The sequence below is a fragment of the Acartia tonsa genome, chromosome 4 (genome assembly GCF_053477335.1).
Source record: "Acartia tonsa isolate MP-2025a chromosome 4, ASM5347733v1, whole genome shotgun sequence".
Taxonomy (NCBI): Eukaryota; Metazoa; Arthropoda; class Copepoda; order Calanoida; family Acartiidae; genus Acartia; species Acartia tonsa.
The window spans coordinates 55,266,700-55,381,616 of NC_137263.1; the positions used below are offsets into that span (position 1 = coordinate 55,266,700).

The 114,917-nt window shown below is 33.7% G+C and overlaps 7 protein-coding genes across 10 annotated transcripts in view; 3 read left to right on the plus strand and 4 right to left on the minus strand.

The window, feature by feature from the left end:
* LOC145317821 (uncharacterized) overlaps nucleotides 1–3,171 on the plus strand; it is a 6,498-nt gene extending 3,327 nt beyond the window's left edge. Inside the window, exons 3-4 of one of the 2 annotated variants that reach the window (XR_013879129.1) lie at nucleotides 1,969–2,827; nucleotides 2,968–3,171. Coding sequence is in view for 1 of the 2 variants with exons in the window: in XM_080159092.1 (XP_080015218.1) it covers nucleotides 1,969–2,648 (680 nt within the window). In the remaining variant the exon portion in view is untranslated. Of the gene's footprint in view, nucleotides 1–1,968 lie in introns of both variants that reach the window. The other variant, XM_080159092.1, reaches the window with a different exon arrangement.
* Nucleotides 3,172–8,873: 5,702 nt separating this feature from the next.
* Nucleotides 8,874–68,804, minus strand: LOC145317826 (plastin-2-like). 3 transcript variants are annotated; one of them, XM_080159097.1, is made up of 21 exons: nucleotides 45,118–45,287; nucleotides 44,472–44,666; nucleotides 37,171–38,083; nucleotides 33,349–33,432; nucleotides 32,849–32,926; nucleotides 29,627–29,711; nucleotides 22,863–22,975; nucleotides 22,334–22,462; nucleotides 21,747–21,839; nucleotides 21,026–21,211; nucleotides 15,627–15,752; nucleotides 14,755–14,829; nucleotides 13,910–14,032; nucleotides 13,495–13,584; nucleotides 13,165–13,251; nucleotides 12,857–12,926; nucleotides 12,475–12,563; nucleotides 11,675–11,782; nucleotides 10,703–10,804; nucleotides 10,041–10,127; nucleotides 8,874–9,535 (listed from the first exon to the last, which is right to left on the minus strand). In XM_080159097.1, the coding sequence occupies exons 1-21, from the start codon at nucleotides 45,270–45,272 to the stop codon at nucleotides 9,476–9,478; spliced, it is 3,048 nt and encodes a 1,015-aa protein (XP_080015223.1). In that variant the 5' UTR covers nucleotides 45,273–45,287; the 3' UTR covers nucleotides 8,874–9,475. The 3 variants fall into 3 exon arrangements, with proteins under 3 accessions (XP_080015223.1, XP_080015224.1, XP_080015225.1); XM_080159098.1 differs by lacking the exons at nucleotides 44,472–44,666; nucleotides 45,118–45,287 and adding an exon at nucleotides 68,543–68,804; XM_080159099.1 differs by lacking the exons at nucleotides 44,472–44,666; nucleotides 45,118–45,287 and adding an exon at nucleotides 38,639–38,756.
* Nucleotides 17,526–20,216, plus strand: LOC145318104 (uncharacterized). The gene is made up of 5 exons (XM_080159453.1): nucleotides 17,526–17,531; nucleotides 17,864–17,927; nucleotides 18,852–18,958; nucleotides 19,390–19,543; nucleotides 19,873–20,216. The coding sequence occupies exons 1-5, from the start codon at nucleotides 17,526–17,528 to the stop codon at nucleotides 20,103–20,105; spliced, it is 564 nt and encodes a 187-aa protein (XP_080015579.1). The 3' UTR covers nucleotides 20,106–20,216.
* Nucleotides 68,805–76,115: 7,311 nt separating the features above from the next.
* LOC145317827 (uncharacterized) lies at nucleotides 76,116–82,200 on the minus strand. Its single transcript, XM_080159101.1, has 4 exons — nucleotides 81,901–82,200; nucleotides 81,344–81,616; nucleotides 77,140–77,273; nucleotides 76,116–76,601 (listed from the first exon to the last, which is right to left on the minus strand). Exons 1-4 carry the CDS (start codon nucleotides 81,920–81,922, stop codon nucleotides 76,173–76,175), a joined length of 858 nt encoding a protein of 285 aa, XP_080015227.1. The 5' UTR covers nucleotides 81,923–82,200; the 3' UTR covers nucleotides 76,116–76,172.
* A 6,206-nt stretch (nucleotides 82,201–88,406) lies between these two features.
* On the plus strand, nucleotides 88,407–92,400 carry LOC145317829 (uncharacterized). The gene is made up of 3 exons (XM_080159103.1): nucleotides 88,407–88,506; nucleotides 89,733–89,957; nucleotides 91,923–92,400. Exon 3 carries the CDS (start codon nucleotides 91,969–91,971, stop codon nucleotides 92,353–92,355), a length of 387 nt encoding a protein of 128 aa, XP_080015229.1. The 5' UTR covers nucleotides 88,407–88,506; nucleotides 89,733–89,957; nucleotides 91,923–91,968; the 3' UTR covers nucleotides 92,356–92,400.
* A 1,066-nt stretch (nucleotides 92,401–93,466) lies between these two features.
* On the minus strand, nucleotides 93,467–98,114 carry LOC145317830 (cilia- and flagella-associated protein 100-like). Its single transcript, XM_080159104.1, has 9 exons — nucleotides 98,058–98,114; nucleotides 97,614–97,688; nucleotides 97,173–97,220; nucleotides 96,713–96,772; nucleotides 96,232–96,306; nucleotides 94,931–95,037; nucleotides 94,522–94,577; nucleotides 94,114–94,205; nucleotides 93,467–93,674 (listed from the first exon to the last, which is right to left on the minus strand). Exons 1-9 carry the CDS (start codon nucleotides 98,082–98,084, stop codon nucleotides 93,537–93,539), a joined length of 678 nt encoding a protein of 225 aa, XP_080015230.1. The 5' UTR covers nucleotides 98,085–98,114; the 3' UTR covers nucleotides 93,467–93,536.
* A 449-nt stretch (nucleotides 98,115–98,563) lies between these two features.
* Nucleotides 98,564–113,020, minus strand: LOC145315560 (uncharacterized). The gene is made up of 7 exons (XM_080155542.1): nucleotides 112,904–113,020; nucleotides 112,343–112,420; nucleotides 110,759–110,854; nucleotides 101,335–101,407; nucleotides 99,298–99,372; nucleotides 98,978–99,012; nucleotides 98,564–98,639 (listed from the first exon to the last, which is right to left on the minus strand). The coding sequence occupies exons 1-7, from the start codon at nucleotides 113,017–113,019 to the stop codon at nucleotides 98,564–98,566; spliced, it is 549 nt and encodes a 182-aa protein (XP_080011668.1). The 5' UTR covers nucleotide 113,020.
* Nucleotides 113,021–114,917: the final 1,897 nt, after the last annotated feature.

The following is a 114,917-nucleotide window of genomic DNA, read 5'->3' on the forward strand; positions in this document are numbered from 1 at the left end:
AGTGCGCCAATGTTTCTTTTTATAAAATTGTTAAAAAATGAAATCTGTTTGGTTTTCCTTTGCAATTAAGCTTTTTTTTAGGTACAGGGAAGGTTTTTAACTATTTTGGGAGAGCGTATCTCCACCCTCCCAATTTAAAATCACACCCCCAAATTTTTTTTCTGAATATTTCTTATTAAAACTCAAATTAAAAAGTAGAAGGGCGGTTGACTTATCCCCCTCCCACCTTAAGAACACCTAGAGGCTTCTTGGGGGCGTCCGTTGCCCCTAGTCTTTCTTAAAATAAAAGCTATGTCTTGCATTTTTTTTCAATTAGGTGTTTGATCACGAATTTCATATGGTAAAAATATTTTTCTTTTTTAATTGTTATCCTAATAAGATAAAAGTTATGCTTGAAAATTGTTTTAATAGCTATTATTATATGTTGCATTTTTAGATAAACGTCAGAATTTGCGTCAGAATTTGCGTCATTTGCGTCATTTCTATTTCAGATTTTTATTACCCGTCATCCTTAACTGTGCCATAGATAGCGAGTAATGGATATCTGAAAATACGCATTGACGCCAAAGAGTACAAATGTTACGCCAATTGTGATCACAACTCTCACGTTTATATAAAAATGCAACATATAATAATAGCTATTAAAACAATTTTCAAGCATAACTTTTATCTTTTTAGGATAACAATTAAATAAGAAAAATATTTTTACCATATGAAATTCGTGATCAAACACCTAATTGAAAAAAAATGCAAGACATAGCTCTTATTTTAAGAAAGACTAGGGGCAACGAACGCCCCCAAGAAGCCTCTAAGTGTTCTTAAGGTGGGAGGGGGATAAGTCAACCGCCCTTCTACTTTTTAATTTGAGTTTTAATAAGAAATATTCAGAAAAAAAATTTTGTGGGGGATTTTAAATTGGGAGGGTGGAGATACGCTCTCCCAAAATAGTTAAAAACCTTCCCTGTACCTAAAAAAAGCTTAATTGCAAAGGAAAACCAAACAGATGTTATTTTCAAAAAAATTTTATAAAACAAAAATTGGCGCATTTGTATGAACACCAGAATTATAGGTTTGAAAGGGGAAGGAAAAAAAGAGAGGGGGTAAACTAGTTTGAAGATATCTGAGAATAGTTATGATCGCCATCTTCCACTATCGTGCCATATCCTTTTTTTCGGGGGGAGGGGGGGTGATCTTAGTGGGCCTAGGGGGATGATAGGGATCACCTGCATCCTTTTTAACCCACACTTGATGTGGTTTACACACACACACATAAACACACATACACGCACACACACGCAAGTGTCCTTTAATTTGAAATGATAATAGTTAATGCCAATTTCTTCCTTGTATTATTTTCCTTGGGGCGTTTCCGCTTGACTTGTCTCTCCACTTCCTTGTTTTTTCCGCAAACTTTCAGATAATTTGTTAACTTAAACTTTCTTATTTTCTAACATTTTATTTTATAACTTAAAACATCTATAAATACAATTAAATTTATAATTTTATTAAAATATTTTCTCTATGTGGGGTCGTTGTTTTTATGGGGTGCACTAAATTTACACCACCCCAAAATACAATAAATAACCTCAATAAAGTTGACCCTACACCAGATAAGTTTAGTTTACTTGCAAAAGGAACAATCTATCATAGATGTCACCATTTAGAAATTAACCATTGCAAAGCGGGGAGTGGGGAAGGGGGGGGGGCGGCTTTTATTAACTTTTCAACAATGGGGTATCTACAAAGTGGTGTAGTACCATTCATAACTAGGAAAAAGTGGGGGGGGGGGGGGGAGTTATATTAGGAATTATTAAGAGGGGGTGGGTGGTAAATATAATGATAAAATCATTACAAAGTGCTTGCATAATGTTGCATGAAAAATTGTCCAAAAATGCATTCAAATTCCAGTGTTTATTATTGTAATATAATCATCATTATCTTGTTATTCATTTTATGTTTCTATTTCAGGATTAAAATCAGCCCCCATCTCTGCCAACCCGACTGAACAAGTAATCAAGAGTCTGGACGTCAAGAGGTCCAAGGCGAAGAAGGACGGCAAAGTGAACCTGAAGCTGATTTGCCGCACCTCCACCCCTATCCGCGCCAAGGATCAGGTCTTCTGGACCAAGGACGGGGAGAGGCTGAGCAGCGGGGATAAGAGTATCCTGGTGAGGAGCAAGAAGTACAAGAGTGTGTTGAAGTTGAAGAGTGTTGATGAGGGTGATACTGGTGTATATGCCTGTAATGCCAAGTCTTCTGATGCTACCTTTATCCATAGAAGATCTTTCCATTTGATGCTTCATCCTACCACCACAACCACAACTACTACAACAACCACAACAACAACTACAACTACAACACCAGCAACTACTACAACAACAACTACAACAGCTTCCACAAGCACCTCAGCTCCTACACCACTGAACCCCGCCGCCAACCTACCCTGCCCTGTGTCCGGATACTGCCTGAACGACGGTAAGTGCTCCTTCATCCCGTGGCTGGGAGAGCTGAGCTGCTCCTGCGCCCCTGGCTTCATGGGCGCTCGCTGTGAGCGCAAGACCACCTCTGCCCTCTATTCCTCCCTCTCCTCCATGACTTCTAAAACTTTGTGCGCTTTTGGTTTTGGAAATCCCTACCACAACTGCTGATCCAAAAAAAAGACATTACAAATCTGCTGCCCTAGCTAATGGTGATATTTTATTTGTTAGGGAGGTTGTTCAAAAGTGATAATAGCGCGTGTGTAATATTAAATTTGTGCCTATATAAATATTTAAAAAGTGCCAAACTATCAATTTGACAATTATTATTATTATTATGTTACAAACTGGTGAATTTATTAGAATTTACAGAACAGGATATTTTTTACTTTAACCTGTATTTATATTTTAATTTATTGTAATCTATAAATTTATTGACTATAAATTATATAAACCCCCCAAAATCCTGTATTTTTCTAATATTTTCTAGGCATACATTCTGTTATGAAAAACCTTCTAGCTCTAGTCAATTGTGAATATAGTAAACATTTATATTGTTAATTATCTTGTATTTTTTTCATTGTAGTTCTATTTTTTTCTCATTTATTGTATAATTATAAACTTGCTTCCATAATAATATTTTTTGTAAATAGTTTTTTATATGATGATAGTTGAATAAACAAATTGAATATAATTTTTTTGTTTTTTTTTATAATTCTTATCAACAATTATTTAGTTTATCAGATTTTGATTCTTGGAATAAAAAAATTTGGTAACAAATTAACGAGGATAGCTATTTAGATAAGTGGCTTAGAAATGGAGATAAAACAAGGTTGACAAGATTCATAAAAGCGAAGTCCAAATTCATAAGGAAGAACACAATAACAAAAACTCGTAGAGTATCAAAATTAAAAAAAAAAAATTCATTAAGTTGCAAAACTTTCATTTTTAGGATTTGATTTAAGAAATGCCTCTCTCTTAACAATGTACCTTGATGTTTTAAGTATCATTATTTCAACAGTTTGATTAATAGGATAGTTTTATTATACAACATACGTACGAATTTTCTATTTGCTATTAAAGAGTTGCTACGCTTCCTAAAACTGTTGAGGAATTATCATGCAAAGTATGAAATCGATAGGACAATTCTAACATGTCAAAATTTACAACAAAAAAAAGGGTAAGTATAACCTTTAATAACCTTAATTAATTAATCTAATTCACAGAGATACAGAAGACAAGAATCGCAGGGAGTAAGGGAGGGGACAATGGTTCGAATATTCAATTTTTAAGAGTCTGAGACTTTGGGTACTGGTTTAAAGGGAATATGCAAGAATTCAGCAGGTTATGCTCCGCTAACTAGCTGAGTTAGTTTTGAATATAGCAGACAGAAAAATTTGTTATTAGATGGCTGATTTTAACACATATTTTTCCCAAGAAAATGTCATTTCATCTATAGAAACTCTACTGTGATATTTATGTATTCAAGACAATCTAAGAACCCCTTGAATTTAGGTGGCATTTAAAAATATATTAGAAGGGTTGACAAAGTTCTAAACACGATTTTTCTAGTGATTAATTACAGAATATTACTACATTGTGATGTACTGGTAATTTAATTTTCAAGTAAATGATTTTTTTCTTAGAACTAATTTTGTTCTAAATTATAATCATGATCCCTTTACAATTTTGGTCAAATTTTCTGGATAAATCTGGTTTACATTGCTTTTCAGCAAAAACTCTTATATTGAATTAATTGCCCATTATCCCCTCCCTTACTCCCTGCAAGAATCGTCAACCTCAATGATTGCTCATCGAATAACGAATTACTTCAATTTTAAATATTGCGGAATCGAAAGGAATAAGACAATAAATAATATACATTCCTAATGATTAAAAACAAAGTACACTTATGTTCTTTTTATTTATTGGTTGAAACATTTGAATCCAACAAATCAAAATTCAATTGTAGTACCCAAAGTTTTTGAGCCAATGAATAAGCTAACATGGTTATAAAATTTGTGTCAGTGTAGTTTACAGTCCCCTCCCTCCCTTGATAAAAGTTTTTTTCAGCGTTGTGGAGCCGTTTGATTTTGGTGCGGCTCCGGCTCCAGCTCCGGCTCCGACCTAAAATCAAGAAAAACTCGACATATTTTTTTCCCCACGTCTATTTTTGACGTTTTTCAAAGTTCAATTTTTGATAAAAATGGACTTGAAAAACTTAAAAAGGGCATTTGCACATTATAAAACAGATATACCAAATTATAATTTACTAGTGGCTTCGCCCCTAGCCTCTAGGGGCTTTGCCCCAAGAGGTATAATTACATCTTCTATTACTTACCCAGCAGAACGGATCACAAATTTTCGCACCTACCCAGCAGGAAAACATTTTGCGATTAAATTCGCAAAATTCGTAGATTTCGTAAAATTCGTAAAATTCGTAAAATTCATAAAATTCATAAAATTCATAAAATTCGTAAAATTTGTAAAAAAAAAAAAATGGAGGGGGGATTTTTTTGTTTTTGGTGGGGTTGGGGGTGTCCCACCCCCCAAGAAAATAGCTTAAAACCACCGCAGGACCAATAGGTATATACCCTGAAGAGTAGAATCCGATCGGTTCAGTGGTTACCGAGATCTTAAGCTTCAGACGGACAGACAGACGGACAGACATCGTTCTACTTTGTATTTTAGATAAAAAATCTCTTTATTTATCTAGTCCGGAGCCGTTTTTTAACGAAAATTACGGCTCCGGCTCCAGCAAAATATAGCGGCTGCACGGCTCCCGGCTCCAGCTCCGCAACACTGGTTTTATGTTTTTGAAAGTTATTCATATTTGAATTAAAATTTAAAAATTTATTTAAGAATAGGAAGATTGACGGTCTAACAAAACATAGTTAAAAAGAGTAGCCTCGCTACCATTAACTGTATCTCGATAAATGAGTAACATAAATGAGTTTATCAAACGTTTAATCCTCAAAAAAAAGTAACAGGATGTTTGCATATCTATGAGTTTCGAAGGATCTCACTAAACCTATATCGTTCTCCTTTACAATGTAGTTTCTCATAGGCCCCCAGGGATGGTATTTCGGAGGAGGGGACCACAACAATCCTCCCAAAAGAAGATACATAAAATTCACAAAACCTTACAATAAAATATTATTGTGATTTTACAAAAAGTTTTTTCCAGTATGGGTTCGAAACCGATTAATAAACCGCTGGATTAGAACTGCATCTCACCAATTCTGAAAAAAATATGTTTTATTACAGACAATTTTCTAGGAAAATAAAATAAAAATCCTAAAATCAATACCAGTTTTGTTTGTACGGGCCTTAGGTCCCAGGGGCCGCCAAAACTAGAATTATTATATTTCATTTTACTATCTGTGGAACTAACACATAACATGCTTTGTTGTAGGCATAACTACTGTAATAACAAATTTCTCAAAATTAAAATAAAAATTTTAATGAAAGGTTTCGTGAATATTATATGTTAGAAAAAAAATTATTTTTATAATAATAATAATATTAATAATAACTTTTATTCAATAACTCTTTTAATTCTGTTATTTGAAATCACATAGACATATAGTTAATAATATTCAATTATTTAATTATTCAAATTATAGCTTTATATAAAACATATTTAAATAAATAAATAACTATTCATATTTTTATTTTTACTGGTATACATATAATATTGGTTAAAAATGAACTATGATAATTTCTCTTGACGGGGTCTGGTGCAGCTAAGCCTACAACTGACTGAACTCTGGGATGTTGGTACGATTTCGGGTAGCTAAAGTCCGTCAAAATAAGTTAATAAGTTACTCTGTAAGAAAGAATTATGTCTCTCTCTAACGTTTTAACCTTTTCAATTATATTTATTTCTTAATAGTAATTACCTACATGGCAATATTTAAAACTGAATATCAAAAAAAAAGAATTTTTTAAATAGATCTGTTTTAGTTCAAGTTTCTAAATGAAACTTTATGTCATTATTTCAACGTTCAAATTTAATGAATAATTTAAAGTTTGAGTTTTCACTTGGTCTACTAATTTTCTGTATCTAGATGTGACTTTATTCCTGACTAAAAAGACTATGCCCCTAAGAAAGACAATTGAGTAGGAAGGGGGGGGGGCGGTGGTAACCAATCCATGCATCATTGTATCATGTTCTACTTTAACTTGCAACTAGTTGCTTCACCCCTAGCTTCTAGGGAAAAAATAGCTTAAAAACACTAAATTGTATTTGTAAAGACTACCTGAAAAAAATTGGACCAGTAATCTCCGAGATCTTTGGCTTCAGACAAAAAAACTTACTATTTTATATTATAGATGTACAAATTTACAAATCTGGCGTGTACGGGTACTACGAATATTGTTAGTCTTGGGTTAACATTCTGCCATTGATGAAAAAAGAGGTTTCGTGATTTTTGACATTCCATTTAACGGAGGTATAAAAAAGTATTTGTTGTCCGATGAGATCTCATAGTAAAGTACTCAAGTAATTTTTTAGCCTGCTAATGAATAATAATAGTTATCTTTTACTAACGTTCTTAGTCAGTCGGACGGGAGTAGAGATGTACGGATACAACCTTAGTATCAAATAGCTTCTCTTCCCCAGCGAAACTTTTTTAAAAAGGTAGCATGGTACGTTGTTCGATATCTCAAATGGTAGCTTATGAATTATCACCTAATTTTTTGGCGATAAACGTTGGAAAATCGGCCTTTTAAGCAAAAGGTAGCATGCGATTTTGCCATCGCTATCATAGCAGGGTAGCATAAATTAAAAGAGAGAGAGAGAGAAACATATCTTACTCTTGATTAAATTAAGCCGGGAATCTCTCTCTCTCTCTCTCTCTCTCCTTCTCTCTCGCTCTTTTGATTTATGCTACTCTGCTACGATATCGATGGCGAACTCGCATGCTACCTTTTGCTTGAAAGGCCGTTTATCGCCAAAAAATTAGGTGTTAATTCATGACGAATGGGATTCCAGGTAGCATAGGAATCGGTTCATATATTGCACGAGCTCGAAGGCGACTCTATGGCGAAATATCTTGCTGGGTTCGCAAATAGAAAGATCAAATTTAGGCCATTTTAATGTCTCCTTTCATATAAGCCACTATTAAAATCTAGAATCCGAATCCGCCAAGATTTTTTTTTGCGAATTCGAATTAGTTCGATAATTTGCCTTTTTTCTCTGATTCTGATCAATTGTGAAAGAAAATTATGGATATTTTACTACAAGGTAAAATGACATGGAACTGGGCAACCATAAATACCGCGGGTTCGAATCCCTAGATAGGCTGCATATCATCACTCAAGTTAATTGGTCTTTCAACGGATACAATTATACTTGGATGTTACACCATATTATTATCATGTTCTCTAATAAAGTGAAACTTGTAGCGGGATAAAATAACGATACCCTCAAAAACCCCATCGACCCCTTTTAACCCATCCCATCTACTTCTAATGAATGAACGAACTGTCCAATAAATGAGTTCCATGAGTACACAATAAATACAATACTTTTACTTAGTATTTATTTTTCATATCAAATACAGAAGCATAAAATTATGATAGTCAATCAAATAAAATAATTTTAATGGATCACAAAGATAAATTTTACCAAAATTATTGGTAATTAAAATTTTCAAGCTAAACCAACAATTTTAAAAACTTTTTAAATTACCACATTTAAAAAAAATCAAAAGAACAAGAATAGAAATGAAAGATTTTGTAAAAAAGTTGAGCTTTTATGGCCCCTGTGTGACTATGTATTTATAATTCTACAAATTTGTTAAAGCTTATTTACCAAAGTCTTGCATTGTCAATATCAATTTTTAAAAATTGTTTCCAATAATTTAATTCTATCAAATATAAAAACATATTTTTTGTAATATAACAAAACTTCACGAGTTTTTACAAAATCGAATAAAACAACAAGCTATTATAGAAAGTTTTCCATTAGAATATTTGAAGTATAAATGTCTAAGTAGATGCAATACTGATAAAACATATATTTTTATGTGTATCAAAATTGAATATTATATTTGTAAAAAAAATGCGGGTCTTTCGTAAAAAAGGGATATAATACATTTAAATGTTTTTTTAGAAAGCAGAGAAAAACTGAAGCATATTTTAAGTATTATATATTAAATGTTGACAAAAAACTTTAATTTTATCTTTTTATTTTGTTGATTAGATGAGATCAAAAAGACTAATTATATTAAAAATGGCACATATGAAATATTTGGTATCAAAAAAACTTTTTTTGTGCATGATCAATGATCATGTAAAAACGAACAGGTCGGGTCTTATCATTTTTAATTTCAAATAATAGAATGATTGTTTGGTAATAAAATTTATGAAATTGTTTTATCTTAATCATACAGACAATATTTAACAAATTTCTTTATCAAATTTAACTTCAACAGTAATAAGAAAGTTCGTACAAATATCTAGATTTATGTACATTGTACAAATTTGTACAAAAAGCTTGAGAAATTTTCACTGTTTAAATTCTTTTTATGCGTTTTTATCACTTTTTTGTCATATTTTTTTTTCATTTCTGATAATCAAGGAAAGACGATGAAAACTTTTTATTATTGTTTTTTTTGTTGTGTTTCATATTAATCTGAATTTGAAGTGGCAGCCGCTGAAGATGAAACTGAGACGTCTGCAAAAGCATCCACCGCCGCAGCTTCATTAGACGTGTCGTCTTCACAATTAGCGTCAGTTATTGTGTCGGCCGTGGCCTCATCAGACGATGAAGCCGACGGCGCATCTACTGTTATTGACGGCTGCGGGGGATACGAACTTGAGGGGGAGGCGGAAAATTGTGTTTCAGTTGCTGACGTTTGCATGTCGGCCGCTGACGATGACTGTGTGTCTGATGTTGATGATGATGAAGTGGCGGCACAGTTGTCAGCAGCGGCAGCAGCATCCTCAGAAGGGTCTGTGTTGTGTTGAGCTGACTCTGTGTCTGACTTGTGTCAGTTGTTGTCAGCCAGCATCAGGCTGGCGTACACAGTCATCACCATCTTGTGCTTCACCTGAGTAAAAACATTAGATGTAGAATATATGTGGATATTATGACAGGGGGAAAATTGTCGTTAATTGATCTGTTTGTTCATCCCGTAAGAGGGGATTGGGTAAAGTGGGGAATCGTTTTTTAGACTGCTGCATGTTTCTCTTTATTACAGAACATTAAAAGCTAGTGTACAATCTAGTTAATTTACTTTTTATGAAGAAAATAGATAATCCCATAGTATGTTTTTGACTAGCATGGGAATTTGGGTTTCACACATTGCTATTTATATTATTATATCTATGCAATTCAAAGAAACCATAACTCCTAGGCTTGACCAGGGAATTTCAAATGATTTTGATCATTGAAAATCTTGTTTATCTAATAATGGATTAAACAGCTACAACGCTTGTCTAAGCAATCAAAAATGAATATAACCCCATAGAAATATTTTCAATGTTTACAAAGACACATGGGTATAACAATTTATTATATTTTATTGTCCTATCCCATTCCTGTAAATAACCAACCTCGCAGATGTCTTCAGGAAGAGCATAGACAGGAGCATTGATCATCCTGGCCACATTCACAGCATACTTCGCGTTAGATAAACACTCCTACAAACAAAAATTAAATATGATATTGTCAATTTCTTATTGCGGGAGCTGTAGTGCAAGCTATAGTGTATAGGAAGAGGTAAAAAAGGAAGAAAATAGCCAGGTACCAGTCCTCAAATTAAACCTACTATATAAAATGGCTTTAAATCGTCCTAAGACCATATGGATCTTCCCTGAAATAGAGAACCTAAACGGTCAGATAATTTTGAAATCTTAAGCTACAGAAAAAGTAAACCTAATTTATTAGCACGGCAGGTATATTTTCATAAACGACAACGAATTAAAAAGTAGCTGCGGATAATATTTTTATGGCAGGATGTCAATTGAAAAAAATGGTTATGGCTTCACTGGCGAATTAACAAATTCTGATGACTTAAAGATGTAAGACCACTCTGCCTCTCCCCCTTTGCCTTAAAAAATATTTTTTGCATTAATTTTTATCTTTTTAGAAAGCACGAAATTATGATTTGGATTATTAGTTACAACCTACTATTTATGTCTCAAGATAGAGCCCAAGCTCGATCGTTTATGACAAATAAGAAGTCGACATTAAAAGTTTGAACCAATAGTATTACCTCATCCGTCAAATTTGATCCTTGCTTGACCAATGAGAAGTCTACAGTGTCAGGCTTGATGACGTCAATAAGATGGAGGATTGGAAGAGCTGTTCTATTCACCTGAAATTTTATTAACATTAAAATATTTTTCTTTAACATAGAAAATGACCAACTATTTTATTTAGAAATCTCTATTGTCCATTGCTGTCCCACTCCCAAAAGTTTTTATATTGATTTTAAAAAAATATCTTTGAAATAATTTAAAATTATTTCTTATCAAATGTAAAATGTATATCAAATAATATTTACTTCCGCATAAGAATACTTTTATTTCAAGGACGATCAAGTTAAAAAAAAGGAAATTATCTAAAAATTAGTAGGTTCACTTTTTTTTAGGCAAAGTAAACCTCCAGTTTAAAGTTAAAAATAGATTGGGGGGGGATTATTTTTTTCCAGGGGTGATATATCTTCGGAAGGTGGAAATACCCATCCCCAAAATAGTTAAAAACCTTCTCCGGACATATAATTAGTTTCACAGTATAAGAGAACCATTTTGGTTCAATGGTTAGTGAGATCTTTCGCTAAATACACACACAAAAAAACACCCTGTTACTTTTATATTAAAACTAGCGGCTACGCCCCCTAGAAGCCTCTAGGGGCACTTAAGGAGGAGAGAGTCGAATTTGATAATTCAATTTCTTATTTTAGATTTTAAAAGAAAAAGTTAAAAAAAATTACGTTTGATGTTTATTTTTCGTTGAACTCTCTTTCTAAAATTGGTAAATTTTTAAAAAATTTAATTTCTCTAGGGAGGGTGGTGGTACCCTCCCCCAAAATAGTTATAAACCTTCCCGGGACATATGAGAATCTACCCTGTTAAGGAGAACCCGATCGGTTCAGCGGTAAGCGAGATCGTTCGGTACAAACACACAGACAAACACACAGACATCCTGTTAATTTAGTATAAGGATAATATAAAACTGCAGTTACCTTGTCCTGGAAATGCTTGATGGAAATATTTTTGTTTCCCTCGGCCAGTTTTGTATTTGCCCAGTGGATAATTTCACTCTCTACAATGGGGGTGCCGTCAGGGTTCAACTAAATAATACCAGGGATTATTATTGGTTGAAACGTTTGGACACTCCACTCAATGAACCAACCAATCAAAATTCAAGTTTCAAAATTTTTTAAACGAACGGATAAGAACCGTTATAATAAAACTTTGAGAACTTGTCCCCTTCCTCCTTGAAGTAAAACGGTACATTCCCTCAAAGAGCCTATCGTGCACGGGAAACCCTGTTTTTCTTATTTCAAAATTTAGATGGGGGGGTTTAGTTTATTTCCTTTGCGAAATTGTTTTAGTACTAATTTAACCTGTCCTGACCAAACAAACTAAAAACTATCCAACCCATCACCCACCCTCCCTAATCTAAATTTTAAAGTAAGGTGGGTGGGGTGGTTCAGTTCTCGACTAGGCATTGTTAAGGGAAACCGGCAAACAAAATAATCAATTTATCAAATGATATAACCTAACATTGTTTTACTTATTTTGGTTTATAAGCTCAACTTATACATAAACTAAGTTTTTTTTATGAAGTTACTCTAAAGGTTAAAACATTATAATAAAAAAAATACCTGCTCCAACGGCGTTCACAGTGTTTTGCAAGTTGGGTGTAAACCTTGAGGGGATAAAAAATGGGGGAGGAAGTTTCAAGGGAGATGTTTCCACCCCCTACTCTTTCCTTCTGTACGCCAACGGTTGCTACGTTTCAAATATAATGTAAGTTTACCTGTGAAAGAAGGGAGAGTGTGTAAGCCCTCATCATTTGCCAGACTAAGGCCAGGGTTAAATTCTTATTTCCCTCCATTATATCTGAACCTACAAATATGTAAAATGTTAATCTTTAATCCACCAGAAAAAACAATAACATATGTTTCATAAGCGATGACAACTAATTATTCTGTCTATAAACTAATATTTGTAGCAAAATATTCAAAAATACTTCTTAATTTTATCTATGAAGGGGTAATTTTTATTGGCGATTATTATCCTTCCCACAAAATAGTTATAAACCATACCAGGACTTAAGAGAAGCTTCCCTGTAAAGAAGAACCATATCGGTTCAGCAGTTAGCGAGTTCCTTCAGAACACACATAATACATAAATTATACCTGCTATTCCAACAAGAACAAAGTTTAATTTTCTTCCAAGAGTTACAGCATAGTTACAATTCTCAAGGATCTAAACAAAGGTGTATTAATAATCTATAGTTACCAAGGTTACAGCATAGTTACAATTCTCAAGGATCTAAACAATGGTGTAACAATAATCAATAGTTACCAAGGTTACAGCATAGTTACAATTCTCAAGGATCTAAACAAAGGTGTAACAATAATCAATAGTTACCAAGGTTACAGCATAGTAACAATTCTCAAGGATCTAAACAAAGGTGTAACTAGAAAAAGATTAACTGAACTACCTGTTGTATTTTCTTGGCAACCATGGCTGCAAATTTAGTGTTAACTTTGTCCCAATTTACTGTGCCCTCCTTTATCACATCATAAATCTAAAAAAAAACATTAATTTAATGAAAACAGGGGTATTAATGGATAAGACAATAGAAAATAAATTGATGTACTATACAGTCCCAATTATGATAAACAAAGTAACCCCCTTCTCCAGGATAGAAAATTTACTGTAATTTGATACTATACATGATTTTTCAGTATGGCTGAGAACTAGTTCTAATCTAGTGGATATTATTCGGTTTTGAAGCCATACTGGAAAAATTTAGCATGCTGATACTTACTTTAAAAATGATGATTCCATCGTACAGATCAGAATACAGATAGTTGACACGCGGATTTATTCCCAGACTGTTCATCCAGTTACGGTACATCTAAACAAAATATATGCACTTTAATTGCATAACCTTTTGACTTTTCTATCCAATATCATTTAATACCTATATTTGCGACAACTTTTACTACACAGAAACTCCCAATTTTCAACAACAACAAAATCCCTGCCCCTCTCGGAGAGCCTCGAGAGTTTTTTTTTTGTCCATAAATTATTTTAGGCTATTGAATTGTTATATATACCTAAGTTTGGTGATAGGCGATTTTTTTACTCCTTCGAATACAGAGCTCTTAGATGCTTGGAACACAACCGCTAGTTAAGTATTAAAACTATACAATATAACGCTATTCTCATAATATATTTACCTTTTCTTCTCTTGTTTCAATGAATGCGTCGACATTTTCCTCCGGTGCCTCTAGACCTGGATAGTTATTGAACAGATTCGCCACGAAGGCCATGTTCAACTTCTCTTGCCCTTGTACTACATCCTGGTAATTTTTAAGCATTTTAGAAACAAAACTTATATGTATGACATTCTGTTTCCTGTCAAGTAGGCCCCTATCAAAACCGGAAGCCTTGACTCATCATGATTTTCTAATATGACTTCGAAATTTCATCAATACTTTAAAAATATGGATAGCATCGGATTACAGACAGCTTTCCAAGAAAATTAAAATAAAAATTGGTATAAATTTTATAATTTTTATTTTAATTTCTGCGAGAATCTGTCTATAATACGATGCGATAAATAACTAATGCCGAATGGTAATTTTTCCAATAGTTGCATCGACATTGTAAACAACATAAAGAAGGGCTCGGCAGCCGTGAGTCAACTACCTATAAGCCTCAAATAAAAATCAACCTTTCACAATTATAAAAATCATATTTAAATATGGCAATGCCATCTTTCTAAAAAAAATCAAAGCATCCAAACAGGTTTAAATCTAAGGCGTCGTCGCGGCTGACACGTGGCTGCCGAGCCCTGACAAATCATTGAGCTTGTACTAAATATCTGCAATATAACGTTATTCTAATAATAAAATGACTATATTCTTATGATGATAGATTACCTCCAGTCCAAAATACAAAGGAAAACCCAAATAAAGCGCATTATTTTCCCAGTTATAGAAAGAAAGGGGGATATTTAAAAGCGGCACAAACATTACTTGTAGAGCTGCTACGCCACACCATTTTAAAAATGTAAAAATACCTTAGCAGTGACAAATTGTCTGCAGTCAATCTTGTCAGCCTGTTCCAACATTGTTTCTGCTCGTTGTAGCAAGTCCTTATCAAAATTATAATCAGATTAGTTAGCATGAAAACGAATGCCTTATCAAATGCTTATCCTTGTAAAAACAAAGAGGGGGGACATTGGACTGTACAAAAAAAAAACTTAGTGGTGTCTAAACTTTTCTTATGATTTTTAACTTCAATAGGATAATTTTGTGAGCCATAATTTGGGATGTACATGAAATTATCTCACTTTTTCTTGTTCCTTAAGACCCTTGCACAAACCCCTTAGATCCACCGTAGCCCATATTTATAAAGTTTTAGCTAATAGTACTTTGCAAAAAGATAAAACTACGTAATTAAACATTTTTTGAGGCCTCTGTTCTAGAGGTCATTTTACAAAAGGATAAAACGCCTAGTTTCCTGTTGCGGCGGCAGTCCCTTGAATATGAATATTTTTATCAAACTTTGCCTAGAAATACTTTTAAATCGCAGCTAACAACTTATAGTTTCAAAGACATTTTACTCAGGCATCTAAAGGGATAAGACAGTGGCCAAAAAAATGATGTACATCCGTAATGGTGATTTACAAAATTACTCCTTTCGTAGATCATAATTAGTGTTTGAAACGTTTGCACACCCAACTTAATAAATTAAACAATCAAAATTTAATTAAAGTCCCAAAAGCCAACGAAAAAGAAAACGTTATTATAAAACTTTTGGTACTAGCGTAATAAACAGCCCAATGACCCCTACCCCTCTAATTTTACAATATCTTAGCTTAATAGCCAGTCTTTTTTTACCTCATATCCGGTTTTACAAGCCGCGCGCCGTTAGAAAAAATTTAAATACCTCATACTGCAGAGCAGTCTTATTAACTCCGACATTCTTGGGGGCAATCTGGCTGATAAGTTCTGTGTAGATCTCACTGTCCTTTATGTCAGACCCGAAGTTGGTGATGTGCCTCTCAGAACCAGCCTAAACATAAAATAAAAAAGTGAAAAATATATATAAAAATAGCCAAAAACCTGCTGAAAAGAAGTCTGGCTGCCACGGATGTCTTTTAGTTAATTATGCTCCAAAATAATGGAAATGTTGACAAGAAGTTTCAGCCATGTATCCTAAATAGGAGCCGAGAAAATCACGTTTCCGCCAGACGGACATTTCGAATTATGGAGTAGCTTTTCTATTAATAAATGTAGAGAGTCGATAAATAATATGAAAAGTTTGAAAATAAAAATACTTGTTTTAAACATGTTGCCTTTCAAGTATATTTGTATTTTTTCCAGTATGGCTTCGAAACCGATTGATTAGAACCGGTTCTCAGTCATACTGAAAAATCATGTATTGAGTCGTATTACAAAAAATTAACCACGAATATCAAAATAAAAATCATAAGATAAATACAGTTTTAATCTTTTAATAATTTTTCATTTTAAGTCGCGAAAAGCTGTCTGTACTACGATGTTATAAACTTATGCAATCTTTATTTATAGCAAGAAAACAAAATATCGGGCTATTTTTTAAAATTGTTGCTTAAGTTTAAATTAATTAGGCTTAATTGAATTTTAACAGTCATCTTTAGAGGTTCGAACTAAATTACTAGGAAATTGCATGATTTTCATTTTAGATAAATAGGATGATCTATAACAAGTTTTTAGACCAATATAATCTTAACTCACAATAAAAAGATGAGGTTTTTCATTGGGTTTTTACATACGAATTTCACCTTAATTTTTTTTTAATCATCTCTTGGGGCAAAGCCCCTAGAGGCTAGGGGCGAAGCCGCTAGTTTTTACAAAGTAATAAGATATTTATGTGTCTATGTGTGTTTGGAGCGAACCGAACAGCTGAACCGATATGGTTTTCCTTTGCTGCAAACCTTATCTTGGGTCCAGTTAAGGTTTATAACTATTTTTGGGAGAGGAAACCACCAACCGCGAAGTACAAGAGTTATATCCACAAGAAAAATGGACCCTACCTTTTAAAAAATACCCAAAAAAAACTAAAATTACAAGTGGAGGAAGCAAACTTGGGTGGAAGAAGGTTAAATTGTTAAATACAATTATGATTTAAGCTATCATATCATTAGCCTATTCCGATCCTATAGCCATTTATTACGACTATACAACAATAAAATTTCTGCTTGACCTAAGGTGTTATTTCATCAAAACAATATATTAGAACCATTTTGAAGAAAAAATTCAAGCAACTTTTGGCTGCTTTCTTGGTGTTCCAATATTTGCTATATTTTGATCATAATGAATATAACAATTTTTTTTGAAATTAAACATTTGTAACATATAAACACAGATTTTTGGGATGTGTGTCCCTTTTAAAGTTGTTGGTTCTATGTTGACAAGAAATTGAAATGGTATTTAATGTCGGCATAAAATTAAAATAGTCAGGGCTTATATAATATCAACATGTCATTTTACCAATGAAATAATTGATTCTTAATCAAATAATAATAATAATTTCAAGGCCTCGAGTTCAAATCCTGCTTAAAATGTTTAGTGCATTTACACAATATTTTTTACTGCTTCTATTTCAGGAAATAATATTAAGGATTAGAAGAATGCATTGTTCATAAAAAAAAAGAGGTGCAACTCATAACCTTATAATAAACAGAGAATAACTTTGAGACAAATGTAGAATTTTTGGCTGGATATTTGCTTGTATAATTTTGGTGCTTTGAAAGAACTTTATTTTCATGATTTTCCAATTCGAATTAGTAAGACATCATCAGCAATGGAGGCAACACCACCAAATTTCTGGCACTTTTTCTTCTTCTCACTATTTTTAACCAGGAAATTATCCTTCATAAACGCAAAACATTATATAAAATTTAAAACTATTTCTAGTATGGCTTTGAAACCAATAAATATCTGATGGATTAAAACCGGTTCTCAGTCACACTGAAAAATTAAGTATTGCATCGTATAACAGAAAATTTTCCACGATTATTGAATTAAAAATCATGAAATTAATACCTACCAGATTTTTTTATCCAGAGCCTTCGGCCCATCTGTTTTTTTTTAACTTTATATATATAAATTTGATAAAATTGAAAGATAAAAATTTTAAAGGTGGATTGTTTTAAAGTTTACATCAATACTAAAGAATCACCATATGCGTCCTGTTCTTTTTCAGGTATAATTTAGAATTTTTAGACAAAATCATAAATAGCTATATAAATGGATTTGTTATTATTTGGATCTTACACCAGATTATCATGTACTCTAATTAAGTGAAACTCGTAGCTGGCTAAAATAACGACCCCCCCCCCTCCATCCATTCCCTTTACCCTATCCCATGACCTCCTTATGAATTAACAAATGACCAATAAATGATTCCATGTTAGAAAGCAAAATTGATAGCAATTTTTTTCCCTTGTCTTTGTGTTCCTCAATAGTATTTAATCTCTTGGACCAATAGTTGTGTAATTCTCAGGAAAGCTACAGTATAGTCAATTAGTCTTGTGTAGTTTTAAAGATTGTATGAGAACTCTTATATCCGAAGAATTTTTTTATCCCCATTATATGCACCTCCCTATTAATTCCACTTCCATCTAAAGCACTTGCTTCTACTTTGATATTTGTAAATTGTCAATAGCAAAGCCTTCTTACTTTGTGACTTTCTATCTGGTTTTAAATAGGCATTTGAGATAGTGGTCCCCCAAACAGTTGACATAGGCATCCCAATTGGAAAATACAAGAAAATCTAATAAAAGGAATTAAGAATTAACCAACAAATTCTTGCCAATTATATGATGTCATACATTTTTTAATCATCGACAAAGAAACTAGTTTAAAAATCTACATTAGATATTTTTATTTTATTGTCCAGTTGTTATTTATTGCATCGTATTATAGACAGCTTTACAAGGAAAATTTTAGATTATAAGAATAAAACCAGTTTTGTTAGACCCGAGGGATGAAGGCCCGGTCTAATAATTTTAAGATTTTAACTTTAATATCCGCGGAAACTGTCTGTAATACAATGCTATTCATGATTCTTCAGTGTGGCTTAGAACCGGTCTAGCGGTTTCGAAGCCATACTGAAAATTATATTCAGTTGACCCATACAATATTAAAGAGGGGGAGTGGCATTGTAATCTGCAAAGCTTCACTGGAGTATCTGAAATTTACAACTGTGCTGAACCCCTTGGAGAAGATGGCAAGGTAAATGACTTTAAGCCTAATATAAAAGTAAAATGATCTCTTTTTTTTGTCTGTCTGTCTGAAGGATCTCGCTAACTGCTGAACCGATATGGTTCTCCTTTACACTGTAGCTTTTCATATGTCCTGGGAAGGTTTGTAATTATGTTGGGGGAGGGTATCACAACCCTCAAACTTATAAGAGAAATTGCCTCTAGAAAAAATGCTCAACCCCCAAAAAAATATTTTGCTTAATTTATCTTAAAAACTAAAATTGAAAGTGGGGTGGGTCAATTACCCCCTCCCCCCTCAAGAGCCACTAGAGGCTACTAGATTGTCTGCAGATGTGTAAATAGATCAATAAATAATTCAGTCAATGCCATCAAAAAAAAGGTAATTTATAAAACCATTGTTTTATTTCCTGCTTAATACTTAATTATTTATAAATTTTAAAGGAAGTACAACTGATAATCTGGAAACATGACAGCTCTGGAGATATAAGAAGCTGCCAGGATCTGGAGGATACATCAGATAAAACATTCTTTGTAGATTCAAATGCTATTGGTAATACAACTCTCTCCTGGATTCAAGATAGGTGCTTATTAAAAGGTAAACAACTTATTTTCATTAATAAAAGAAACATATTTATGTAACAGACATTAAACAAATCCAGGATTATTAATAGATAAGACAATGGACGATAAATTGGAATATATATCCCAAACGATAATAAACAAAATCAATAGGTTACAGTACGTAGTAAATAAAATTTGGACACTACTTGTTCAAAACCAAAAATCAAAATTCTCAAAACGTTTTAGCCAACTAATAATATAACTTGGCTGTAAAATACAATTAAAAATGCCCAGAAAAGCAATTTTGATTGCAAATAAGACAATAAAAAATGATTTTAAAAATTGCGTTATGTTTCTTTACAGGGGCTGTCAGTGGAGCATCCATGAGTTCCTTGAGGATGTTCAAGATTGATGAATCAAACAACCTAGTTAGAATCCCATCCCCAGAGGACGAAGACAGTTTTGATAATGAATACGGTATAATATTGAATGCTAAGTTTGATGCCACCTGCCCGCTAAGCTCCAGGTTTTGTAGGATGGATAATGAATGCGTTGCTCCAGAACTTATTGTTAGTAATCTATTTACGTGTATTTAAGACGAATTTAAGTTCTAATTTAATGATATTCTACTCTATTAGTAGGCCTCTCTGTAAATCTAACCATCTGTACAAAAAAAAACAGTATTTCAGAGGCAAAAAATGTTTTTTTGTAGGTTATTACCATTGCATCTTTTTTTTTTTTTTTTTTTTGGTATGCTGAATTGTAATATAAAGTTGACGAACCCCAAACTGTCCCACTTTGAGAAAGACGATTCCAGTGACGTCATATACGTTTAGGGAAGGGGGGAAGAAATGTTCAAGTGTCCAGTTAGAAAGACTAAACTACATAACTTTTGTGTCACTTTTGAGGAAGACGATTCCCTTTTCTCACATCTCTTTTAAAGAGATTTTCTTTCCCCCTTCCCTTTTTCTTTCCCGAAACGTCACTGAAATCGTCTTTCTCAAAGTGGGACAGTTTGGGGTTCGTCATAATATTGATTGAAAACAAATTAAATTGTACAAATGTTTGAATTTTTAAGCATTTGATATCAAGATAATATAATTTGACGCAAGAAAATAATATCAAAATATTCTTGAATAATGTTTTATATATTTAGGCCATTTTATCCTATTGCATTGCATCCTTTTAACAATAACTTTGTTTAATAACACGATATCAAAAATATATATTTATTATTCATCTCTGTTTTTTTCATGTATTCATGTAACAGAAAAAGCTTATATCAAGATAAACTTGATTTTCCCCATTTTCAGCTTAGTAGCAGCATACATTTATTTAATATCGCATCGTATTATAGACAGCTTTCCGCTAATTTTAAAGATTAAAACCAGTTTTGTTAGTCCTTAGTTGCATTAGACCCGGGCTAACAAAACTGGTATTAATTGTATGATTTCTATTTTAATATTCTTGGAAAATTGTCTGTACCACGATGCCATACTGGAAATATTTTTCTTACCTTTTCTAGCTGGTAGTTGACCCATCTGAGTAGCAGCTGTTCAGGTGACAGCTTCATAATGTCAGAGATGTCCTCACCGTCCCTGAGCATGGAGACAAGACCTGGCACCCTGCTCACTGTGATCTTGCTGAACAGATACATCTTGATCAGCTGCCACACCAGCCCCATCACCATCCATTTCTTGCCCTAGCAAAAAGATAATCATCAGTTAGTGGTTGGTCGATTTGGATCCTGTCTTACATGTTAAAATCTCAAACAAGCATTATTATTCTGCTTGTTTCTTAAGATATCTAGGCTCGTTCTGGGCTAAAAATTGAATTAAAATAGAGAAAAGGCAAAAGATATACAATATCTACCTCTCCTTCGAATTTAAGTGATCATCTAGAGGCATCAGAGCATCATTCGCTTGTAGTGGGATGCGATACTCTAACACAAAACATAGGATAATAGGTTAAGTAATATCCAACAGACCTGCGTCTTTAAGTCTTAACTGTGAATGGTAATTAGTTGCGCCTGTTTACGGGACAAGGCATTCTCCATACTCTTATTTTAAGTATCACATGCCAGACAACATAGCAGCAGTAGGTGCCATTTTGAACATCTCAGTACAACAACAGTATGGCGTAGTTCAAGACTAGAAACCAATAACTTCACGACAACAAGAAGACAAGCTATCATCTGCGCTATTGCCGCGGATATTAAATACACCCAACTATAATACCTCTGTAGACTGAAGATTATGGCTGTCCATACCAATGACTGTGCACCCGATAGCTTGCGCAGATTTTATAGCCAGGGTCAGGTTCTCGTGTCTCTTAAATAATAAAAATCATTAGGTCTTTGATAATTTTTCAAGATGATGTAATAGTTTTATAGATAGCTGATATTAAATTTAAAAACATTATAAGATTTAAACCATTTTTGTTGGGCCCGAGGTGCCGAATTCCCGTTTTAACAAAACTGGTATAAATTTTATAATTTCTTTTTTATTATTCATGGAAAATTGTCTGTAATACGATGCTATATATGATTTTCAGCTGAAATCCGATTCTAAACTAATGGATATTAGGTCATACTAGAAAACTTTAATGTAGCTTTACAAAGTGTCTAAAAAAATCAGCTATGTGAAATAATAAAATTCCTTTAAATCCATTTATTTTTTAGGGGTTTCCTTTCCCACTTCTCCTCTCATCCCTCATTTTTACGACGTCACACGGCTGTTCTTTTGAGACAAGATTCGTGCTTATACAGGCCTCCAAGGGCGTAGCCGCTGGTTATCTAAAAAGACATAAATATGTAAATCATTACCTTAAAAATGGAGATATTCTTTCCCTTGTTAAGAACTCTCTCATCAATAGTGTCAGGTGCGGCAAGGTTGATAATTTTACACAGTATTACACCATCATCCATCTTGGAGTACATATCAGATCCATCTTTCTACAAAAATATTTCAAGTTAATAAAGAAGATCTGCATTAATGCTAGTTAATTAACGCATCGTATTATAGACAGCATAAAAAATATTTAAACCCCGTGGGGGCCAAAGGTCCCGGCAGGAAAAACTGGTTTTAATATTATGATTTTTAAGTCTAATATTCGGGGAAAATTATCTGTAATACGGTGCTATACATGATTTTACAGTATGGCTGAGAATCGGTTCTAATACAGCGGATATTGATTGGTTTTTAAGCCATACTGGATAAATAATTCTTACAGCTAATTTGGCCGACCCTCTAAGGCAAACAAAATTATCTCAATGGGAACAGCAGTTTCTGAGATATTTAGCTTCGGACCAAAAAACCCTTACTATTTTGTAAAATAGGATGACAAAAACTTACTGAAAGAGGAAGAAAATGTGCGGTGTCCTTGTCTTTGGCGAGTCCTTTGTTGATCCAGTCAGCGAAGGCCTCCTCCTCCTCGTGACGGACAAAGTGGTGGGCCCCCATGTGACCTGAAACAAAAATTAATAGATTTATTACCCTAGATGCGCTGGCAGAGTCAGACACAATAATCCCTCAAACTAAGAAATAAAATAGCAGAAGATTTTTCTTTATTTATTCCCATTTTTATTTATTTCAATAATAACTATCTTTTCTACTAAAATAAGTGCGCGTTTAATATGGCTGGATGGATTATTGCTATACTGCGGTTCTTATTGGTTTAATTTATTGATTAGGGATCTAAAAGTAACAGGATCTCTGTGTGTCTGTGCCGAAGTATCTCTTTGTTTTTTTCTTTCATGATTTTAAATAATTTTAATAATTGTATAAAAATCTTTAAAAATGTATAATCTTGGAACAAATTACTTAAGAAGAAAAAAAAGGAGATAAGAGGGTATTTAATTTCATTTTAATGCAATCAAAATATTGACTTTTCTTATCTTTCAAAGATAAGGAAAAATCATATTATATTTTATTAAGACATAAGATTTGCGTATTAATGGTTATAAGACAAATCCTATAAAATTTCCTAGCAAGCCTAGCAGTTAGGGTTTCCTTAGCCTTAAATGGATATAAAGGATTATGCAAGACCCTAACTCCTAGGATTTAGTATCTACTTATTACTAAAACGCAAAACGATTTTTTATCTTTGATTCTCTAAATTGTATAAGAAGATAATTTTTATTACAACTAACAGTCCAAATTATAAAAAATTCTTGGAGTTTATTATTTTACAAAGTACTAAAATATTGATTACGCTACTAATTCTATAGGATTGGGCCTATTACTGATTGAAAATCAACTGTTTGAGGAATTAATTAACAATTTTAACAATATAATATTAAAAACAGAACAAAATATTCATCTCTTTGTTATTTTACCTTAATTGTTTTTTTTCTTTTCAACCTATGTATTCCATATGAAAAGGAAACTTCACAATTTGTTTTGCAAACTAAACTGAAAAATTATGGGCACTACATCTTTCTCACTACCTCACATACACACACACAGATCCTTGCAAAAATATCAACTTTTATGCAAAAACATTCACATTATGATAGCAATTCAACAGACAGATGATGGGTTCATTGGGATCAATTTTGTGGGGGAAGGTGTTGTATATCCAACAGCCCTGCTATCCCCTTTGAGACCTTTACTCTGATAATGATGTGTGTATGAGATATTAAAGCGTGCAAACAAGCGCAAAAACTCCACTTTACGCCGCATACAAATGGCCACAAGAAGGCCCTCTAAATGAAAATGTTATGTTGCCTTGCGCTGCCTAACTATACACTGTCACTCTGACCCTAGCAGCGAGTTCTTGGTGTTCTTTCAAATTTCAAAATAAAGAATAGAAAAAGTAGCTGTGAATTTAATACAAAAGTATAGGGGGGGGGGGGGGATTAGCCTTTATATTTGAATCCATTTACTTTTTACAAATTGATTATTCTTATTCATAATAAGAATTTCACTATAGCTATTACTCATTTTTAGATAGTTTCTTTCATAAACATTTTCTATATTTAATTCATGTACTTTTGACAAGAAGGAAGGGGTTAATGTCGGTTTAATTATTATACACTCCTTTTTTCGCCTAAAATTTACCAGCCACTAAAAGTAGAATTTGACATAAATGAATTTAGGGTAAGATAATTTTTAGTCCATTGTTCTTTCCCTAAAATCCCTGACAGTTAAGACAGGAACCACCTGTGAATACTTTAATTAAATGCAGGGATCTAAAGGGATAAGACACAGGCCTAGAAATTGATGTACAATGATGATGCACTAAATTATTTATTCTGTAGATTGTAATTAGTGGATGATATGTTTCGACACTCAACTAAATTAACCAACCAATCAAAAGTAACCAAAGTTGTTAAGCCAACGAATAGGAAACGTAATTACAAATATTTGAAATAGTGTAATAAAGAGACCCATGTCTTCTCCCTCCCTGAATTAAATATAATTGTGAAATTTTAAAACTTTAAATATTCAAATTCTTTAGAAAGATGAACAAGGGTCACAACAAACATAAGAAGGGAAGCACAAAATTAAAAAAAAAATGTCTAGAAACAAACAGAAAAATAATTCAACATATAGATTGGATGCTAATAATCCAGAGAAAAGCTGCTTATAAGCAGTCCTACCGCCATCGATGCTTTATATTTTACTAGCGGCTTCGCCCTTAGCCTCTAGAGGCTTTGACCCAAGAGGTAATTTTAAAAAAAATTTATGATGCAACCACTTATTTCGAACATATTTTAAAAAAAAAACATATTTTGGTGCTGCGAACCATAATTTATGGGTTCCCCATAATGCTTTCTTTTCAATCTTTTAATCAATTTTTTGGGGGGTTGGGGGTTTCCCCCCCCCCCCCCCCCCAAGAAAATAGCTTAAAACCACAACAGGACCAATAGGTATATACCCTGAAGAGTAGAATCAGATCGGTTAAGTGGTTACCGACATCTAAAGGGACGGGCGGACAGACATCAAGCTACTTTGTATTATAGATTATGCTTTATTATAATGAGAGTGTTGACAAGAAGTTAAAGCCGTCTTTCTTGAATAGATGCCGTGAAAATTATGTTTACCCCATTAAGTTCCTTTTGATAGGACACTTTAACTGTACATTTTAAGTTATAGAGTAGATTGGCTTCTAGAAATCATTACCGAATGTTTTAGTGTACTAATCTCAAAAAAAGTTATTTCTGTCAATTACATAATTAAAATTAAACTACCTTGTGGACTGTAAACCTAACTTTTTATAAATTCCACAAAAAAAAAACTTTTTTTCAAATCTTTTCTGATTTATTAAAAAGTTGAAAAAGACTAATTATGTAGTTAGTAAAAAAAACTTACAATTTTGGGGTTATATTCATTAATGTTAAGTCTACAAAGCAAATTTTTCCTAAAATATTAGACTTTTAAAGAAGGTGTCTTAACTTTTATTTTTATAACTAGCCGGTGTTTTTAATAAGTAGTAGATGTAAAATTTTCCATAGAATTCAGATATGCAATCGTTTTTTTTTTGTAGACCTCTAATTTTTTAAATAATTTAAGTTTTTTTTTAAAAATCAAGTCGGTTTTAAGGTACTAAAACGCAACAAAAAAAGGAAGAAAATGGCCATTATGAACAAAAATAGTAAGACCTTTAATTTGACACCTTACTTTTTGAATTCTGTCAGGTACTTATTAAAAAAACCGATTGCATATCTGAATTCTATGGAAAAATTTTACATCTACTTCTTACTATAAACACCGACTAGCTATAAAAATAAAAGTTAAGACACCTTCTTAATGGATTTTTAATATTTATTGACCTTTCTCTGACTTATTTTAAAATAGATTGATATATAAGAAAACACAAAAGTAATTCTATTGGAACCAAAAGTGAGAGGATGTCTTTCTGTTTGTGTGTATTTCTATTTAAAATCGCCAAACGCTGAATAGACATGGTTGTCCTTTGCAGTAAAGCTTTTTATATGTTTAGAAGGTGCGAGAAATCTCACCTGGAAACAGGACCCGCTCCCCCCCCCCCCCCCCCCACAAAATGACAGTTTGACTTCCTCTCTTTCTTCAAATGCTTCTAGAGGCCTCTAGCGGTGCAGCCTCTCAATCTTTATAATTTCAGATGGAATATTGAAGAATTCGGCCAGTGAATGCGAAACTTTTTTTGAACTTGACATTCAAATGTTGTTATTTTTTTTCAAGCGCTGTCTGTCTGTTTCATCATTCTATGTTTGTATGTGTTTAGGGATATTTTTTTAGGGCTCGGCAGCCGCGCCCCAGTAGCGGATAAGCCTCAAATTAGAACCTGCTAGTGGGCAACTTTTTTTCTCTTGAAAAGATGGATTGTCTCTTTAGGAACAGGTTTAGACATTAGAGTAAAACACTAGAAGGAGAAAGGGAGCAACCGTCTTGTTCAACCTTCCTATAGGGTCATTGAAAATCAACCAATGGTGTCGCTTATATTAACACAGCTAAATAGCAGAAAATAATTTAGAAGCAGATGAAAAATGAAGGGAGGTAGTTGTCTGTATATACATCTATTATATATTATAGATCTGTTGTTTAGACATCCAGCGCAATTTTAAAGTTATATTATGACGATTTTACTAAGGCTTACACACAGTTGACGCGCCGCTGCCGAGCCCGTGTGTTTAGGGATATTTTTATAGGGTATAAAGGCCTTAGGTAGGCAAAAATAACTTACAAATAACAAGGGAACAAATATTAATGGCAGCGTCGCATTGTAAAATCCAATACTATATGATTAATATTAATTTATCATATAGATTTGCATATTCTTTGTTCATCGATTGAATCTTTATAAGCATTAATCTTTAAATATTATTGATATAAATCTGCTAAACATTTAAAATGTATCATTTTTAATGATCACCCAAAAATAACAATTTGAAATTGTCTGAAATTATATTCTTAATCTTACTGTACATTACTTTACTGTTCTTTCTTTGCAACAGAAATGATTCTTACTTTTTGTGGATACAATCGTCTTTGTCTTGTTGATAAGTAAATCATAGAACAGGACCTATGAAAGGTACCTGAAATCAGGAAGGGAGGGGACTATTGGGCTATTTATTACACTAGTCCTCAATGTTTTTTATAATAACGTTTTCTTATTCGTCGGATAAACAACTTTTGGGACTTTAATTTAATTTTTTGATAGGTTGGATCATTCAGTTGAGTGTACAAATGTTATAACTACTAATTGTAATCTACAAAAGGTTATGTTATGCATCATCATTGGGGATGTTATAATTTATCGTCCATTGTCTTATCCCTTTAGATCCCTGACCTGAAATACACCTATATAGGAGGGATGGGTTGGGGGGGGGGGGGGGGGGGGCAGCATAAATAAATTTGAATTCGGAGAAATGGGCGGGGAGGGAGTGATGAAAAGTTAGTTTTTAGTCATTTATTTTCATGACTGTCTGAATAAAGATTTACCAAGTTAGTTTCACAAACAATTTCATTAAATCAAAATGACGAAGCCCAATCTGTCCCACTTTTAAGCAAGACGATTCCTATATGACGTCATATAAAGGGAAAAGAAAAAGGGAAGAGGGGGGGGGGGAATCTCTTTAAAAGAGATAGGAGAAAAGGGAATCGTCTTGCTCAAAAGTGGGACAGATTGGGCTTCGTCAATCAAAATATATATTTAGTAAATGGGAATAGTAGCTTTCTCAATATTGCGTAAAATTGTGAGTAAGCTTCCAGTCTGTTCTTAATGTTGACCGAATGCATAGTAATAATAAAAGCATATTTAAAAACAGTTTGATCTAACAAGCGCATTTGACTGGAACCTTACTCAAAACTTTACAGAATTTTGCAAAAGCTACCCATCACCTTTATGTCGACGAGCGGATGCGCAACGTGTTCCTCTACAAAAGTGGGTGAAGCATAGTTAGGAGGTCTAACAACGTTTTTACGTGATAATAGAAATATAGAAAGAATACCATAGAAAAAGAAAGAAGGAGAATAATATTTCAAGATATTAACCCCACCGCATTCTTATATTATTCAAGGTTTACAAATAAGACAAGGATAGTTATGTTCCTTAGTAGTTTAGCATAAACGGAAAAACTATAAACTAAAAATAACTGTAGAAAAATTCATTTGATCTTTTTTGTGTTAATCAAAAGGCATAAACAGATTACAAAATATAGGGATAGAATAAGAGAGAGACAGAGAAAGAAAGAAAGAGAGAGAGACAGAGAAAAAGAAAGAGAGAGAGAGAGAGAGAGAGAGAGAGAAAGAGAGAGAGAGAGAGAGAGAGAGAGAGAGAGAGAGAGTTAAGGATATCTAGATAGGTATTTTGTGTATGAAGCTTACGATCTTAACTTACTATTTTGTGATAAACTCATAGAGATATAAGACACACAGACAGTATCAAAATATATAGAGAAGCTGCGCAGCCTAAAACTTACCCTGACTAAAATAGATATTTCCCAGATATTTTTAGCATCACAAACAGGTAAAAGGTCAGAGTATTCAATGACTTTTAGTGTGAAATTTTGTATCTTTCATCCAGTTTTATGTTTTTGTTTTTACAATTTAACATTTAATTTGACCCATTAGAAGACATATTTATCTTTAAAACATATTTCTTTAAAACGATCGATCGAATAACAACAAAGAATACATTACAAGTTATTTTTAACTTGATGCAAATAGCCGAGTAATTGCTTAATTTTATTGCCTTTTGCACAACTTATATAAATCAAAATAAGCAAAGCAAAAAGTAACAGCGTTTATTTTTTTACAAATAAAAAAATCCTTCTGTAGATTACAGGTCTATTAACCAAAATTTCGAAAGATAACTTCTTGTCAATATTTCCCTATATAGCAATGAAGCCCTAATTTCTACTCAAGGGCGTCTAAGCATTTTATTGGGGGGGGGGGCATCAATTCCCCTACATTGGATATCCTTGGTTTTTTATAGCTTTATAGACAAAAATTGTATTTGTAATTAAATCTCTTTTAGGATAGGTAAATTCCATGCAACTCAAAACCTTTCCAGGGGGGCTAAAAATATTGTGGTTGGGGATGGGTGATCCATTAACAAATTAAGGGAAACTATCGAATAGATTTTTTTCACTGAAAAAAATTGTGCAGATGCAAAAATAATTTTGGCTTACCTTGAAATTTAGTTGAATCAACGTCAGTTTGTTTGGAAACTTTGAACGTCTTTGTTACGTTGTCAGCGTCAAGCTCCTCGCACAGCTACAACAAAATTGGGATAAGACAATGACCGATAAATTGATGTGCATCCCCAATTATGATATACAAAATTACACTTTCTATATACAATTTGTTGTTGAAACGTTTCGACAACAACTTAATGAACCAACAAATCAAAATTCAGTGAAAGTCCCCAAATTTGTTAAGCCATCAAATAAGAAAATGTTATAATAAACTTTGGGGACTAAAGTAATAAACAAACAATGTCCCCTCCAATCCTTATTTATTTCAGTATTTAAATTGAAAAATTATTTCACCTTTTTTCCTGAACTCATTTTGTGCATTTGCCACTTATTTTCACTTTTGTTAATACAAAATACAAGGTTATCTTTTTCTAATATCTACATGTAACTGAATCAATACTTGAGTAGATAGATAACTCCCTTCTAATAATAATAATATTCATTGTACTCCAATCATTGCATTCGAACATTAATATCTTACTATATTTTGTTGTGCAATGATTTGTTTTTACGTTCAATCAAGTGTTTTATAACACTGGAGTCCATAAATCATAATAATTAAAGTAATTCACATGTTATATTATTCCTTTTTAACAAAAAGTTTTTTAAAATTTAAATTGTGTCTTCTCATTAAATAAAACTCTTAAAACTTAACAACTTATGAATTGCCCAGTACAGGGACGCCCAAGCTTTTATTTTGAGAGGGTTAGAATGTGGGTTTTCAAACATTTAGGGGGGTGAACACTTCTTTACCCCAACCTTTGAACGTCTTCACCAGTAGTTTAAAAAAAATATATGTATAGCTGTAAAAACGATACAGTGAAATAAAAATCAAGCAATAAAAAAATCCTCCTAATTTTGAAAAGAGGTGTTGAACTACATATTAATATTACAGCTAGTCTAAATATTAATGATTTGTAAAAAATAGAATATTTATGTTCCAATTAATAAGTTACTGATTAACATTAACTATTGTACATTATAAGTTTTAAATTGTAGCAGGTATTGTAAATAAATTACTGAATATGATTGGTCAATATTTGATAAATCTAATATTTAATTCGCCTAATTAATTTCTAATTTTTGTTAGAGGGTGTCAGATTTCAACAGAAAATCTCTTATTTTATGCTTAGTTGTAAATCAACTAAATTCTGTCCTGTACCCATTATTTCATCCCTATTTTAGCGGTCATAAATTTACCTGTTGTCTGTGTAAAAATGAATGTTGTTTGATTCTTATATCATAGGGAAAAATACCCGAAAAAATGCAAAAATTGGCAGGGAAAACTATTTGGGGGCTTAGGCCAATTGAATAGCCCAATTTCATTGGTTGAAACAGCTAGCAAGTATTGTAATCTAAAGAAGGGGTACATTTGTATATCATAAAATTTAGATGATATTTGGACATAATTGTTTCACCATTTTAGCCTGCAGTGCTCTTAAGATTAAAAAACTTCATATCTTTAACCACATTCCAATCATGAATTAAGGTGGACTTACGGTCAGACACTCTTATGTTGAATGTAAAAAGGGTTTGCTTTTAAATAGAAATGCAAAACAATTTTTTTAATGATAATACAAAATAGAGAATAAATATAAGGATGACTCATTAAATGAATCATTCAAAATATCAGAAATATAAATACAATGGATGTTTTGAACAGAGGGATAATTGAATTCAAAGATAGCGAAACAACAAAAAGTTAACAAAGTTTGAAGAAAAAAAATAATAAAGTGTAATACAAAAATGATGTAGAAGAAATAGACTGCAAGGGGATCAATCTCGTAGGGACTGTAGAATATTGATTGCGTAGTTACTGTAGTTTCTTGAGTATGTACTTTTTAACGAAAATGTAGCGACGTTCTGACTGAAATATTTTTTCATAGAGTAGTTGTGAGTAGTTGTACTACTCAAATGGATATAAGATATATGTTGATATATTGACAGGGAAATATTTGTCATCAATCTAACTTGCTAATGTTGAACTCATTTATTGATCAGCTTTTAATGCAATAGGGGGGAGAGGATGGGGTAAAGAGGGTTAGCCAGCTGCAAGAAACACATTATCAGAGTAAGTACATGCAAATCTAGTGCAACTTCCAAGTAATAATAATAAAAAGTAATTGCTACTATTTTTTTTAAAAACCTTTAATTTTTTTTTTTTTCTTCCCCACTGCTAGTTAAATATTAGATAATGCTTTTTAGTCTTTGCTGACAACAAATATTTGTTCAGGACAAATATAAATAATCTATGTCGTGGTAATTTAGAGCTAAACACTAAACAGTGACAATTATGTTCAGAAGAATCGATATTTTATTACTTGGACTACGTTGCACCAGATTTTCATGTACTCTAATAAAGATATACTATTAGCTGGCTAAAATAACGAAACCCCCATCAACTCACGTTACCCCATCCCCTTCCCGTCCTACTAGATGAAAAAACTGACCTTTAAATGAGATCAATATTAGCAAGCTAAATTGACAGCACATTTCCCCTGTCAATATATCCATTTTAATAAGTAGATCAGTAATAACAAGAAATCAAATTGGCATAGAATTTAAAGCTGATCAAGGACAATTAATTACGCAGAAATTACAAGTTTACAAATTAGAAAGAATTTAATTATTATAATTTAAAACTCATATTTAGAGAAGCTTATTTTGTCTGGTGACGTTTTCAAGCTAAAGTTTAATACTAGATAGTGTAAAATTGATTTGTAAAATCCTTATTATGATTGGTTTACAAATGCAAGTTCTAATGTAAATATTTCCTCTTAATTATGGTGACTCATTCATATTAATAAGGGAGAAATTTTGTACTTTTTAAGGACAAAGCTATTCTACATTTAGAGAACTTGCGTTTGTTCATTCCTCCTACGCAATTTAGACCTGCGGATTCAATCGTCCCATTTTAATTTTTGTACCCTCTATGATAAATGATTATAATATTTTGGGCTTGGCAAATTTAAAACTCTTAAAAATGTTAGTATGTTCAAATTATGTATCTCCATTTTACTCAATTTAAGGACATATTAACATAGACGATAATTGATAATTGTTATTTGTTTGACTGTCTGATTTGTTGAGCTTTGCTTTTATGGAAGTTATCATCCTTGTTTCTATAGAGAAGTAACATATCAATGACTTATTTACCTTTTCAAAATTTTCTCTTGAAATTCTGGTTCCCTCAGTCATTCCAGATTTATTCAGCTCCTCCAGAATACTTCGAACCTAAACAAATTTTACCTTATTTGATTTAAAAATGATTAATTACTTATTATCTTTTTAGTCACATCTTTTGTAGCTTTGATAATATTTTCTTGTATGGTTCCCAAACCGATTAATATCAATTAGAACCGGTTCTCAACCATACTGAAAAATCATGCAAAGCATCATAGCACAGATAACTTTCCACGGATATTGAAACAAAATTAATACTAATTATTTTAGCCCAGAACTTCGGCCCCTCGGGTCTAACAAAACTGGTCTTAATGTTATATTTTTTTCATTTTAATATCCGCGGATTTCCCTGTCAAAACTAACATCTAACTAACTAGGTCGATATAAAATTTTGATGATTTGGCTGAAAATTTATCCAAAATTTTACCTTTTAATATGTTTAAAAATCAATAAAAAATATCTGATATGCTTACCTTCCAGTTAGGAATACGAAGTCCAATTTGGTCCAGCATACTTTTCAAATCTGATATAGGTAAACTCTTCTCTCCAGGGAATAACTAAATAGAATAGACTTTAGGTATACAAATAATCATCTCTCCAGGGAATAACTAAATAGAATCATTTCTAGGTACACTAATATCATAGGTAAACTATTCTTCTCTCAAGGGAATAACTAAATAGAATCAATTTTAGGTATACATATTCTTTTCTCGCTACGAATAACTAAATAGAATCAACTATAGGTATACACATACTCTTCTCTCCAGGGAATAACTAATAGAATCTATTCCAGGTAAACTAATACTCTTCTCTCCAGGGAATAACTAAATAGAATCAATTTTAGGTATACTTATTTCATGGGGTAAACTTCTCTTCTCTCCAAGGAATAAATAAATAGAATTAACTCCAGGTTTACTGATATCATATTTAAACTATTCTCTCCAGAGAATAACTAAATAGAATAAATACTAGGTATGCTAATACTCTTCTCTTCTCTCCATGAAATAACTTAAATAGAATCAATTTTAGGTATACTAATATGATATTTTACTTGGTGAAAACTCATTAAAATTGAGATTTTTTATTGTAATCTTTCATATGATTAAGAAAGATTTTAATAATATTTTATCCATTATTGTTTTTAAGCCTGGTATCTTGCCATTTGGAAGCCTAACCGTTGCGCTAGGCTAACCTAATCTAATTTAACCTCACCAAATCTATAGAAAGGATATTGAAAAATTGGTGCAAAAATGTATTGGTATTTTTTATCTTATTTAGATTAAAATTAATAATCTTTGATAATTATTTGGCTTAAAGAAGCTATTCTGTCATTATTTTTCATAATATAATGTATTTATAGATATAGTATACGTGGATATATTGACAGGGGAGAATTTGTAGTCAATTTGATTTGCTACAATGGTCCTCATTTATTGATCAGTAGGTGGGGGAAAGGTTGTGGTAAATGGGGTGGATGGGGTGTATTATTTTATTAGAGTATATAAAAATCCGGTGCAACATCTAAGTAATAATATATCGATTAATCTATAATACAAAGTAGAACGATGTCTGTCTGTCCGTCTGTCCGTCTGTCCGTCTGTCTGTCTGTCCCTTAAGATCTCGGTAACCACAGAACCGATCGGATTTTACTCTTCAGGGTATCTACCTATTGGTCCTGTGGTGGTTTTAAGCTATTTTCTTGGGGGGGTGGGACACCCCCAACCCTCCCAAAAACCAAAAAATCCCCCCCCCCATTATTTTTATTTATTTATTTTTTTTTTTTTTTTTGAAGGAGATTTCCATGGTCCTTTACGATTTTCGCCATATTTTTTTTTCTCACCTCTTGGGGCAAAGCCCTTAGAGGCTAGGGGCGAAGCCGCTAGTATAATAATAATATGTTTAGCCTAGCTTTTGTTTTCATTTTTTATGTAAGTGAAAGTTATTATGCAATCTTATTCATTAGAAAATATGAAGGGCTCGTCAGCAGAGCGTCATTCGCAACTAAGCCTCAAATTTAAACTCGTTATATGGAAGCTTTAAAATAAATTTTAAAATGGGATTTTAATAGTTGAGTCATGCTTAATAAATTTTAGAATTGTAAAAGGTTGTTTACACTGAAACTTACAGGCGTCATACGTGCGGCTGCCGAGCCCTGAAAATATGTTTTAAAAAATCCATCCAATCCACTTTACATTTCTTTTAACTTTTGTATATTTCTTTCATTTTTTTATCCAAACTTTATGAAAATTTGAAGAATTAAGCATCTTATTGTTTAAATCAGTCCGTCCGTCCATACGTCTGTAACGGATAGCTTTTTTTCGTAAATTTAGGCATGTTAGAATTGTCCTATCGATTTCAAACTTTGCATGGTGATTTCTGTAGTAGTTAGGTACGATTAAGAAAGCGTAGCAACTCTATAATTGTTACTAGAATGTCTGTACGTCCATTTTAAACATGTTGATTTAACAACAAAATTTGTATCAGACAAAATTATCCGATTGATCTGATTTTTTAAATACTGATTCCTAGGACAACAAAGTACAATATTATATGCGAAGCATCTCTATAATCAAGACCTAAAAATGTAAGTATATCCATAAACATTATCCTGTATCTAGCAGTTTTCCAACAAATTTACTAATAATTTTGCTTCGACTGTTATATATTTATAATCTGATATTTCAGTTCTGACACTATACAAGTGTTAATGTCCTTTTGTCCTACCGTTCCAGTGCTTCGCTTTTATGGATGTTGTCATCCTTGTTAGCTTATTATTTACATCTGTCAAAAATGACTTTACAGATATTATGCAAAGATTTTCTTTACAAATTTAACTTAAAAAAATTTTAAATTGTACTATAATCTTTTGTTTTTATACACTCTTTTCCAAAAAATATTTAAATCTAAATATAAAAATTCATTTTGATTCATCAAACAAAATATTATAAATATTTTAAAACAATTTAGAAATTTAAAATTCTAAAATCCTAATATATAATAGTTATTTCTCGCATCGTATTATAAACGGCTTTCCGCGGATATAGAATGTACAATTATAAGATTAAAACTATTTTTTTTAGCCCCGAGGTGCCGGAGGCACCGGCTAAAAAAACTAGTTTAAATCTTATGATTGCACATTTTTATATTCGTAGAAAGCTGGATATAATACGGTGCTAGACATAGTTTTTTCGTATGGATGAGAACCGGTTCCTATCCACCGGATTCGAATGAATACGAGAAAATTTATTAAAAGCTTTTTGGTATTCTCAAATATTTTATAGAATTTTTTATATTTAATATTCAGAGTCCTTAAGTATAGCATTAAAGTAAAAAAAAAATAAAGGGGGTACTAGCTATTTGTAACTGTACCCATGGGGTGGGGACCCTGTCGACTTTCAATTAGGTCTTAGAATATTATCCAATAGCGTCGGAAATAAAGATACAGCCAAGTAGCTACAAAAGTGCAGATATTAATATGCTAGCAGACGAAAAAGTTGACGAATTAGTTGTCTGGGTTATACATCATTCTATGCTTATGTATTTATTAGTATAGGAAGTTAACCTAGTTTGTTGAAAACTAAACTAAGTTATGAAGTCAGGTATATACAGAATACAAGATATAAAGTTAAGTAGCTGGTATATATGAATATTTGATCAAAGTGAAAACCAGGTATAATTTCTGTATTTGAACAGGGGACCAATCATTTCACCCCCCCCCCCCCCCCCCCTCCTCCACATAATAGAATAGTTATTTATCGTTTCGTATTATAGATAGCTTTCCGCAGTTATTAAACTGAAAAATTATAAGCCTAACATGAAAGAAATTTAAATTAATTGTTTCAAAAGTAAAAATTGAATGGGAGGGAGGGTGTGTGGGGTTGTCCCAGTTTCTGTTTGAAAGATATTAACTAATGTCATAACTCTATTTCAAACAACCTTACACTTACAACAAACTTCCTTTTTTACCAATTCCACCAAAAACAAAATTTTAGATAAGCAATAAAATTTTTTTTTAGATTAGCACTAAAAAAATAAGAGGTAAATAAAATACATTTCAGTATGTCTTTAAAACCTACTAATACCAGCTGGGTTAGAACCGGTTCTCAGCAATACTGATCATGTATAGCATAAGCATCGTATTACAGACATTTTCCCACAAAAATAAAAATAAAAATCATAAAATTGATAAAATTTTGTTAGCTCAGGCCTTCTGCCCCTCAGGGCTAACAAAACTGGTTTTAATCTTATAATTAGCGGGAAGCTGTCTATAATACGATGTGATAAACAACGTTTACCTCCTCCCAACTGGAGTCAATCTTTTCCTTGAACTCTGTCTTCATTATTGTGCTTGTTCGTGCTCCGCCTCCTTGCTCAACTTCAACTCCTTCCTGCTGAACTCCACCTCCTACTCGATAATGTCTCGCCTCTCCGAGTCCTAGATCCTCACCAGGTGAAACTGACCGTTCTTCTTTATTACCGCCAATTTCACTTTCAACAAAACTGCGCCGATTTATGCGGTTGATAAGGGCGCGGATGTTTTTGTTTGTGGCGGGAACAACTCTTACTATGTCGTCGTTGCTCTTCTTGTTGACACTTGAATTCGTGCCGACATTAAAAGCTTTTGCAGAAGCTTTTTCCTTATCGGGGCTTATAAAGACTCTTGTACGACCATCAACAGGAGAAGAAAACTTCCTTGGTTGTTCAGGTGTAAAATTGGAAGGTTTGCGCAGAGGCAGTGACGGCTTACGCGTTGGCGGAGAAGAGGGTGGCGTCGGCTCCGGTTTCTTTGGATTCCATGTGGTGCTTGTGATGTAGCTGGTCTCAACACTGCTCTCTGTACTCTCAGATAACAGCAGAGATGACTCGGAAGTTTCCGCTAATGTTGTGCTCACAACACTTCCAGTGCTTTCAGTGCTCACACTCCTTTCAAAACAGGTTTCTGTTCGAGTTTCAACAGTGCTCTTAGTCTCTTGCTTAATCAGCTGTTGTTCTGTACACACAGGCTCTGGCTCACGTGGCGTATCAGCTGATTTGGGTTGGAACAGCTGAGTTTGGGCTGGTGGGGTAACAGAGCCAGATATTAGATCAAGCTTGCTGCTGTTCCTGGTGTTGTTGTTGGTGATGAATGTACTGTCAGTACCAGCAAGAGTTGTAAGGTTGTAAGATGTTGTCTTGTACTCAGTACGGACTATGGAACTCTGGATGAGTCTAAAAAAATAAACATTATTAAAATTAGACAAAAAATACATAATTAAAATTGTTTAAATATTGGTTGTAAAACTATTTGAAATACAGTGATTTTGTTAATATTTATTGGTATTTTTATTTAATTAATTAAATATTTATAAATCAGAGTCACAAAAAACCATTTAAAGATTATTTTTTAAAGGTCTTATACAAATGACAATTAGAATTGGTAAAAAAGAAAACGTTATGCATACACAGCTACTATAAGACTATAACTAGGGGTTATACTTAAATCCATAGTCCATCACATTATTACTTTCGAGTTATTTGAGAAAATTTACTATATCATCCACGTTTTTTAACAAATTTTAAAATTAGGTTGTTTAAAATATTATGTTATCTAACGAATAGGTCTTAAAATTTAAAAAATATAAAACATAATTTTTTTAAGAACTTTAACTCTACTTTATTGTTCTTATTTAATCAGGGGTTTGTTATTGCTTTGATATATATGGTTATTATTGGCCTTGTCACTTTTAAACTGAGTGCAAAACAAAATAATGATAACAAAATTACTTTTCTAGTCCGGTGTGAACAACACCGTGTACAGCTAAAGAATAAGTGAATATTGTCTCCGGACGTAAATATACTTCAATAGAATAGATAACAAATTCAATATTCTTTCTATATACAAATAGACCCCTCTAAATATACTTCTATACTATATATTATAGATAACAAATTCAATATTCTTTCTATATACAAATAGACCCCTCTAAATATACTTCTATACTATATATTATAGATAACAAATTCAATATTCTTTCTATATACAAATAGACCCCTCTAAATATGTTTTTCATACTTTGGCCTGGAATTCTAAAAGTAGCCCCTAAAGCAATGAACATGCCTTTAACTTTTGTAAGCTGCGCTTATATTGATTGTATTGCTCTTGTTTAAACATAAAACATTATTATGATTCAGAAGTTATTATTATTATTAATTCATCTGAATAGTGAAGATAAGAATTTGTGCAATGTCTATTTTTAATTTCCTTTGTAAACAGATGACTCTTTTCTATAAACTTTTTAATTATCATACAGCAAGTCTGCGTTCCGAGCATTCTAAGTAAGGTGGGGTCCTTCTAATGGATTTATTATTACGTTGTTCTTACACCAGATTATCATGTACTCTAATAAAGTGAAACGTGTAGCTGTCTTAAATAACGATTTACCCCATCCACTCTCTTAACCGAATCCCCTCCCCTTCTACTGGATGAACGAACTTACTAATAAATGATTTTATGTTAGCAACCTAAATTGACGATAATTTTTCCCCTTGCTGTAATATCCACGTATATATATCCATTGTTCTTCTTTATGATGCCTTTACTTAATTTCTGAAGAAAAAAAATATACAATAATAAAATGTTTTCTTAAGCAATTTGATTAAAAGTTGGAAGTGCCACGCCACTCGGCTCAGAAAATAGTTGAAAACCTGTCTAGGACCCTTAAATAAAAGAATAAACGGTCCAGGATATACTTATTGAATTGAAATGAAATAACATTCCATTTGGATTACTCAATTAAAAATCAAGGAATTTGACAAATTTCTATATTTTCTTGTCAAGGGGTCATGTTACAAACAAGAAAAAAAGCAATAAATAAATTCGTACTCCATTTTACTTGTTAAAAGCGAAGCTTTTCTATAATTAGGGTCGGTTTAACCATGTTGATTTTTTTTACTTTTTTAACAACAAATTTTTGTGTGATCTAATTATCCGATTGATCTGATTTTTGGTATGCCGATTCCTAGGACAACAAAGTACAATAGTATAAGCAAAGCAACTCTATAATCATGTCCTAAAAATGTAAGTATGTCCATAAACATTATCCTGTATCAAGCAGTTTTCAACAAATTTACGTACAATTTTGCTTCGACTCCTATACATTTATATTCTGATTATTCAGTTCTGACACTATACAAGTGTTAATGTCCGTTTGTCCTATCGTATCAGTGCTTCGCTTTTATGGAAGTTGTCATCCTTGTTTTAACATCAATTTAGAATGGAAATAAGATATACGTGGATATATTGACAGGGGAAAATTTGTCGTCAAAAAAGCTGAACCTCTTTTACTGGTAAAATCTTTCATCCAGTAGGTGGAAGGGGGGTATCGTTTTAGCCAGCTACGATGTTACTTGAAAATCTGGTGTAACACCCAAGTAATAATATATCGATTCATTTTAGTATCTCTGTAGAAGGTAAATTTTAAAACACTTAATTTTTCAAATAAAAAAAGGTTTCATAAATAATATTTTATGTAATACATAACAGGAAATCTTTCAATTTGATAAAGCTATCATATAAAAAGATTATAATACTCTGTGCTAGAATACTAAAAAGTTGAAAGCAACCAATAAAAAAAGTATAATTTAATTTTAAGTTTGTAGTATTATATAATAGCTAATAAAAAATCAGAAGATTTTTTCTAACAGACTATTAATATGTATTTTATACTCAAAACAGGGTGTACTTTTGGCATTGATCTTACACTAACTTTACTTGTTTACTAGCTTAGTGTGTCAATTATAAAATAAAAATTTATACACTATTTACTTTATTATTGTTCCAACTTGGATTGACAGCACAATTAGACCCCTCGCAGAGATAAATACTTATATGAGTCATAATATCAATTTATTATGACTGTTTTTTTAAGAGATAAAGTTTAAAAAAAGATTAAATAATAAAATAAAGCAAAACGAAAAAACATTTATTTTGGATTAAGTTTAGAGACACTAGGTTTAAAAGTATTTCTTCTGTTTCAATCTGTAATGCATTAAAGTTAAAGAATAGAGGGGGCACGAGCTATATGTAACTCTGTCCATGGAGTGCGAACCCTCTGCCGACTTTCAATTGAGTCTTTAGATATTAGCCAATAGCGTAAGATAAACAGGGCCAAATCGCTACAAAAGAGCAGAACGAAATTTGCTGGCTGACGAAAAAGGTCTAGGTAGTGATATGGGTTATACATCTATACTCATGCATTTACATGTAAAGCTACCGAAAATAAGCATAAATTTAGGTGTTCCATCAGTTCTGCATAAACATCAACAACGCAGATTGAAACAAAAAAAAAATGAAACAAAAAGGTATATTACTTTATTTTAAGACACATCCATATTAAAATATTTATATTGAATTATATATCAGAGATAGAGGGGACAATGGACTGTTTATTACACTAGTCCCCAAAGTTTTACAAAAACGTTATCTTATTCGATAGCTTTACAATTTTGTGAACTTCTACTGAAATTTTGTTTGTTGGTTTATTTAGTTAAGTGTTTAAATGTTTTAACCAATAATTTTATCTACAGAAGGGGTAACTTTGTGTGTCATCATTGGGGATGAACATCAATTTATCGGCCATAGTCGTAATCCTGATTATATATAAAAGTTGATGTCTGGCCAAAAATAGTTTTATGTGTTAGTGATTATACACCCTAAAATAATATCTTTTAACTTGTTGAAAAATTGATTATGATAAGTGCGTTGATAAAAAAGTCTACAAATCAAATTTACATATAACTTGCATTTTAGAATTTAACGAAAAATATTTAATTAAAAACAAGGATGACAACATCCATAAAAGCGAAGCTCTGAAATGAAAGGACAAACGAACATTAACACTTGTAGATTGTCAGAACTAAATTAGCAGAATATTAATGCATCAGTAAAAACAATATTGTTAGTAAATTTGTTGCAAAATTGCATAAATAGATGATACTGTTTAAGGACATACTTACATTTTTGGTACTTGTTTATAGAGATGCTTTGCTTATAACATTGTACCTTGTTGTAACAGGAATCAATTTTTAAAAAATCAGAAGAATCGGATAATTTTAACATACAAAAATTTGTTGTCAACAAATTAAAAATCGACATGTTTCGTACGGACATTCTGGTATTGATTATAGAGTTGCTACGCTTTCTACATTGTACCTAACTACTACAGGAATCATTATGCAAAGTTTGGAATCGATAGGACAATTCTAACCTGTTTAAATTAACGAAAAGAGCCAACTCTCTGTGACGGACGGACGGACCGACCCTAATAATAGAAAAGCTTCGCTTTCAAAAATTACATTTTTTAATATATCCTCTTTTTAGAGGGAAGAGGGGGGATGCTTAAAACTTACTCACACAAGGCGCATGCACAGAAATTTGTCAGGGGGTGCGAACCTTGCAAAGGTAAAAAAGGGTACAAAGAGACAAGGGTAAAAAAATGGAGTTTCTCTTGATTTTTACTCAGAGTCATTTAAGTCTGTTCGCGAGGGGTACCAAAATTTTCAAAATTGAAAAAAAATCCTAAGAGGATAATACCGAAATTAGCTCTTATATATCATGGTCTCACTAATATTAGTTATTAAGACGCAAAAATATGAACTGAAAAATTTTGGTCTTTAACATTTCTTAAAGCATTTACTAAAAAAAACCTTTTATGTTGAAAAAAAGTGTTGTTTGAATAACTTAAAGTAAGTTTGTTGCTTTCAGAAATTTGAGACTCAATAAAGAGCGGATTAAAGTAAGTTGAGCATTCATACATACACTACACACACACACACACACACACTTACCACATACTACATACATTATCAGACAAGAATAACAACATTCATAAAAGGCAAAGCTCAATAAATCATATGCTGGGTTCCGTCGCAAATTGCTTAAATAAATATGTTTAATAATGACATTTGAGATTTTTAAGATTTGACTTAAAGGATGCTTTACTCATAACCCTAATCGTCCTGGGAATCAACATGTTAAAAAGGTTTTTGTCAAAATAGCTAAAAATTACCTTTAATTATATTTACCTTATGTACGAGGATAATCATGCAAAGGGTAACTGGACAAAGTGTCTCAAAAATCAGCTATTCGACGTCATAAAAATAAAGGAGATGGGAGGAGAAGTGGGAAAGAAAACCCCTAAAAAAGAGATTGACAATCCCTCATTTTTATGACAACACATGGCTGATTTTTTAGACACTTTGTCCAGACACATGCAAAGTTATAAATCGTTAGAACGATTCTAACATGCCTTAAGCAACGATTAAAGATATTCATTACGTGCCGAACCTAAATGTAGAAAAACTTTGCATTTAATAACACACGCACATCTTAACCTAAAAAGACACACTGACACACCTGTAAACCAACACAATCAAAAGATTATTTATGCAATATATGCAAAAAGGATGCAAAAATTATCTTATTTTATAAATTTAAAATATGAGCTTTTCTTTATTGAGTGTTTGTCCTATCATCTGTGATAGATAGCTCTTGAAGAGTCCTGCAACAAGGAGGTAACAAAGATTAGGGCCCCCGCATGGGTTATGTAATGTATAGGGCCTTCCTTATTTCAAATTTTATTTTTCATTTTATAATCCTTATAATAAAGTAACAGGATGTTTGTGTGTCTGTGTGTTTGTGTGTTTGTACCGAAGGATCTCGCTAACCGCTGAACTTATCGGGTTCTCCTTAACAGGGTATATTCCCATATGTCCCGGGAAGGTTTATAACTATTTTGGGGGAGGGTACCACCACCCTCCCTAGAGAAATTAAATTTTTTTAAATTTATCGATTTTAGAAAGAGAGTTCAACGAAAAATAAACGTCAAACGTTAAATAGCTATATTTTGAATATAAATAAAAACAATTAAAGTGCCACTAGAGGCCTCTAGGGGCGTAGCCGCTAGTATATTAATAAGTGACCATAATTTGACATCTTCCTTCTAAGCCCTTTTTTAGTGTTTTAAAAGCGAAGCTTTTCTATAATTAGGGTCGGTCCGTACGTCCGTCCGTCCGTACGTCCGTCCGTCCGTCCGAGATAGATAGCTTTTATTCGTTAATTTAGGCATGTTAGAATTGTCCTATCGATTTCAAACTTTGCATGATGATTCCTGTAGTAGTTAGGTACGATTTAGAAAGCGTAGCAACTCTATAATCATTACCAGAATGTCCGTACGTCCATTTTAAACATGTTGATTTTTCTATTTTTTTAACAGCAAATTTTTATATGATCTAATTATCCGTTTGATCTGATTTTTGGTATATTGATTCCTGGGACAACAAAGAACAATATTTTAAGCGAAGCATCTCTATAATCAAATCCTAAAAATGTAAGTATGTCCATAAACTCAATAAACATTATCCTGTATCAAGAAGTTTTTCAACAAATTTACTTACAATTTTGCTTCGACTCTTATACTTTTATATTCTGATAATTCAGTTTAGACACTATACAAGTGTTAATGTCCGTTTGTCCTACCGTTTCAGTGCTTCGCTTTTATGGATGTTGTCATCCTTGTTATTATAATTTTTTATAATTTTACCATCAAGCTTTTCCTACCTTCCGTCCTGATTAATTTCTATGCTAAGACCATCATCAACATGGTCAACTACTGCATCGTCGTTAAGGCTTAAGTCTTCATCAAGAACAGAATCTTTAGATTGAGCTCTGTCGAGGGGTGTATGGTCAGGGGAGGCTTCCCTGCACAGTGAGTTAGGCTCAGAGACAATGCTTGATAAACTTGGTTTACTTTCACTATGTCAACATTAACAATTTAATACTTAAATTTATTCTTTTAAATTAAATTAAAAAAAACTTATAGTTTCTATAAAATATGATGCCATACAATACAAATGACCAATGACAGACCAGTATACATTTTACCATTGGTCAAATAATATGTTTACTAGCCTATCATTGGTCATTTGTATTGTAAGACGTCATTTTTATAGGCACTATATGCTGCTTCATACTTTTATTTAGATCTAGTATTAATAATCGAATTAATGGTAGATATTGCATTCACAGTAACACTATTTTCCCGCTATCTTCATGTAAAAATAAGTAAAGCAACGAAGATTCAGGGTTACAAAGCATTTTGTCTAATAAGTGATCATTTTAATTTCAAATATATTATAGTCCTAAATTTTAGAACTTAAAAAGCATTTTTATATAAGAAAACTTGAAAATGTAAGCATTAAAATCCCTGTCATCGTCCCAGGACTCGTCCCCGCTAGAATTATTATCATCATCGGAGTGATATTTAGCCGCGGCTATATTAAGTTCCATGGCCATGGCGACACAGGCCGCCACTGATCCTTGCACTGCTGGCTTCAGATCACTTTCTTTATTAAAAACCATGGCGGATTTTTTTTTTTTAGTGGCGGATTTTTAATTTTTTTAGTCTTTTGTTTTAAAGTTAAAGAGATCACGATATCACACTTAGTAAAGGATGATGAGATCAAGAAAGCTAGTAGCTTAGCTACTGTTGTGAGTGTGACTAAGATTTTAATATTTTAATGAAATAATTAGCTTTTTTACCACAGTGGGGGTGGGGGACACAAGAATGCTCTAATTAAGAGCAGCGTGGAAAACTGAAAATGAATCTAAAAAGTCCTCTCTTGAAAAATAAATAAACAACTAGAAAACTAGATTTCTATGTTCTCCAATAAACTAAAACTTGCAGCGGGCTAAAATAATGACACCCCCCCCCCACAATTCATCCCCTCCCAACCTACTGTTCTAACAAACTAACCAATAAATGAGTTCCATGTTAGCAGCCTGAATTGACGACAATTACCCACATATATTCTATATACAATCTTAAAAGTAAATTTCATAAATAAAATTAAACTTGAGAGTAGCTTTATTTTAGTGCAACTTTTGGGGAAAGGGGGGAAAGCAGCATTTTGTCAACGTGGGGGATTTAAAACCCCATGGTAAGGTATTCAATTTAGGGTTGGTCGAACTTTTTAAAAACACCTTTTGAAATTTTTAAAATGAATTTTTAAAGAAAATTGGGTCCAATAAAAAAAACAAAAAAACAGAAATGGGCTATCTCTGTAAGGGATGTTGACTTAAGCCCCCGCCCCAGTCTTGGCTCTTCTGCTGTTCAGTTACTTTAGTATTTAAAATATCTAATAATTATTTATCATATTATAAACAGCTTTCCACGGATATTAAAGTTAAAAATTATAAGATTAATACCAGTTGTGTTACCCCTGAGGGGTCTTAGGCCCGGGCTGGATATTAATTTTATGATTTTTATTTTTAAAATCGCGGAAAACTGTATGTAATACGATGCTAAACAAGATTTTTCAGTATGGCTGAGAACCGGTTCTAATCCAGCGGATATTAATCGGTTTCGAATCCATATTGGAAATAACTTTATAAATTTTTTGATCAATTTTACAGAAGCAACTATATGACAAATATTCGCAGCATTTCTAATTGTATATTTATATTACATCAACTATTGTGCACCAAATCTTTTAATCATTTTTAAAGATTATAAAGGAAGGGAATTTTAAATAATCCTAATTGTCATGCTCACGGGAAAGGTAAACTATGTAAAAAATATGGAACTGTTAAAGTAAGTAACCACTGAACCGACTGAGTTCTCCATTTCTAAGAATTGTATAGGTTTTAGAATATTTTATTTTTAGAATTATACTGTGATATAGACAGACTTACATAAGTTAATGATAGAGTAGACTTAATATTCAATTCAAAATGCAAACAGATTTTTAAGTATTTGTTATATTGGATTAAATGCAGTTTTTGAGTAAATAAGATTATATATTGATACTATATTTAGAAATGATTAAATATGTTAATAAGTCAAAACTACTGATTATTCAAAGCTGGAAAGTTCTGAAGTAGCAGGATGTCTGTCTGTATATCAGGACACCAAGCAACAGGATGACTGTCTGTTTAATTAATACAATGTATTAATTAACTATGCACTTTGAAGGGGTAGAATATCTGTCTATGCAAACTATCTAAAGTAGTAGGATGTCTGTGAATAGCTGTATTGGTCTTAATAAAGACTCGAACCCAAACCAGATAATGTTCTGTGTTAGGACTCTCAATATCAACTGACTTAAATATATTTTCTCTTTATTCTTTCTGAGAGCAATTAAAGAGTAATTAAGAGTAACAACTAACATATGTCTGCAAACTTAAATATATGACATCACAACATAAATATATGACATTTACCCCCTTCTGAAACCATCCAGCTAAGCATGGTTTCACCATCCATCAGGCTGATCCAATAAACTGGGATCAATGTCTTCACTGGGCGAACCAACATCGAAATTAACCCCGGCCTCAAGTCCTTCCTCTCCTTCACCCACTGGAGGAGGAGTGTTCAGCGCCCCTCCACCAACCTCAGCAGAAACACCCACTGTTGCCGCCATGACAGCATTACTCGCTGCAGCAGTTACGGGCCCTCCTACAGCAACCATCACAGCATCATTTACCGCTGAGGCGGTATCATTCGCAACAGCCACCTCTGCAGCAACCGCTGGCCCATCTGCCGGCATTGCCACCTCCATCTCAACACCACCAGTGACCTGAACATCTCCCGAAACCATCATCACCCCGTTGTTAGCCTCAGCACCGCCAGAAGTCCCAGCCTGTTGCAACTGCCAATATGCCGCCGCCGGTAAGTCATTGTTTATTCTGCGCCGGATCTCGGACAGCTCGCTAAAAATATTAGACAGGTGCCTTTGCACTTCAGCCTCTTTTTGCGCCATCTCAGAAATAGCCTCTTGAACCTTAGTTCCCTGCCCTGCCAAAACACTTTCCACCTGTTGGCCCACCTGCTGTCCCAACTTGGTTGAACTACTTTCCCAATTATCAGTCATTGCTGTCTGTACACGCTGTACCAGATAAGAAGCCTTTTGCTGTGCAGTAGTAGCCACCATTTGCTGCACCTCCGTATCTACCTTCCTTATACAGTCCATTAGATCCTTCTTATGCGTGGCCAACATATCTTTAATCCGGTTATGACCGTCCGTCTGCCAAAGCTTCTGTGCAGTGTTCAAACTTTTGACTGATTCTTTTACAGCCTCACGAATTTTTTCCTCAACCATAGGCTTTAGAGTCACAGCAACAGAATTACTGATTCTACCTATATCTTCATCACTGAGCGGCGCCAAACCACGTCTGTCATTCTTGCGCTCAGCCTTATTTCTCTCAACCTCAGCACGTAAATCTGGTAACTCCCTCTTCTGTTTAGGCCCAAGAGAATCTGCCCCAGCAGGCCGCTTGACCACGCCCCTTCTGGAAGTACCTTCCCCAGCATCATCATAAGCCTTGCTGGCTCCCCTTCTGGAAGTACCTTCCCCAGCATCATCATAAGCCTTGCTGGCTCCCTTAGTCCTGACCGACCCAGCAGCCTGATTTGGCACAAACTTACCAAACCTGCGCCGTCCCCCACCAGAACTAGTATCTGCCACCTTTTCAGGCTTGTCCGTTGGAGGCTCAGTCCAACTGTCTAGCTCCGAACCACTCTGTTCACTAGGCAGACGATCCCTGGAATCAAGCTCAACCTCAAGGCTCACGTTGCCAACATCGTCTTCATCATCATACCCAGGCTCATACCTGGGCGATTCTACATCATACTGCCTCCTATCATCTCTTCTATACACAACATGCCGCCGATTAGCTCTACCAGCATCCAACATCTCAACAGACGGTTCACGCTCCTCCCGCCGACCAGACGCCCGCTGATACCGCCTTTCGTTTCCATCTCCATTTCCTGATTTGAATTTATTATTATGACCAGACATTATTAGCTGATAACTGTTCACCAATTCACCCGCAAATATCAACTGATTTAGCCTTTCATTGCAGATCAACTTTCCACCTACTAGCTTTGTCAGCACATATTTGTTATTAAAATAATCAAATAACAATTCATGAACTCTTATTATAATATACTTTTATAATATTTATATATATTTATATAATATTTTTTTCAAAAATAATTATTATCAGCTCTCCTTTCCCTACTTTCTCCGTCCTCGAGTTCCTATCTGAACATGTACCACAGGACCTCCTACCTGAGATCTTAACCTCCTCCCAGTGTCCCATAAATATTTCGCCACCCGTGATCCACTTTTCTTAATTGTAACTAATCTTTCAGGTGAAGATTGCGGCGGCGCCGTAGTCAAAAACGACTGTTCCGATGGAAGCTCAACCTCATCAAAATTACCCTCAACTACAGGAGCAGGCACCACAGATTCATCTGTCACTCCCACCTCTACTCCTTCCCCTACAGGTATAATTTCTCTATTAACATTCCACTCATTTCCATCCCCTGAAACTCTGTCATTATCAACCTCAACCTCACTCTCCTTCTCCTGGATCTCGTCACTCTGTCTTTCCTCTGCCAATTCAAAACCATCATTTTCAGATGACAAATACACAACATCTTCACTCTCACTCTCCTCTACAGTTTCCCTCTCTGCAGGCATATTGTCAACCTCCAAAAATATCTCATCGGACGGACAAATTTCAGGTAAAGGAAAAACGTAATTATTATCGCCAATCTCAGTCCTGCCCTCCATATCAGATACATGCACTTCACTGATTACAGGCCTAGCTTTTACCTCCCTAGAATCCTCTAGCCTCAACCCTTCCATAGCCTGAGAATAACAGGACGTTACATTTTCAGGTGAAACGTGTCCAGAACGAGCCCAGCTTATATAATGCTGACCTCTGCGAATCAAATAAGTCAAGAAAGCACTGTAATCTTCCAGGTAATGCATAGATTCAATGAAATTAGCCATATCTCTAGCTAAATCAGAAAACAGCAAATTCTTAGCCACATTATTGTAAAAATCACGCCAAGATTGTCTAGAAATTTGACCAGGATGCATAAGCCTAAACAGCCGTAACTTCACATTGAAAAACACATCCACATTCTGACCACTCTTTTGTTTCAGGGCGTAGAAGAATTCGGTAGCCGACTCTGTATCAGCAAAGGGTATCACCAACCTTCTTATCAACAGGTAATAACCTAAAGCACTTAGGGAAGCATTAGCCTCCGGCGTAATAAGCCTCCCCATCTTCTTCCCTTTGCACTCAAAAATCCTATTGTACAGGACGTCCTTGAAAAGCATAGGATCCTCCAACTTTGCGAACCGAGCAACCCTCCATAAGGATAAGAAATAATCCTCAAAATCAATGTTTCCATCCCAAAATGGAGCATCCCGCACAAAATCACTATCCCACTTGACTCCTCTTACAAGACAAAACTCCTTAAACTGCTCCTCTACAGTCTGTTGGCTTACACTACCGCCGGCCACCTTTTTATAGGCCTTAAGCACTTCAGCCCTTTCCTCAATTAAAGGAAATATATCCAACAATTGATTCTCATATTCGGTCAGACAACTCTCACGAACATTCATCCAATTTCCATTCCCAACAGGACCCAAAAACTCAATCTGCGAAAACTTCAAATGTCCAGGAGCACTTTTCACCCTTTTAGCCTCAAAATTTGTAGAATCCAATTTAGCCTCCACACTCAAACGATTAATGAAAGATGTATTAAACGAATCATCTCCCGTCGCTTTGACTGCAGATACACTAGCCCCCATACTTGTCTCATACAAAAAACCGCTAATATCCCCATCCGCTGGCAATTGCGCCACCTTTTTCTTAATAGTAGCCAAATCAACATCATAACCTAACTTCTTATGCTCATCAGAATTCTTAAACTCTTTCACCTTATTCTCCAGCCGTTTATTCGCCGCCGTTAACTTATCCACCTGACCTTTGACAGTCGTATGCTCCTTCAACATTGCCCTAACATATTTTTTTATGCTTTCAGGCACAACGTCATTCTCCACCTCGCCCAACGCCAACTCCACATTCGCATTGGCACCTGCACCAGCATCCTCAGCCGCAGCATCCTCCTCCTCCCAATTTTCGGGAGTTCCCTCATCATCCTGACTGTCAGTCTCCCGAGGACGTTTAGGCGGCCGTCCACGCTTGCCTTCATTTTTACCCCGCTCTCCTTTTTCTCCATCAGCCATATCCGAGCACTAGAACTAGATCCGCCGTGAAATTTAGATCAGAAGAGTTAAAGAATGAAATTCCACAGAAACCTGAAATATAAATCAAGTTAGAAATACAAAAAAATAAAACAAAACTGTGAAAAATCCGAGATAAAAAATATCTCAAAAAGTGATTGACTTCAAATTAAACACCACTTCCCCCACCCTTAACTCAGCAGTAGGTCTAAATAACACGTAGCACAATAAGACTGCGCCAAATGTGATATAGACAGACTTACATAAGTTAATGATAGAGTAGACTTAATATTCAATTCAAAATGCAAACAGATTTTTAAGTATTTATTATATTGGATTAAATGCAGTTTTTGAGTAAATAAGATTATATATTGATACTATATTTAGAAATGATTAAATATGTTAATAAGTCAAAACTACTGATTATTCAAAGCTGGAAAGTTCTGAAGTAGCAGGATGTCTGTCTGTATATCAGGACACCAAGCAACAGGATGACTGTCTGTTTAATTAATACAATGTATTAATTAACTATGCACTTTGAAGGGGTAGAATATCTGTCTATGCAAACTATCTAAAGTAGTAGGATGTCTGTGAATAGCTGTATTGGTCTTAATAAAGACTCGAACCCAAACCAGATAATGTTCTGTGTTAGGACTCTCAATATCAACTGACTTAAATATATTTTCTCTTTATTCTTTCTGAGAGCAATTAAAGAGTAATTAAGAGTAACAACTAACATATGTCTGCAAACTTAAATATATGACATCACAACATAAATATATGACAATACCTTTTTTGGCCCCTTGTTCCCTCTTCGAATACATATAATGACGTATCCGCTATCGACAATTCTTATATATTGACATATCAAACCAAGCAATTGTTTGTCAACACAATGCCTTCAAATTTAATTGAGAGAAGACACATAACTATAAAGACTATAGAATATACGTGGATATTATGACAGAGGAAATATTGTCCTCAATTTAGGTTCCTCGTTGAATTAATTGGGCAGTTCGTTCATCCAGTAGGAGGGAAGGGGATGGGGTAAACGTGGTGCAATGGAAGAGTCGTTATTTTAGCCCGCTGCGAGTTTCACTTTATTAGAGAAGATAAAAATCTTGTGTAAGATCCAATTAATAATATATCCATTCCTACCATTTTTATATTAACCTATCCTTACATCCCTGTTTATTCCTCTCCTACTGTACTTGAAATATTTTTATGTATCTATTACAACACAATATTTCAATGTTCTATAAGGTTTAGACGATTTTTTTTACTGGAAACAGTAAAGAAAGCAATCTCCCTTATTTCTTTAAAAGTTATTTAATCTAATTATATACATTGCATTTTATATCCAATTTTATTCAAAATTTTTATTGTAATTTTTGGGGCCTTTTTTCTTTAAAATGGTTGATCTATAACAATTCTCAAAATAGCTGAAAACCTTCGACCAAAACATGTATCAAGCTTCCAAAAAGATACAAACTCTCATCGTCTTAGAGACAGCTTTCCGCGGATATTAAAATAAAGAATTATAATATTATAAGTTCTGTTAGACCCGAGAAGATGAAGGCCCCGACTAACAAAACTGGTATTAATTTTATGATGTTTACTCTAACATTTGAGGAAAATTGTCTGTAATACGATAGTATAAATGATTTTCAGTATGGATGAGAACTGGTAATAATCAAGAATCGGATTTTAACCGGTTTCGAAGCCTTATTGGAAAAGTCTTTGTTTTGAGTAAAGCTAATACTTGCTGAAATTCTTGACAAAATTATAAAGATTAAAATATGTTGAAAACTACTGTGTGATGCGGGATCTTATGGAACAAGAATGACAACATACACAAAATTAAAAAGTTTATCAGAAAATCATAAACTTTAAAAAAAAATTCAGAAAGAAATGAAAACAATAAAGGTGGTGGAATGTTGTTTGTCTGTCTGTTTGTATGAAGCTTAAGATCACATGATAGTAATTACTATTGCATGAATATATAAAACTACAAAGAACTAAAAGAAATATTATTAACAGTGAGAAAAAAGAATTTCATAGAAGCGCTATGCTATTGACTGATACCCCACTTGAGATGACGTCACAGGATCAGTAAAGAGCTCATTATCAAAATATTCTTTATCTAAATATATAATTTATGCTTTTAATAGCGAAGCTACTTAATACCTAGCGTATGTCGGTGAGTCTGGCATTTTATTACTACATTGAAGTCACAGTTACTTAACACGTTTTTATTGCTCTTTTATAGATAAAAATGAAATAATTCAGTTTACTGAAATAAAGAATGAGCTAACTTCAATCTTATAAAACAAAAACAAAACTTATAATCGAGATTTTATCTACCTACCCCCTTGTTAAGGGTTTTAAGCTATTTAAACCAAATTTTGTACTCATTGCATTAATGGGAAAATTAATCTATCTATCTTCCCAGGACATATTACTGCATATTGTATCCTAAATGTATCTGTCATATAGAAATAGTAATAATAATATAAATTATGAATCTTAATTGTCCTGGCTGAAACGAGAACATCAATCATTTTAAAACATTCAAAACATATGTCTGTAAGTGTGTGTGTGTGTGTGTGTTTCTATGTATGAATTAGTGGATATATATTACGTGGATATTATGAGAGATTATCGAATACCCTGTTTAAAATATTTCCCCCAGCTGGCTAATATAACTATACACACAACCCCCCATTTATGATTCACCTTCCCCTTACCACGGAGGAGCGTATTGTCCATATCTAATCTAAATTGTTATTAAAATTTATTTCTCTTTATCTTTTCTATAAAAATTATCTTTTAAGACAAAAAATATTGATTTACTTGAAGTGCCAAAATTTTTTTTAAAAATTATACCAGTATTTTTAGAAGATTCATGTTCAAAATGGTTGTCTTAATTATGAAATATGGCTTGGAAACCAATTAATGTCCACTTAATTAGTTACATTTCTCAATATCTTGTATAGCATCGTATAACAATTTTCCACGGATATTAAAATAAGAAAATAAAATTAAAACCAGTTTTGTTAAGCCAGACATTCGACATCTCAACCCTTACAAAATTAGTTTTTGTCTTATAAATTTTCATTTTGATATCCGCTAAAAACTGTCTATAATACAATGCGATAAATAACTATTAAAGGATGAAAATAGTTGAAAAGCTTAAGTGAGGAGGAGTTTTATAAAGCATGTGTTCTTCAACTTTTTGTCAATCTTTTTGTCTAAGTTTTTTGGCACTTTTTTGTATGTAACACATTGTTTAACCTAAAGATATAATTAAAAGAACATTTTTTCCCATCTTTTGAAAACTACTATATGTAAAACGTGTGTTTTCACATATGAATAACGATCTAAAAAGCGTTAACAAGAATAAACCCGTCACAGTACAGCAGCTAAAAAACAACAACCAAGTAAATTTTTTGCACTTGTCATAGACCAAAAATGTCTTTGATACAAGAGTAAAAAAAAATTTTTTTTTAAATTATCTCTTCAATTATTTGAAATTTATGCATCAAATTGGAATGATTTTAAATTCTGTTCCGTTCTGTTAATTTCTACCAATACATTTGGAGAACTTTGAAATAGTTATTTATCACATCGTATTATAGAAAGCTTTCCGTGGGTATTAAAATGAAAATTATGACATTTAAAACAGTTTTGTTAACATTAATGGTAGGTATTGATTTCAAGATATTTCATTTTGATGTTCGTAGAAAATTGTCTGTAATATGATCCTATGCATAACTTTTCACTATGGCTGAGAACCAGTTTAAATTAAGCGGATATTAATCGGGTTCGAAGCCATACTGTAAAATGTATTCATCCAATTTCCTATTTCACAGACTAAGCTCTAATAATTAAAATCAAAATCCACCTACTGGACAATAAGAAAAATTCTTACGTGTTTAAAAAATCAAATCTTTTCCATTTTCAATAACTTTTGTTTAAAAACACAATTTTTTTATTTTAGGCAGAATGTCTTTTCCGGTTTAAATTTTAATTTTAACTGCAGAAACAACCCTTTATTTATTTCCTTTTTTCTCTTAATCTTTCTTTCTCTCTTCCTCTCTCTTTGCTCGTCTCTCTCTCTCTCTCTCTCTCTCTCTCTCTCTCTATCTCTCTCTCTCTCTCTCTCTCTCTCTCTCTCTCTCTCTATCTATCATATTCTCCATCCCTTTTCTTTTTTCTAGGGAATCTTTGAAATTGATTGTCTCCGAGAAGGCTTTACATGTCACGTTACAAGCAAATATCCTTTTCGATCATATAAAACTTAATTTTAGAAGTAGCGAATCTACTTAATAACTCTTTTTGTCTGTCTGTCCGTCAGTCAGTCAGCGAAGATAACGTTTTTGTGAATTATTTCAGATTATTATAAAAATAAAAAAACACTTATTTTCATTTTTTGGAGAAGGGTGTTGAAATAGGTTTCATGGGATATTGTTTAAATGTGCATATGTAATATGTATTATAGTTGAGCCCCACCCACCAACTTAGCAATTGAATAAGGGTAGGGGGGTGTTTCCCATGTCTATCATTTTTCTCTCCTCCGTCCATATATCTATCTATTCCTCCTCCGTCCAGTTATCTATCTATCTATCTATGTGTGTCTCCACACCTCTGAGAGAGTTGATGATGACAACTTTGACAGAACAGAGAAGAATTACCCGGCTTGTGTGATTGTATGTGTATGTGTGTGTAAGGGTAGTTGTTTGTGTTCTTGTTTAAGTATGCATGTGGGTGTGTGGTGTAAACGTCTTTTCGAAAAAAATATTTATGTATTATAATAAAAGATTTCAAGTTTAGATTAGATAATGAAAAAATGACAAATAGAATAAAAAGAAGATCACACTATGAAAGCTCTAATTGTTTTCACTTTGACAATACCCTTAAAATTTAAAAGATACACTTTTCATCAAATTCAATTTAAGTGGTTTGGGTTTATGTGTATATTCCACAAGCAAATAAAAGGAATTTTCCAAATATTTAAGAAAGAAAAAATGTTAATGATGATTATAAAAGTATTTAGAGAGAATGTAATAAAAATTTACAGAGAATCTTATTTGGAACACAACAATAAGAAATAGATTAAAATACACATGAAAGAAACAAAGATGACAACACCCATAAAAGTAAAGCTCTGAAATTAAAGGGCGAAATCAAACGAACATAAATACATGATTCTGTTTAGAGACTCACTCACATTTTTAGTACCTGCTTTGCCAAAGGTATTTTACCTTATTGTATTAGGGATCATTTTTTTTAAAAATCTGATGAATTAGAGTAATTATATCATACAAAACAAAATAGTTAAAAATTAGCATGTGTTAAATGGACGTACGGACTTTCTGGTAACAATCAAAGGGACGCTTTCTCAATCGTTTTAAATAGATAGGGCATTTCTATCATATTTATATTAATCAAAGGGGCTAACTGTTACGTACGCGCGGACGGACGTACAGACTCTAATTATAAAAAAGCTTTGCTTTTAACAATACAGCATATGGACATAACACGCATTGATGAACAAGAAATAGAAGTGTGGAGTTTTTAATAAAGTCAAATAAAATCTCTAGAACGCCAGAAACTCAATATTAAAAGAAATCATAGAAACAAAATCAATGTTGACCATTTATGGATAAATTATACATTTACGTATTAGACGAATGCACTAAAGCAAAACTTTATAGAACATTAACAAAATTGAAAAAAAAATATATATAAAAATTATATACTGATTTAACTAAATTCTTTACACCCTTTCCTCTTCCAATAATATCATTAAAATCCGAAATTTTGCATACAAGAATATAGTCATTAATATACCATTGTCCATATACCATAAAATATTTAGAATTGTGTAGTAGTATATTTCATGGCCATGCAGCCGCGCATCTGCCGCCTGTAAGCCTCAGGGAAATCAACGTTTTACACATGTTAAAATCAGTTGGAAGTCTAAACCAGACCCAAATATGACAATACCTCTTTTCATCCTATCATATAGTAGTAAGCTTTTTTGTATGTAGCAAAGGATCTCGCGAACCACTGAACCTCCTTTAAAGTGAAGCTTCTTATATGTCCAGAGCTGGATCTTTAAATCATTTCAATGGTGCGCTAAATCACCCCGCGCAGAATTTCAGCCAATCACAGCGGCGCATTTTGTAAAATTTTGTAAAATGCGCCGCTGTGATTGGCTGAAATTCTGCGCGGAGTGATTTAGCGCACCATTAAAATGATTTAAAGATCCAGCTCAGAGAAGGTTTTCGACTAGTTTAATTTTAGATTTAACCCGTCAGATTGTTTTAGGCTATTTTACTATCCCCATGTATACCCCTTTGAATAAAGAGCCCCCTAGGGACACAGTCGATAGTAAAAATATATCAATCATTCAAACTGGTTTAAATTTGAGGCTTATTCGCGACTGAAGCGCGTCTGCCGAGCCTTTATATATTTGCTAATATGTATAACAAAATTAACCATTGATTAGTTGGACCAACTCATTAAATGCTAATTCACTAGACAATACACAGACAGACAGACAGACAGCCGGACAAACACGGAAAATCGATTTGTCAGCTCAAATATATTATTATAGTCATTGTCAAGGATGAAAGACTATAAGGTTAGAAAATCAAGCTTCTACTTGTTCATAATCAGCCATATTATTTTGGACTTATTATACTTTATACGACTTCCTTCCCCTTTTGAAAAAATCATTTTTCAAATGTCCATTTAATTATTTCAGGCTCGTTAATTGATTACTATTTTAGTCATTTTTTTAAACATTACAGACACTTACAAAATACACTTAACAAATGGTTTTCAAATCTTTCAAAATAAAGATACAATTTTTAATATTGTTAATTTCAAGCTTATAAAAAATGGCCGATTTAGAAAATAACTACAATATTATTCATAAAAATTTTAAGTTATAACATAATCTAATTTTTTTATATATTTCTATCTTACTTTGTAAATACTCCTTGGCTAAATAAACCTATTTGCAAATATGACAAAAATTTTATTATAATTACTTAGAAGCTTTTACTCAGGGACCAGAGATGGGTTCTCATAAAAAGAATGCCGCGTTTTTTCGATTCGCGAAATTTAAACAGAGTATACAACCATTTATTTAATTATTTCGCTTTTGTTGGTACTTGGCCTTCATAGAAGAAAAACAAATTATCTTTAACCCATTAGTGCCGAGCGCCACTTTTATGGGCCGATCGAGCTGTAAGTTTCAGGGAAGCTTTATAGTGGTCAAAACGGAATTCGTATTTTTTTGTTTTGCTCTAGTGGCGTGCACAGGAAAGTTGCAAAAAAACCCGGTTCGGCTTGGCCATAAATACCAACCAGGCATTAACACCCGTTTTTGGTGCTTTCCCCCAGTTTTAAAACCCGGTTGACCTGTATAAACCCGGTTATTTTGACCAAAAATCGAAAAATGTAATTTTTGAACGCCAAAAGTGAGATGAACACTTTTTAGAACTTTGATACGATCCGTAATTGAAAACTACACAAACACATGTAATCTAAAGAGCTACAAGTATAATAAGAAGCGATTTATTTCAAATTTAGTGTTTCGGCTATAGGTGCCGCCGTTTTCGGGTAAAAAAAACCGTTGCTCGAAGTTTTAAAAGACACACACTACAAAAAAAAGAACATATAAAATTTGGGTGTTACATATCAGAAAACGATCATAAAACTATTGGGTGACACCTATAGAGATTACTAGGGTTATTATGGTGGCTCAAACCCTTACTAATGACGTTAATTGTTATTTTTATTGGTTGAAAAGTTAAAACCGGGTAATAAAAACCGAAACCGAGCCGGGTTTTAAAATTTTCGGGTATGTATGGCCAAGCCGAACCGGGTCATAATAGGGCGTAAAAAAACGATAAAAAAATCATATAAAAAATAATAATTTGAATAAAACGAATTCACATTTAGATGTACTTGTCAATAAACATTAGATTTCACGAAAAAAATCAGCGACTTTACTATAAAAACAAAAAAGTTAGAAGGGGTATTTTGAATTTCATGATTTTCAAATTTTGTTGAGCTATACCATAAAACGGAAGTAAGCTAAACTGCCTGCTCCAGGGGGAAATGAAAGCCAGGGTAGTAGAGGAGGGATTCATACTGAGAATGATGCAATTATGGAGCCGGAAACCGGTTTTTTTTTCATTTTTCGGAACCGGGTTTTAATGTCCGGTTCGGCACTAATGGGTTAATCCATTTTTCCTGCATATTAATCTATGCATCTTTTTAGAGCTGTATTAGTCATCATACAAATGGCTAAAATGATAATTTTGAAATTTTGAATTCTTAAGTTGTATACTCTGTTTAAATTTATCGTCTTCGTTCAATCAATCAATGTCTAAAAAATGTCGAAAAAACGCGGCATTCTTCTTTCAAAAACCCATCTCAGGATATAGCAACTGAAGAAAAAAAGTTTTTTAACTAGTCAATAAAGACTTTATGTATAAACTAGGTGCTTTGTATTTAAAGAGTCAGAGATGGAATAGAAAAATAGCTTAAAACCATCCCAAGACTTAAATGTGAAAATAAATATCCTGAAACCATCACAAGACATATGAGAAACTTCCCTCAAAGGAAAATATAATCAGTTCAGTAGTCATTGAGAAATAGAGCTTCAGACAAAAAAAACCTTGCTACTTTGTTTGTTTGTTTATTACTTTAGGTTTAGTTCAGGCACTGCAGGTATAACCAAAGCAGGGTTAGGGTCGCCCGCAAGGGTTAGGCACAGGAAAAAAAACACCCAAACATTTGCAATTTATTTTAAGAATAAGAGGGGGTCTTGGCTCGATATGCCCCTTTCATGGAAAGTAGAAAATTTGTTTTACATTTTTTATTATTTTCATCAAAAATAAAAATAGTAAATGACAGTAATATAGTTGGTCTAAGTATACATAAATGTAAAAGAAATTAGTATTCTATCACATGTTACTACTAAAATTACTTTACAAAGTCTATGTATAGCAGAGATAATATAGAATATAGATAAGAATATAAAAGAAATAATATTCTATCACATGTTACTACTAAAATTACTTAACAAAGTCTATGTATAGCAGAGATAATATAGAATATAGATAAGAATATAAAAGTATTAATATTCTATGAGATATTACTACTAAAATTACTTAACAAAGTCTATGTATATATCATAGATAATATAGAATATAGATAAGAATATAAAAGAAATAATATTCTATTAGATGTTACTACTACAATGACTTAACAAAGTCTATGTATATGTATAGCATAGACAATATAGAATATAAATAGGAATATAAAGTAATAATATTCTATCAGATATTACTACTAAAATTACTTAACTTAAAGTCTATGTATATAGCATAGACAATACACTAGTAAAATATAGGTTTTTTAGCCACAAAGAAGAATACTCTGGAAATTCGAACTGATATCATTTATTTATACCTAAATAGAGAGCCCCACGTCTTTATTTAAATCATAAGTGCATAGCCTAAAAAATAAATTGCATTTGAACTTGAGTATATTTTTTCTTGAAAATACGAAAAATCCGGGAAGCTTTTTAGTAATAAAATTTATTCTTAGTTTGATTGTTTCTTAATAAGAAACATGCCATAGTTTGCAAGAGATCATTTAAAGGATCCAAAATAATTTGTGTTGCTTGTGAAAGAAAAGGCAAAAATTGCCAAGATTAAGAGAAAAATGAAACGTTGTTTGTTCTTGAAAATCTGGTGCAAATGAAGAAACTAACAGGTCTTTGTAATACTTGTAAAACATATTTGTAATTATGAATTATAAATTCAAAGTAATGTGTCTATTAAAAGCAAAATTGTTCTAAAAATAATGTCGGTCCTGCTCATCCATATAGTTTTTTCCTTGTTAACTTAGGCATGTTAGAATTGTCCTATTGATTTCAAACTTTGTATGGTGATTCCTTTAGTAGTTAAGTATTTATTTAGAAAACGTAGCAACTATATAATCATTACCAGAATGTCCATACTCAATTTTTCAACAAATTTACTCCAATTTTGTTTTGACATTTAAAATATTTACATTTTATGTGTTATATGTAAATGTCCGTTTGTCCTAGTGACCTATTCCAGTATGCGAATCTGAATTGCTATAACAATTTTTTTGAAATCTTTATACTTTGAAATTTATTCTAAATCTTGAATGCCATCTTAGTTAAGTAAATGTAATTCTATACAAAAAAAAACAAATATTATTGTGGATTTAAAAGAACTTCATATTAAATAAAAGAATAAAACTTGTTGAAATGATGTTAGATTTTTGGAAAATAGAGGGTTTCATAAGGTATAAAATATAAAAATATGAAAAAAATTAGGCTATGCACTTATGATTTAAATAAAGACGTGGGGCTCTCTATTTAGGTATAAATAAATGATAACAGGTCGAATTTCCAGAGTATTCCTCTTTTTGGCTAAAAAACCTACATTTTACTAGTGAATATAGAATATAGATAGGAATATAAAGTAATAATATTCTATCAGATATAACTACTAAAATTACTTAACAAAGTCTATGTATATCATAGATAATATAGAATATAGATAAGAATATAAAGTAATAATATTCTATCAGATGTAACTACTAAAATTACTTAACAAAGTCTATGTAAAGCAAAGAAATATAGTTATAGAAGTTTTAAAGAATGTAAATTTTTTCCAAGATCAACAATTTTCATGCATCTCACAGTGTTAGGTAAAACTATGGATTTATTATTACTTGGATATTACACCAGATTATCATAAACTCTAGTAAAGTTTAGCTGGCTAGATAATTATCCCCCCATCCACACCTTTACCCATCCCCTCCCCTCCTACTGGATGAATGAACTGACCAATAAATTATGTCCATGTTAACAACGTTTATCCACGTTTATTCTATATTCATTCAAAATTATGATTCATGATTTTCAGGACTAGAAAGAGGGGGGGCCGGGGGGTATGTGTGTTCTCCCAAGAGTAAAATATGGAATACTACCAATACTTCTGCTGAATAAATAATGTAAGGGACATGTCTAGAGTCTACACCCTCTTGGTATTAGAAATTGAATGTTCATAGACGTCCAAGGTAGGAGTAAAGGGGTGTTTAACCCCCTCAAACTTTGAAACCCCTCATTTTACCTCCTCAAAATTAAAAAAAATACATAAGCTTACCCCTTTAAAACATTTAAAACCCAACATTTTACCCACATCAAAATAAAGACTTGGACGTCCTTCCCTTATCTTCCCTATGCTGCCCCCAGCTCCAACAAAATCCCTGTGCACGCATCTTTGTATAATCTTCTTTTGCATGTTAAACATGTCTCATATAAAAAACAAAAAGGAAGTAATTACTAATTAGGGAAAGCAATATTTTTTTCCCAGTATGGCTTCAAAACCGATTAATATCCGCTGGATTAGAACTGTTTCTCCGTCATACTGGAAAATCATGTATATCATCGTACACGTACTACAAACAATTTTACACGAATATAAAGATAAAAATCATATAACAATATCAGTTTAAGTAGCCCGGACTCTTGGCCCCTCGCGGCTATAAAACTAGTTTTACTTTTAAGATTAGAATTTTTTTAATATCCGCGGAAAGCTGTCTATAACACGATGTGTTAAATAACTATTCTAATTATGTATTGATCTACACCTGGGCTTCCTTTCCTACTTATTTTACATTTTCTACTTCCCTTTTGATCCAATTAAAATATTTTACAAGGCTTTTTTATGTGGAATTGATCAAATAAAGACACTTTTATCCATAAGTAGCATAGAAGATATAAATTTCTACTTCAAACAAGGATGACAACATCCATAACAGCGAAGAACTGAAACGGTAGGACAAACGGACATTAACACTTGTATAGTGTCTAAACTGAATTATCAGAATATAAAAGAGTCGAAGCAAAATTGTAAGTAAATTTGTTGAAAAACTTCTTGATACAGGATAATGTTTATTGAGTTTATGGACATACTCACATTTTTAGGATTTGATTATAGAGTTGCTTCGCTTAAAATATTGTTCTTTTTTGTCCCAGGAATCAATATACCAAAAATCAGATCAAACGGATAATTAGATCACATAAAAAATTGCTGTTAAAAAATTAGAAAAATCAACATGTTTAAAATGGACGTACGGACATTCTGGTAATGATTATAGAGTTGCTACGTTTTCTAAATCGTACCTAACTACTACAGGAATCATCATGCAAAGTTTGAAATCGATAGGACAATTCTAACATGCCTAAATTAACGAATAAAAGCTATCTATCTCGGACGGACGGACGAACCGACCCTAATTATAGAAAAGCTTCACTTTTTTAAAAAAAGGTTTAAATATTATATATTTACAACAGTTTATATTCATAATATTACAAATGGGAGAACAATTCAGTCAGAATTAAGTTTAAGGCTTAAAACACTCATTTTAAGTTTCTTTACACTGCACTTAGAGGCTAGTTTTGTTACTTAAACATAGAATAGTGAGATATACCCCCCCCCCCCCCCTAAAATTCATAACATGTTTTACAATTAATCTATCTTCTGTAATAACGTACAGATGCTAATTATGATGCTAAAGAGCTACGCTTTGTAAAAAATTTTTAATAGTTATTTCTCGTATCGTATTATAAACGGCTTTCCGCGGATATAGAATGTACAATTATAAGATTAAAACTAGTTTTTTTAGCCCCGTGGTGCCGAAGGCACCGGCTAAAAAAACTGGTTTTAATCTTATGATTGTACATTTCTGTATTAGTAGAAAACTGGATATGATACGATGCTAGACATAGTTTTGTCGTATGGATGAGAACCGGTTCCTATCCACCGGATTCGAATGAATACGAGAAAATGAATATTGATAAAAAAGGACCACTCCCTTTTTTTACAGTGACAAAAAATATGGAGTGTTTGTATAGGAAATTAAAAAATACTTTTTATGTTCTTTTCCAGGGAGGGAGGGTATAGGTATTGTCCCCAAGGTTTTATAGTAAGGTTTTCTTATTTGGTGTCTCAACAACTTTGGGGCTTTTATTGAATTTTTATTAGTTGGTTCATTAATTTGAATGTCCAAACGTTTCAACCATTTATTGTAATATACAAAAGGGGTAATTTTGTATATCATCATTGGAGATACACATCAATTTATCGGTCATTGTCTTATCCTTTAGATCTATGGTTCTTTTCCCACTTGTGTACATATCTCATACATTTTTACAGTAAAGCTACTCTATAATTAGTATACATTAAAAACACACATTTTGGATTTGAAAAAGTCTAATGTTATTCTATGTAGTATCATATAAAGTAAGTTTTATTGTTTAAAGATTCCAATAACTAATGAACCGATTGAGTTCTCCGTTTACTGGTAGCTTCTCTGATAGGTCCAAGTATAGTTTTAGGTTATTTAATTTCTCGATTTAGTGCTTAAGATGGTTTTAGGCTATTTTACTTTCCCTCCCTGCCCCTTGGAAAAAAAGAGCCCCTAGATGCTATGAGGTGGGGATCCTATTACAAAGTTAAGTTTGTAAGCTCGCTAAACACTAAACTGATTGAGTTCTTCAATTTAGAAAATTAGGTCCATGAATGGTTTTTAGGTTTCTGCCCTTCATCCCCTATAGAATGCAGGTCCTTTCGATGCTAGAGGAGCAGCCGATATTTAAAACTTACAAAAATCCTCTTAAATGTAGTAAATGTTTATAAATTAAATTGTAAATACCCGGCAAAACACTTTTGTTATTTTACTATAAAAATTCTACTATAAAATATAATGCAAATAAAGCAAAAAAAGGGGAAAATAGTTTTACTTTTACAACAAAAAATAACCTTGCTTGTTAAATTAGGGGAATATTCATTTTTCTGTACTGTATAGCACTTTTTTAATACGGAAATGCATATAATTGATAAAATCAGCTGATTTGGTCTATTTTTAGAAAAATATGACCTATATTTGTTATTATTACTAAAAGAAGGATTTTTTTTTTAAATCTTACCTTTTTTTATAATTAACTTAGTAACTTTAACCACTTTAAGAAATAAAACAAAAATTTTTTAACCAATGAATCAACAGAAATTTATATAGTCCCTGGAGATCACGTGGTGGTATTGGTTGTGTGTCAACATGAGGCTGATAAATGTAAACTAAGTGTATAAACCATGCTGGCCACCAGCAACATTTTCAGGATACGCCAATATTTCTCTCAGAGGTAGCTTTAGGGAGAGAGAGAGAGACAAAGAGAGAGAGAGAGAGAGAGAGAGAGAGAGAGAGAGAGAGAGAGAGAGAAAAGGTTAGAAAGAGTCCAACAGGGTTAGATCCCTAACCAAACATACACACAAACATACCTTTTGAAAAATCTAACATTGTTAAGAATAAAAACACTTATGCGATCAATGACATTAGACAGGGAGTAAGGGAGGGGACAATGGGCAGTTAATTCAATTTTATAGCTGTGACCCTTTAAGGTTGAAAACCCAGATATTTCCAGATAAAACAAGTATTTGCAATATAGCAACCTTTAGAGGAAATTTTTGACTTTTTGAATTGTTTTTAATTCGAAATGCACCATCCTTAAACTGATGCTTTACTCCAAGCCTTTGATTCTAGAGATCAAAACCCTTGTTTACAATTCATTTCCGTAATTGTTATTATCTAAACTTTGGAAAATTAAGGAAACATACCATTTTACTTTTACAACATCTTTTACCCAAATTTTTTTATTGTATAATTAAAAAGCTTAGACATGAAAAAGCCTTTAAATATTTATATTACAAAACTTACTAAAATAATTACCATCCTACAGAACTTTTAACTCAAGTTATTTCATTTAACAAAATAAAAATGAGATACCTTGCGTCAAAATTTCATACTACATAAATGAAATAGTTGAGAACATAAGTACATCTTTAAAAGATCTTAAGGTTTAAGTAACATATCTTAGGATAACTGGTACCCGCGACCGTGGCTCAACACGTAGCGCATTCGCTCGTCGTCGGGAAGGTGATAGGTTTGAATCTCGGTCCGACACCGCGTCAAAAACTAAAGACGTTAAAATTGGTTCCCACTGCTACTATGTCAAATGCGCGACGTAAATAGTTAGAGTGGGGGGAATGCCTTGGCCCAAAACAGGCGCAACTCGTTACCATGCACAGTTAGGACTTCTCAGACAAAGGTCGTGCATCACAGAGAGTTGGTTGTCTGTAATGTACTGTACCACGGGTATGAGGTGAAGGACCAAGAGTCTGGCCTTGAGTTGACAAGTTGACTGTTCAGTCCAAGTGCAACTCACCCATACGACATTAGCATACATAGGATAACTGGTAGCTGCGCTCCTAGCATCCAGGACAGAAAAATAAAATAACGCCATCTTGAGATTTTAATAATAAACAAACCTTGAACAACTCAGGACTTAGTGAATTTTCCTTAAAATTTTGGAATTAATCGGATCATTAATTACAGAAATATTAAGCTAAAGACAAAAAACTTTTGCCTTTACATTAAATCAATAAGAAACTTCTAACATGTCTAAAGTAACGAAAAGAGCTAACCATTACGGACGTACAAATGTGCGGGATCTAATTATAGGAAGGCTTTGCTCATAATAACTAATAATCTTAATATAATTTCTTTCTACAACGCACTAATCGGAATGAATTTACATTAAACAAGAATTAGATATAAAAAAATGATTCAATTTACAAAATAATTTTCAAAATCAAAATATTCTGTCTGCTTGTTATTGTTTATCTTTTTGTTGACGCGCTAGTTTGCCGCGAGATTATGCATGATTTTGCGTGACGTCATTCATAATTGGTCCCCAAGATTGGTTAGAAACTGCTAAATTCTTGCATGTTCCCTTTAAGCCAGTCCCCAAAGTCTGAGACTCCTAAAAATTGAATATTCAATCCATTGTCCCCTCCCTTACTCCCTGGACATTAGAACATATGAATAAACAGAATAAACAGTTTTGACACAAAGGGGTAATTAAGTTACTTTCTGCCTTTCTATATATGTAAGAAAAAAGTAAACCTAATTTTATATGATTTCATAGTCCAGTTAAAAAAATCAAAAGTAAGGTTTTTTATAAGTTTGAAGAAAAAAAAACTAACCAAAAACATTGAATGACAGCTACGCTGTTTAAGATATATTATCTATCATTCACAATATATGTATACTAGCGGATTCGTCCCTAGCCTCTAGGGGCTTTGCACCAAGATGTCCCACCCCCAAGAAAATAGCTTAAAACCATCTCAGGACCAGTTGGTATATTCTCTGAAGAGTAGAGCCCAATCGGTGCAGTGGTTACTGAGATCTTAAGCTTCAGACGGAAAGACAAACATCGTTCTACTTTGTATTATAGATTGATTCATTCATTGAAAATACTCTAGCTGGTAGTTTGTAAGGCTCCCTCCATCCTCTCTTTATCCCGCATGGTCCAGCCCGTTTATAGTCCGGGCAGGATGCACGGGGGGGGGCCGGGGGATGGTGCAAGGGCTTTTTGGGTGAGGGAGAGCAGCTTCCTGTAGAGGCCGGGGCGGGACCACTCTCTTGAGACAGTCCCAACAGATAGAGAATTAGGTGGAAAGTGGAGGGGGGTACGTGGGGGGGGGGGGGGGGGTTATGGTTTTTAAAAAGAGAGAGAGAAAGAGATAAGGGTTGCAGCCGGTAAAATATTGATTTTTATTACTGTTTTCCTCTTTTTAGTCTTACTACTTTTTACGTTCTCTTTTAAGGATAATCTTTTTTTTGCTCTTTTTCCGTCAAATTTTATTTCGGCCCAAATATTCCTTATATGACTGTAAAAAAAACAATGTATTTTTGGATTTCCAATTGTGTATTTTGAATTTCAATTTATGACTAATCTTAAGGTTCCGAAATAAATAACAAACGTACTTAATGAAGTATCTGTCATGTTTAAAATTGCAGAGATATAAAGGGATAAGCAAATAACCGATAATTTAATGTACATCTTCAATAATTATATACAAAATTACCTCTTCTGTAGATTACAATTAGTGGTTGAAACATTTGGACACTTAACTTATTGACCCAACCAATTAAAATTCAATTCAAGCCTCCAAAGTTGTTTGGTTAACGATTAAGAAAATGTTAATATAAAACTTTGAGAACTTTGTGCTTCACTACACATGGATGTAATCATTCTTGGTGAATAATAAAGATTCTATGACATTAACGTTCACTTTCTTGAAATTTGAGTGGTTAGTACATGATTCTGTAGTACATTTTTGGAATAACTATTTACAAACTATTTCATGTTGATTTATCATATTTGAATAACTAATTATAATGCAATTTAAGCTGATACATAAATGGATATAGAATACGTGGATATTATGACAGGGGAAAAATTGTCGTCTAGGTTCAACCAGTATGGGGGAGGGGATGGAGGGTATCGTTGTTTTAGCCCGCTGTGAGTTTCACTTTATTAAAGAACATTAAATTCTGGTGTAACATCCAAGTAATAATATATCCATTAATACATAATTAACATAATTATTTAAATACCTTGTTTGATTGGTTTGAACAACTAACTGAGACATGTTTAATAATCCTGCAATGTTGAAGGATACAACCAGAAAAAAAAATGTCTATATCACGCAACAATCTCCTTTCTCTCTTCTCTTTTCACTTGATTATGTAATATTTTATAGTCTTAAAAAATATATTAAATCTTTTTTTTATTCACATTAAGCAGGCACCAGAAAAAAATAACAATAACGTCTCTGTAAGTAATTTTAAGGACGACTTTAGCGTGTAAAGGGAAAAAAGTGAATGAAATAAAGCTGTGTGAGTAAGATGAAAATTCACCACTTTGGTATCCAAAAAAAATGAATCAAGCCCTTTTTCCTTTTCTGAAGCCAAACTTTTATTTTTTTCTTGGAATCAGGGCTCGGCTGATAGTTGTTTAAAAGGGGACGGGTAGAATGCAATTGCTGGGCAAATGAAAATTTATTAAACTATCTGGAAGCAGCTTTTAGTGCCTAATAAAAAATGAGGCCATACGATATAAATGACCAATGATAGTCAATTACAATACATATTGGCCTATCATTGGTCATTTGTACTGTATGACGTCATTTTTATCCTGCACTATAAGCTGCTTCATAATCAGTGGCCGTTTTATACAATTCGAAGTAAATAAAGGCAGATGTTTAATGACTTTTATGGTTGAAGATTAAGTTTTAATAATTTTCAAAGTTTGGTTTGCAGCTGTGAATGATATGGCGGCTAAGGCTTACTAAAAAAGTTAGCAAATACTGCTTTGACTATTTACTTGTCAAAATGCTGCATAAAAAGAACCATGACAGTAAAATCAAAATTATCCAGAAGTATTTAGGAGGAACCATATTTTAACATGCGCTCTTTTCCAAACAGTAAACAGTTTTAAAATGAGTGACTCATTTATATTATAGACTTTGTGGCTTGGTATTTAGACCGAGACGTCAAGTTAAAAGAAACGCAAAGTTCCAAGCGTAGTCCCTTCTCTGGGCCTAACCTAAAGTAGGCCTATGGTGGAATCGAGAAGGCGTACGGAAACGAAATAAAAAGGGAAGGGGTAATGCATGGTTACGTATTGGGCTTTCTTGAGAATTTTTTGATCATGTGTAGAATTTTTTGGTTTCCTACATTTTTTAAAAAATAACAATTTTTTCAATTAAAGTTTAAAAATTCAAAGATTTATGACTATTTAGACTTTTTCCCGTTTAAAGGTTCTTTTAGTTTAAGTTTTTTTAAGCGAAGGTACTCTATGATTCTAAAAGCCCGTCCGTGTGTGAATTTTTTGTGCTTCGTTCCTTATGGGTGTTGTCAACCTTGTAATTTTGCTGTATATTCTATTTTTTTTTCATTCTTGAAAATGATGCATTTAATATTTTGAAAATGTGAACTTTAAGGAAATCTATCGTGAAACATACTCTCTTGAATACTTTAAACTCTTTAATTAGGAAAAGAGGAAGGAAAAATGATTATTTCAAACGGAACGGACAGACCAACGAACGGACCAGTATGGTAGCGATTTAAATGATTAGGAGTGGCGCATTGTTTGCTTTCATACGGGTACGGCACGGCTGCACGTAGATTTGTTGACGCGGCACGGCGCGTGCTCATAATTGGCGCGCTTTCGCATGGTCAGGGAATGAATGAATGCGCATTTTTATGAATGAGTCTAAACAAATACTTGAGAAATTTCACCTTTTTAGATTGTCTGAAGAATATATCTTTGATAACAAATGGTTTTGTTAAAAGTAAACATATTTTTTTGTGTTAATTTATGCTTTGGGAAAGCTATTTTATTGATATATTTTAAAAATAAGAAATAATAATGAATATTTAATTAAAAATTCAGGTTAATCACTAGTTAATTTATGATTCTAGTTATATAAATTTTTACACTGGGTAATTTTAAGGGAACCAAGAAAATATAAAAATAAATCATAACAACGTCCTTTGAAGGTAGGCGTGCCCACATAAACTTTTTAGTTTTGTTCCCAAACTAAATATTTCTTCCATGGATTTATCAAAACAATCGATTTATCATTACTTGGATGTTGCACCAGATTTTTATGTACTCTGATAAAGTAAACTAGCAGCTGGCTAAAATAACAGTACAATAAAATGAGGTTATTATTAGCAAGCTAAATTAATGACAGTTCCCTCTGTATCCACTTATATCCTATATCCAAAACAAAAACTTTATATGTTAATATGTTTCTTTAAATCACTATTACTTTATTCCTAAATGCATTTGGAAGTTAACATAAAGCTTAATGAAAATCCTAAAAAACTATTTAATGTTCCAATACAAAGTAGTTTTTTTTTCAAACCCGTCAATAATAAGTTTAAAATTAATGTATCTCCCTTTTCTATAAAATAATCTTTGTTACATCAAAAATAACTTTGTCTTTGAATTAGTTTCTTTGTTGCTTACAATAATGACATACTATTAAACAAAAGTTTCAGATAATTTATGAAGTTGAAATATTTTCCTCATAGCGTCTGACGATCCCTCGACCTGGAATATTGCAAAATTAAATAATACTGCACTATCTAATTATCAAATCTTTGTTCTAGATATTAAAACCCATAAAAATTGTCTGCATAAATATCTGAGCACACACCAAGGAAGGGAGGGAACATTGGACTGTAAATCACACTGGTACCCACAGTTTAATAACCATATTATATTATTCGTTGTCTTAAAAACTTTGGGTACTTTTTATTAGATTTAATTGCTTGGTTTAAATCTAGTGATGTTCATACTTTTCAACCAATAATTGACTTACAATAAGTATTTATTGCCCATTGTCTTATCCCTTAAGATCCCTGGCACGCCCCTGGTCTGTACGTACATCCATTTGTTTTGTTGCATTGTCTGTGAATTAACAAGGATGACAAATTTTATTATAAAGTGTTGCATAGTAGCGCAGCCATACATCTAATAAATACAATCCAATAAGAATACAGTGTGAAGAAAGGTCAAATGGGAGGCAATACTGTTATTCAGGACTAGCAGCCGCGTATAAGCCTCAGTGAAATAGTCACATTATAACTTTAAAATTCAGTTGGATGTCTAAAACTGTTTTATCTTTTTAAAAATTTGGAACATAATAAGGCGCGGCTGTCGAGCCCTGCTTTCTATGGTACTTTACAATAGCTCGGCAGCCAAATTGCAGCTACGGATGAAGATTTTTCAGCTGCAGCTTACGATGAGTGTGGCTAATTAAAAATTCTACGGACGAAGAGTGATTATTTATATAGAAGCTTCGCTATAATGAATGTCTTGTTTCTATGCATATTTTCATAAAAGACACACACTCAGATTATGTCAAACTTGTTACAGTATTTATATATAGATATATGGAAATTATTTAATAATGCATGAAAAAAAAACAAGAGTGATTTTATTCAATTGTAAACTTTTTGAAAATACATAAAGAGATAAAAAATAATTTCATGATCATTTAAAAATCAGGGAAATTAATAATTAATAAAGCTACATGAATCACATGTGAGTACGGACAGACAGACGTACGGACAGACTTAGAGATATTGAGTAGCTACGCAAACAAAAAAATCTGTAAGATGACTAATATTGGGTTCCCGTTAAAAATAAAATAGTTTGGCATGGGTTGGTTATTCCCCACATTAATCTAAAACACCATCCTAAGAAAAATATTTAAAATGAGTCACAATTAATTGTAAAAGAAACCACACTTGGTTATGCGTTCTAGATAACATGAGGTAGATGTTGTCCGGTTGCGCCGATCGTTCCACAATTTTCAGGAAGCTATACATCGATCTAGGAAAGGTTCTAGGCTATTTGAAGGTTAAGTATGACACCCTCCATGTGAGATATAGTCTTAAATAAAAAGTTGAGTGCCTTAAAACATAGACAAATGCTAAAGATGCCTATAATTTTAACTTTAAGTACAGGATTTTAGAACTCAAAACGGGTGAACAACGAGGCCTATGATTTAAATTTAAGCTGGTCAGGTAATCATTCTGACCGACAGACAAACGGATAGATCGCCTCTGAAAATAAGGCTTGAATACAGGAAAATACTGGTTATTACTAACATAAATTTTTAATGTAAAGACCTGGATTTAAAATTGTCAGTATGATTTATAATTATTTCGTAGTATTACACACTCCTATAATTAGATACAAGAATGACAACATTAAAAAAAGCGAAGCACTTGATTACAACTCATTAATACAAGACTCTTTTTGTTGGGTTTCAGAGTAATAATTACCCTAAAAAGTAAAAATTACCTAACAGAGCTATACGTCATCGATGAACAGTAGATATGACCCATAAATGTAGAAAAACTTCGTTTTTAACAAGAAAAAACATGTACCTTAGTAGCAACCTGAAATTAATATTGATAAAATCACACAACCTACTAAAATTTATAAAAAGAAAAGAATACTTTCGTTAGGTCGTTAAGAAGTACAAAAAAGTATAACGGTTTTTAAAAGAACACTTATTTTTTGAGGTTCGTCTATATATGTAAGTTGCTTTTTTGGTTTAAATACAATATAATTTTGTCAATATTCTTTTTTTAAAACTGAAGTAGTGTACAAAGTATTATAATAGGCAATAATTGATGTATTATTACTTGGATGTTTCACCAGATTTTCATGTAATCTGATAAAGTAATACTTCAAGCTGGCTGAAATAACGAGACCCCTATCCATCCCCTGTTACTGGATTACCCTCGATCGTGGCTCAACGCGTAGCGAATTCTCTCGTCGCCGGGGAGGTGATAGGTTCGAAACTCGGGTCGACACCGCGACAAAACTAAAGACGTTAAAAATGGTTCCTTCTTCTGATATGTCAGGTGAGCGACATAAATAGTAAGAGTAGGGGGAATGCCTTGGTCCATAAACAGGCGCAATTCTCTACCATGCATAGTTAGGACTTCTCAGACAAAGATCGTGCAATCAAAGGGTTGGTTGTCTGATGGGTGATACTTATCCTAATATCTTTGGGTGGAGTATCGCATCCCATTACACGTGGATGATACTCTTGATTCTCTAGATGATCACTTAAATCGAAGGAGAATCCCGCCCTCACTAGGTAATGGTAAATGGTAATGGTACTAGATGAACGAACTGACCAACAAATGACAAGAGAAATAGCAACCTTAATCGAAGAGTATTTCTCCCTGTCATAATATTCACGTATATTGTTCATCCATTTAAGCAATCAATAAATATTGGTTTGTTAAATCATAAACGAACACACACACATACACACACACACACACACACACACAAAACCAACACACCCACCCACACATACATAAAATGTAAAACATATATGATTACGTATTTTCTATTTATTTATAATTTATTTTTGGATTCTATATATTGGTGTGATAGTGCGGTGGTTGAGAATACACATAAAATTACCCCTTCTATAAATTACAATTAAAGGTTGAAACGTTTGGACACTCAACTTAATGAACCAACCAATGAAATTCAATAATTTTAACCTAGAGAAGGAATAATTTTAATTTTGTTTCTTAAGTGTGAACAATTTTTTCACCCTCATAACTGAAGTAATTATTTTACTGAAAGTTTGAGAATAGTTTAGTAGCGCCTGTCAACCATTATGCACGTATTACATATTATAATCGATATATTATTACTTAGCTGTTACACCTGATTTTCATGTTCTCTAATAAAGTGATACTCGCAGTGGGCTAAAATAACGATACCCACCATCCACCCCGTTTACCCCATCCTTTACCCTCCTACTGGATGTACAAACATACCAACATATGAGGTCCATATTAGTAAGCAAATTTAACAATTTTTCCCCTGTCATAATATCCAGGTATTTTCTATATCCATTCATACATATTATTTAACATCATTTTAGTTTTATTACCTATTTTAATGTACCCATAGAAAGCTATAATTTAATAGCTTTATTAATCAGGGCTGTTTATTACACTAGTCTCCAAAGTTTTATAATGTTCTTTGGCTTAACAACTTTGGGGACTTTCATTGAATTTGATTGGTTGGTTTAATAAGTTGAGTGTCCAAACGTTTCAACCACTGATTGTATTCTACAGAAGGAGTAATCATTATTTTGGATGTATATCAATTTTTCAGAAATAGTCTTATCCCTTTATATCCATGTATGTAAATGCGGTGTTATCTTAATTTTTCATTGTTAATTTTTAAAACGTGTTAATAGTTTGAATGAGGATTATTTTGACAATACGTTAGAATTTAGATAGCACAGCAACTCTTTAATAATTACCATAAAGTTATGTACGGTCATTATTAACATACACGATTTTCGCAATTTTGACAGCGACTTTTTGCATGAAATAATATTTCTATTATCTTGATTTTGTATGGTGGTTCATGTAACGATTAGACATAATGTATTTAGCATGATATAATCATAATCAAGCCTTAAAATTAAATTATGTCCTTAATAATCTAATATATTTTTAAAAGCTAAGCTTTTCTATAATTAGGGTCGGTCCTGTAGTAGTTCGGTACGATTTAAAATATTTATCAAATTCATTGAAAGTACAAAGGATTTATTAGCCAGCAATAAAACTATACCAATCCTATTTTTATCCTTTTAACAAGGAAGCTCTAAAATCAGTTGGTGGGACAAACGAACATTAACACTTGAGTGGTGTGAGAACTTAAAACAGAATACAAGTCTTGGTAAAAATAGTGCGAATTTGAAGTAAATTATACAAATTTCTTTTAAATATAGTTTATATAAATTATATAATTACCTTTAAATAATTATTTCAAATATCATAAAAGGATAATAATTTCATGTAGAAATATACAGAATACATTGAATAAATTATATTTTAAAAGTTTTATTCGAAATTACAATTTATGATAGAATAGAAATAATCTACCAAATTTGAAATAGATACCATCTAAAATAATATTCAGAGCTTTCGAAATACGGACTGACAGACAATATTTTTAAAAAGCTCTCCGCAGTAGAAAATAATATATATTATGTACTTTAGTTATATTTCATAAAGGGAGAGGTCATTTTCTAGTAAATCCCGTAAAGGTGTGTGTTATAAGGCCTAAAAATAGTAGTAGAACGATAAGGTGCTCTAGATATATGTATTCCCTATTGAATAGAACAATAGGGAAATTTTTTTTTTTTTTTTGATAACCGTACCTGGATTATCTAAAAAAAATACGAAATTTCTATCAAACGCTTTGTTTGGCTCAAACTGACAAAAATTTAAAAAAAAATATAATTATAATAATAATGTTTTCTATAGGTACAAGGTAAAGGTTAAGAACAATCTATACCATTAAACAAAGGAAGAAGTCATTCTTTACAGGTTGATTTATTATAATTATATTTTTTTTTATTTGTGTCAGTTTGAGCCAAACAAAGCATTTGATAGAAATTTCAGATATTCCAGGTACGGTTATCAAAAAAAAAAAAAAAAATTTCTTCCCTATTGTTCTATTCAATAGGAAATACAAATATATAGAGCACCTTATCGTTCTACTACTATTTTTAGGCCTTATAACACACACCTTTACGGGATTTACTAGAAAATGACCTCTCCCTTTATGCTAAAACAATTGTAAAATAGATAAAACTTGTTCAAACATCATAATTTAATGATTGTACTGTGGTCCATATCCATAGGTAGGGGCATAGGTAGTTCCAGATACTCCAGCAACTGGAGCAGGACGGAGGAGCCTGTAGGTTCCATAAGACTTAGGCAAATATCCTCCATTGTAGGGGCTACCATAGGTAGAGTATCCATAATAATTGCCAGAGTTGCCATAGGTAGGATATACAGAGGTGTAGGCAGATACAGCTGGTACATCATACATCCTACCACCTCTCAAGGTATTGATTCTGGTCTGACCAACTCCATTCACGTTAACAAATCCATTGCCCACAAGTCCTGCAACTCCAGTTCCCTGGGCGTTAACAACCCCAGTTCCCACGGCAGCTGTGGCTCCAACTCCCTGGAATCCACCCTGGCCAACAAAGTTCTGGAAGCCACCAACCACACCAACACCCGGAACTGTGGCAACCTTACCAATAATTCATATCAGGGATCTCAGGGGATAAGACAATACATGATTAAATTGATTACTACCCCCATATTTAAGACTAGCGGCTTCGCCCCTAGCCTCTAGGGCTTTGACCCAAGAGATAATAAAAATTAAGGTGAAATTCGTAAAAAAAATAAGGACCAAGGAAATCTCCTGCAAAAAAAAAAGACCAAGGATATCTCCTACAAAAACAAAAAAAATGGGGGGGGTGGTTTTTTAGTTTTTTCGGGGGTTGGGGGTGTCCCACCCCCCCAGGAAAATAGCTTAAAACCATCACAGGACCAGTAGGTATAATCCCTGAAAAGTAAACCCCAATCGGTTCAGCGGTTACTGAGATCTTAAGCTTCAGACGGACAGACAGACAGACAGACATCGTTCTACTTTGTATTATAGATGATGAAAAGTACTTTAATTGGAACCAACCAATACAAATTTTAAAGTATCCTAAGCTTCTAATTCAATAAAGATAAAGTGGTTATAAAATTTAAAATTTTAATTTTAGTTAAAATATTTATACCTGGATTTGTCCGTCTCCATTGAACTGTGCCTGTCCTCGACCCATGAAAACACCAGCAGGGAAAGCTCCAGCAAAGTCCACCTCTCCCTCGCCAGCAAAGAATCCAAGACCAGTTCCAGCTGCAGTTACATCACCTGAATATTCACTTTTGTATTTTAGATTATCAAAAACTTTAACAAAATAAAATTTTTAATTAACCAACAAAAGTAATAAAAATTTAGAAAATATTTGTGCATTTTATATTAAATATATAAAATTAAACGGAACATTATAGGGGCCCTACAGGTTTAAATTTAAGAAAAAGGGATAGTGGGCATTGAGTCAAAAATTTAGAATTTAAGAGATTAAGAATGACAGATATACAGATTTGTACATCCCAAATTATTCTAATTATTTAGGCTCAATTAAGATTCAAACTATCTATAATACAAAGTAGCTTGATGTCTATCCGTCCGTCTGTCTGTCCGTTTCTACTCTTCAGGGATTATACCTACTGGTCCTGTGGTGGTTTTAGACTATTTGCTTGGGGGTTGAGACAACCCCCCCCCCAAAAAAAAAAAAAAACAATCAACTCTTCGGGCAAAGCCCCTACACACTATTCCTCAACAGTTTAGCGGATTTAAAAACAACACGCAACAAGCGGTCAATGGATCCTATAAATAGCCATATTTGCTGAATCAAAACTGGTTTTACCTAAATTGTATCTGTTCCTTCTTCAGGATTATAGAATTTCAAAGATTTTAACCAAAAATGTGCGATGGTTTGACTTTAAAATAGCATTTAATCTTAATGTTCATGGCTTATTAATATAAGTTTGTCATATTTGTTGAGGTTTTAAAACAATATTTCTATAGACAATTCAACACTGCATATCTAGGATTTATAACCAGGGTTCGTTAGCCGCGCGTAAGCCGCGTGTAAGCCTTAGTGAAATCTTCATTTTATCGCTATAAAATTCAGCTGGATGTATAAAACTGCTCTTTAGCAGACAATCCTTCTTTCTGAAATTTCTTTTTCTGCTCACAAGCAGGTTTAAAACTGAGGCTTATGTGCGGCTGAAGCGCGGCTTCCGAACCCTGTTTATAACAATGGTTATTTTATGCATTATTAGTGATATAAAAAGTCATATCAAAAGTACTTTTTATATATTAATTCTAATTGTTTAGATACTTTGCCGTTTATTACACAAAAGTAAATATTTCTGTTCTAAACCATTTTGAATTTTATATGGATAATATAATTGATATAATGAACAAGGATGACAACATCCATAAAAGCGAAGCAATGAAACGGTAGGACAAACGGACATTAACACTTGTATAGTGTCAGAACTCAATAATCAGAATATAAAAGTACAAGAGTCGAAGCAAAATTGTAAGTAAATTTGTTAAAAAAAACTGCTTGATACAGGATAATGTTTATGGACATACTTACATTTTTAGGACTTGATTATAGAGTTGCTTCGCTTATAATATTGTACTTTGTTGTCCCAGGAATCTATATACCAATAATCAGATCAAACGGATAATTAGATCACATAAAAATTTGTTGTTAAAAAAGTTGTTAAGTTATCAACATGTTTTAAATGAACGTACGACCATTATGGTAATGATTATAGAGTTGCAACGCTTTCTAAATCGTACCAAACTACTAAAGGAATGACCATGCAAAGTTTGAAATCGATAGGACAATTCTAACATGCCTAAATTAACGAAAAAAAACTATCTATATAGAAAAGTTTCGCATTTAATAATTATAGAAAAGCTTTGCTTTTAAAAAGTAAGTAGGTTAATATATGACGCAAAAGGTTTCTTTAAAGACATTATTTAAAAAAAATATACTTAAATTTTAAACTTTTAAAATTTTATATAAATTGAATTAAAAATTAAAATGGCAAAAATGTTATAATGATCATCTGATATGTACTGATATGTCTGTAGCTTAAGATTTCGATAGCTGATTAAATTCTACACTTTATTAAAGCTTCACATACATAGGTCCCAGGATGGGTTCAAGCTATTGAATTTTAGATTTTAAGTCTTTGAATGATTTTATGCCTTACCCCTTAGAAAACAGATCAACTAGATGCAGGGGCACAATCGCTATTTTTTATATTGAGCTAGTATATCTTAATTAATCACCAAATTATTGTCTTGTGTATTTAAGATTATTTAGCAATTGAAAACAATTATTATTTAATTTTGTATCTTATTTAAGACATGGCAAAACCTTTTTCAAAATGTGATCATAATCTAAATAGGTCAAAGATTTTGGTCCTTGTTGATCTATAATTATATTTTTTTAAACAAGACTCTTTTAAGATAAAGAATAAAGGATAGAAGCATATACATACAACAAGTATCTTTAATAATGCAGGATTTTACGTTAACAAACTAATAAAGGTTAGTCATTAGGTTAGATTAGAAAACCTTTACATCTCATTTCTGCTGCTTGATTTTAATTTCTTTTAAAATCAAGCAGCAGAAATGAGATGTAAAGGTTTTTTGTATTTATTGTTCGTCTGTCTGTCCATAAAGGATGAACCTTATCGTTAATTTAGGCATTTTATAATTGTCCTATTGATTTTATACTTGGCATGGTTGGTTATTTCTGTAGTAATAGTAAGGTACGATTTAGAAAGCATAGCAATTCTACAATCGTTGTCTATTTACAAAAAGTTGATTTAAAACATTTTTTATATTCCTACTACAAAAGGTAGAATGTTATAAACAAAGCATATCAAAAATGTAGGAATGTCCATAAACAGTATCCTATATTTTGCAACAAATTTACTTACATTTTTTTAGACTTATACATGTATATTTGCTTATTCAGTTATGACACTCTACAATTGTTAATGTTTTTTTGTCCTACTCTTTCATAGATTCACTTTTATGGAAATTGTCATCCTTGTTATTTAATGTATAATGAACTATTAAGTTGTTAACTAATTTGACTAGGTATACTTATTAATAACAGTCCTTTGATATAATCAATTAAAGGCCTAATGTCTTCAACAATCTATTGTTTATGTGGTTGATAACTTTATACAATCGTGCCTTTTTTACATACAAAATTCGAGTGTCAATGCTAATTGTTTCTATATAAACAAGGATGACAACATCTATAAAAGCGAAGCTATGAAACCCTAGGACAAACTGACATCACATTGTGCAGTTTAAGAAGTGAATAATCAGAATATAAAGTTATAAAAGTCGGACATAATTACATTTTAGGACTTGATTATAAAGATGCTTTGCTTTAAACATTGAACTTTGTTGTCCTAGGAATCAGTATTCCAAAAATCAGATCAATTAGATAATTTTTACACATAAAAATTTGTTGTTAAAAAAGTTAAAATCAACATATTAAAAATGGGCGTATGGACATTCTGGTAATGATTATAGAATTGATACGCTTTCTAAACCGTACCTAATTAGTACAGGAATAACCTTGCAACTGTTACTAACGGACGGACAGACTAACCGACCCCAATTGTAGAAAAGCTTCAATTTTAAAAAAAAAAGTATATGTTGTAAATCAATTGTGCCAGTATTTTTAGTTAAATGATATGTTTATTTTTATTACTGTTTTTACTTCCTAAGTTTAAAATTTCAAGGTAATTTGAAGAAAAACAAGCATTAATTAAAGCCAGAAGGTACCCCCGTCGACAATTTTATAAGTTATAATTAATCTACAAAAAAAGGTTTTTAAAACAACTACTGCTTTCATGTGTTAATGATAATATACAGCGTCTATATTTTACATCAAAGGCCATTTTAAAGTCAAATCATCACACATTATTTGTTAAAATCTTTGAAATTCTATAATCGCGAAGAAGGAACAGATACAATTTAGGTAAAACCAGTTTTGATTCAGCAAATGTGTCTATTTATAGGATCCATTGGCCGCTTGTTGCGTGTCGGTTTTAAATCCGCTAAACAGTTGAGGAAAAGCGTGCCTATTCGTTTACAGTTAAATGTCCCCTCTCTCATTGGGTTCATCTAAAAAATTGTAATAATTTCTTTGTTTTATGGTGAATTAATTTTCTTAATTCTATGTACTATTGCCGGCACCCTTGGGGATCACTAACCCAAAACCATCCCAAAAGCTATATGGAGATTTCTGCAATAGCGTTACGGACAGACAGACAAAGTGAATTATATTAAGTAGCTTTCTTACTAAGAAAGTTTAATAAATAAACCTGTTCCAGTAAAGATGACAGATCCACCTGGAGCTCCAGCAGCCATAGGACCAGCAGGACCAGTGATTGCAGCAGGTGCTACGGGAGCAACTCCAGTGGGAGCAACGGGAACACCTGCCAGGGGCTGCTGCACTCCATAGGGATAGTAACCAGGATATGGGTAGTAGGAGGAGGCAATAGTCTCATAAGGGTACTTGAGCCCAGGGCGGATATACTGCTCCCCATACACAGGAATAATGTTCCCAGCTTTCACAGCAGCCACGCACAATACTCCTAAAAATAAAAGAATTTAAGTGTTAAATGTTAAAATAGTAAACAAAGATGCCAACTAGTAATAATCATATTTTGTAGCAAGAATGACAGACCGACGGACAAAGTAAATTACATATATTTAATGCTTCTGTAGATTTTAATTTCAAATTATAAAATTTAAATACTGCTAGAAAAAATTAAAAATCAATCACTCATATTTAAAAGATTAAAAGCCAACAAATAAGATAAACTAATCCGGGGATATTAATTAAAATAACAGAGAAAAGAAGAATTAGGATAATTACCAAATAAAACCAATGATCTCATCTTGCAATCTGATGTTGAACTACAGAAAATAGCAGAAGAACTCTTTATATATGATTAAAAAGTAAATAAAACAGTGGCGTGCAAAGTCTTTTGCCAAGGGGGTGCACAAAGCGCAACCAGAAATTTGACATCTCCCTTAAACCAACATCGAAGGAGAGGGGTGTATGGGGTTGCAATTTAGGGGTGTAGGCAAATTTCAGTGGGGGTGCATCAACCCTCTTTTATTTTTGCACTTTATTCTGCACACTCTTGATTTATAAAAAAATGTCTATAATTTGCTTTGTAAAAATTGTTGTAGGAATAAACATAAGATTGTTTTCTGTTTTTTTGAATTTAAAAATAATTTTAAAATCGTACAAATATTAACTATCTCTCTTTGTGGGTATTTTTAAAGTTTTAAAATACTGAGCATAAACTTGACAATGATATCTAAAAAAATATATATTTAGAGAACTACTGTATAATTTGAAATGTCTGTCCGTCTGCCAGTCCGTACGTCTGAAACAGATAGCTCCATAGCGGATAAAATGATGATTCCTGTAACTATGTACTATATAGAAAGTAGAATAACTGTATTGTGTATAATCGTTGTTTTTAAAAGCGAAGCTTTTCTATAATTAGGGTCAGTCCGTCCGTACGTCCGTAACGGATAGCTTTTTTCGTTAATTTAGGCATTTTATAACTGTCATATAGATTTCAAACTTTGCATGGTGATTCCTTTAGTAGTTAGGTACGATTTAGAAAGCGTAGCAACTCTATATTCGCTATCAGAATGTCCGTACGTCCAATTTTAACATGTTGATTTTTTTACTTTTTTAACAACAAATTTTTATGTAATAAAATTATCCGATTGATCTGATTTTTGGAATACTGATTCCCAGGACAACAAAGTACAATGTTATAAGCGAAGCATCTCTATAATAAAGTCCTTAAAACGTAAGTATGTCCTTAAACATTATACTGTATTTAAGGAGTTTTTCAACAAATTTACTTACAATTTTGATTCGTCATTCATACATTTATGTTCTGATTTTTCAGTTATGACACTCTATTAATGTTGATGTTCGTTTGTCCTACCGTTTCAGAGCTTCGCTTTTATGGATGTTGTCATTCTTGTATGTATTAATTTTATTTTTCATTATGTATAGAAAAAATATGACTACTTTTATTAAAGCGGTATAATCGACACATAAATTATTGAAATTTTTGTCGCATCGCCACAATGAGACTAGTTCTGAAAAGGAAGTCAAATTGGGATCTAAAGGGATAAGGCAATATCCGATAAATTGATGTACATTCCTAAATATGATACACAAAATTACCCATTCTATAGATTACAATTGTTGATTGAAAGGGTAACGTTTGGACACTCAACTAAATAAACCAACCAATCAAATTTCAACAGGTCCCCAAAGTTGTTGAGCCAAAGATAAGATTGAGATAACGTAATTATAAAACTTTGGGGATTTGTGTAATATACAGCCCAATGTCCCTTATCTCTATAGTAAATTTTACATTTTTAAAAGCGAAGCTTTTCTATTATTAAGGGTCGGTCCGTCCGTACGTCCGTAACGGATAGCTTTTTTCGTTAATTTAGGCATGTTAAAATTGTCCTATCTGTTTCAAATTTTGCATGGTGATTCCTTTAGTAGTTAGGTACGATTTAGAAAGCTTAGCAACTCTATAATCATTACCAAAATGTCCGTACGTCCATTTTAAACATGTTGATTTTTATCACTTTTTTAACAACAAATTTTTATGTGATCTAATCATAGGATTATTCTGATTTTTGGTATATTGATTCCTGTGACAACAAAGTGTAATGTAATAAGCGATGCAACTCTATAATCAAGTCCTGAAAATGTAAGTATGTCCATAAACATTATCCTATATCAAGCAGTTTTTCAACAAATTTACTTACAGTTTTGCTTTGACTATTAAACATTTATATTATGATTATTCAGTTCTGACACTATACAAGTGTTAATGTCCGTTTGTCTTACCGTTTCAGTGCTTCCCTTTATGGATGTTGTCATCCTTGTTTTTATATGCATATGGTTTAAAAGTTTTTTTTTCTGTGAATTGGGCTTATGTGTTTTTGTACTTTGATAAAGTGTTTTTATCGATGAGCACGTTTATAAGCAGACACACGTTACGTCATGTACTTTTGTATTTTTTATTAGAGCTCTTCTATAATTAGTGTTTGTCTGTTTATCCGCCAAACCATTCGTTAGTAATAGAAATTTATATCCTTATAAAAAAGTAACAGGATATCTGTGTGAATCCTATTGTCTGTCTCACCGTTCCGAAGGGTCTTGCTACTAGCTGAACTGATATGGTTCTCCTTCTGTAGGTCCAGCAGAGGATTAAAAAGAGAGAAATCGCCCCGAGAAAATTTTTTCCATCCCAATTTTTTTACATTTTTTGTAAAACTAAAATTAAAATTGGAGGGAGTTGACTTCCCGCCCCCCCCCCCCCATTAGGAGGATCTAGGGGCATAACTGCTTGTATGCACATATAGGAATTAGATACTAAAGCGTCACGACGACTAACTACAATCCTCTTTCCTTTATCCCCTTTCTCTGCTTCATCTACTCCCCTGTTATCCATCTAAATTGATTTTCACTGCTATTGCTGCACTGCTTACGATGAACATAATAATCCTTGTTTTTCTTTTGTGTGAAAATAGTTATTTTTAACACTTATTGGTGTAATTACTTTAAAGTATTTTTATGTATTTATATTTATAATATGAAAAAAAACACGCTTAAAATAAATGATTTTTTTTGTAAAGTGCCTGAAAAGGAATTTTTAAAGTAAATTATTGAACTGGAATGAGTTTACATTGGTTTTATAATAATGGATTTATTATTTCTTGGATCTTACACCAGATTAGCATGTACTCTAATAAAATGGAATTTGAAGCTGGCTAAAATAACGATCCCATTTACTCCCTCCCCTCCTACTGGATGAACAAACTGACAAATAAGTAATGATCATGGTAGCAACCTAAATTTAGGACAACTTTTCCCCTGTCATAATATCCTCGTATATTCTATATCCATTTCTATAATATAAAATACAAAGTTCTTTTCTAAAGCATAATTAGATGTAAATAAAAAGTTACACAATACACAGCCAATAAAACTAAAAGCTGGGTTGTTTTGAGAAGCTATTGCCGTTTCTATACATTTTTGAATTATTTTCAGATTCTTTTATTATATGGAAAACAATGAAATTTTAAAAATGAAACCACTTTTAAGGTAAGCTTATCTTGTTTCATGCATTTGTTAAAGATATAAAGTAGTATGAGTTTTCTGTCTGTAGCTTAAAATTTCAAATTTACTACTTAAACCGATTAAGTTCTTCATTTTAGCTTCTAATAGTTCATGGGATGGTTTTAGGTTATTTTTCCTGCCCTTTTCATATAACCTCGAATACAAGCCCCTAGATGCTAGGGGCGCAACTGCTTGTGTTTTTTAAAGCAATCATCACCAAAATAATAGATTGTGTGTATGTTCCAATGTATAAATTTTGCATAAGATGTTAAAAGCGAAGCTTTTCTATAATTAGGGTCGGTTCGTCCGTCCGTACGTCCGTCAAAAACAGTCTTTTTTCGTTAATTTAGGCATGTTAGAATTGTTCTATCGATTTAAAACTTTGCATGGTGATTCCTTAAGTAGTTAGGTATGATTTAGAAAGCGTAGCAACTCTATGATCATGACAAGAATGTCCGTACGTCCATTTTTAACATGTTGATTTTTTTACTTTTTTAACAACAAACTTTTATATGATCTAATCATCCGATTGATCTGATTTTTGGTATGTTGATTCCTGGGACAACGAAGTATAATGTTATAAGCAAAGCAATTCTATAATCAAGTCCTAAAATGTAAGTATGTCCATAAACATTATCCTGTATCAAGCAGTTTTTTAAACAAATTCACTTACAATTTTGCTCCGATTAAATTCTGATTATTCAGTTCTGATACTATATAAGTGTTAAAGTCCCTATCGTTTCAGTGCTTCGCTTTTATGGATGTTGTCATCCTTGTTAATTTTATTGTTTATGGCTCAAAGTTTAAAAAAATAATATACAGACGTTGTCTGCTGCAATTGGATATCCATCTGCCAAAGTATTAGGATGTTTGTGTGTCTGTGTCTAGGCTTGAATAATTTGTAGGCTTCAATCCGTAAAAATACAACCGTTTAACATTTTTAATAAAAAAGGACCAAAAAACAAAGGTTGTTAAATAAAATGGTAAAGGAAGCATGAATTTGACTGATAGTCGGAAATTCTTTTTAAAAGATGGGACAGGTTATTTTTTAGCCCTCTAGCTCTAACAGCAGCTGAGATAATAGAAGTAGGGGCCTCCAACTGATCAAGGTCCAAAAAGTAGGATAACAATTAAAGTTTTAATATTAAATATTTAGATATGGACATGGTGGTCACATTCTAGACTTCAACTTTGATCACAATAATGACGATGAAGTAGTGGAATGGAGAATAAGGTAAGCCAGGGAGGGAGGGGACATTAGGCTGTTTACAACACTAGTCCTCAAATTTTTTTATTAACGTTTTCTATAGACGGGTTAATTTTGTTTATCATCATTGAGGATGTACAACAATTTATCGGCCATTGTCTTATATCTTTAGATCCCTGCCATTAAGCCAAAATTATTCTTTATTTAAATCTATGGTTTTTCTTATCAATTTTCAACTTGTAGAATGTTCTAAATTCCTGACGATATGAGATAAGAATTACATCATGGAATATCTGATTCTGGTTTTTAAATTAAATGTTACTTACAGAGAGGGAGGTTATATTTGGCTGTTTATTACATTCAATAACGTTTTCTTATTCGTTGGATTACCAACTTTGGGGATTTATATTTATTTGGTTTGTTAAGTTGAGTGTCCAAACATTTCAACTACTATTGTAATCTACAGAAGGGGTAATTTTTTGTATCATTATTGAGGATTTACATGAATTTATCGGCCATTGTCTTATCCCTTTAGGTCCCTGGGTAATTAAAATTGTCACTAAGTGCATTTTCTTTGTCATAGTATGTGATAAATTATTTCTTTTTGATTAATTATTCATTTAATGTCCAATATTATTTATGTAACTTTGACTTTATTAAAGCTTTTGATATAAGAGAAAATTGTAATAAAAAAAGGGAGGTGACATTGGACTGCTACTTGCACTAGTATCCAACGTTTTCAATAAAACTTTTCCTATTGGTTTGCTTGAAAACTTTGGACACTTTTATTAAATCTTGATTGGTAGATTCAAGGAGTGACCAAACGTTTCAGCCAATAGTTCTAATCAACACAAAAAAATCAAATTTATTTAACATAATTGATCATCCATTGACTTGTTCCTTAGGATCTCTGGTAATAAGTAACTATTTATTATTCTTTAGATTATTGTCTATTGAAACTTTTAAATATACTCAGATTTAATCTTATAATTAGCATTTAATTATAATAATAAAACAATCATCAAATAGACTTTGACATTAAAATTTTGTTATTTATTGCAATTTTAGAGACAGGATTTCTATAAGAGGAAAGTTACAAATTTTCTGACAATCTAGTAAATATTCCTTGGATTAAAAAACTTTTCCAGTTTATATATGACTAGAATTGAGGATTCATTTGTTTTTAACCCATGTATGTTGTTTGTTTAGACTTTGGAGCTGGGTACCTGAAAATTTTACAATTGCCATTTATGTTGTTAACTTTGGAGGAGTTCTCTTTCTAGGTATTTCAAGATTTTCTTTCTTTTAGGAAAATTCCTAATCTAAAAAAACAAGAAACTTTTTTTATTGACATAATAAATTGACATACAATTATTATTACTTTTTAAACTTATATTTTGCTGCTTTTCAATTTAAAATAAGTGTAGAACTTACAATTTTAGTTGGCTTGATCATAATAAATTCCAGATAAAATTCATGCATTTAAAGGGTTGGTTGTTTATAACATGAAGCTCTAAATAGTGCTTTTAAAAAAGGGGATAATTTAAAAAATATTTGTCCGAAAAATCCCGAATGTCACCATATTAGAATTAGGACTATTCTTATAATATGACGTCATTCGGGATGCTAATAGGTCAAAAACTTTTAATTTTATACCCCTTTTTATAGGTACTATAAAGAGCTTCCCATAACATATAGTTTTTTGCTTATATATGACTTTAGACAGTTTGCCACATAAGTAAATAACTGATTGAAATTTCTTCCATTATAGCCTCGAAACATATTAAATTCCGCAGGAATAGAACAGGTTTACAGCCATACTGAAAAATCATTTATAGCATCGAATTACAGACAATTTTCGACAAATATTTAAATAAAAATCATAGAATTATTACCAGTTGTGTTAATAACCATGTTTTTAATCTTATAATTTATAATCTTAATATCCGCAAAGGGCTGTCCAGTGTCCATAATACGATGCGATAATTAACTATTCTTTATCTAGTGTTGATTTTGGTAATCTGTGTGTGTTTTGGATCAGCAGATTGTCCTCTATACAGCCTTAATCCATACCTGTACTGTAAGGCTCTGGCAAAAAGGTAAAGGTTTGTTTTACAATTTTAAAGAAATCCTGCATGAAATACACCGATCTAACATCTGAAAGACTACCACTAATAGACCCCAAATTTTAAGCCTTTTTATTGTAAAAATGTAATCAGTTAGATTCATTCTAAAATTTCTAAAAATAAGCTCATAATTTTGCTTCTAGCCGACGTAATTAATATCGAAATTTATATCATGAGCAATAGAAAACTTTCAAAATTTTCATGTATCTAAAATGTTAATTTGGAATGCGTATAAGTTTTTTGTTATTGAAGCTGAAGGCTTCAAATTTGGGGTATTGGGTCTACTTGTGGCAGTTTTGTTAGATTAGTGTATTTCTTACAGGATTCCTTTAAAATATTAAAAACCTAATTTTATGTTTAAAAAAACTTTAACCTTTTTTTGCCATTTTAGTTTAGCTTATACTTAATATAATAATATTAATGAAATACAATTTAACGGGTTCGTGCACTAAACAACAGTAAATTGTAAGTGTTTTCTTTTGAAAATTTTCTATCATTTAAACTAAACTTTAAAGTCTCAAGGCAAAGTCTTAAATAAGAGATTTAACGTTCATTAAACCAGCCTGCCTGACTTGATGGAAACTTAAAATGTTTATTAATTGGGTTGCATGATGATTAAACAAGTTTTTTATTGCCATATGAAGGAAAATTGAAAGAAAATATACATACTAAAAAACATCGATTTCCATTGTTTGTTTATTGATATTGATTTTTAGCCGCAAACTTTTAGCTTGCTGTACTTAATTACAGCTATATGCTAAATTGTTTGATAGGCAAAGTGTAGCCGCGAAACATTGGTTGGCTGCTTCTGCCAACTATATAATTCTGCAGCCGAGACGGAATCTATCTTCATTTTCAATAACTCATATTCGCAGCTAAAGCACCTAGACATCTGACAGAGGCTAAGACATTGCATAAGCCATTTAAAAAAATCATTCCTAATCATATTTAAAAGAAAAATTATTAAGTTTTTATTAGTTATTTATCGTGTGGTATTATAGACAGCGTTCCGCGGATATGAAAATAAAAAAGATAAGATTAAGATTAAGTTTTGTATTATTTTATGTATCTTATTCTAATATTCTAATTGTCTGTAATACAGTGCCATAAATGCTTTAAAATTATAAGAACCACTTCTAATCAATCGTTTATCAGTTGGTTTCTAATCCATTCTGAAAACCAAAAATATATTTTTCCAGGGTATCCGCTTCATCTTGTTTTGAAAGAAGACGACAATTATCCGACAACCACCATGAAAATTATGATCCCAACCAATGGGACGAGGGTATCTCTACAGGAGGCGGCCAATGGCATGAGCTTAGTGTGCCATGTTGTAGTGCTGGCAGCAGCAGACAACATAAACATAATTGGACTGGCATTACTGAAGTTATAGAGGCTCCTCCTAGCCCAATAGATAATAAAAGGTAAATAAAAATATATTTATAGCTATGACGTTTAGTAATAGCAAATATTTCGTAAAAAAAATGTAAAACAGGACAAACGCAACTGGAATAGAAATTTGTATGACTTTATGGTAATTTGTTATTTAACAATTTTTAGAAGAAGCAACTTATAGTGCCTAATAAAAATGACGTCATACAACACAAATGACCAATGTGAGGCCAGTATACATTTTACTATTGACCAATTCAAATGTATACTGGTCTATCATTGGTCATTTGTACTGTATGACGTCATTTTTTTATAAGCTGCTTCTTTTAAAATACTTATATATTTTTAATTTAATGGAAGTCATAATAATACTGCTTTAATGCAGTTATGTAAAGGGATAGGACATTGTCCGATAAAATCATGTACATGCATCCCCAATGAGAATACACAGGATTAACCCCTCTGTGGATTATAATAAGTGGTTGAATCTTTTGGACATTTGCCTTAATGAACTAACCATTATAAATTCAAAAAAAAGTCCCCAAAGTTGTTAAGCCAACAAATGAGAAAACTTTAATTTAAAACTTTGGGGACTAGTGTAATAAATAACAGCCCAAATTCTCCTTCGTCCTTGGCTTTAATGCATAATATTCTAACAAATATTACATATTTAAAATGCATAATTAATGACTCTACCACTTTAGAATCATTAATTTCAGCATGTTTGTTATTCGATATGACTTATAACAAGCATTAATTAAACTTATGAGAATTCAGTTAATAAAATATAAGGTTACAAATTTCATTTTAATAAGATTTATTTTAAAAAAGGCTTACTATTACTTTAAAAACTTCTAAATCATTCTTTTTACTTGAAATAGAACAATAGATTAATTATTATATTGATTTAAACAATGAAAGCTTATTAGTCCTATAAGTAGGCAATACAAATTTTTATTTGACTAATAAATCTTTTCTTCAATGTATGGAATGAAATGCCTTTATTTGGTTTGGGTTGAGGCCATATTTGTAGAGGCTTGGGTAAACTTTATAAATTGCTTAACATATACATATATACAATACACAAAAAGTTTAATACGTGTGTACACTAATATATTGGTTAATGTTATTCATTCATTTTTGGAAATGCAAAATATGTTCTTTTAAGCTTTAAAGATGTCACAATATTTTGATACGAATTGGTAAAGTGCATTAAGCATAAGTCTATGTATTTTTAAAATTGATTTTATTTGCATGTTTCAATATTTCGGATTTACTGCAGTTCACGGTAAAATATTGCTGGTAACGAATATTGCTAAAAATTTATAAATTTTAAAGGCTGCTAGCTGCCAAACGGCTGAGCGTACAGATCATACCCGCACACCATTTTAAGCGGCATAAGAAGGCCTACAAATAATCTGGAATAGCCAAGATCCAATTATGCACAGGGAAAGCTTCACTGAAGAAAAACCGCGTAAAATAGGTCTTTTTCGCGCATTTCTCTGCACTGCGAGATAATTATGCATTATTGATTAATGGCTATTCCAGATTATTGGTAGGCCTTCTTATGCCGCTTAAAATGGTGTGCGGGTATGATCTGTACGTTCAGCCGTTTGGCAGCTAGCAGCCTTTAAAATTTATAAATTTTTAGCAATATTCGTTACCAGCAATATTTTACCGTGAACTGCAGTAGATCCAATATTTCTAATGAACAAGGCTTATACGATATTTTTTTATTTTCAGACAAGCTTTATTAGAGTTTTAGGCTCAATAACTTTTTGTCCATCGTCATTGTCAAGGAGAGTAGCAGCTTGTTTTTTGTATTAAAAATCACACAGTTGTTCACCCAACCTCCAAACAAAGTTTGGGTTGCCATACCCAAAAAGGTTTTTTATAATGTACATAATATAACCACCCCCCTAAAAAAAATCTTTAAAACTCTTTTTTTTCGCCCAAAGCTTGTCTCTTGTGCTCTAATTAATGATTTATTTTTTTAGGCTCGGAGACAGAAAATATTCCTCTCCTCAAGATATTATCATAGAAATGCCAGTAACGCCTTCAACAAGCCAACTCTCTGATCAACCATTCAACTATCAAGTACACAGTCAAACGCCAGTAGAACATCAAAATTTGAATATTGACAATGAAGTTATAAAATCACAAAGTACAAAAATGGATTCTCCTGAAAGTGGCAAAATCAGTGATACTGTTGATCAAAAGGATAAAATGGCTTTAGAGCAGCAACTAATTATTTCAGATGAGAGCAGAGTTGTGTTACATAGTGGGAATAAACCTTGTGATCAAATAGAAACTTATGGATCTCCTGAAAGTTTAAGAGATGATGAATTTTTTATCCCAGTTGATGTTTCAACTGACCCTGAAATTATTTGTGTACACAGTAGTCAAACAATCAAAATGGAGGATGTGTAATTTTGTAAAAATCAATATGATATAAATAAATAACTAAATACATAATATGAAAATGGTTTATTTGAAAATACATTACATACACACATTTCTTACATGACATATCACAATACCATCGAAGTGTTTGGTAATAAATTTGAGCATAGTTCAATTAAAATATAGTTGTAGGTGAAGAATGATTTGTTTATCAGATCTAATCAGATGTTCTTTCTGATTTTCCGGGAAGTCGGGATCTGAAAATGTATTGATTGTAAGTGATGTTAGCATGGATAAGTATTGTTTTTCCAATATGGCTTCGACACCGAGTAATATCCGCTGGATTAGAACCGGTTCTAAACCATACTAAAAAATCATGTTTTATATAGTATTGCAGACATTTTTTTACAAATAATATAATAAAAATCATAAAAATGACAAAAGTTTTGTAAATCTTTCAATTTTTCATTTTGATATCCGCAGAAAGCTGTCTATAATACGATGCGCTAAATAACTATTACATAACATATAAAATAAAATTAGTTTAAATCGAGTAAAAAGAAAATAAGAAAAATATTTCTTGCTCACTAATGTAACTTTTTTATTTAGGGGAAGGTTAATTGACCTATCTCTGTCTTAATGATTGCTTGAGATTAAAATAACAGTACCTGAAAACCGGACGCTTTCCTTTTGGCCTGTAAGGTGGAGCCAGTGCTCTGTCCAGAGCTGCCTTGTTTCTGCTGGCCTCCATCAGTCTTTGGGCCTCCAGTCTTGCTTCTCTTTCCCTAGATTCATTTAGTACTACATTTTTTTCAGTGGGATGTATCCAGATTTAGGTTCCTGCTTTCCTTAATTAGTTTTAGTGGCTTTTTATGGGCCTCTGATATTAAAATCTTTGCATGACGAAAATTGTATATTTTATTGAAATTATTAATTCTATGTTTTTTCTTTATTTTACTGTTTTGTGCTCATTTTTTATTTCATTCAACTACAGTACTCCCTTTGATAAAATGCTGTTCTTTACAATTTGGATATGGAATTTGTATTACATTCCTTTTGGAATATCTTAATGATTGTGTCTTGAAATCAAAAGATATATTTATCCTCGGTATTGTAATGTTTTACCTGTGTCTTTTCTCCTTCTCGCACTCTATTCTGGCAATATCAACTTTCTCCTTGTTAAGATGTTCCTGCTCTCTAGTCAATGTTTACCTGTGTCTTCTCTCCTTCTCGCACTCTATTCTGGCAATATCAACTTTCTCCTTGTTAAGATGTTCCTGCTCTCGTGTCAATGATTCCAGCTTTAACTCTATGTGATGCAGCATGTCTATTGTCGAAATTTTAGCCTGAAATTTACATATTTAATGTAAAGATTGTCGTTTGTAAAATTTAAAATGATACTTTTGCATATTATTTAGTTTCTGAAACGATTTGGTTACAATGCAATGTAGATTCTCATAGGTCATGGAAAGGTTTATAGCTATTTTGGGGGAGGGTACCACCACCCTCCCAAGAGAAATCACCAATAGAAAAAATTTCAACCATCCAACAAAAATTTCACTTTTCTTTTTAAAACTAAAATTAAAAATAGAAGATGAGAATAAAAAATAGGGGGTTGAATTCAACCTCACACCACCTTAAGTGCTCCTAGAGGCCTCTAGGGGGCATAACCGCTATTTCCATCATAAAGCATAATTTTCTAAGTACCTTATGAGTGCAGATCTTTATCCACAATTGTAATCTAGAAGACACATGGAAAATAGATCTATTTAATAAAATTTTTACCTGGTTTTTGCCAACACATTTTTCATAGATCCCCAGAACTTGTTTTTCCAAATCTTCCAACATCTTTTCTTCTCCACCTTTCTTTGATTCTCCTACGATGTTCAGATAGGTGTAAGAGTATTATAAACAGCTTTCCGTTGATATTAAAATGGAAATGATAAGATAAAAACCAGTTTTGTTAGCCCCAAGTGGCCGAAGGTCTGGGATAAGAAAACGGGCATTAGTATTATGATTTTTAGTTTATTATTCGTGGAATATTGTCTGTTCTAAGATGATATACATGATTTTTCAGTATAGCTGACAACCGGTTATAATCCAGTGGATATTCATCGGTTTCGAAGCCATACTGGAAAAAAAACATCTTAAATTTTGATATAATAGCAAATCACGTATCTATCTATTTTTCACCTGAACTTTCAATTTTTTCATCAATAGCTGCTGTATCTCTTTTCTCTGTTTCAATTCTAAAATATAAAAGAGTTGTCTAAACATTTTTAGATTTATGTGTTGAAGGTATTAATAAAAAATGCGCTTTAAGAACGGTTAGCAAAAATATTTCAAGCCATAAGTAGCGAAGAATAATCAAATAATGGATGGACAAATGGACAAAGTCAGTTATATAGCAGATGTTCAGTGTCATAAAAAATTATATGTAGACCGACAGACCGAGGGGCCAAGTAAATTATGTTCTGGAATGTCCATGAAATGGGAATCTACACTTAAACGTCTGCTAAAATTACGGGATTTTTTTACACATGAACGAACATTTCATAGTATAGGGCAGCTTTACTAATAAAAATATTAAACCAAGTTTAACCTGGCTTCCAATTGTCTAATTTCTCCCTCCAGATTTTCCGCCTGTTGATTAAGTTCATCTCTAATCCTGACAGATTCCTTCCTCTCCAATACTAACTGTCCATCTGCCTATTGAATAAGCACAATCTTTCTATAATATTTAATAGTAGGTTTTTGTCGTTTGTATCTTAAGATACAGAGCCGATTGAGTTCTTCATTTTATAGAACCTTCACACTGGTCCTAGGATGATTTTGGGCTTTCTTCTTTCCTTCTCCCAACGTATGCAGAGCTCGTAGATGCTTTGGGCGCAGCAGCTAGTGTATTTTGTCATGCTTTGAAACTAAATTCTAACACAAGGACATATTTTTTAATAAAGTTATAATTAGGGTAGGGTTAAAAGAGATTTAATAGGAGATGGGGCTTCTACAAAGATAATATTCTTAAAAATGAAATAAAGTTAAAATAGCTTCTAATCCTAACTTGACCTATTTAAAACATTTGTACATGTGATTTTGTAAACTTTGAAAAATATTGAGAACTTTTTTGAAAGCAATTTTACCCCACTTATAGTAATCAGAATTTAATGATTAATGGCTTATTTTCTTCGTTTTTTATAACCATTTATAGAACATCAAAAAAATATTTCAGTTTTTATAAAAAAAAAAAGTACAGTAAAATCAAAAATTCGAAACCTAGGTGTCAACATCTAAAAATGGTTTTAGCGCATTTTCTCATGCTCTAATCTTCTACTCTTTGCAAGAATGGCTGCAAAACGCTTCAAAGTTGAGATACAGAGTTAAAAATTGATACAGATACTTTTGGGGACATGTACTAGAACATATCAAAGTTTGAAAGCCATATCTCAACCAGGGAGGGAGTACTGGCCCCTCCAAAGTGGACTACTGAAAATCCAATTTTTTTCTTGCAAAGGGTAGAAGATTTGAGCTTAAGAAAAATGCGCTAAAACCTTTTTTAGATGTTAACACCTAAGTTTTGAATTTTTGATTTTACTGTACTTTTTAAATAAAAACTTAAATATTTTTTTGATGTTCAATAAATGGTTATAAAAAACGAAGGAAATAAGCCGTTAATTATTAAATTCTGATAACTATAAGTGGGGTAAAATTGCTTTCAAAAAAGTTCTCATAAAAAAAAACACTGTATAATATTAGTAAAAGAAAATTATATATAAAATACAAAAGTTATTGTTCTAAATTTTAATTTTTAGGAGAAAAACAATAAGATTAACTTATTATATGAGATAAGATATTTAGTATATAAAAGAAAACAATATAATGGTGATTCTTTGGAAGATATTGTACCTCCTGAGTTTTTTGGATGAGGGAAAGGTTTTCACTTTCCAGATCACTAAACAGGTTCAATAACTGCTCGGGCCTCTGAAAAAAATTAGGGAAAATCAGATATATTAGCAGAAAAGTTTCATTAAAATATAGATTAATATTTTCCCGTATGGCTTGAAACCGAATAATATTTGCTGGATTCTCAACTGCACTGAAAAATCATTTATAGCATCGTATTACAGACAATTTTCCATGAATAATGTAATAAAAATCATAAAACTAATGTAGGTTTTTTTGCCGGGCTTTCCGTCCTTCTGTTCTCAAACTATGTCACTTTGACTTAAGAATAACATTTTTCAGTAAAAAATAACACTTATTTCATAAAATATTAATCTTTTTAAATAGCTTTATTTTCCCGATGAATTTATCTAAATTTAGTTTTTCTTCATATAAACTACCAAATGCCACTTATTGACAAATAAAATGCCTACAAAATTTTTACCTTGAAATAAAGAAAGTTGTCTCCTGTTAAATATTCATCAGCTTCTAGCTTCAGATAATCCTGCAGAAAAATAATTATTTAAAAAGATTATCATTATCATTTATCAATAGGTAAAAATATCTTTATTTAAAACTGCCTTTAATGATTATTCTTCATGACTTCAATTAGTAATATTAAAGATTTTGGGTATGGTCCCTTTCGTGGCAACGCCTCTTAAGGGGCGTTTCGTCGTATTTTCAAAGTAGCTTTTCCCCTACTTATAGCCCCTTCGGGGGGCTCTAACTCTACGGGGCAATCACCTAACCTAACTTAACCTAATCTAACTTAAAATAACCTATTAAAAGCTACTGTGAAAATTCGACGAAACGCCCCTTAAGAGGCGTTGCCACGAAAGGGACTATAACCAAGATTTTTTTATAGCTTAAGTTTTAATCTATAATACGAGAGGGTATCTTTTAACCTTTAGATCTTCTGGTACTTCTTGTCTGTTCTTCTCGGCAATTTCTTCCTAAAAGACACATTAACCTTTTATTTCATAATGATGAAAAATTGCCTTATTGAAAGTAAATTAATACCTTATAATGCTGTAATTAATTATTGTTGTTTTAAAATAAGTTTAGGAAGAACAAATCTAAGAGAATTTCAATGAAAACAGTAAAAGTGTCGAACTATGACGTCAGAAAAAATTAACAATAAACCAATAAGAAGCCAGTATTCATTTTGGTAAAATATATAGCGGCCTCTCATTGGTTAATTGTTAATTTTTTCTGACGTCATTGTCATTTCAATCGCCTCCTTCAAGAAATTGCTTGTTTTCCACCGTAATTAAACCGGTTCAAAAATAAAAATTGTCCACAGATACGTATATAAGGAGGAGAAATCCAAGTGAATTTACTTTTACCTGTTCCTTCCTCCATTCTTCTGGTGAAATAGCAGATAAAAACTTGCCATACATTGTGTACTTTCGAAAAGAATCCTAAAATTTTAACATGCAGAGATCTAAAGGAATAAGACAATGGCTGATGAATTGTACATCCCCAATGATGATAAACAAATTTACGCCTTCTGTAGATTACAGTTAGTATTTGAAACGTTTGAACACTTGATTTAATGAACCAACCAATCAAATTTCATTACAAGTCCCCAAAGTTGTTAAACCTATAAATAACAAAATGTTATTATAAAACTTTGGGGACTAGTATAATAAAAATCCCAAAATCCCTCTTTTTCTCTGATAAATATGTCAGAACGTATTGAACCCGTCATTAAATCAATTAAATTTAATTATTATATTACGACATTTTAAAATGAGAATAGGAAAAATGAATTATTGAGAAAAATTTACCGTCAAATTATGAATTTCTCCTTTCATCTGATGAATAGCAGCTTGCAAAGATCTAGCAAATTCAAAATGTTTTCAAATAATCATATTTAGTCTTTTTAAGTAGGAAAACTACTTTCTGATTATTTGGCCTTTGAAATAAATTTTTGAAATTTGTTGTTATTTTGATAGGAAGCTCTTTATAGTGGCTATAAAAAAGGGGAGAATAAAAAACTTTAAGCAAGAGCCTAAAATCAGAAACTCTTTATAATGCCTATAAAAAAGGGGGATAAATTTAAAACTTTTGGCCAAAGTATTCCGAAAGATGTCACATTACAGTAATTCATTATACTAATATTGCGTCATATGGGATTTTTTTACCAAAGTTTTTAATTCATACTCCTTTATTATAGGCACTTCAAAGGGCTTCGACAAACAAGCATCTACACTAAAACCTACTTTGTCTATTATATGTCCTAGTGTGTTCTGAAATTATAGTACTAATAAGCATCTGATTTACTTTTGAAAATTTAAAAATTATTTGAAACATTTGAATTCCTTGTATGTTCCATTTTTTCTTCAGTTAGCTTTGTTTCTTCTTCTGCTCTAGATAGTAACAAATTTCAAATCAAAGGTTGCGTGATTTTTTTAATGAAAATACCATAGTTAAATATAATTCTTTAGTTTCAGTATGGCTTCGAAACCGATTAATATCCAGTGGATAAGAACCTGTTCTCAGCTTCACTGAAAAATCATGTACCGTATTGTATTATATCCAGTTTTCTACGAACATAAAAATGTACAATCATAATATTAAAACCAGTTTTGTTAGCACGTGCCTTGGAGATCTTGGGGCTAAAAAAACTGGTTTTAATCTTATTATTTTACTTTTTAATATCCACGGAAAGCTGTTTATTATACGATGCGATAAATAACCATAATACCTCTGTTGAGCTTCCATTGCCTCTCTGTCATTCTCCTGACAAAACAGTAATATATTAGGGTTAGGACAATGTTCGATAAATTAAACTCTCCCCCCACTTTCAATAGACAAAATTACACCTTTTGCAATTCAAAGGCATTAGTTTAAACGTTTAGACAATTACTTTATACAATCCAATCTTAACTAAAATGGAATAGCAAGGGCCGTTAAGCTAAAATTACAGTCATTTACTGTCCTCAGTAATCAGATATAAGTTTGTATAAAATTCTGTTTTCTTAAAAAAGTAAATTTTATTTAATTTTGTTATTTTCTATATCATACCTGTAGAAAGGAATCAAAAGACTGTTCCGCCTCCTTCAAATCTGCTTCAGCTTTCTTTACCTTCTCTTCTTCCACCTAATGAATTAGTTTAGGTTAATACAATTGATATAGAATATACGTGGATATTATGACAGGGACAAAATTATCGTCAATTTAGGTTACTAACATTGACATCACTTATTGGTCAGTTCATTAATCCATTAGGAAGCGAGGGGATGGGGCAAAGGGGCTGGATAGGGGGAGGGTCGTTATTTTAGCCAGCTAGGTGTTTCACTTTATTAGGGTACATGATAATCTGGTGTAAGATCAAAGTAATAATAAATCCATAGCTAGGGTTTGTGCTCTATTTAAAAAAAATAAATATAATCTATAGATAAATACTCTCTCAATCAACCAACAGGAAAAAAAGTGGAGGAACAATCTGACAATATTACTGGTTAGAACGCATACAGACTTTGTTATAAAAGGGCAGTTTTTTTTATTTAATCCACATAATGAGTCATTTACAGCATGACCCTCAAAAAAGTATTTTTAAGCATCTGCAGCCCTTATTTCTCAATGAATTATAAAAAAATGCATATGTCCTTGTTCTCCATAGTATTCCACATAAGTAGATATAAAAATATTTTTTTTACCTCCATTAACACCGGAGATTTTTAGAGCTAAAGTTTTGAAAAAGTGACTGAGAAAAAGAATTTTTTTTGTTTCTCTTATTTTTTGGATGGTTATATTATGTTTTTCTGGCAACTGAATAATGAGACACAAAGAAAAACAAGTAAACTAATTATTTCTTTTTTATTCCACCAAAAAATATAAATTTTTAATGGCAAAAAATACTACTGAATGAATTGATTATTTGCAAATTTTAGGTTATTTATTAACCCTTATTTGAGAAAAGGATTAATTATGACAGTTGCTCCGCCTACTTTTCTGACATCTCAATAATTTAATAGGGGGTTAATTAAGCTTTTTAGACAAAAAAATCATTATGTTTTAATTTTATTTTCTTCATAACTTTTTTGTTATTAAAGTTAGGATTGTGAAACAAAAACAATTTTCCTGCTATATTCATAAAGATTTATTTGGTTTTTTAATCTTAAAAAATTTTGCCTAATAAGTAAGTTTTTCAAAATATCATTAAACTAAAAAGACTCAAAAAATATGTGTAAAAAATGCTTTTTACTCAAAAACTAAATTTTTTATTTCATTTTTGTATAAAGTTTCTGCTAGTAACAAAAATAAAAGGATTTCTACCTTAATTTTGCTAAAAAAGTCGTTTCATGTTAAAAGTTACTTTTTCCTCAGTCACTTTTTCAAAACTTTAGCTCTAAAAATCTCCGGTGTTAATGGAGGTAAAAAAAATATTTTTATATCTACTTATGTGGAATACTATGGAGAACAAGGACATATGCATTTTTTTATAATTCATTGAGAAATAAGGGCTGCAGATGCTTAAAAATACTTTTTTGAGGGTCATGCTGTATTTATAGTCGCAAGTATGACCATTAGGATATATAAGTTGGAAGGAATTTTAATGTTAGATGGAGATTTGAAATCTGCATCAAATTTTAAGGATTTTTTCTAAAAATTCGTTTTTTGTATAATTATTTATCTAATAGCGAAAATACAATTTAAGTTCATAAATTTTGACCAATAGGATAGGTGGATTGGAAACTACCTGCGCTTTAATTGGTTAAATGATGTGTGACATTTAAGCTTCTCCTATCAGAGCGAAGATAATTTTCAATCCCCCAATCACAGATGTCAAAATTAATTAACTTAAATTGTATTTCCGCTTTTAGATAAAGAATTATACAAAAAACGAATTTTATAAAAAAAATCCTTAAAATTTGATGCAGATTTCAAATCTCCCTTTGACATTAAAATTCTTTCCAACTTATATATCTTAATGACCATCTATATCTACTATATCTATTTTAGAAGGTTATTTTTATAATCAAATCAGTTATATGCTAGTCACCTATAAACAGACAAACTAACTAAGCTACGTTGTGTTAACTTGAAATGAGAACAAACCTTGAGCGTAGCATCAAGCCTTGTCTTTTCTGCCACCTTCACATTTAAAGCGTATTGTAGCAAAAACATCTTCCTAGCATAAAAAAAAATTCCGTAAACTTTAAAAAACAAAGTTTTAATGTTTATTGTAAGCAAAGTAAAAATTTAGAGGAAAAAGTAATAAAAAAAATTCTCTCTTTTCTCTCTTAAAAGTAGAAAAAGGCGTTATTATGTGGTAATACGGCAACAGACGGACGGGTAGTTTACAGAATTGCTACGCAGTGGCTTATCATGACAAGCCTTCTGCACTAATCCTATTATATCACCATTTACCTCATGACTGCAGATGACCCCGTTGCGCAGCGGTCAAACTGGACTGGCTAAATATGGGGAGGGGCACGGACACGCAGCTATCACGCGCCCCTCACGCAACTATACAACCGGGAGGCGATGCCTCCCCTTTTACCACAGCTACCCCCACAGACTGTCTACCGCCGTGGGCTACGCCCTTGTGTCCCACACCCCCTTCAAACCTAACCTATTGTTATAATCTATTTGTATATATATAGTAAACATCCATTGTAAATGTATTCAGTAAAATATATAATTTCTGTATGACTAAATCCTGCTAGTTTGTTTTGGTAGAATACTTCAAGGCTAGGGCTCGTTGGATTCGAACTCGCAACCAGTGAGCTGAAACGCTTCGGCTTACCACATCTTGGTGTCAGCGTGTTTCAATCGAGCCCTACAGAAATTAGCCTATTCTACCTCTGATTGGACCCTTTTGCAAGTAAGGGGACAGTCAGCTGCCAACTGAGAAGCCAACTGACCCGTGAGACGGCCTTTTTAGGTCGATTTTCCATCATTTGAACGCATTATGTAGGCCTCTGGCCTACGGCAAGCAGATTTAGCCTGCTAAAAGCGCCAGTTTACGGCGTTTTTTCCGTACCGTGTAGGAGTAGCGCTAGGTGCGCAGCCACGGTAATCGGATAATTTAGCTCAGACGGCTACAAAACTGAGTCTAAATTGGCAAGTGTAGCTGGGACAAGCCCCAGGACACCCAGGCCAAACCTACGAGACGGACAGCTAAGTGCTGGTCTCCCTGAGAAGGCAATGTGTGGCTGCGAAGCTTCAGCACACAAGTAAGGCCTACCACTGCGACGGATAGCAGAATTTGAGCCAAAGGCACGGCAGGACGGGACATTCCCTGCCGCTGCCTCCCAGGATTCGAACCCGAGGCGCTGCAGGAAGGGCCATTCCCTGCCGCCATCTTTCGGGATTCGAACCAGCGGCGCTGCAGGACGGGACATTCCCTGCCGCCGCCATCCATCTGACCCTTGCAGGACGGACATTCCCTGCTGCCGGTGCTTCCAGAATCACACCTAGAGCTCCTAGTGATAACTACACATAAGTGTGTATAAATGTCAACCAAGTGATAAAAAGAAATATAAAATTGTTGACCCAGTGATAATTGATAAGCTCTAGTGATTCGAAGCTACAGTATAAGCCACCACCAGCGGTCTACACACACACACACCATGGTAAGCGATACTACCATAGCTGCGGTTCGGCCACCGCCAAAGTTTCTGCCGACCCCAGCCGAGCGGGAGGCCCCCTGTCTCAAGGGCAGGACCTCCACTTCCCCTGCCACATCAGGGTGAGGTTTCCTACTCCTGACCCTGCCCAGCACGTATAGGTTGATGCCATGGTAGATTCTGGCAACCGTGTACCAGGGTCTGCCGTCATTTCTGAACACCTCATGCACGCAATGGGCGTGCAGCGCATGTTGGTTCCAGACAACACCCAAATCCTGACTGCTAATGAGGAAGGGCAGCCCCTTCAGGTAATTGGAAAATTATATGAATTATATATGGCAGTTTCACACACTCTTATACTCCATCTGTACCACGTGACTGTGGTACGGAATCTCTCACACCCTCTGAACCTAGGAGGGTATTTTCTCAAGGAGTTCGGAACTAGGCTCTGTTTCGACATGCAACCCCCCTGCTTGTGGGTGCGTGGGGAGTTTATCCCACTCCGTGGCGTCCCCATCGACCGGGAGACAGCCGAGAGAGAGTTGAGTTACGAGGGGCCTCTGCCAGGCCCACTGCCAGAGCAGCCGCGTGTAGTTGAGAAAGGCACGCACTGGGTGGATGCTGCGCTGAACGCCCACAGGGGGACCAACCTGCTAGCCATGGGGTTGCCCCCAGTGCCCAAGGTGCCTCTGGAGAACCTGCCAACTACGTTTCCCGAGATTTCCAGCCCTCCAGAGCCTATCTTCTCCGCCGACACCTTCATCAACGGCCAGCTGTGTCCACCTGGCCCCCTCTACCTGGGGCCCCCAGCAATCCAACCGGCCAAGTCCGAGTCCAGGCCCGTCAAGTCGCGGTCTGATGCACCCGGAGCCACGCTCAACCCCCAGGAATCAGCCTCTCCCGGCGCCGTGCCCGTCAAGTCGTGGCCGGACGCCCCCGGAGCCACGCATGGCTCCGATGCCTCAGCCTCTCCCAGCGCCAAGCCCGTCAAGTTGCGGCCGAACGCCCACGGAGCCAAGGCTGGTCCCAGCACCCCGGCCTCTCCCAGAGCCGAGCCCGTCAAATCGTGGCCGGACGCCCTTGGAGCCACGCCTGGCTCCGACACCTCAGCCCCTCCCGGCGCCGAGCCCGTCAAATCGCGGCCGGTGGCTCCCGGAGCTGAAGCTGACCCCGTGCCAGCCACGTACAGGCTAAGCGCTGTCACTCCAACTGATGGCCAGCCACCCCAACTCCGTACGGCCAAGAGGGTGGTCTTGCCTGGCCGCGGTGTCATGGCTGTCCCTGTTGAACTAGTGGGGCACCGTACCAAGGATGCCATCCAACTATCTGCCCCAGAACAGAGGTTTGGGGAGTATCTTGTCATCCCAGAAGGCCTGTATGCCCACAGGCCTGGCTCCGCCAGCGTGTTCCGAGTGCTGGTGGTAAATGAGGGGGAGATGCCTCTCCTGCTGAACGCCGGCCTCCCCGTGGCTGGGGAGCTGGTCAAGCCCGACATTCTGGAGGTTTCTGACAAGCCTCCCCCTCGTATTCATTCGTTCCAAGAGCCTATTGAGCCCCCAGATATGCAGGAGCTGTGGGCAGCCCTTGAGATGGAGGAGAACAATTTTCTGCGCAAGGACCCCCTGCTCAAGAAGGAGGTCTGGACCATGTTGTCAGAGTACAGAGACGTCTTCTCAAACTCTACCCCCGGCTGCACTGATGTAGTAGAGTTACAGCTGCGCCTCAAGCCAGGGACCCAGCCGATCCGCCAGAGATTTAGGGATCTGAACCCGCGGCAGGAGGCTGAGCTGGAGAAGCAACTGGACACCTGGCTGCAAGAGGGAGTCATAGAGCCTTCAGACTCCGCCTGGAGCAGCCCCCTGGTGCCCATCAAGAAGAAGGACGGGAGCACCCGCTGGGCCGTCGACTACAGGGCCCTCAACAAGTGCCTTGAGCTGGACAGCTACCCCTTGCCCAGGATCCAGCAGCTGGTAGAACGAGCGAGGGGACACCACGTCTACAGTGCCTTAGACGCGGTGGCTGCGTACTACACCATCCGAGTGTCTGAGGACAGCCGGCCCTGCACCGCCTTCACCACCCCCAGAGGCTTGTACCAATGGAAAAGGATGCCCTTTGGCCTAGCTACAGCACCATCTGTCTACTCCAGATTTATTGCAGGAGTCCTGAACCCATTAGGCACGGCCAACCTCCAGTCATATCTTGATGACGTCCTGACCTTTCACCAGGATACCTGGGCCCAACTGGCTAGGCTCTGGGAAGTCTTGGAAGCCCACCGCAGGGGAGGAATCCGCCTCAAGCCAGCCAAGACCAAGCTGTTTCGAGCCAAAGTGGACTATCTGGGCCACACCCTCAGCCGTGAGGGGATAGCCATGCAAGAGGATTATATTGACCGCATCCTTGACTGGCCGGCCCCCATCACCCCCAAGGACTTGCTGGCGCTCCTGGGGTTCTTTGGCTACTACCGCCTGTTCATCCCAGAGTATGCCGACCTCACCTACGAGATGAATCGGCAGAAAACGGCCAAGACACTGACCTGGACGGCGGAGATGGAAGCCCAGCTGATACAGCTCAAGGACAAGTTTCGCCAAGCCCCCATCCGAGCGCCACCCAGGTTTGACTTACCGGCCGTGTTCCAGCTCACCACAGACTTCAGCAGCCGCGCCATCTCTGCCATACTCAGCCAATGCCAGGACGGCAAGGAGAGGCTTATTGCTGCCATGGGGCGCAAGACAACCGACCCCGAAACTCGCTACCCGTCTTGGAAGGGAGAGATGGCCGCCATCATGTATGGAATTCGGAAATTTCACGGCATCTTGTCCTACCGTAGTTTCCAGATCAACACTGATTCCTCAGCCTTGCTACAGATGAAGTCACTGAACACATCCACAGGGATGGTGGCCCGCTGGCAGGAGGAGCTAGCGGCCCTAGATTTCACTGTCTGCCATCGTCCTGGCACCCAGAACACCAATGCTGACGCCCTCAGCCGCCGGGAGGACGATAATATGCCGACAGCCACCGCCGAAGAATTAGCAGAGCAGGCTGAGTACATTCACACCCTTTGCCAGCTAGGGGAGCCCGCAGCTGGCAGGCCCTATGCAGCACGGCTGGACCCGGCCAGAGTTTTAGAGGCACAGACACAGGATCCCCTCTTGCTCCGTGTCCGCCAGTGGGTGGCCGACGGCAAAGCCCCAACTAAGGCTGAGCTGCGAGGCAAGGAACGGGACGAGCAGCAGTATGCCAGCCGCTTCGCAGCCCTGGGACTCGACGAGCATGGCTGCCTCACCACCACTGACCAGACCCTGACAGGAGAGAGGACAAGATACCTGCTGCCTTCGGCCCTCCAGCAGGACGCGTTTTTTCTGGCCCATGGGACCCCCATGGCCGGGCACTTTGGGATGGACGCTACTATTGCCCGCGTCGCCATGCATTTCTGGTGGCCCAACCTGTCCCGTGACGTCCGCCTGATGGTTCAGACTTGCCCTGAGTGTGTACAGAAGGTCACCAAGGAAAGGTTGAAGTTAGGGATACACGTGCCCTCCCGCCAGGGGTATCCACAGCAAGTCCTGTTTATTGACCTGGTGGGGCCCCTGCCAGAGACACCAGCCGGGAACCGCTACATCCTCACCTGTCAGGATGGGTTCAGCCGGTTTGTCAGCCTCTACGCCATCCCCAACAAGCGCACTCTCACGGTGGCTGAAGCCCTACTGCACCGCCACCTGGCCACGTTCGGATGTCCCCTGAAGATCCACTCCGACAATGGGATGGAGTTTACTGGCCAGGTATTCAAGGAACTGGCCTCCAAGCTCGAGATTGGCCTGACACATCCACCGCCCTACAACCCGCAGTCCAACCGGGTGGAGAGGTTCCATCAGACGCTCAACACAGGCATGCGGCTGTTCCTGGACAGAGACGACAACAACTGGGAGCCACACTTGCCTGCCATTGCCTTCGCCTACAATACCAAAGCCTGCAGATCCACGGGCGTGACCCCGTTCCTGGCCTACTTTGGGAGAGAGGCCAAGCTTCCGGTGGACATGGTGCTCCGGCTGCCAGACACTGAGTATGCCTCAGTCCCAGCCAACGTCCAAGCTCTCCTGCAACGCTACCATGCCATGTACGACGCAATCCAGCAGCGAGAAGAGGGAACCATCCGAAGGAGCGCGGCCGCCTACGAAGGCACGGCCAAGTACGAAGTTGGAGACCTGGTCTGGTATCTGGCCCCCCGCCTGGTGCCAGGGAAGTCAGCCAAGATTACCAAGAGATGGACTGGCCCTTGGAAGATAGTGAGACAAGCCACAGACGTCCATTATGTCATCAAACCTGCCTCTCCAACAGCCAAGATCTCGGAAATCACCGCGCATGTAGGCCGACTGCGCAAATACACCGGAGATGTAACTGCCCATCAGATTCCAACAGACATCCAAGGCGACCTGGACGGCGACGAGGACGCCACTGAGCTGCCCGCCGGAGCTGCGGCGCTGCCAGCTAGTGACCCAGGACAGTTCCCAGTGTACCAGACGGCAGCCGCCGCCCCACAGCCTAGCGGCCAGGATCGCGACCCTGTAGAAGAGAACCTGCAGCACCAACCCAACGAACCACCGCCGCCGCTGCCAGCCCCAGAGCCACCTAGGGATGCCATCTGGAACCCTGATACTGACATGGAGCCCCTGCCGGCCAGCAGCGAGCCTGCAGGAGGAGAAGCGGCCACTGAGATAAAAGTGGCGGCCCCGGAGGGTGAAGCTGAAGTGATGTGTCCCCTGCTGATGACAGCTGTCCCCATCCGAGTGGGAGCTAAGAGGCCAAGCAACCTGGACCAGGCAGGCGCCCCCATGGAATTTTACGCGCCTTCCTCCATCGTTATTCCCCCCTTGGGAGCCTCCAGAGTGAGCCTAGGCCTCCGTGTCCAGTTACCAGCCGAGACAGAACTAGTCCTGCAAACAAGGCAAAACTTCCAACGACGGGGCCTGGCTGTCGCCAACCCACGGCTGGAAGCCAACCGGGAGTTGACAATGCTGATATCCAACCACAGCCAGACCGAGCAGCGAGTGTCCCGTGGAGCCTGTATAGCCAGAGCTGTCCTACACCGAGCTGTGCCCCAGGAAGATGTTGTCGTGCGCAGACAGAGGCTGCCGTATCCCCAGGTTCAAGGCCTGGTGGCTCGGGAGCCCCGCAGCCCTTGAAGGGAAGGTTGTGGTAATACGGCAACAGACGGACGGGTAGTTTACAGAATTGCTACGCAGTGGCTTATCATGACAAGCCTTCTGCACTAATCCTATTATATCACCATTTACCTCATGACCGCAGATGACCCCGTTGCGCAGCGGTCAAACTGGACTGGCTAAATATGGGGAGGGGCACGGACACGCAGCTATCACGCGCCCCTCACGCAACTATACAACCGGGAGGCGATGCCTCCCCTTTTACCACAGCTACCCCCACAGACTGTCTACCGCCGTGGGCTACGCCCTTGTGTCCCACACCCCCTTCAAACCTAACCTATTGTTATAATCTATTTGTATATATATAGTAAACATCCATTGTAAATGTATTCAGTAAAATATATAATTTCTGTATGACTAAATCCTGCTACTTTGTTTTGGTAGAATACTTCAAGGCTAGGGCTCGTTGGATTCGAACTCGCAACCGGTGAGCTGAAACGCTTCGGCTTACCACAATTAAACGCATGAATCAGCCATTGTATAGGTATCCAGTAGCGTTGTAAATTACAGGGGAGAATTATGCATTGTAAACTGCATAAAAATGCCCAAAATTACATTTATAGAAAGCTAATAAAAAAATATGAGCTTTCTCTTAAAGCAACCATAGAACCCCACACCTTATTTTAAAAATAAATTTCAAATAGGGAGAGTATTTTTTTCTAATGTCCAACGTTGTATCCAATTTAACGTAAAACACGAATAACTACCCCCCCTTTCTATTTATTTATTCAATTTCTTTCAAATAAGGGGGTTCTCGGTAGCTGAAAATTTGAGGGAAACCACAACCAAAACATTTCCATGACAATTAACATCAAGATAGAATCAATTTTAAAATTTCAAGTTACCTTCAGATTTCCACTAAAATCCTTAATATTAACAATTAATTAATTTGTAGGTCTAGTAACTAATTAGTCTAATATCTAGATTATTAAAATTAACAATTTTTAATATCACACTTTTTATTTATTTTTATAAAACTATTTTAAGTTCTGATAATTTTGACACAAAAATTTCAATATTACAAATTTTACAAAAAAAAATATTAGTATGTAGACAACAGATTTGTCTGTCTGTTTCTAATTTGATAATATCCTATAATTATCAAATATCTATAATCTATAATACAAATTAGAACGATGTCTGTTTGTCTGTCTGTTTGTTTGTTTGTAGCGAAGGATCTCGCTAACCGCTGAACTGATCGGGTTCTCCTTTTCAGGGTAGCTTCTCATAGGTCCTGTGGTGGTTTTAAGCTATTTTCTTGGGGGGTGGGACATCTCCAACACCCCCAAAAACAAAAAATTCCCCCCCCCATTTTTTTTATTTTTATTTGTAGGGGATTTCGATCCTTGGTCCTTTATTTTTGTTGTTGTAGGGGATTTCCTAGGTCCTTGAAGGATATCGCTAACCGCTGAACCGATCGGGTTCTCCTTTACAGGGTAGCTTCTCATAGGTCCTGGGAAGGTTTATAACTATTTTCTTGGGGGGTGGGAAACCCCCAACCCCCCCAAAAAATGAAAAATACCCCCCCCAAAAAAAAAATTCTTTTTAAAACTAAAATTAAAATAGTGGGGTCGACTACCCACCCTCCCAATCACCCACCCCCCCCCCCCCAAAAAAAAAGCCCCTAGAGGATATCGCTACCCGTTGGACCGATATGGTTCTCCTTAACAATGCAATGTAGCTTCTCATAGGTTCAGTGAATGTTTATAACGATTTTGTTCAGGGTACCACCACCCTGCCAAGGCGAATCGCCATTGGAAAAAAACAACCGCAATCCCACCCGGCTTAGCCGCTAGTCATCTGTAATTTAATATGAATATATGTATACTTTCTTCTTTTATCCTAAAACAATAACTACATTTTAAATTCTTATAAAGCTCTATTATTACTTTTTTTAACTGATTTTATTAATGTCATATTCTAAATATTAAAAGTTAAAATTGTAATATGTGACATGTTTAAGAACACCAATTTAAAACTAATGAAAAAGGAAAAATGACTTTAAAGATAATTTGAAATTAATATTGAATTTTAGTTTTCCATTTTAAAATAAAAACTTTCTATAGTTTCTTAGAATCAAACTTTGATAATAAATATTAAGTTTTTTAAAACATAAAAGATTTAAAAAATGAAGTATAGTTTAATTCACACATAAAAACATATAAAGCGTTTATTATGCAAAAAAAAAAAAGAAATCTCATGTAATATAAAATTTAAATAAAACATGAAATTTCTTAAAACATCAATCTACTGAAAGCACAAATCTAATTAAAAATGAAATTGCACACATTCTGGTCTTCAGTCAAACCTCTTCACCTTTTATCCGCTTTTGTAGGACTTTATGCAATTAAATAACAAAAATTACTAAAATTACTTATATACATCTCAAACCATCTAGATTTAAAAATAAACCTAAAAGTAAGTTGTTAATTAAAATTGTCCATTTATCCCTCAATATAGTTTAAAGGGTCAGTATATTTGTTTGTCAAGTATAGCTAACAAAATCATCCTTTATGGACAGAATTTTTTTTTTACAGAAACAACAAATTTTTCTAAATATATATATATATATGACAACTTGTAAAAAAAAAAAACCTATTCTAAATCAAACTTTGAATGTCTTTGGAAAAATTACCGATATTATTAGCTTTACTTAACAAAAACATTACTTCAACTATAAAAAAAAGTCACCTGGTACTTTTAACAATAGTGGACATACTAAGTGCTCTTCCAAGACCACTTTGAACCTCCTCTTCTTGTGCCTCCTCTGGCTTATCATCGCCATATCTTTAATATTAGTCTATTAAACAATTTTCTATTAACATGTTTTCTAAAGTTACTTAATGTTAAATTAGCACATGAAACATGTTTACTTTTTGGGTAAGGGTTATTAAATGGATTCAAACATTTCTATTTATATTTCATCTAACATTTAAAATGATTATTATATATTGACTTCTATCAAATTAAAATATAAGGTTTGTGATTCAATCATCTAATAATCAGTGGGTATTTGACTCCTTTACCAATTTCAATATAAAAAAGATTTGATTCTATGTGCACACTGATCATGATATAGTTACATTATATCACCACTCCCCATTGAAATTTTCTTGGGTGATCTGAGCAGTACCGGTAGTTTTGTTGTTTACAAATCATAATTAGTTGTTATTCTATCTGTGGACCAAGACTTCGGGGAGAAGTAAAGCATAAATATCTTACTTACACGTAAATTACTAAAAAAGGTTGAATTTAACATTTAAAACCAATCTTGATATAAATCTTAGAACAAAATTCTTAAATTGTCTCATCATACTCGGCCTCACAGTTTGTTTTTTCTTATGCAAAATGTATAGAAGCAATTAGCATTTCTTTTCTTTAGAGGTATCTCTTATATTTAAAATTTTGTCTTATTATGTGCAAGATTTTTTCACTTTAAAATTACTTACAAAAAAATCAAGTTTTAAAAATATTTTGGTTATTATGTTCAATATATTTATTTTTATGTCTATTTCCTAATTTTCTGTTGAGTGCTTGTTAAAAAATAAGCATTTAAAAAATGTAAACCTCTCCCAAATAATGTACAAGTGTAAAAATTCTCTTCCAAAAAGTAACCAAAAAATTTACAACATAAAAAATATTGTCAGGCCATTAGTTTAAAATCTAAATATTTATCCATTTATAAATATAATCTATTTGTTTATAATAATTTAATGGTTGAACGGACAATTTAGGTTTTTCACCTTTTCTTAGACTTGTTTTTGACTTTCCTAGAAAATTTGTATCAATAACCATTACTATAGTAAATTCATTTAGAAAAAAAAACTAAAATAAGAAATAATACATTTTCTCGTATTCATTTGAATCTGGTGGATAGGAACCAGTTCTCATGAATACGAAAAAACTATGTCTAGCATCGTATTATATCCAGTTTTCTACGAATATAGAAATGTACAATCATAAGATTAAAACTAGTTTTTTTAGCATTCTATATCCGCGGAAAGCTGTTTATAATACGATACGAGAAATAACTATTTCCGTATGGCTTTAATACAAATCAATTTCTGCTGGAAATGGTTATCAGCCATACTGAAAAATCATTTATAGCATCTTATGACAGACATATTTTACAAATATTAAAATAAAAATCATAAAATTAATACCAGTTTTGAAAAGCAGAGCATAAAGGGATCAGCTGATGCAGAAAGAAAATATTTCAGACAGATAGACAAATTAGACATCCCATTACTTTTCATGTTTATAAAGATTACTTACAGAAAGTCTTGAATTTGTTCAGAAATTTTCTTCTTATTTTTACTTGCCACTGTCTCTTTAGTATGCAAGTCCATAATTCTTAATAGAAACAAGGATCACAACACCTATAAGCAACGTAGCGCAACAAAATTACGGATGAACTGGACAAATGGAGATAATGGGTTATAAAGCAGATGTTTAGAGATCATTAAAAAGAGAGAAGGGAAACTATAAAAGTGAAGAATAAGAATGATAATAGAAAATCACGGAAATGTTTTGCAGCATAACTGACAATAGACCGACGAACCATGTAAATTATATACTATCATTGGTACAGGCAATCATTTCAGCACTCTGTCTTAAACATCAGCTGAAAAATTGAAATTAACATTTTAAAATTGGACACAGGCGGACTTTTATGATCATAGAAAAGCTTTGCAAAAATTGTAAGGTATTAAAGAAAGAAATTTAGCTATTCTAAAAGAAAAAATTCTCGATCTAAATTCATCGGCCCATTGCAGTAAAACCTTTGTTAAACCTACGTGGATAATTAAGCTTTTGTCTTTAAAATTGTCGTCTTACCTCCGTCTTGGTTTGCTGGCGTCAGGTTCGAGTCTCTTTTTATAATATTTTGGCTTCTTGTAATCCATCTCCAACATTCGCCGCTCCTCGTCTGTATACGCGTATGGAGACCTCATTTTGTCTACACAGATTTTATTGGTTTTAAGACAACTAAAACGGCTACGTTTTATCCAGGTCCTATGTATTAGAAGTGAAGGGAATAGGCGGATAATAGCCTAAAACCATCCCTGGACATATATGAAGTTTTTTCTAAAATGGTTAATTGGTTGGCGAGCTCTTCGCAATCAAACAATACATATTCTATAATACAAAGTAGCTTGATGTCTGTCCGTTCGTCCGTCTGAAGCTTAAGATCTCGGTAACCACTAAACCGATCGGATTCTACTCTTCAGGGAATATTCCTACTAGTCCTGTGGTGGTTTTAGGCTATTTTCTTGGGGGGTGGGACACCCCCAACCCCCGAAAAACCCAAAAATCCCCCCCCCCATTTTTTTTTCTTTGTAGGAGATATATATCCTTGGTCCTTTTTTTTGTAGAAGATTTCCTTGGTCCTTATTTTTTTTACGAATTTCACCTTAACTTTTTTATCATCTCTTGGGGCAAAGCCCCTAGAGGCTAAGGGCGAAGCTGCTATCTATAATACAAAGTAGAACGATGTCTGTCCGTCTGTATGTCCGTCTGTCCGTCTGTCTGTCCGTCTGAAGCTTAAGATCTCAGTAACCACTGAACCGATTGGGCTCTACTCTTCAGGGAATATACCTACTGGTCCTGTGATGGTTTTAAGCTATTTTCTTGGGGGGTGGGACACCCCCAAACCCCCAAGAAATGAAAATACCCCCCCCAAAAAAAAAAAATTTTTTTTTTTACTTTTTCTTTTTAAATCTAAAATACGAAAAATTAAGTTGATCAAACCTCTTGGGGCAAAGCCCCTAGAGGCTAGGGGCGAAGCCGCTAGTTATAATATATTGCACAGCTCTACGTAGAGAAATAAAAAGGATGATAGCATCCATAAAAGCGAAGCTCTAAAATCAGTAATTCTTGTTGAGTTTCATGACTTAATAGGCAAAACATTAAGTCTAAACGAAATTGTACATAAATTTGTTGCTCATTGTTTAATTACAGGATACTTGAAAAGGACATACTTTTATTTTTAACATTTGATTATAGAGAAGCCTCGCTTATAATATTGTACTTTGTTGTCCTTGGAATCATTACTTCAAAAATCAGATGAACAAGATAATTTTATCATACAAAAAGTTGTTGTTTAAAAAAAGTATAAAAGTATTTCAAATGGAGTGGGGACAAAACACCTAATTTAAAAATACCTAATTTAAAAATGCCTAATTTTATAAATGTCTAATGTGACAAAACACCTAATTTAGAAATACCTAATTTAAAAATGTCTAATCTAAAAATACCTAATTTTAAAAATGCCTAATGTGACAAAACACCTAATCTTAAAAATGCCTAATTTTATAAACACCTAACTATAAATACCTAAGTTTAAAAATATCTAATTTTAAAATACCTAATTTAAAAAAACCTAATCTTAAGCATATCTTAAAACTGTTGGTGAATATATTAAACCAGCGGCTACGCCCCCTAGAGTCCTCTAGGAGCAATTGCAGTGCGAAGGGGAATTCAATAAGTCTGGGGGGGGGGGGGGGGGGGGAGGGAGTTACAACCCCCCTCCAAAACTTCAAAATATAGTTTGAAATAGAAAACTGGACGAATGTACGGACGGACCAACCCTAATTATAGAAAAGCTTCGTTTTTAAAAATAAAATTTTATGATTAGTTTGTGGCAACTTACATGACTCATGAGAAATAAATTATTTAGTAAAATCAAAGGTTGAAGGACAAAGAAAATGAATTTTTATTGGTTTTTTCCCTAACCTAAGTAGCCAAAGCGTCGCTTTCTTGGGGGGTGATAGTTGACCTGACCATCCCCCATTTTAGTTCTAGTTTTATAAAGAAAGATTAAAGAAATATAAAAAACGGGGGGAGGGGAGGG

Bases quoted from the DNA above. Each gene is read 5' to 3' on its own strand.
- LOC145318104 (XM_080159453.1), top strand. The intron at 17,928-18,851 runs GTATAATTTAGA...AATTATATTCAG, and splicing joins TGCGTCCTGTTCTTTTTCAG to TTGACCCATACAATATTAAA. The intron at 19,544-19,872 runs GTAAACAACTTA...GTTTCTTTACAG, and splicing joins AGATAGGTGCTTATTAAAAG to GGGCTGTCAGTGGAGCATCC.
- LOC145317826 (XM_080159097.1), bottom strand. From the start codon at position 45,272: ATGGTTTTTAATAAAGAAAGTGATCTGAAGCCAGCAGTGCAAGGATCA. The intron at 22,463-22,862 runs GTAAGTTTTTGT...ATATTTTTGTAG, and splicing joins CACATTTTCTTCCTCTTTCA to AAAGATGGATCTGATATGTA. The intron at 10,805-11,674 runs GTAACTGCAGTT...ATAAAATTTCAG, and splicing joins TCAAGCATTTCCAGGACAAG to GTGAATAGAACAGCTCTTCC.
- LOC145317827 (XM_080159101.1), bottom strand. From the start codon at position 81,922: ATGAGATCATTGGTTTTATTTG. The intron at 77,274-81,343 runs GTTTATTTATTA...GTGAATATTCAG, and splicing joins TGTCATCTTTACTGGAACAG to GTGATGTAACTGCAGCTGGA. The intron at 76,602-77,139 runs GTATAAATATTT...ATTATTGGTAAG, and splicing joins ATGGAGACGGACAAATCCAG to GTTGCCACAGTTCCGGGTGT.
- LOC145317829 (XM_080159103.1), top strand. From the start codon at position 91,969: ATGCCAGTAACGCCTTCAACAAGCCAACTCTCTGATCAACCATTCAAC.
- LOC145317830 (XM_080159104.1), bottom strand. From the start codon at position 98,084: ATGAAAGGAGAAATTCATAATTTGACG. The intron at 95,038-96,231 runs GTACAATATCTT...CTTATTCAATAG, and splicing joins TCATCCAAAAAACTCAGGAG to GCAGATGGACAGTTAGTATT. The intron at 93,675-94,113 runs GTAAAAATTTTA...TGTAAATTTCAG, and splicing joins AATGTGTTGGCAAAAACCAG to GCTAAAATTTCGACAATAGA.
- LOC145315560 (XM_080155542.1), bottom strand. From the start codon at position 113,019: ATGAGGTCTCCATACGCGTATACAGACGAGGAGCGGCGAATGTTGGAG. The intron at 110,855-112,342 runs GTAAGTAATCTT...CTAATATTAAAG, and splicing joins GAACAAATTCAAGACTTTCT to ATATGGCGATGATAAGCCAG. The intron at 101,408-110,758 runs GTGACTTTTTTT...TTTTTATGCTAG, and splicing joins ACTATTGTTAAAAGTACCAG to GAAGATGTTTTTGCTACAAT.